The 131,900-nt window shown below is 37.2% G+C and overlaps 10 protein-coding genes, 1 long non-coding RNA gene and 1 pseudogene across 20 annotated transcripts in view; 6 read left to right on the forward strand and 6 right to left on the reverse strand.

Moving 5' to 3' along the window:
- LOC137745764 (digalactosyldiacylglycerol synthase 1, chloroplastic-like) overlaps positions 1 to 1,781 on the reverse strand; it is a 5,514-nt gene extending 3,733 nt beyond the window's left edge. Inside the window, exons 1-2 of the mRNA XM_068485772.1 lie at positions 1,044 to 1,781; positions 28 to 60 (exon numbers count right to left, since the gene is read on the reverse strand). Of these exons, the coding sequence (XP_068341873.1) occupies positions 28 to 60; positions 1,044 to 1,664 (654 nt within the window). The 5' untranslated portion in view covers positions 1,665 to 1,781. The remainder of the gene's footprint in view (positions 1 to 27; positions 61 to 1,043) is intronic.
- Positions 1,782 to 7,906: 6,125 nt separating this feature from the next.
- LOC137744994 (receptor protein kinase TMK1-like) lies at positions 7,907 to 11,420 on the forward strand. The gene is made up of 2 exons (XM_068484834.1): positions 7,907 to 10,373; positions 10,607 to 11,420. Exons 1-2 carry the CDS (start codon positions 8,039 to 8,041, stop codon positions 11,113 to 11,115), a joined length of 2,844 nt encoding a protein of 947 aa, XP_068340935.1. The 5' UTR covers positions 7,907 to 8,038; the 3' UTR covers positions 11,116 to 11,420.
- A 2,625-nt stretch (positions 11,421 to 14,045) lies between these two features.
- On the reverse strand, positions 14,046 to 18,325 carry LOC137745915 (mediator of RNA polymerase II transcription subunit 27-like; annotated as a pseudogene).
- A 3,059-nt stretch (positions 18,326 to 21,384) lies between these two features.
- On the reverse strand, positions 21,385 to 23,357 carry LOC137744209 (uncharacterized). The gene is made up of 3 exons (XR_011069604.1): positions 23,200 to 23,357; positions 22,951 to 23,104; positions 21,385 to 22,171 (listed from the first exon to the last, which is right to left on the reverse strand). It is a non-coding gene; the product is annotated as an uncharacterized lncRNA (long non-coding RNA).
- A 3,416-nt stretch (positions 23,358 to 26,773) lies between these two features.
- Positions 26,774 to 30,317, reverse strand: LOC137745037 (uncharacterized). 6 transcript variants are annotated; one of them, XM_068484891.1, is made up of 10 exons: positions 30,222 to 30,317; positions 30,058 to 30,126; positions 29,854 to 29,958; positions 29,420 to 29,536; positions 29,045 to 29,197; positions 28,838 to 28,927; positions 28,512 to 28,670; positions 28,179 to 28,328; positions 27,970 to 28,065; positions 26,774 to 27,710 (listed from the first exon to the last, which is right to left on the reverse strand). In XM_068484891.1, exons 3-10 carry the CDS (start codon positions 29,878 to 29,880, stop codon positions 27,063 to 27,065), a joined length of 1,440 nt encoding a protein of 479 aa, XP_068340992.1. In that variant the 5' UTR covers positions 29,881 to 29,958; positions 30,058 to 30,126; positions 30,222 to 30,317; the 3' UTR covers positions 26,774 to 27,062. The 6 variants fall into 6 exon arrangements, with proteins under 6 accessions (XP_068340992.1, XP_068340994.1, XP_068340991.1 ...); XM_068484893.1 differs by having other exon boundaries at positions 29,854 to 29,979; XM_068484890.1 differs by having other exon boundaries at positions 29,854 to 29,988; positions 30,222 to 30,316.
- Positions 30,318 to 30,322: 5 nt separating this feature from the next.
- Positions 30,323 to 33,062, reverse strand: LOC137745038 (uncharacterized). Of its 2 annotated transcripts, none has more exons than XM_068484895.1 (9): positions 32,989 to 33,062; positions 32,797 to 32,839; positions 32,084 to 32,282; positions 31,810 to 31,911; positions 31,592 to 31,726; positions 31,427 to 31,486; positions 31,281 to 31,334; positions 31,022 to 31,090; positions 30,323 to 30,642 (listed from the first exon to the last, which is right to left on the reverse strand). In XM_068484895.1, exons 1-9 carry the CDS (start codon positions 32,997 to 32,999, stop codon positions 30,488 to 30,490), a joined length of 828 nt encoding a protein of 275 aa, XP_068340996.1. In that variant the 5' UTR covers positions 33,000 to 33,062; the 3' UTR covers positions 30,323 to 30,487. The 2 variants fall into 2 exon arrangements, 1 of the variants encoding a protein (XP_068340996.1); XR_011069642.1 differs by having other exon boundaries at positions 30,396 to 30,440; positions 30,574 to 31,090.
- A 7,878-nt stretch (positions 33,063 to 40,940) lies between these two features.
- On the forward strand, positions 40,941 to 75,598 carry LOC137744729 (uncharacterized). Of its 3 annotated transcripts, none has more exons than XM_068484521.1 (21): positions 63,703 to 63,890; positions 64,189 to 64,257; positions 64,360 to 64,432; positions 64,719 to 64,841; positions 65,119 to 65,288; positions 65,846 to 65,995; positions 66,733 to 66,873; positions 67,376 to 67,436; positions 67,823 to 68,136; positions 68,999 to 69,130; positions 69,873 to 69,992; positions 70,246 to 70,332; positions 70,469 to 70,591; positions 70,801 to 70,921; positions 71,022 to 71,147; positions 71,803 to 71,937; positions 72,378 to 72,529; positions 72,720 to 72,860; positions 74,141 to 74,464; positions 74,630 to 74,772; positions 75,171 to 75,598. In XM_068484521.1, the coding sequence occupies exons 2-20, from the start codon at positions 64,201 to 64,203 to the stop codon at positions 74,738 to 74,740; spliced, it is 2,661 nt and encodes an 886-aa protein (XP_068340622.1). In that variant the 5' UTR covers positions 63,703 to 63,890; positions 64,189 to 64,200; the 3' UTR covers positions 74,741 to 74,772; positions 75,171 to 75,598. The 3 variants fall into 3 exon arrangements, with proteins under 3 accessions (XP_068340623.1, XP_068340622.1, XP_068340621.1); XM_068484520.1 differs by having other exon boundaries at positions 64,195 to 64,257; positions 75,171 to 75,597; XM_068484522.1 differs by lacking the exons at positions 63,703 to 63,890; positions 64,189 to 64,257; positions 64,360 to 64,432; ... (2 more) ...; positions 65,846 to 65,995; positions 66,733 to 66,873 and adding exons at positions 40,941 to 41,127; positions 41,466 to 41,588; positions 41,840 to 42,008; positions 42,564 to 42,713; positions 43,418 to 43,561.
- Positions 45,072 to 50,482, reverse strand: LOC137745350 (uncharacterized). The gene is made up of 5 exons (XM_068485294.1): positions 50,401 to 50,482; positions 50,181 to 50,243; positions 49,747 to 49,976; positions 47,953 to 48,827; positions 45,072 to 47,267 (listed from the first exon to the last, which is right to left on the reverse strand). Exons 1-5 carry the CDS (start codon positions 50,480 to 50,482, stop codon positions 47,255 to 47,257), a joined length of 1,263 nt encoding a protein of 420 aa, XP_068341395.1. The 3' UTR covers positions 45,072 to 47,254.
- Positions 75,599 to 75,939: 341 nt separating the features above from the next.
- LOC137744731 (protein CHROMOSOME TRANSMISSION FIDELITY 7-like) lies at positions 75,940 to 78,619 on the forward strand. 2 transcript variants are annotated; one of them, XM_068484523.1, is made up of 6 exons: positions 75,940 to 76,148; positions 76,411 to 76,681; positions 76,792 to 76,887; positions 77,198 to 77,266; positions 77,508 to 77,833; positions 78,214 to 78,619. In XM_068484523.1, the coding sequence occupies exons 1-6, from the start codon at positions 75,973 to 75,975 to the stop codon at positions 78,356 to 78,358; spliced, it is 1,083 nt and encodes a 360-aa protein (XP_068340624.1). In that variant the 5' UTR covers positions 75,940 to 75,972; the 3' UTR covers positions 78,359 to 78,619. The 2 variants fall into 2 exon arrangements, with proteins under 2 accessions (XP_068340624.1, XP_068340625.1); XM_068484524.1 differs by having other exon boundaries at positions 76,414 to 76,681.
- A 15,078-nt stretch (positions 78,620 to 93,697) lies between these two features.
- LOC137744032 (exocyst complex component EXO70A1-like) lies at positions 93,698 to 99,662 on the forward strand. Its single transcript, XM_068483894.1, has 11 exons — positions 93,698 to 93,865; positions 94,153 to 94,248; positions 94,357 to 94,562; positions 95,216 to 95,452; positions 96,207 to 96,345; positions 96,467 to 96,679; positions 97,449 to 97,654; positions 98,301 to 98,498; positions 98,587 to 98,686; positions 99,128 to 99,357; positions 99,450 to 99,662. The coding sequence occupies exons 1-11, from the start codon at positions 93,707 to 93,709 to the stop codon at positions 99,565 to 99,567; spliced, it is 1,902 nt and encodes a 633-aa protein (XP_068339995.1). The 5' UTR covers positions 93,698 to 93,706; the 3' UTR covers positions 99,568 to 99,662.
- A 977-nt stretch (positions 99,663 to 100,639) lies between these two features.
- LOC137745849 (benzyl alcohol O-benzoyltransferase-like) lies at positions 100,640 to 105,375 on the forward strand. Its single transcript, XM_068485880.1, has 2 exons — positions 100,640 to 101,142; positions 104,303 to 105,375. Exons 1-2 carry the CDS (start codon positions 100,696 to 100,698, stop codon positions 105,239 to 105,241), a joined length of 1,386 nt encoding a protein of 461 aa, XP_068341981.1. The 5' UTR covers positions 100,640 to 100,695; the 3' UTR covers positions 105,242 to 105,375.
- Positions 105,376 to 123,225: 17,850 nt separating this feature from the next.
- On the forward strand, positions 123,226 to 123,750 carry LOC137744551 (uncharacterized). The gene has a single exon (XM_068484338.1). The coding sequence runs from the start codon at positions 123,226 to 123,228 to the stop codon at positions 123,748 to 123,750; it is 525 nt and encodes a 174-aa protein (XP_068340439.1).
- Positions 123,751 to 131,900: the final 8,150 nt, after the last annotated feature.

The following is a 131,900-nucleotide window of genomic DNA, read 5'->3' on the forward strand; positions in this document are numbered from 1 at the left end:
AGCAAAATATGCCGAATGTATACCAACCTTTGACTCCTCTGGCTCCTTGTAAATTGACTTCTGAAAACAGCAGGAAACAAAATTAGTTGTAAAAATATGCATGCACTTGTTTATTACCACTCTTCATGAAACAAACATTGATCAAGGATAGCAAAAACTGGGAAATTTAAAATGTAAACTGCAGTAAAAACAACTGTGATATAATGATATATATGGGTAAATATATAATGTTTTATTCACCAAAAAGAATGCTCCTTTCAGAAAACAAACATCATATAATTTGTTTGGCATCACTATGCAACTCATCATTGAATAAAATAACAATCTGCTTGTTAAAAGGAAGGATTGTTTCACACTAGACGCTCAGACTTAAGCTTTTATACCCAACGATATAGTCATAGGCACATATCAAGCTTTAACTAATCTAGTATTCCATTTGGTGCACAGGTTGTGGTTTCGAATGATATTGGACTCCCAACATCTATGCATAACGCAGAACTACCATATGCCTAATACCAATTAGCATCGCATAGCTCAAAGTAATTGATCAAAAACCCGTTTACTGTTAACTGCAAAACTCTCTCCAATGATTTCAGAACCTTAGCTGAAGGATTTTGTTCTATACCTTCTTATGACCAAAGGATTACAAAAAATAAGAAACCTTTTGTATTATCAACTCTAACTTGTTCATTCATATTTAGTGCAGGAGACCTTAGTAACGCCGTAGTGTCTCAATGTCCTCTACCCTGATTTAAATTAGGCTACCCGATAAACTCACAAGGATATCGACAAGGAAAATAAGAACACAACTATCAAGTTTAGAGCTTCATAGTTTCTTTTACTTCTGTTTTCATTTCACATGCCAAAAACACAACAGCCACCAATATGTATCACTAATACCTACTTCCACATGAATTCTAACAAGTCATTCCAATTTAACCACAGGCAAGATTCAATCAAAATGCCAAGTTAACAAATTCAATTGCTATGAAAACTCAAAGCTGAAAGCAACAAATTACGAAATGAAGGTAGAGAGAACATACCAAGCTGGACTTGAATTTCTCCACAAACTCACTGTTCTTAAATCCACCGAGAAATTCCCGCTTTTCGAACTCTTTCAATCTCGTCTTCAACGCCCGAATTGGTTCCCAATCCTTAATGGATTGTCTCTCCACATCCTCCCCCTCACCCTCTCCCTTCCACTCTCCCCAAAACTCACTGAACTTCAATGGCCTTCCCCTAATATCCCTATTAAATTCCATAACCCCATCCCTGTCCTCCACCTCCGACACCAGCGCATTCTTTATCGCCGACAAATTGATCCGGATCCTCGACCTGGGGCTCCACTTCTCCAGAACCTTCTTGCTGAAGTCCGGCGACGAGTACACCCTCCGAAACTCCGACAGCTTCGGCTGCAGCTTCTTGACGAAGTCAATCTCTGCCGGCGGCGACGCCGAAGACCGAATCCCCGCCGACGACGCGGAGTTAAACTTGAACAGGTTCTCAAGCTCGCGGTCGAACGACGTCGCTAGGTTCTTGAACTCGTTGGCCCGGTGCTTCATCAATTGGAGATCCGCGTCGGCCGAGTCCTTCACTTCCCTCCACCCTTTCGATATGAAGGAGAAGGCGTTGGAGGAGGTCGAGGCTTGGCCTTCGCTTCCCATGGCGGAGGAGCTAGGGTTTTGACTGAGAGCAAACGAATTGAATTTTCCAGGGTTCCGAATCGGATTTCGGGAATCTTCCGTATCGGATTTCGGATTTCGGGAAGCTTGCAGATATAAAGAAACAAACAGAGACGAGCTGTGGGTGGGCTGAGAATTTAACGGTTGGTATTTCCGGGGCTTTCTTTTTCCGGAACCACGTGTACTTTCCAAGTCGGATTTTTGCACGTGATGATACTGTTATGGGATGATGATGTGGAGAGAAGGCACGTGATAGGATGAGGTGGCGAGCTGTGAACCGTGTGATGGCGGATTGGGTTCCTGATGAGAATATTCTGGGGGGAAAGAATGTGCTGGACGCTGGTGAATGACGGTTGAGATTTTCGCGCACCGTGATTCGTCTTTAACGTGATTAGGTAAACGTGGCTGGACGTGATTTGGGGGGGTGGGGAGGGCATTGGCTCGGTGGCCTAATTTCCTATCCCGCCGTTTCCGTCTCTGTTCTGCATCGTTGCTTGTCAAAAGAAAAAGCGCGTGGCTAAGTGAGATAGGAAATGAAATTTCAGTTGATTGTTCAAATTGAAAGCTACGATATATTTCGTCCTTTTACTGCTGTGGCTTTGACGATTTCAAATGTGTTGCATGGCATGCTCGAAGGATTTGCATGATATGAATTCATCATCACGTAGCATTCTATATCAATAATATAAGAGCATGCATGTATTAGTTTTCTACATATTCTTGTATTATTGATAAGAAACGTTATTGTAACGGTAAACTCATGCTATACATACAAGTTCTCCCTTGTAAGTCTTGACCTTGTTATTCACCGTGTATGTCATCGTCTATATGCTTTTTGAGAAACCAACGTTAACATGTTACAACAGCTACGGACCGCATCCTGCGACGCTGGCGTGTCTGTGCAACCAGCGACACTGACTTGTCCTTCTGGACCTACCTAATCGATTTCTATTGCAGCTATTGCACTCTCACCTTCTACTCCAATAAACCGATATCCAACATACACTCCCTCCAATTTCAACTATTATCCCCAACATTACACCGTGTTGTATGAATGAGCTTGTTCCTCCTACGGACGCTTCCTATATGAGTTCAATCTTCATCCCAGCAACCACGACGTTTGCACTCTCAATCGAACATTACTCTTTTCAATTTTCAGTTGGTGATATCCAATGAGAGTGTGACCTTGGAATTTTGGAAGTTTGCATTTTCCAAGAGACCTAAGATCATTGAACACATGAACTATCCTCTTCGAACCGACAACAATGGGAGCATCGTGACAAAGGCGGGGGCCAAACATTCCAGGCTTTTCAATCTTTGCCATTGGGTCATCTCAATGTTCTCAGGGAATTGCACTGAGCTCTCAACTCCAATGACAAGAACCTTAGCTTCATGAATGACCATCTCGTTGCCAATTCGAACAGCCTCACGAATGAAGCATGCACTATACCGTTCTCTTGGGGGTTAATCACTGAATATGACATGGTCCCCAAATTGATTGTTTCTGACCTTTTACTGCATGATAAGGGCAAATGCTTGCATCCTTTTCAAATTAAAACGAGGAATCTGGTCATAATTCATAAATCGAGCAATGTTCTTATGCTGCTAGATTGTCAATCGGGACTACACACTCAAGAAAAACGAAAAACCAACCTGATGGTGTGGTATGTGTTGGTTTCTATACACTACATTAGAACAATCAACATAAATTCGAGAAATAATTAGATAAGGCAATATGAATTAGGAAAATCAAGGTGAAAGAAGTACAAAACTGAAGATTGTGCCATTACTGAATTAAATAAAAGAAGTGTACAGCAGCAAATTCATTGAGTTCAACTTCTCACTGTGAAGTATAAGACATATAAGCCGAACAAGTAGTAAGAAAACGCAGAGCGCAAGAAAAGAGTATTTAATTTGGCTTGAGATAAAGATGGAACTGAACCGGAGAAACCTACAAATTGAACATAATCACAACTATTTGTAAAAATTATAGTTTTGATTGCAGAATGTCCATTGTTTGCCAATCAAATAAAGCAAGGGGAGCATAACTAACCACGTGAATTTTTGCACAACCGGTTAACCCGAAACGAATGAAAACAAAAAAATGAAACTGATAACATCTTAATTTGAGCAGACTTTTCAAACAGATCTACGTGAACTTGAACTGAATTTGTGGGAAAACATCATAATTATGATTTGCGCACTTCTTCCAAGAAAGATAAAAGGCATGAAATCTGCGTACGTATTATTGCATGAGGATACAAACCGTCATTTTGTTCATTGCTTTTCCGTTTCTTTGGTTGTTTAAGCCATCATATCATTTAGTTAATTAGAAGCTTTATTATTAATTTGTTTAAGATCACGGGATTTACGCGGCAAAGTCAAAGGTTAAGACTAATCAAATAGTTGAACCATTCCTATACATCCTCAGAGGAGACGCCGGCAGCCAAAAGAAAAGTGTGGGGGACAAGTCGTGTCCAACAGTGTGTAGTGGTTCTTCTTCTCTGGTTCCATACTATACTGTTCTGATCAAACACTGAGGTGCGTGCGTGGTACCTTAGCCACCGTCATAAGGTTCCCTCCGCAATTATCGTTAATTAAATACGTGGCCACGTCTTTAAACCCTAATTCTACCACAGTTTTTATTGACATTTTAACTAATCTTCTTTAATTTGCTTTTGACATTTCCCTAATTATTGAATACAAACGACATTTCCCTAATAATTGAAGATGAATGCTCGAACTAACATAACAATCTACTACTTTCCCAACTTTAATTCATTCTTCTTCCAATTTTTACTTTTGTCATTCACATATACATTCGTGTTAATTAATTAATTTCATAAGAAAATTAACAGAATTAATTCAATGGTTTACACACTATTATTAAACTTGTCAATATTTTGACAGTTCATCTCTGACCTCAGATTTCTTAATGTCATTAAGTATTCTGTAATTTCCTTTTTTTTTTTTTTTAATATATTGTGAGTTCAAGTGAAATTCTTCAAACTTGTGTACACGTGATGTTCTTGGATTTTTTTCGTGAGTCGTTGATTCATGCATCTATGGATTATGATTTGGCAGTTGAATAGGGAATGTGCAATCAACATTGTCGAGACATATCTAGCAAAAATGTATATACAAAATTATAAGTATCATATGCAAACATTATTTCAACAAGTATAATTTTATACAAAACTTGGACCATTTAAATTAGACAGAAAAATCGATTAAATGGCCTAGATGGACAGATGTTTCTAAATTAAAAACCAAATATTTTTCAAGTTATGCGTACGTGAATGTGTTTCTATATATATGGAGAAGAATATTAACCAATAGCCATGCAAGATTCTTGTACTAGTTCAATGGCGGAGTTAGGAATTTTTCACCAGGCAAGCTAGCTTAAAGATTTAAATTTTTATAAGCAAAGAAATTTGATATTGTATTTTTCACAATATCAGCTAGCTTAAGAAAATTTTCACAAGGTGAGCCAAGAGTTTTCGTTATTAAACAAATATGTGTCTAAATTGAAACTTGTACATGTACAAGTGCTAAGAAAAGAGATGTAAGAAAAAGAGATGGTTTGTAAACTGTTATATAATTTTAAATATTTAAACTGAAAGATTTCAGATCAGTGACTGAATATATGGTGGGTTACATTTGAAAATCTATAAAATTATGTAAATTTTATTTTTCACCAAAAGCTACATGGGCTATAGCCCATGGTTGGCAAGTGCCTTGTAACTGAGTTAATTACTTTTCGCACTTGCACCTGAGGTATTGTGCTCAAATCTCCCTCCACGTAGATATCGTATGTATTGTTTTAGTAAAAAAAACAATAATAGTAGGGAGACATTACATAATATTGCCGTTAATACTTGTATTACATAATTTGGGATACTGGAATTAAATTTTATTTATGGTCAAATTTACAATTTAATAGGACAACTTTTTCAAGGGGAAAAAAAATTAAAAAATGATCAACACCTATATCACACGTATATAAGAACTTCCAAATCCCGATCATCCACATGCATTCAGAAGAGTCACTCATTGAACACTATTACTAATCCCACATGGCTACAAGTGCCTAATAATATATCTTTCAGTTTTGTTTGTGAATTTGACTAGCTATTATCCCATTTAATGTGATCATTTAATAGTTACCCCCATTTCGACGATTTCTTATATACCGTCGATCGCCATATTTTTTATTTTTTTTTCTGGTATCCAGGAATTTGGGAGGAGCAAATGTACAAGAACTTTTTTTTAGACATAACGACATTGTGAGGTAGAGATTTAAGTTGAGCTGCACGATGAATCAGTTATAACACTACACGTGTCAATAAACCATTAATTACTTTCTTTTTACAGCTTTGAGCAGCACAATACGCAAGTTTTTGCAGTGACTTTATTCATTTGGGATTTGCAATGACACTACAATTAAAATGTCCTACAGAAAATAAAAAATTAAAAGCTAAAAAGGTTGCTTGTACGAGACAGAAGCTGTGGAGTAGCTTCTAATCTTTAACCATTTCTAATTTTCTATCAGACAAAATCCAGGTCACGGAATGAGAAGCAGCCATGCATGCATATGGGATCGGTCTCAGTCCAAGTCCACCACAAAATATTCGCGACAAAATTCGATAAGCATGAATAAAACTATTTATCTTAATATTTTGTTTGATAGGTTTCATTATTAATTTCATATATTAAAGTGTAATTATGCCCTAACGGCCTCAACCAACATAATTTCCGTTCCCATCTCATCGTACTACATTTCACAATATGATGTGAGATTTTTTTTCCCAGCATAATCTTCATGTAACACGAAGTTTAAAAGATTTATTGATTTATATAATTTTACGATTTTCGATGAGCTCAACTTTTAACAAATGTTTGAAATCTACTCATTCTTTTACCATTAACGATGCTTTATAATACTATTTTTGGATTGCAAAGAATCTTAATTTTTTTTTTTGGATAAAAACTCGTTCACATCCATCCATGGATGGGGAGCCACTTTGGGCCCAGGGGTGGATGACCCACTTAGTTTTCTTTGTGAAAAAAATGCACATAATGTATAGCAATCCCATGTGATAAGAGTATTTTCGGCTATAAAATATTTGAGAAATTGGATAAAAGAACAGTAGATGAATGATAATACGGTTATGTTTATATAGAGAGATATTTGATGGTATTGGTAATAACTTCCATAAAATGCTTTCAAAGCATGAAAATACGTCAAGGGGTATAATAGTATGTTGTATGAAAAACCGTATGGATTAATATATAAGTGTTTTGTTTAGTAAATTCTTGAGTTTTTTAATTTGTGACCTTGTTGTTTGAGTTCAATATTATTTATTGTGGCAGATCTTTGTGGTTGAGTTCTTTTGTTTTAAATATAAGATTTTGGCATCGAATTTGAGACAAAAGCTAGTTATATAGAATTAGGTATTGAACTTATCATCAATAAGTTAGCTATAACTAAGTATCGAACTTGCCATCAATAAAAATCAAACTAGAAAACCTCACACTTTATAATTGAAAAAGAACATAAAATTGGAGTACTAGTGGCTAAATGCAGGCATTATATACTATTGTGAAAGGAAAACAAGTTAAATAACTTTTTGTAAAATATATAATTAGTTTTAAAATCTAACAAATAGCATCAATCATGAACCGAAAAAATGATCTTTCACATGCCATTTTTCTTCTTTTACACAACTCTTGTTTATTTCTGCATCTTAATATTCTATTAATTATTCAATTTAACATAAAAAATAAACATAAACGTACATGGTTGTGTGAGTACATCGTTTGCGTGGAACTACAAGCATTGAGCACATGTTTGAAGGACAATAACGCCATTGGCAGTTGAAAAGGAAGGTGTGGCGCGCACCAAACTTCCATAAACAATATGGATGAGACATGCATGATAACGAAACATTAATCCTGATTAAGACATGCGTCCAACATATCCAATCTTTCATATTTGATTCTGGGTGTTGAATATTTCTCATAAAGATCCGCCTTTGGTGGTTGTAACTTGCTCTCAAAGCTGCTTTTGTTTTTGTTCGAAAAAGCAAAAAAAATTAAAATAAAGCTTAAAACTTTATGGTTTGTAATTACTATTTTAATCAATGCTTTCCAATAGTCTGGCGTCTTTGACGGTGAGTGAACAGATCATCTTTTGTTTTGTTGGTCATGGTCTTCAAGTAAATATCCGATTTGTCAATTGGGTTCCGAGATTTCACAAGGGCAGTCCACAAACCGCCATTGATGCTCGCATGAAGCTTCTTCTCCACAGCTTTCCGGGTTTTCTTCAATGCTTCTTCTGAAGCTGCAGATCCGCCATGGAAAAACACCATAATGCTGCTGCAGAACATGCTCTCTCACTCCTCCTCCTGCTTCTCTCACTAGCTTCACTTGCTCTGAGCGCCACAGACCCGAACGACCTTGCTATCCTCAACCAGCTGAGAAAAAATCTAGAAAACCCAGAGCTCTTGAAGTGGCCGGAAAATGGCGACGACCCATGTGGGGCCAGGTGGGCCCACGTCTTCTGCGCCGGTTCAAGAGTGTCCCAGATTCAGGTCCAGAACCTTGGCCTGAAGGGTCCTCTGCCCCAGAACTTCAACCAGCTCACTGAGCTCACAAACATTGGCCTCCAGAGGAACCACTTCAGTGGGCCCCTCCCTTCCCTCAAAGGGCTGTCGAAGCTCCGGTTTGCTTACTTGGATTTCAACGACTTCACTTCGATTCCTGTCGACTTCTTCGAAGGTCTCGATTCTCTGGAGGTTTTGGCTTTGGACGAAAACAATTTGAATGCCACGACAGGCTGGAATTTCCCTCCTCAGCTGGGGAACTCGGCCCAGTTGCAGAATCTTAGTTGCATAAGTTGTAATCTGGTTGGTCTGTTGCCCGATTTCCTCGGAAACATGTCGTCCCTAACGGTTTTGCAACTGTCGGGCAACGGACTGTCCGGCGGGATTCCACCGAGCTTTAGCGGCCTTAATTTGCAGATACTTTGGCTGAACAATCCCACCGGCGGCGGATTGAGTGGTCCGATTGATGTTCTGACCACAATGGTGCAGCTCAACAGCGTGTGGCTCCACGGGAATCAGTTTTCCGGCGTGATTCCGAACAGCATTGGTAATTTAACTTCTTTGAAAGATCTTAATCTTAATCAAAACCAGTTTGTTGGTTTAGTTCCTGATGGTTTGGTTAATTTATCACTAGATAGTTTGAACTTGAACAATAATCATTTGATGGGTCCAATCCCGACATTCAAAGCTCGCAATGCGAGGTTTGATTCGAATGCGTTTTGTCAATCCACTCCCGGGGTTCCTTGCGCCGCGGATGTTATGGCGCTTATCGAGTTCCTTGACGGGTTGAATTACCCTTCAACGCTTGTTTCTAAATGGTCTGGTAATGATCCGTGCCAGTCGTGGTTGGGAGTGAGTTGTGGGAACGATGGGAAGGTGTCTGTTATAAATCTGCCCAAGTATAATCTGAATGGTACATTGAGTCCTTCAGTTGCAAAGTTAGAATCTCTTCTTCAAATTAGGCTTCAGAACAACAATTTGTGGAGTTCAGTTCCTGAAAACTGGACTAGCTTGAAATCCTTGACTGAGTTGGATCTTAGTGGGAACAATATTTCCCCTCCATTGCCGAAATTCAGTAGCATTGTCAAGGTTGCCGTTGATGGGAATCGTTTGTTTAATGGTAATCCATCTGCGGCAGGGGCAGCACCAGAAGATAGCCCTTCCTCATCCACAGATTCAGGTTCTCATGTCAATGGTACTTCTCAACTGAACCAACATAAAGCATCGAAAAGGTCTAGCACTGTTTTAATTGTAGCTCCGGTTGCAAGTGTTGCTGTTATTGCGTTTTTGCTTGTAATTCCCTTATCTATGTACTGTAACAAGAGAAGAGATGCATTCAAGAATTCAACTTCCCATGTAATTCACCCAAGAGATGCATCTGATTCGGATAGTATGGTTAAGGTTGTTGTTGCCAGTAATACCAATGGAAGCGCTTCTACAGTTACAGGGAGCTCTGCAAGCAGCAACAGTAGTGGAATAGGTGAGTCCCATGTCATTGAAGCGGGGAGTCTCATCATATCAGTTCAAGTTCTTCGAAACGTGACAAACAATTTCGCCCCAGAAAATGAGCTAGGCCGTGGTGGCTTTGGGGTGGTTTATAAGGGAGAACTGGATGACGGTACAAAAATAGCGGTAAAAAGAATGGAGGCTGGTGTGATTAGCAACAAAGCCTTGGATGAATTCCAGGCCGAAATTGCAGTTCTGTCGAAGGTCAGACACCGTCATTTGGTATCACTTCTGGGGTATTCCGTTGAGGGAAATGAGAGAATTCTTGTCTATGAGTATATGCCTCAGGGGGCTCTAAGCAGGCATCTTTTCCGTTGGAAGACCTTCGAATTAGAGCCACTCTCTTGGAAGAGGAGGCTAAACATTGCCTTGGATGTTGCTAGGGGGATGGATTATCTTCACAATCTAGCTCACAAAAGCTTCATACACAGAGATCTTAAATCATCAAATATCTTACTGGGTGATGATTTTAAAGCAAAAGTTTCGGATTTTGGATTGGTGAAACTGGCTCCTGATGGTGAAAGATCCGTTGTGACCAGGCTTGCCGGGACTTTTGGGTACTTAGCACCGGAATATGCTGGTAAGCCTTCTGGGACCTTTCAAACTATTACTGAATATTAATGTTTCATGTTCATATAATTAGTAAATTTTGTAACCGATTATAAGCTGACAGCATTGCACACAGCATGTTTCGGATTTTGGATTGATAATACTGTTGCTAGGATTTTTAAATAAAAATTTTAATTTCTGTCATCTTCCTTTGATGCTTGTGACCAATCCTGCTAACGCCACCTCACTTGTTGATTGGTTCAGTGACGGGAAAAATTACAACGAAAGCAGATGTCTTCAGTTTCGGAGTTGTATTAATGGAGCTATTAACTGGAATGATGGCACTAGATGAGGATAGACCTGAAGAAAGTCAATACTTGGCTGCTTGGTTCTGGCACATAAAATCGAATAAGGAGAAACTCATGGCTGCTATTGACCCAACTCTTGACAGAAATGAAGAAACATTTGAGAGCATCACCATAATTGCAGAACTCGCTGGGCACTGCACTGCAAGGGAACCCAGCCAAAGACCGGATATGAGCCATGCCGTGAATGTATTGTCCCCGCTTGTTGAAAAATGGAAACCTATCGACGATGAGAATGAGGAGTATTCTGGGATTGATTATAGCCTGCCGCTGAACCAGATGGTGAAGGGTTGGCAGGACGCAGAAGGAAAGGACTCCAGTTATCTGAACCTGGAAGACAGCAAGGGGAGCATACCGGCAAGGCCAACTGGCTTTGCAGAGTCTTTTACTTCCGCTGATGGTCGGTAAAGGAGGTACTTTGTCACTTTCATGTTTCGCTTCATTTTCCTCTCCAGAGGTTGTTTTTCCATCCTCTGTTAGGTGTATGTTGTGTTCTCTGCTCGGGAATTGAATGTCAATATGTTTTCTGTTGTTGGTTTTGAGTTGGAGATTTCGATTGAGATCTCAAGTGTAAGCTATGATATATTCTTCTTTTAAGATTTCATGCGCTAATGCTGTTGATAGGGCGCAATTATGAACGAGAACTGGTTCCCTTTCACTCTTAATCTTGTACTTTAAATTCCACATCTGAGTTTCATGAGAATGTTTGCATTGCTTTGGGTCTTATGAACTAGAAAATACCCAAGTTATAGACTGTAGACACCCTTTCTAGAAGAATCCTCATTCCCCCTTCCCCCCCCCCCCCCCCCTTTTTTTATTTTTTATTTTTTATAACTTTGCTTATTTCTGGTCTTTGAATTGAATAGATCAAAAGAATTAAGAGACGGATATAAATAATTGTGAAGATAGAAAAAATAAGTGTGCGAAAATCATTTTCGCTTTGATCTAACTTGGATGGGGAAGGTTAGGTAGAAGCAATAAGAGTTTAGAATTCAGAAATATATCCACATAGCTGAGATGGGATCCAAGATCTAATTCAATTGAGGGTGATAACCAATAAATGCAGAGTAAGGCTAACTAAAAGTAATAATGCCTATACACTATAGTGCAGATTTGATCCCACCGTTATCCCTCCTCGCTAATGCAATCATTTGCCAAAAAAAAAAAAAAAAAAAAAATTTGATTAGTGGAATCTGCTTTTAATTAAAGTTATTAAACCACTAAAAAAAGCTACTCATTGGTCATTAGTAGTAAAATGAAAAGAAAAAAAAAGGAAGGAAACTGATTGTTCTTGATTCTACATGTTTTGGTCAGATGTGAAAGTTGCTCAGCTAAATTTTAATCCACATTTCTCATAGTAGAGAACTTGTTTTCGAATTAGGATCTCAAAGTAGCCTTGTTAAAATCTTGCTCGAAAAAATCTCGATCAGTAAAAATTTGAATTTTTCTTAAAACTACATAACATTGAATGATATGAAGATTAAAAAATTAACAGTTAAAATACAAGTAATATTAAATAATGCGTAACAATAAAGCCACACGCGAAGCACGTAAATACATCAACTAACTTACACCAATTAACTTCATCTTCCCAAAAAAATTAAAAGTCAAAACAACCTCATCAATCATAAAATTAACTCCTTGGATGAATGAAACAACATATGGAGCCTACCAACCCGTTCATGTTCGTGGGGCCCTTATGAAAATTTATAGATTTGCTCATGGGATGTCAAGTGGGGAACTTTCTTGGCTACTTGAATATTGGGTTTTTTTTAGTATTTTAATCGTTTGACCTTTATTTTAAAATATAAAAATTAAGATTTAATGGTTAAAATGTTTGGAATGTTTAAGAATTTTTTATTAAGTGAAATTGCACATTGGTATACACAATAGGTAATGTTATTCACACACTCATTTTTACCTCTTACATTTTTCTCTTAATTTTCAGTCGAATTGAATGAAATGAAAAAGATTAATAAACAAAAATTAACAAGAGTTTGTGAGAGGTAAAATGAATAATACTTGAGTACTCAAGTTCTCATATTTTGATTTTGTCTAATGTCATTTTAACACATATTTTATTGTTTAGAAAATAATGTGCATGTTATTACTTCTTTTTTTTTTTTTTTTTTTGAACTTTAAAAAATAACAAACACGTGACATTTTAAAATGAGGTCAATTCAAAAATGCGAATTTAAAAAATACTCATTACCTAAGTATTATCCAAATAAAAAGAAATGGACCATTTCCGGATCCCTTCCATCAAATTAAGGGATTTGGATCCTTGAAATTTGATCCAATGATTACAAACAGGAGTCCCCTTTAATAGTTATAATAATTTTAGCCGTTAGATCAAATTTTAAGGGTTCGGATCCCTTGATTTGGTGAATTTGATGGAAAAAATCCGAAAATATCCCCTTTCTAAATAAAATGGTTGTGAATAGCACTACTCTGTGCAAGTTGATCGCTCTTGCTGGTTAGTGTTTGAATCAATCAGTTTGCAAACTTTACGGAATTCAATCAGTTTGCTAACTTTGGGGAATTCAATCGGTCCCCAAGATTGAGGAAGATGATCACATTGTCTCGTGGGCCCCTTTCTGTAACGTGGACGCCATTATCGACCGAAAGAGCCAAAGAGGTGGGTCATGGTGAGCATGATTGGTGCTAACAAGACCAATCAACGCAGGTGAGTTCCTGACACGATTGTTGCTGCATGATACCTGCTCACTCCTATCATTTTCCACAGGTGGCAATGCCTCTTTTGGTTGGATCATATCAGTCGCTCACGCGCATGCGAAATTTGGAGTGCAAATAAATCTTACAATACATCATGATGCATATAAATCTTAATGCATCGACGACATATATAACTAAAAAGTTTGACATCACGAAGATTCACCATCGTACTAACTGTTTTTCAACATCACCAAGTTTTGTGTATCTTGGCACGCTTGGATTGGTTGCCGGAAATAAAGCGTAAATTTTTTAATGGAAATATCACATAAAATATTTAATGCTATTTGATGGAACATTTGGTGAGCTATAGTCATCTACAAAAGCCATGATGCGCAGTTGTCGATAGCAGACAAAGGTCCTGCCGATTCTAGCTCGGGCATTTTGTTTGACACCGGTATGTGCACGAATTCGTTACTACCCAGATGACCAGGGGGTCATTTGAGGCACCCTCCAGCAACTTTCCCGACCACCACAATGATAACTAACCGCGTTGACTCTTTGGTGAATCCGCCATTGTTAGTTACTAAGCGAATCGTTATTTGGCTTAGTATTCACACTCGCCGGTACACAAGACGACTTAACAAACCGTTTCGAAAAAGACACGGTGACTATATAGTCCCAATTAACCGTGTCTCTCATGACATCAAACATGGGTTACTGGCAAAGAGAAGTTGATGGAGTAGATTATTTGCAATTGCTTAAAGGATGCGCCATATTTCTAATAAATGATTGACAAGGTTGATTTCAGTTTTCCTAACCTTTCCCAATTCTAGTTCCTCTTCCTTCTCTCTTATCTCTTATACGGTTCTACCTTCGCTCTTTTTCCTACATCACCAATTTGTCACGTTCTATATTAGCTTTGGGATCGCCATAAACAGTTGCATATCACTAAAAATCCATTTAAAGTGATTTCTTAGTTTGCAAAAGAACGCATATAAGATGATTTGTGAACTCGGATAGCACTAAAAATTTGAAAACTTATGATCTAGCAAATTATTTTAGATTATGGTGCAGATAATTTGATTATAACCATCTCCCTTAAATCATACAAAAATAACATAAAAGAAAAGTTCATGTCCCATTAGCTATCAAGCAAATTAAGAAAAGACTTAAATTCAACATTCTAGTGGGAGTTCTTTGAATGATGTGTTATAATTTCTTTATCTTGCCAATTCGATATCTGAGACAATAGATAGTTTTTACCTGTCATCAGTCGAGATCACAATTCCTCTGAGAAACAGCCTACATGGTAAGCCCCAGAAACATTCAAACTCGATGAGACATTTGATGTGGTGAACTGCTGGTAAGGAAGATAAACTGGAGGTAGCAGGAGAGCTGATTTCTGGTCCATTGCTAGCAGCCGTCCACACTTGCTGCATCAAAAATGTAATGTCAATAACTTCGAAGCCAGTAAAAGATTTCAGAGGTATAAAGTGAGAAGGTCATACCTGCAAACTTTTGTAAAGAGAGTTTGATAGCTGCAGATCCAATGCTAGAATGAATACAGAAAGTTAGAACTTTAATGTGTATAAGCTGATGCACGCATATAATTCAATAAACCAGTCAGTTCAGTGGAACATGCTAGAGATGATACCAAAAGACAATGGAGAGCTGTTTCAGCTCGAACTCCAATGAAATACTGCAAAGCAATAGCAGCATGTTCCTGAAATACGAAATGATACGCAATTTAATAGAAAGGACCATTACTTGACTAAAATAAACATGAATAAACAACTAAATACCGTGATATGCTTATAGACATGATAAATTGAAAAACCTCTTGCATGTATGTAGCTGCCTCCCTGTTTCAGAACGAAAATACAATTATGCTCCATTATGATGGGGAAAAAAAGAAGAGAAACATATGCTTATATAATATGAACGCCAGTGAAAATCTAAAGGAACACATGATACATGAAACTTTAGCAAAGCATGAAACTGGGATATGTGTTTTAGCATTTAGGTTGAACAAGCAATGATTACAACAAATGATTTAAGTTCATTGAAACCAGAGTTTATGATATATTGTCTATTGAACCCGAATGCAAGTATTAGTTACTTCAGGATGTTCAACCGTATGGGTGGTTACAGCCTGACAGCTCCACAGTACAATTAGATAATACTACAAACTCTAATATCATACAACCTAAGTAGCATCTGGAACTAGTTTATCATGGGACGACTATGTAATTTGATCAAATGAGCATGCAATGAAACTACAGCTCTGAAGGTAGAAGGTAGACGGTGACAGCAACCTTATCTGGTGCAACATCAGGTGGACCTGATCGTAACTTACTTGAACTGTGATAGCTACGATCCTTTAATGTTTCACTGAAACTCTCATTTTCTGGCAGTGAAGATGCTCGTTTCAACCAATCCAATCGTTCATACATGGAAACTTTCAAATTACGAACCTTTTCGAAACGCACTAAAATCTCCGACAGGGTTTGGCAATCTAGAACCTCTTCTTGATTATGAGCTGCCGGTGCTTGGGAAATGCGATGCTTCTTTGAAGCTGGTTCATTACATCAATCATTTGATGCCTCGTCAAGGTGAGGGAAAAAACGCCTTTTCTGATCAGTGAAGGCCTTGAGAGCTAACCTAAAATGGCCAATAACACAATTCAAGAAAAGGATTCATAGTTCAAAATACAACAAAATACTTAGCCAGTAAGAATATAATCCTCAATGAACCAGATTTGAAACCCGTTACGAAATTGCGAAACTTGTATTTGCCCCATATCCTCTTTAGTGAAGAACTATTCAAAATCTATGGAACAGAAGCTTATGTATGCTTTGGAAATTTCGGAAAAAAAAAAAACTTTCCTTTAATCATGATTTTTCAAGTAAAGGATATTGTCTATGAACTTGAGACCAACCTGGTCCTGTCAACAGCAGACGAGCTGCCGGCGAGCTTGGCCGGCGAGCTGCCGCTTCCAAGCATACGCAACAACGGCGCCGTCCGGGCAAACCAACGGCATATGTAATCCCCAAGACTTGCTCCGTGATCGTAGCGACTCGTTCAGAACTCCAGATTCTTCCAGCTGCCTTCCTAACAAAAATAAGCACAAACCCCCTAAAAAGTTTGTGGATTTTTCAATGCGAGATAGCTTATTGCGAATAAAACCCGAGAGAGAGAGAGAAGGTACCGACGGAGCGGAGGTCGAGGAGGTGTTGGCGCATGGAGGCGTCCTCGTTGAGGAACAAGTGGAGAGGCATGGAGCTCTGGTGAGGCTGAGCGGCCAGGAACAGGGCTTCGAGGGGGCAGTCGGCGCCAAGCCTTATGTCCATGATGAGGCGGCCGGCTTGAGAAAGCCGCTCCATTGCCTGCGCCACCTGTTTTGGCGGCGCCTCCGCTGCGGTGGACACCGCAGAGGGAGGCTGCGGCGTGGAGTTCTGGGTCATTGCTTGCGGTTGTTGCTGCTGCTGCTGCATCGTCACCTATGGTACTAGGCGGTGTTCTGGATCGTTTCGTCGTCTGCGTACCAAGTGCCCCGTTTGAATGAAATTTTCAGTATGCCCGTACTGCCGTTACTTATATGCGAAAATAACGTGAGTTGCCCACAACACTCCGTCCTCTTCCGCTAGATCACACCGATGACTTCGCAAGCGAGCTTTCCGGCGTCAGATGAAGTGTGATCTGGGTTTTGACACCAAATGGTCGATTAGTGTGTGCGGCGTCCAGTGAATATAATGGAATAACTGCGATGAAATGTAGAGAGAGAACGAGTAAGGGTAAAAAGTAAGAGAGGAAATTGTAGGAACCATTGGAACAATCAATCCTCATCTAAAATTTCATTGCTATTTATCCCGTAATTCATCAAAACATGCAATTATAATTCTTTGATTTTTCATATTTGCTCATTGATTTAGCTTTCTGACACGACTCATTTAGCAGAATTATGACGAAATTTAAAAAAAATGATCATAATTACACGTTTTAATAATTTAAATAACTAAAAGTAATGAACTTTTATTTAATGAACTATTGTTCTAATTTGATTAAATTTGAGGGGTATTGCTTCAATTTACTTAAAAGTAAAAACCGATACGAGACCGGTTCTTCTGAGGTAAAATCGAAAAAGAAAGGGTTTAAGGGGAGGACTGAGAAGCATTGAGGATAAAAACCGAAAGATAAAACCGAAACAGGATCGGTTTTTACAAGGTAAGACCGAAATCGGACAGATTTCTTAAGGTAAAAACCGAAATACGACGGGTTAAGAGGAGGGACTGAGACAGATTGAGGGTAAAACCCGAAAGATAAAACCAAAACCGAGGCAGTTCTTCACGGTACAAACCGAAATCAGACCTATTTTTTTTAGGCGAAAATCGAAACAAAAACTGTTCTTTGCAGGTAAAAACCGAAATGAACTGAATTTTTAAGGTAAAAACCGAAATTAAATTGAAATTTCAAGGTAAAAACCGAAACCGAACTAAATTTTTGCCGCTTACTAGTGGCATTTCTCACTTGTAACCACATGGCTAGTTCACCATGGTCAAAAAAAAAAAAAAAAATCAAATTTTATATAAACCGAAATCGAACTGGGAATTTTTAAGCTAAAAATCGAAACCGAACGGGATTTTAAGCTAAAAACTGATTAAAAACTGAAAACCGTAAGGCAAAAACCGTAATAGAAACAGTTGAACAGGAAATTAAGATATGTTGCTCAGAAATCGACAAGCAAAAACCCTAATTGTTTGATTGAAACGAAAATTTTCAGACGAGAAGGAGATTACCTACAAACAATGGCACCGATCCCTTAATTTTATATTCTCAACCCGAAAATTGCTGCAGATACCAACACTCATCCTTTTGCTGAGCCGGCGAAACGCCGAAACCCTAGCTTTCTGCAAACCCCACAATTCCCATTCCTTTTTATTTCAAAATTCTGCTTTTCATTTTTTTTAAAGATTCATTTTCTGTTGGGGTTTTTATCCAAAATAATAAAAATAAATTAGGAAATGTACTCTGTTAAAAAGCTTGGGTTAATTGTATTTTGCACCTTTTAGGTCTCAGGGGATTTTCAAAATGAATCATGAGATTTTAATTTTTGCACTTTGTTTTTAACGATTTTGAAAGGGAAGTGTTATTGGCACTCCAAAAATCTCATTCTACATTTCTTATAAGGGTATTTTTCCTTCTAAATATAGAAAGTTTGGAGTATAGAATGAAATTTTTGAACTGTCAATAACAATTCCTTTTTGAAATTATATCGATTTACTCATTTTGTCTAATGAATTATTTGAAGCTTCATTAAATTAATGAGATAGTAGCATGGAATCCATTACTAGATTGACATGTAAACTACATTTGCACCACGTAACCTAAAAACTCATTTAACTACACAAAAAGTGTAAATTCATACAATTTCAAAACTTTAGAGGGCAATTTAAGAAAATTAAAACATCATAGCCAAATTTAAAAATCACCTCAAACCTTGAAGATATAAATTTATAAAATATAAGAAGACTTTCTTACAAAGGGCTTTCTTTTTAAATCACAACGCGCTACGGACGGCAAATATAAATTGAAACGGTAAATTGAAACACACTAAAATTTTAATCAATACAAAAAAAGAATACACAGATAAGGTGACAATGTCTAATATGTTGCTTCTATCATTTCTCTCCACACCTGATTTGTTGAAGTCCACTTGAAATTCTTTTGTATTCCTACATAAAAAACAATGAACACAATAATTTATCTGACAAAAGAAAAGATAACATGAGAGAAAAATTATTATAACAGTTAAGTAACATATGAAAGTGATCTTAATAATAAAAATTCATGTCAAATATTTTCTACATTACCATTTATGTTAATGTTGTGTGTGAAAAAGTGATGCATGTTGATAAGTAAGCAAAACTCATGTACTGATACACATTAGCAAGAACTAACCACACGCTATACGAAGAATTAACACTTCAAAATATTCATCATATATATCAATCTGTCTCTTGTGCTTGAATTGGGCATAAGTGTGTAAGTTCCAATTCTAATTTCAAAAATTTAAATATCTTCACATGTCTAAAAAAATTCCCTTCTTTTAGCAAATTCCATATCGAATTGTACCTGTACCGATAACAATTTGAGGCAATGAAACCTGCACATTTAATGGATATCATTCATAATGCAGTTATATGCATACCAATGTTGTTGAAATCACTAAAACAATGAAAATACGACGTCTTACCTTATGTAAAGTTTCTGAAACGTTGATTTCATGTTTCATTCGTCAAGAATAATTTTTTCAATTAACTTGTTTGTAGTTTCATTAATTCTACTATGGAGGATGAGAGTGGTTTTGAGAGTTAAAGAAAATAAATAAACTTGGGATATACATGTGAAAAGTAATTTGGAATTCTTTTTTTTTTAAATGTTATAAGATTGAAATTGTCATTACATATTAGGTATGTAAGTAATTTAATATTAAATTTTAAGGAGGGTGTATTCAACATATTGTGGGGCGTTAATAAAAAAAACCTTTAATTAATTAAAGTAAATTAATCTGCAATACTAAAGATGAGAAAAAGGAAATAGTTTTGTATAAATCAAGTTAAGAAAGCACTAGGGATCTGACGTCACCTATACAGACATATTTTGAAGGTTAGGTTTTCCTAATATATGCCTACTTGGACCCCAACATAGAGCGTATATCAAACATGCAATCTGTTTGTAGTATTCAGATCAAATCTAAACATGCATGACTCATTAAGTTTTGTGAAATAATTTGAAAAACCATGTAATCCTTAAGAAGTGGTGTTTGTCACATCCCGACTTGGGCCCCCACCACATTCCAGGCTCGCTCCACCACCGTAGCACGATATTGTCTGCTTTAGGCCCCGACCACGCCCTCACAGTTTTGTTTTTGGGAACTCACACAAGAACTTCCCAGTGGGTCACCCATCATGGGAGTGTTCTTGTGTGAGTTCCCAGAAACAAAATCATGAAGGTGTGGTAGGGGCCCAAAGCGGACAATGTCGTGCTACGGTGGAGTCGAGGCCGGAATGTGGTGAGGGTCGACCGAAATCAAGGTGTGCTGGCCGTCACGCCTTGATTTCGGTCGGGGTGTGTCAATATTCATCCTAAGTGAACTTGCACGTATTAATCACAAGAAGCCTTCATCAATTTCAGGGACCGACCTCCGACCAAAATTACATCAAATTACTTTTCTAAACATTCTAATGGTGATCAAACATCAAGATAATTAGATAGTTAAAACCCGTGATTAATAATTCGAAAACCTGCATGCATATAATCATAAGCAAATTGAAGATAAACTACATATTCTTGCTAAGGCTCGTGGCCTCACCCTAACAAAAAGGGGATTAGTTACACATATTCATAATAAAAATCATAAAGTTCTTTATTGAAATAATAAAAGATCGAAAACACCTTAAATGGGAAAAGTCGGAAATTTTACGCTTGGCCAATTTCCTCTCTTCAAGAACGCATAGAGAGAAAGTTAACCCCAAAGAATATGCCTGCCAAGCTTATTTAACCTAGTAGAAATTAAATCCTCCTAATAAAAGGTCTTCCAATTCAATTAGGAAACTAAATACTAGAATAAAATAGGAAACATAAACCTAAATTAAATGGTAAAATTCGCCTAAAACCTGAATAGCCACGTTTTGGACCTCTAAACTACTCCAAAACCGGCCCAAGATAGTTGGATTTAAGGTTTGGAATATTCTAAACACTTTTCGAAAGGGCTGCAAATCCATCAGAGGTCATCTCGAGCTTCAAACATGCAATTTAAGCCCAGAAACGTCATTTTCCAGCATTGCGCACTGCTCATTTATTTTGTTGCCAGAAAATAACCGCGCGGTGGAAAAATCCCAAAATTTGACACAAATACGCCAACAGACACATGAACGTCCTCCAATTTGAATCACTTCAAAATTCGTTCGTTTGATAATGTTTTTCTCCAGAGGAAGTCGGATGTCCTATATTGAAAATATAAATCAAAGTATCAAAATTCTACCAAAATAATTATCAAAACAAACTAAGAATAGGATAAAATATATAATATGAAATTAATTCATCAGAATCCAACAACTTTTCATCGTCAAATGAAGTCGTCAGGATGATCTGGGTTTCCGAGACATCAACAGAATTCGACAACTTTTTGGCGTCAAATGAAGTCGTCGAGGTGATCTGGGTTTTGGAGACATCAACAAGTCGATTAATGTGTGTGGTGTCCAATGAATCTAACTGAATAGATGTGATGAAATGGAGAGAGGGAGTTAACGCCTGAAGAATAGGCCGGCCAAGCTTATTTAACCTAGTAGAAACTAAATCCTCCTAATAAAAGGTCTTCCAATTCAACTAGGAAACTAAATACTAGAATAAAATAGGAAACATAACCTTAAATTAAATGGTAAAATTCGCCTAAAATCTGAATAGCCACATTTTGGACCTCTAAACTGCTCCAAAACTAGCCCAAGATAGCTGGATCTAAGGTTTGAAATATTCTGAACACTTTTTCAGAAGGCCACGAACCCATCAAAGGTCATCTCAGGCTCCAAACATGCAATTTAAGCCCAGAAACGTCATTTTCCAGCACTGCACACTATTCATTTATTCCGTTGCCAAAAAATAACCGCTTAGTGGAAAAATCTCAAATTTTGATACAAAGACGCCAAGAGACACACAAACGTCCTCCAATTTGAATCACTCTAAAATTCGTCCGTTTGATCATGTTTTGCTCCATAGGAAATCGGATGTCCTATATTGAAAATATAAATCAAAGTATTAAAATTCTACCAAAATAATTATCAAAACATACTAAGAATACAGTAAATATATAATATTAAATTAACTCATCAGAATCCAACAATCTTTCGGCGTCAAATGAAATCGTCAGGGTGATCTGGGTTTTGGAGACATCAACAGGTCGATTAATGTGTACGGCGTCCAGTGAATCTAACTGAATAGCTGCGATGAAATGGAGAGAGAGAGAGAGAGAGAGAGAGTCAGAAAGAGTAAGGGTAAAAACCGAAACAAGACCGGTTCTTCTGAGGTAAAACCGAAAAAGAAAGGTAAAATCCAAAAGATGAAACCGAAATAGGATCGGTTCTGACAAGGTAAAACCGAAATCGGACATATTCCTTATGGTAAAAAGGGAAATCAGACGGGCTTTTTACATGTAACAATCGAAATCTGACGGGAGAAGAGGAGGGACTGAGAAGGATTGAGGGTAAAAACCGAAAGATAAACGGAAACCGGCCAGGTTCTGCACTATACAAACCGAAATCACACCTGTTTTTTGCGACAAAATCTTAACCAAAGTCCGTTCTTTCCAGGTGAATACCGAAAACGAACAAGATTATGGTAACAAACTAAATTGTTGACCTAAAAACCGAAAACGAACCGGATTTTCAGCACAACAACTGAAAATGGAACCGAAAACGAACCGTGTTTTCAAGGTAAAAACCGAAACCGATAGGGGATTCTTTAAGCTGAAAATCGAAACCGAACTATTAAAGCTAAGACCCGAAAACAAACCTGACTAAAATCGAAAACCGAAGCGATTCTTTGAAGGTAAAATTGTTCAAGGCGGAGGAACTGAGACAGGTTGAGGGTAAAAACCGCAACCGAAACCTTAAAATCGGGTCGGTTTGTTTTGATCCGAAGAGAAGGAAATGCAGAGAATCTGCAGCTGCAAAAATTCAAATTTGTTGCTCAAAAAATCGATAAGCTTTACCCTAAATTTTTAATTGAAACGACAAATTTCATACGAGGAGGAGATTTTACCTACAAACACCCTCCTTAAATTTTAGATTCTGAACTTGCAGATTGCTGCAGGTACCCAACACTCATCTTTTTGCCAAGCCGGCGAAACGCTGAAACCCGCTTTCGGCAAACCCCCCAATTCTCTTTCCTTTTTTTTTTTTTTTTTTTTTTTTCATAATTTTTGCTTTTCATTTTTTTTTTAACATTCATTTTCTATTGGGGTTTTCACCCAAAAACATAAAAATAAATTAGGAAATGTAATGTATTGAAAAACTTGAGCTAATTATAATTTGCACCCTCTAGTGGTTTTCAAATTGGCCATGAGATTTCAATTTCTTTGCAGTGCGCCCCTTGAGATTCTTAAATTGTACTAATTTATATATTTTATCTAAAAAAATTATTTGAATTTCACTAAATTGATTACATAATACGCATAAAATCCGTAACTGAATTGACATGTAAACTACATTTACAACACATGATCTAAAACACCTTATATAACCTAGTAGAAATTTTAAAAGATCGAAAACACCTTGAATGGAAAAAGTCTGAAATTTTTTACGCTTGGCCAATTTCCTCTCTTCAAGAACACACGGAGAGAAAGTTAACCACGAAGAATAGGCCGGCCAAGCTTATTTAACCTAGTAGAAATTAAATCCTCCTAATAAAAGGTCTTTCAATTCAATTAGGAAACTAAATACTAGAATAAAATAGGAAACATAACCCTAAATTAAATGGTAAAATTCGCCTAAAATCTGAATAGCCACGTTTTGGACCTTTAAACTGCTCCAAAACCGGCCCAAGATAGTTGGATTTAAGGTTTGGAATATTCTAAACACTTTTTGAGAGGGCCGCAAACCTATCAGAGGTCATCTCGAGCTTCAAACATGTAATTTAAACCCAGAAACGTCATTTTCCAGTATTGCGCACTGTTCCTTTATTTTGTTGCCAGAAAATAACCACTTAGTGAAAAAATCCCAAATTTTGACACAAATACGCCAAGAGACACACGAACGTCCTGCAATTTGAATCACTCCAAATTTTGCCCGTTTGATCATGTTTTGCTCTAGAGGAAGTCGGGTGTCCTATATTGAAAATATAAATCAAAATATCAAAATTCTACCAAAATAATTATCAAAACAAACTAAGAATAGGGTAAAATATATAATATGAAATTAATTCATCAGAATCCGACAACTTTTCGGCGTCAAATGAAGTCGTTGGGATGATCTGGGTTTTGGAGACATCAACATAATTCGACAACTTTTTGGCATCAAATGAAGTCGTCGAGGTGATCTAGGTTTTGGAGAGTCGATTAATGTGTGCGGTGTTCAATGAATCTAACTGAATAGATGCGATGAAATGGAGAGAGAGAGTTAACACCCGAAGAATTGGTAGGCCAAGCTTATTTAACCTAGTAGAAACTAAATCCTCCTAATAAAAGGTCTTCCAATTCAACTAGGAAACTAAATACTAGATTAAAATAGGAAACATAACCCTAAATTAAATGGTAAAATTCGCCTAAAATTTGAATAACCACGTTTTGGACCTCTAAACTGCTCCTAAAATGGCCCAAGATAGCTAGATTAAAGGTTTGGAATATTCTAAACACTTTTCCAGAAGGCCACGAATCCATCAAAGGTCATCTCAGGCTCCAAACATGCAATTTAAGCCCAGAAACGTCATTTTCCAGCACTGCGCACTGCTCATTTATTCCGTTGCAAAAAAATAACCGTTTAGTGGAAAAATCTCAAATTTTGATACAAATACGCCAAGAGACACACGAACGTCCTCTAATTTGAATCACTCCAAAATTCATCTGTTTAATCATGTTTTGCTCCAGAAAAAGTCAGATGTCTTATATTGAAAATATAAATCAAAGTATTAAAATTCTACTAAAATAATTATCAAAACATACTAAGAATAAGAATAAGGTAAAATATGTAATATTAAATTAACTCATCACAATCCGACAACCTTTCGGCGTCAAATGAAATCGTCGGGGTGATCTGGGTTTTGGAGACATCAACAGATTGATTAATGCGTGCGGCGTCCGGTGAATCTAACTGAATAGCTGCGATGAAATGGAGAGAGAAAGAGAGAGTCAGAACGAGTAAGGTTAAAAACCGAAACAAGAAAGGTAAAAACCAAAAGATAAAAAGGGAAATCAGACGGGATTTTACATGTAACAATCAAAATCTGACGGGATAAGAGGAGGGACTGAGAAGGATTGAGGGTAAAAACCGAAAGATAAACCGAAACCGGCTAGGTTCTGCACTGTACAAACCGAAATCACACCTGTTTTTTGCGACAAAATCTGAACCAAAGTCCGTTCTTTTCAGGTGAAAACCGAAAACGAACAAGATTATGGTAACAAACTGAATTGTTGACCTATAAACCGAAAAGGAACCGGATTTTCAGCACAACAACTGAAAACTGAACCTAACTTTTAAGGTAAAAACCGAAAAACGAACCGTGTTTTCAAGGTAAAAACCGAAACCGACAGGGGATTCTTCAAGCTGAAAATCGAAACCGAACTTTTAAAGCTAAGACCTGAAAACAAACCTGACTAAAATCGAAAACCGAAGCGATTCTTTCAAGGTAACACTGTTCAAGGCGGAGGAACTGAGACAGGTTGAGGGTAAAAACCGCAACCGAAACCTTAAAATCGGGTCGATTTGTTTTGATCCGAAGAGAAGGAAATGCAGAGAATCTGCAGCTGCAAAAATTCAAATTTGTTGCTTAAAAAATCGATAAGCAAAAACCCTAAATTTTTAATTGAAACGACAAATTTCATACGAGGAGGAGATTTTACCTACAAACACCCTCCTTAAATTCTAGATTCTGAACTCGCAGATTGCTGCAGGTACCCAACACTCATCTTTTTGCCAAGCCGGCGAAACGCTGAAACCCACTTTCGGCAAACCCCCCAATTCTCTTTCCTTTTCTTTTTTTTTTTTTTTCCCATAATTTTTGCTTTTTTTTTTTTTTTTTTTAAACATTCATTTTCTATTGGGGTTTTCACCCAAAAACATAAAAATAAATTAGGAAATGTAATGTATTGAAAAACTTGAGCTAATTATAATTTGCACCCTCCAGTGGTTTTCAAATTGGCCATGAGATTTCAATTTCTTTGCAGTGCGCCCCCTGAGATTCTTCAATTGTACTAATTTATATATTTTATCTAAAAAAATTATTTGAATTTCACTAAATTGATTACATAATACGCATAAAATCCGTAACTGAATTGACATGTAAACTACATTTACAACACATGATCTAAAAAACTCATCAATTTAATGTATAATAGAAGTTCAACAAAAGGTTTAAGTCAATAAAATTTCAAAATTTTAAGAAGCAATTTAAAAACGTCTTGCCCTAATTTGAAAATTACCTTAAAACCTAAGGGTATAAAATAATAAAAATAGTTAGCCCGAAAAACTTAACAAATAATCTCTCCGAGTCGAACCTACACTTATATCCAACTTTCCTAAATATTAACCATGAATGAAATATAAAACCTCAACATGACCAAATCTTAAATAAATTATTACAAAGATAAATGGGTTATTGCTGATTTGAAACATCCATCAAAACCAAAATTTCCATTTATAAAGTACAAAAGACCAAAATGTGGCCTTAAACAAGATTTTTCTGTGTGTCTATGATATGGTTCAGTATATTAAAACTAATAATACAGCAGGGTGGAAACTTAAAAAAAAATCTCCAACCCATTATATGATGACACTTGATGTACCGGAAATAAGTCCGGTACACTAAAAAATCTCTCCCTAAAAAGAGTCCGCTGGCTAATGCGAGCTAATACAACACCAAAAATAAAAGGAAAAAAAAACTGCAGCCCAAATGCAACCCTAAGAAGGAAGTCACGTAGGGAGGTGGCGGTGAATTATGCCCTTCAAGGTTGTCCAGAGGCCATCTCCAATATCCAAGATGTTCTTGAGATTACCCTCATTTTCTTTAAATTGAACTTGCTGTAGGAGCAATTTCTCGAGATGTGCCTGGATTGGTTCAGTCTCTTTGACGGCGCCATGAATTTCCGCAAGTATTGCAGCCTGCCTGGCTTCAATCTTCATTTTCTTTTCCTCAAGTTCTTGAAATTCTTTCTCCTTGCTATCACAAAACTGAACCCTAGGTTGAAGAAGCTGTTTTGAAGCTTCGACTTGGCCAGTCAAGTTTTTGCCCATATCATACTCAGAATAGGCTTCGGAGTAGGCTAGAATAGATTGCTCTAGCTGCTTCAACATTGCCAAAATCATTGGTCTGGTGCCGATGGGAAAGCAATTAGAATCTATCAAGCTCTGGATGCTTGAAATCATGCGAGTTCGTTGAACCTCGCTAGCCATAGTAATAAAGTCCATTTCTAAAGTAGCTCTGGTTGTCGCTATGGCTTGTGAGTCTATGGTGGGAGTAGAACTGGAGGAGCTGGGCACTGTATTGGGTGCAGACGCTCTGTCTAAAAGTTGATGGAGTCTTTTATGGGAGCTCATCACCACTTCTGAAAACTCGTGACTCTACAATAGAAAGACGTTGAAGAAAACTAATAAGGCCTCTTTAAGCTAGTGTCAAGGACTGGAATGGAATCGATATATATGATGTATGTCAAACAAAGACATGGGTGCCAACTTCCAAATTATGTCCAAGTCGAAGCTAGAAGATACATTAGTTTTGAAGGAAACTTTCCCTCGAAATTCTACTATTTTCTAATCCATGTTTTACCTTCAACTTGACAAGACCTAAGGGTCATCAAATTAAAGAAAGTTGTGTATATACCTTTCCCGTGACCGTCCCAAAATCCCTTTGAACCACAGCCTTGCTTTTGCCATTTTCTGGCTCAATCGAGGTAGGCTCAGTTCCCTTCTCTTGACTCTATGTTTAAACAGATTTGTTAATGAAAAGGTTTAGATAAAACTGGCTCAGAAGATTAAAACAAACGCATGCACACACGCAAGTGCGCAAATCAAAGATGAAATATTGTTTACCTCAACTACGTCTTTGGTGAAATATTGGTTGGCATTTGAGGTTGGTTCCCATTGCACCAAGGCATGATTGCTAGACTCGGAAGCAGAGGTCTCATTGGTTGTGGCCAAAATAACAATCCCCGTGGTTACAGTTGGCTGTGAGTCTTGAGCCTAGTTAAGTGAAATATTATCAGAAGTTAAGAAATGAAGATCTACATGGATAGAACAAGGTTTTCAAATACATGATCAGCCTATTGATTCTCAAGTCCTTGGTTGGAAACGATGACAGTAGTAGGATAGGGAAGTTGAGTCGCAAAAGGGAGGTCAACCAAAAAAATTTGTTTTACGGTTTACCTGATCAACTACATTGGCAATGGTATCTGGGTTCAGATGAATTGGCCCTCTGGCTAAAGATGCTGCGCCACTAGGGTCTGTAATAGAAAATGCAGCCAATCTGGTGGTTGCATTGTCCTCTTGTGCCTGAAGAATGGATTGAGAATCTTGAATCTGAAACTGAAAGTCATACCCAAACTATTGAAGAAGGCATATTTAAAAAATAAATACAAATTAAAAAATTTAAAGAAAAATATACATATAAACTTTAGTAGATGGTTCAGATATTGAGGTCGTAGATAAATGAAACCTAAGGGTCATCGAATTAAAGAACATTGTCTACATACCCTTTCCGTCCCAACATCCCTTTGAACCATAATCTTGCCTTTGCCATTTTTTGGCTCAAATGAGGTAGGCTCAGTTTCCTTCTCTTGACTCTACGTTCAAACAAATTTGTTCATGAAAAGGTTCAAATAAAGCAGGCTTGGAAGATTAAAAAAAAAACACGCACGCACTCACGCACACGTAAAAATCAAAGATGGAATAGTGTTCACTTCAACATCTTGGACGAAATCTTGGTTGGCATTTGAGGTTGGTCTTGTTTGCACCAAGTCTGGATCGCTAGACTCAGGAGCAGCAGTCTTGTTGGTAGTGGCCGCAATATCAACCCCAATGGTTGCAGTTGGTTGTGGAACTGGTGGCTGCGCCTTTTGAGCCAGCAAAACAAAATATTGTGAGTTTAGAAATGAGGACATGGATAGAACAAAATTTTCAAGCATCTGATCAGCTTGTTGATTATTAAGTCCTTGGTTGGAAACGATGAAAGTAGTAAGGGAAGAAATTTGAGTCACATTCTGAAAGGAGAAACAAGGAATTTTAGTTTTGGAACATGAAATAAAAGGAAGGTCAACCAAAGAAATCTGTTTTACCTGATCACCTACATTGGTAATGGTACATGGGTTTAGATGAATTGGCCCTACGGCTGAAGTTGCAGCCACAGTAGGGTCTGCAATATGAAATGCAGCCAATCTGGTGGTTTCATCATCCTGTTGTGTGTAAATAATGGATTGAGAATCTTGAATATTAAACTGAAAGTCATAACCCAAACTATCATAGGAGGCATGTATTAAAAAAAAAATTTAGATAATTAGGCGGATCCTATTGTTCACAGATTGAAAAGGATTTAAAAAACCAATATGCGTTAAATTCGAAAGAAAATTGAGATTTTTCCCTTCAAATTCATTTTTCTTTACTTGCAGCCTCTCCTAATCTCTTCTAGTGATTTTCGATGCATCAAACATGACTATTTCATTTGGGTTTGGTACCAGTCAGAGAAGTGCAGAAGAAGAGTTGTAGATTCTACCTGGCTCAATGCAGTTGCATCATTCATCGCACGATCAGTAATGGTTCTATCAATTGTCACGGCCACATCAGATGCGGCTGGGTTGTTCCCTGCAATCACTTCCCCCTGTTGGATAGCAAAATTTAACTGTTGGACCTGAAGCAAATTTGAGTTAATACTAAAAAAGTTTGATAAAATAACAAAAATAATAATACAAATTCCAACCTGAGGAGGTGCGGTCCCAACAGCTAGAGTCGCCTCTTCACTATCATTTGAGGGGGCCACACTATTGCTCTAGAAACATAAGAGATCTTAGACAAGGTACCAAAAATGAAAATAAATTTATGTTTTATTTTTTTGATACAAATGATATTCTTCTTTAAATTAACCTAAAATGCAGGCAAGGTAGATTAGATGCGTAGGGGGGGTATATTCTAGCCGTGAGTGACTTTGTGTGGCTGAGTCTACCTTCTGGCCACAAGTGACTTTGAGTCACTTCCGGACTTGGTTTATATCGTTTCCCTCTTCCTCTTCATCTTCATCTTCATCTTTCTCTTTGTCTACTTCTTCCATGGTTGCATTGTGTGTGGCCTGGTACTTTCCTTCTTCTGAGGCAGTGGAGTCCAGAAATAAATCATCACCCTCAGCTAAGAAACTATTTAGAGTCTCCCTCTATGAAATAAGTGTATGAATGAGAAAAAATCAATGCAGTTTTTGTAATGTTGCAACTTGAGAATTTACCGCGTTGCCTTTTTCCAAGAGGACTTGGCTCTACCGCAACACTTGAGCTGGCTCTCGAATGGGTCCAGGCTGCATCAGAATAAGAATGGATTAAACTTTGTGAGCATAGGAAAAAAATACAAAACAAACGGAAAAAAAAAAAAAAAAAAACTCAAGAGGCGATCTGTGATGGTGGCTGGGTGAATCCGTATAGCCTACACGAGTTGTAGTAAACATAATTCTTATCTCAAGTCATCTAGGGGTCATGGAGCGGTGAAAACCCTTAAAAGAAACAGCTTCTTCAGCTTCGTGCAAATACACGAAACAGCTTCTTCAGTCTTTTTTTTGTTGACCAATTCAACAAATAGTAGCTATTTCATGAACTCATGTATTGACAAAGACAGTATAGATTTAAAAGATACACTGGAACAAGGTGCTTGAGTAAGACAAAGGATCGCACTGCACGTACGAGAGAGTCCAGCAGTATAATGGTCATCAAATAATGCTTCCCAGGAAAAATAGTCAGCGAAGGAATGTTCTGCATGTTATAGAATGTCAAGTTAACTAATGAAAAATTCCAGAGAAATAGGGAAGGCAAAGCTGGCAAATGAATAACAAAGGGAAACAACCAACAAGTTTTGTTTAACAAATCACCAAAATCTTGAAAAATTTTGGAAAAACATATGACAAACCATGGAAAAAGATTTATCAATGTACAACAAAAGTACCTGTTTCGTCATCTCCAAAGCATGATGAATTTTCACTATACAAACTTGTCGTATCTACAAACCCGGGAAAAAGATTTATCAATGTACAACAAACTTGTCGTATCTACAAGTTACTTGAATAAGACAAAGGATCGCATTGCACGTACCAGAGAATCCAGTATTGACAGTTTTACTAAAGAAGCTTTCCCAACGATAATCATCACATGCTGCACATTATAGAATGTCAAGTTAAATAATGAAATACTCCAGATAAATATGGAAGGCAAATCTGGCAAATGAATAACAAACATATGACAATGTACAACAACCACCTGATTGAGCATCTTCAAAGTCTGATGTAGATAAACCACTCAAACTTTCCGTGTCTATAGCTTGGGAAGACATTTGAAAATTTGTTGGAACAAAACATGAAGAAACAGCTTCTTTAACCTCTCTTTCATTGCAATCTGATTCAACAAACAGTAACTATTTAAATGAATTCATGTGTTGACTAAAACGATATGGATTTTTGAAAGGTAATGAGTATCACTTGTACGTATCAAGGTATCAGGAAATCCGGCATTGATCTTAGCCATAGCATGTTGCAATTTAGGAAGACGGGGTAACCCAAAATTTGCTTGGTGATTATATGCTGCAACATTTAATATGTTAAGCGAAGACAACAATAATAGAAGAAATATATAGAAGATAAACACGGAGAACAAATAATACAAAAAAAAAAAAAAAAAAAATCACCGAAATATTTGTAAAAGAAATGGAACTCATGACAAATATCGGAGAGATTTACAAGGCAAAACAAACACCTGATTCAGTGTTTTCGGACTCTGATGTCTGAGCACTAATCAAGTTTGTCCCATCTGTAGCTTGTGAATGCTGGAAATTACTTGGATTGAAACTAAAAGAAGCAAAACTGTCCATCTCAGAATTGGGTGTAGTTTCGTCAGGCTGAACACCTTCCGCAGTCTCAATCTCTTTAATGGATCTAGCCTTTCTTTTCTCTCCCTGATCATGTTATATATCAAAATAAACGTGAATAGGTAGAACATGGATACGACGGGCAAATTATAAGATCATATGGGACTAGATCTCATCTAAAGTCACATCTAGATTGTTGTATAACTGGTCCAATGAAGTAGTTTTCCTTTATTTTGGGACCGAATCTCACATTAGGAAAAGAATGGAACTTGCACGTGCTTATAAAGAGTTTAGTTACTCTCCATATTGCCAATTCGTTTTATGGTGGAACCACAACTTCTTTCACTTTAGAAGTCTGTATTTGATTGTAAGAGACACTAGTCATTATTTTATAATAAAGACAAGAACCAAGGAGCTCAAGTCTATATCTAAAGCCCTTTTGCATTTACTTACAAGAGTTTGATCTCTTCATACTTCAAAATCCAAAAGGTGATTTGAAAATGAAATTTACTGAAAGAAAGGGTGTGTAAGAATCTCAAGGAGTAACTGCACAGATTAATGAAATGCTACTGAAAATATAAATGACAGTGTAAGGCATAACCTTTACGTCCCGATAGTGGACAAGAACCATATGTGAGAGATTCCTGCAGCAGTGACATATTAGGGTTTAGGGTTTGCGATTAATCACATTGCAAGCATGTAATACTAAATGTTTATGCATTAAAGTGAGTTGACAGAGGAGAGATTACTGTATTAAGGCCGAAAAAGAGAATAAATTCTTTTAGAAACTCACTCATCAAGCATCCAGTAACTGCGTCGTTGAAATTTTTGATATTCTTCCCCATGAGCATAGTAGCAGTGCAATGTATCACATGTTGGTATTTAACAGTTTACTAACTCAATACCAAAATATGTGGGTGATAAGTTTACAAACTCTATCACACCTCTTTCACTTTGCACTCTCAAATAAAATTGGACAAAGAAAGAAATAGAGAAAGGAGGGAAGCAACAAGCTTTGGCAAAACACTTGGACTTTGATATATGAAAAAGGTTTACAAACTATTGGAATAAGAAAGCTTACAAGCTTCTTCACAATTGGAAGTGAGATTTGGATGGGATGATTTACAATGCTTGAGAACTTGGGTATTTATAGGAAACCAAATGATTAAACTAAGATTATTTATTACAACACAAAACACATTAATTGCACCTAATAATTTTTATTCAACCATACCTAACATTGCCTAACTTTCAATGCCTAACTTTGACATTGATTTTCAACAATGGCTAGCACCAACTTGTTTTGAGTTGAATTTCCAACACACCTCCTCAAATCAAAACGCCTTCATTCCTAGCATTTCACGCAGTAGCCGGAATGTTTCAATTGGCAATGGCTTTGTGAAGATGTCTGCCACTTGTTCCTTGGTGTGACAGTAAACAAGTTCAATTGTCTTTTGCTTCACATGGTCCCTTAGAAAATGGAACCTGGTATCAATGTGCTTGCTCCTTCCATGTTGAACAGGATTCTTTGCAAGTTTGATTGCAGACACGTTATCTACGTGAATCACAGTCGATTCCACTTGTGGATGACACACTGACTTCAACAGATTTCTTAACCAAATTGCCTCACACACGGTTGAGGCTACAGCAACATACTCGGCTTCACATGATGACAAAGCAACAATTGATTGCTTCTTTGAAGTCCATGAGAAAGCTGTTGATCCTAGAAAAAACACATAGCCAGTTGTGCTTTTCCTTTCATCTTGGTCACCTCCCCAATCACTATCTGAATAACCAAATAATTTTGCATCTTCACCAAAATTATAAAATAGACCATAGTTTAGAGTACCTCTTATGTACCTCAAAATTCTCTTGGCGGCCAGCCAATGAGACTCCCTTGGTGTTTCCATGTATCGACTCACGAGTCCAACACCATAAACTATATCAGGTCTTGTGATTGTAAGGTACCTTAGGCTTCCAACGAGGCTTTTGTACACTGTTGAGTTTACAAACTCACCATCTCCTCCTTTGGACAGCTTCAATCCAGTTGCGACTGGGGTATTGACAGTGTTGCACTTGTCCATATTGAACTTCTTCAATATGTCTCTCATGTACCTTTGTTGAGAGATGTAGATACCATCACTTTCTTGCTTCACTTCTATGCCAAGAAAGTATGACATTAATCCATTGTCAGTCATCTCGAATTCACTGAACATGGATTGCTTGAACTCATGGAACATTGCCTCATTGTTTCCTGTAAACAATAAATCATCTACATAGAGACAAATAATTAAGAACTCCCCTTTTTCACCATTCTTCATGTAAACTGAATGCTCGTATGGACATTTCTGAAATCCATTTTGGTGAAGGTAGTTGTCGATCCTTGAGTTCCAAGCTCGTGGTGCTTGCTTGAGGCCGTACAAAGCCTTCTTCAAACGATACACCTTATCTTCTTCTCCTTGTACTTGGAAGCCTTCCGGTTGTTCCACGTACACTTCTTCCTCAAGTACTCCATTAAGGAAGGCTGACTTGACATCTAGTTGATAAATTTTCCATTTATGATGTGCGGCAAGAGAGATTAGCAATCTTACCGTGTCAAGTCTCGCAACTGGAGCATAGACTTCATCATAGTCCACTCCATACTTCTGTTTGTAGCCCTTTGCTACAAGCCTTGATTTGTATCGATCCACACTCCCATCTGCAGTGCGTTTGATCTTGTAAACCCACTTGACACCAATAGCCTTCTGATTTGGTGGGAGCTTTGTCAACTCCCAAGTGTCATTCTTCTCGATGGCATGGATCTCTTCTTCCATGGCTTTCTTCCAACAATCTTCTTCCACAGCTTCATTGAATGAGAAAGGCTCGTGGTCTGCATACAAGCAGAAAAGGTTGGTTTCTTCTTCTTCTTCTTGTCCATAAATCTCTGTGAGACTCCTTAACCTCACTGGAGTTGAGGAGCTGTTTTCCTCACTAGATGTAGGACCACTCCTTGAAATTCTGTGCACTGGAGTTGTTGTGATTGTTTGAGCAGGCTGTTGCTCAATCGGTGGTACAACTTCTGGTTCTTCAAAATCAGTGGAGACGATCTTCTCTTTACTGACTTCTTTGTTGTTCCACGTCCATGTCTCTTCCTCACTGAAGATGACATCTCTATTAACCACTAGTTTGCCAGTTAGTGGGTTGTAGAGCTTGTACGCCTTGGACTCTTCACTATAGCCCACAAACACACACTTCTCACCTCTATCATCAAGTTTCCTCCTCTTGGCTTCTGGAACTTGAGCATATGCAACACACCCAAAAATTCTTAGGTGTGTAACATTCGGCTTGTATCCACTCCAAGCCTCTTGTGGTGTCATCCTCTTGACACTCTTTGTTGGACATCGATTAAACAAATAAATCGAACAAGCTACAGCTTCTGCCCATAACTCTTTTGGCAAATTCTTCTCCTTAAGCATGGACCTTGTCATGTCAAGGATGGTTCGATTCTTTCTTTCGGCTATCCCATTTTGCTGTGGGGTATAGGCAGCAGTAAGTTGATGCCTAATTCCTTGCTCCTTGCAGTATGCTTGGAAAGCATTGGAGGTGTACTCTCCACCTCTATCTGATCTCACAGCCACAAGCTTGTGGTTACTTTCTGCCTCTGTGAGTGCCTTGAACTCCTTGAAAAATTTTAGGGCAGCTGACTTCTCCTTGAGAAAATAGACCCAAGTCTTTCTACTGAAATCATCAATGAAGGTAATAAAATACCTATTACCTCCATAAGACATGGGATCCAATGGACCACATATATCTGTGTGCACCAACTGCAGTGGTGCCTTTGCTCTCCATGTATCACCAACAGGGAACGATAGTCGTGCTTGCTTGCCAAGCACACAACCTTCACATACTTGGCGTGTGGCTTCAATCTGGGGTAGACCACGAACCATTCCTCCACTTGACAGCAACTTTAGGCCATTGAAATTAAGATGGCCAAATCGAAGATGCCATTTCCATGACTTATCTTCCATTACACCGATGTTGCAGCTTCCAATCTTTGTGTTCAAATTCAACGGAAACATCCGGTTCTTTGACATTCGAACACGTGCAATAAGCTTTCTCCTTGCATTCATGAGAGTGAGAAGCATGTTCTCCATATGTATAATGTACCCTTTCTGGAGCAGTTGACCAATGCTCAGAATGTTGCTATTCATACCTGGTATGTAGTAGGTATCGGAGATGTATTCTTCTCTTCCATCCTTCTGGATGATCTTGATCTTCCCTTTGCCTTCAACTGGCAACTTTGAGGAGTCACCAAGACTTACAGATCCATAGGCCCCTTTTTTGAGTTCGGCAAAAAACTCCTTCTTTCCACACATGTGATTGCTTGCACCAGAGTCCAAATACCAAACATCTTGTTGGCTACTGGAATCATGGTGTGCTAGTAAGACTGTAAGTTCTTCATCAGTATTTCCACTTGATTCTGCCATGTTGACATGCTCACCATTTTTATGTGAACATTCATTGGCATAATGTCCATATTGCTTACAGTTGTGACACTGGATATGCGCCTTTCCTCGAGTAGATCTCCACTCCTGAGACTGACCTTGATTTTGTGCATAGCCTCGACCTCTTCCGCGGGCTCGTCCTCGGCTACGGTTGGATGAGCTCCCACGACGTGAGTTCCACTGCCCACGACCTTTATTTGGTTTGTCAATATTCAACTTTGACTCCAAAGTTTGCTTTAGCGTTGTGGGGCTTGCATTCTTCTGAATGCGTTGCTCGTGAACTAGGAGGGATCCTAGTAGCTCTTCTGCGCTCATCACCTCCAAATCCTTGGATTCCTCAATGGCAGTCACCACATGCTCAAACTTAGATGTGAGTGACCGGAGTATCTTCTCCACAACTCGTACTTCATCGAGTCTCTCGCCATTTCTCCTCATCTGATTTACTATCACAATGAGCCTTGAGTGATAGTCGGAGATGCTCTCCCCTTCATTCATATGAGCAGTTTCAAAATCTGCTCGAAGTGATTGTAACCTCACTTTCTTGACTCGATCTACTCCTTTGTAGATTGTACTGAGTGTATCCCATACTTGCTTGCTCGTTGTTGCTTCTGCAACCTTCTCGAACGTTGAATCTTCCAAACCCTGGTATAGAAGATACAGCGCCTTTTGGTCCTTCTTTCGTAAGTCCTTGAGAGTGTTCCTTTGATCCGCAGTATATACGGCTTCTTGCTCGGCAGTGGGTACAACATACCCACTACTGACAACTTCCCATAGCTCCTGTGATCCAAACAATGCTTTGAATTGGATGCACCATCTTTCATAATTTTCTTTCTTCAATGTGGGAACTTGGAGTTGCACTAAGTTGGACGCCATAACTGCTGCTCCTGCCAGAATGGTATTCTGGCTCTGATACCAATTGTTGGTATTTAACAGTTTACTAACTCAATACCAAAATATGTGGGTGATAAGTTTACAAACTCTATCACACCTCTTTCACTTTGCACTCTCAAATAAAATTGGACAAAGAAAGAAATAGAGAAAGGAGGGAAGCAACAAGCTTTGGCAAAACACTTGGACTTTGATATATGAAAAAGGTTTACAAACTATTGGAATAAGAAAGCTTACAAGCTTCTTCACAATTGGAAGTGGGATTTGGATGGGATGATTTACAATGCTTGAGAACTTGGGTATTTATAGGAAACCAAATGATTAAACTAAGATTATTTATTACAACACAAAACACATTAATTGCACCTAATAATTTTTATTCAACCATACCTAACATTGCCTAACTTTCAATGCCTAACTTTGACATTGATTTTCAACAATGGCTAGCACCAACTTGTTTTGAGTTGAATTTCCAACATCACAACCTTCAACCTGACAGATATGGACAATAATTGTTCAATAAGTTTAACTGGGAAATAAGGAATTTTCAACATTGTTATTTTCTTCCCACAAATGCAACACATCAAAATTATACCATGCCACATTGCTCCATATCAACTTTATACCAAAATTCTTCCAACTATACTACATCAAATTACGGATGGCGATATTCAACATGCCAATTTGTTCCATAAAATAAACCAACAGCTACAAGGCTAATTGATTAAGTTACATAAATATAGTTGTATGGATAAGTGTCATGCTTAATACATCATATTTCTTATAACATCAACCTTGGCGTATGCTTACCTTGAGCTTCTCATGGCCTTCCTTAGTCCTTCCATCTTTTGCCTTCTTCCATTTATAGCCATCATTTCTAAAATGTTTCTGCACCTTCTTATCAAAAAGAAAAATGGATCCACCTAACACAAATGATGTATGTTAAGGAAAAATAGGTTTCATATGTTTCCAAATAAAGCAATGCAATGTTCACAGGCATCCCAAAATAATTAATAAAAATAAACGTCTTAACATCCAATGCAAATGTCTATTCTTATATTCTTGAAGGCCAATCCCACTATATCCCAATTAATTTCTTAGAAATAAAAAGGGAATTGTTATTGGCACTCCAAAAAACTCATTTGTGAGGAATGCACAATGACATTTTGGAGCGCCGATAACAATTCTCATAAAAAATTGCCTGATTAATCTTATAGAGAAGAAAAACCCACAAATCTCATATGAGAGGGCAATCCAAAAGAAAATGATTAAGCAACTCGACTGATACTTTACAGAAACACCGGTTGACATAAACTTTCCTCTTATCCAAATGACAAGAGTTCAAAACTCATCAAGGGAATTTTCAATACACAACCAAATGAATCTTCGAAGAATGATGCAGAAAGCAAAATCAAATTCCAAAAATGCTAAAGAAAACTCGAGTTAAATCAGCCAATCAATGCAGCAGAAAGTCATACTCGGTGGCATAAATGCAGGCCTTTCAGAAATTGCAACTCCGTTAGGATTTCGAAGAACTTCACATATTTCATCCGGACGTAGCCATCGATGTTTCCCTTCAGAGAGTATTCTTCTTGAATTCAATTGTAGAATTCTACTTTCTGCATTCAATCATATCATAATCAATAAATAATAAAATATCTATGTGGAAAATTTGATATATTTCAGGTATATAATTACAACTTTCAAGAAAACACAAGAACCACATATGAACTTGGATCAAAATATTTTTACGATGACAAGTAAATGCTAATTAGACTCGCTGTGAACTTGCTGACACGTGCATACCCATGCATCACCGTTTGATAATTATTTTATTTTTAATTATTCTTTTGTTTTTTATCTCGTATTTTAATTCTTGAATTTGAAGTTCTAAGTTTCTATTTTTAAGAAGTGACGAATAAAAAAAGAACGAAGGGGGGTGATTTAAGAAATGTACATAGAATAACACAAAATGAAAACTAAAATCAATTTTAAGTTTTTGTTTTCATATATACTCTTTCGTTTCTCCCTACTCTCTCCAACCACCTCCATCCCCCAATTGCAAAAAGTAGACATTTTTATCCAACATATCAAACTTACCAAATTGATCAGCAATATCGCGATTGCTCTCCGCCATGGACTCGTCAGTTAATCGATCAGCAAGAAAGCGAGTGTCCATGAACTCGTCAGTTACCATGAACTCGTCAGTTAATCGATCAGCAAGAAAGCGAATGTCAGTTACCATGAACTCGTCAGTTAATTGATCAGCAATAAAGCGATTGGCCATGGACTCGGCAGTGGGTTTCGATTAAATTCACTGTGATTGCAATTTTTGCACAAGCAGCTGCAGCTCTAAATTCACTCACTCGTGGCCTGCACCATATATATAATATATATATATATATATATATATATACATACATAATATTATAATGCAGTGCTTTGATCTGAAGGTGTTGTAAAACAAAGAAACCGAGTTCCGAGTAAAAGGCAGAGTTTGGAACTGGAAAGTTCATTCTTCCACAGAACGCGTTTAAAACTGAAAATGCCGAGTAGCCGACTCTGACTTTTCTGTTCACATTTCTCATACAAAACAATTGAAGGTAAAAACCGAAATCGGACCTGTTCACTGAAGGTAAAAACCTAAACCAAACCGGTTTCCTAAGGTAAAAGCCGAAATCGAAGGTAAAAACCGAAACAGAACCGAATTCTTTTCGAGGTAAAACCGAAAAAAAAAAATGTGTACAAGAGGAGGATTGAGGGTAAAAACCGAAAAATGAAACCGAATCCACATCGGTTCTTATAAGGTAAAACCGAATCGGACAGATTTCTCGGAAGGGAATTTTTTAAGATGAAAACCGAAACCCAACCGGTGGTCCGGTTCAAAAGAGGGACTGTGACATATGAAGGGCAGGGCAAAAACCGAACTCGAATTTTGTAGATGATGTATTTTATATTAAATTATGTTATTTATTGTGTAATTTAGTCAAACTTTTTCTATTCTCTAGATCCATTATTTATCGTACATGCAGTCAGTTTTTGTTAGGTATTATTTGTGTTCAATTTTAGATAAAAAATTAAATAATTTCTGATCGTACGATACACAATAAATAATTAAGATGCGAGGATTACTATGTCTAAAAATATCATGTAGTAAAAAAAAATATTCATACAAAACTTTATTTGAATCAGAATTTGATTATAAAAATAATCTTTGAGTAATTAAGAATTTAAAAAAATTTCATCTATAAATTATTTACAATTGAAATGTGCAAATAATATTTCTCATTTTTTCACGAATCCTTCTGATTTTCAACATTTGGATGGGATAAATCGAAGAAAATCAACCATAATAATTAAGAAGTAAAATGGGGTGGCCGCTCCAGAATACTCCCCCTTCCCTCTCAAAACGCTCTGCATTTACTCCTCGCCGCCGTGACTGTCACTTTCTCGTTCCTTGACCTTCTCTTCCGTTCTCCTCCTCCGTCAACTTCGTTGCTTGGCACTTCGAAGACTACAATTCACTGTTTCCATTCCGCTGTTTGGTTGCCGAGAAAAAGGTACGCAAAGGAAGAGAGAAACAATTAGTTCTCCTTAATTTTTTTAGAGTTGCTATTTTCCTTTTTACTTCCCCAAATTTTCTGAGCTGCCAAACGGAGAGCCGGTTTAGTTTCCTGCTCCTGGAGTTCTTGTTCTTAATAGCTGGCTAAGGCCCGAAAACGGCGCCGCATTGCCATTTGGTACTATCTGATATGATCAGCAGAGCCTTTAATTTCGTCAATTGAATTGTCTTTCATACAATAAACAAAGTAATTAGTTTGTTCAGAAACTTAATAAGATCGTTTTATTGTGTGAACTAGTTTCTTAATGAGTACTAAATAATGGTCGCTATGAGCAGCAATTGTTCTTCCCGAGCAGAGTGTGGCATCGGAGAAGGCAGGATTGGCAGTGAACAAGAAAGGTTTAACATTGAAAGAGCTTCTTCAGCAAACATCTCATTACAACCCGAAAGTTCGTAAAGGTATTGTAATGTTATTTTAAAATATTTTCTTAATGAAAGCGCTTACAGCCTTATAGTATCTTCCAAAATATGAGAATTAATCTATTTTTAACCTGAAATAGATTACCTAGATCGTTGATCATGTATTTCTGCACATTGAAGAAGTTACGACCTTTTCAATAATTATGTTGTCTAGGAAGTTGTTTCCCATTATTGATTTTCTGTACCATATAGTATATGTCTAATAATCTTACCGTTAGTTCTTTCTGAAGATGCATTATTGGGTATGAAGGATTTACTCCTAGGTATCCAGAAGAGTTGAGGTTGCACAAGTATGCTGTTGTTGAAAAGCTGCGTGAACGCGTTGGCGATGACGTTAGACTGGTTCGAGATACGCTATATCAACTTTTTAAGTCAGTAATTTTACCCGGCTGTAAGGAGGTAATTTTTTATTCTTGTCTGAATGCAGCAAGGTAAAAACCTGTTGTGATTTAAATGTATTAATGCGAAACAAGGACGATTATATTTGATTATTTGCAGTTCAAGAAACTTTTGGGTTGTTAATTACACTATTTTCCTCTTAATTTTTTCATGATACATGTGTCTTATATGCCAAATTTTATTCAATTGTTGCCATGCATTGCACTAAATTAAATGGCCAGGCCATACTTCTGGATGTGCAAAGCCATTCCTAGCTGGGGGGAAATGGAATTTATTCTGTCTCTTTCATAGACATTGACGTAAATTATCTTTGAAGGGCTTATTCCTTTTCCTTCCTAGTTTTCACTTTTTCTTAATGTTATGCATCTTCCGTACAATAGAACAATTTGGTAGTTTCACATCTACACTGCTTTTATTGCATTTATGGATTCATCTAAGTGTAACATTGTTTTGAGATTTTGTTGTCACCATCTCTCTATTATTATCATTAAGTTCGGTGGTGTTTATAGCCAATGACTTTAATGTGACATTTTTTTCCCTTCTTTTCTTGTCCAGGATAATCAAGAGCTGTTGATTTCCTTGATGATGGCCTATATATTTAATGCAATGACACATTTAGCAATCGATGTTCGGTTGATGGCTTTCAAATTTTTGGAGCTTGCTATCCAATACCATCCACCTTCCTTCATCTTGAATGCTGAAAAGGTATCCTTTCATTGGAATCATTTATTAGATATGTTGTTCTGATGTACAACTGTAGAATTTCTGATTTATGCTCTGGTCATTAACTATGAACTGTTATATGGTTTGTTGTTCTTCTATGCATTATTCTAATGGAATGGACTTTAGGCATATTCTGGTAGTTATGTACCTGTAACAAAGATCGGATGTTCCATAATCATCTTTTGAGACTCCGCACTGTCTCTTAGTTACATTATAATGGTAATTTATGGCTAGAGTTTGCTACTTTGTGGTCTAGTGTTACCGATTGAGGCCTTATTCAACAACATTCTTTTACTCCAAGATTCTGGTCTTTCTGTAATTCTTGGTCTCTTCTCTTCATGTTTTCTTTGCTCTCATTCTGCTCAATAACAGGAAAGTTCTTATAGATGTTGAGCTTTAGGTTACTTGTCATCTTCTTTCTTTCTTTCTTATTCCCACTGGACATGTTATTCCTGTATGCAGATATTCTTGATCGAATCTTTATCCCTGGTGGGTGTGTGAGCTTGTTTGTTTGGTTGCCTTTATATTTTCCACTGCGTTAGTTCCTATCAATTGTTTATGGTTTAGTCTGTTTGTGTGGCTAATGAATCTAAATATTAGATGAACTCGAATTTTTCAGTGTTACCGCTCTCTTTTGTGTTTAAAGATAACTTTTAAGGTTGTTTTAACGATTGCTTCATTGACAGATTCTTCAAAGCTTTGAGGATATTCTGTGGAGGAACCGGGTTTTTTTAGAGGACAAGGGCAAGCTCAAGACTGCTTTTGCCGGCCTGGAACTATGCTTGTTGCTTTTGCCATGTAACAAAAGAGAAGTTGGCTCGTGTGAAAAGGTATTTTTAAGTTTTCTTAAAATCCAGAGGATTTGCACGTTTTCTTTCATTGTTTGTATTGTGCAGCATGAGCCTGCTTGTTTTCTTGTACCTTCCAGCTGTATTCTTTCATTGCACATTATTGTTGAAACTTTGCTGTTAAATTTTGTTATTGTTGTTATTATAATCATCATTTTCCTCTACTTAGTTAGTTTAGATGAGGGGTGCAAAGCATGTGTCAGTCAGAAAGCCATGAAAAGTAGCCTCGACTACACATGTGAAAGTTTTGAAAATAAATTTGTTTTTATTCATACTCGGAGATCTGACTTCTGAAGCTGGACGAACAATTTTTGAATGGGAGAGTATTTTTTTTCTTGGGTTATAGTGGTGATCAGAGGCCAAATGAAAGGAAAAAAAACTATCTGGGCATATAAAATAGTTTTGTAATACCTTTCCTTTTACTTAATAGAATGGTGCTGGACAAGGGAAACCTTTCCTTATTTTTGGTTTCTGAAATTCAATATTTATTGAATCTGTTATTCTCTGCTGCTCATATGTAAATTTGTCTTTCCCATGAAAATAAGTTTTTTCACGGGATGCTCAGATTTGATATCTGTTATTGATGTAGGACAAGATAGGGGTCAATTATAGTCGAGAAAATCAAAGAAACGAGAGATCTACAAAATAAGAAAGAATAATGCTCATATCTGGAAGTAGGACAAAGTAACAAGTCAGTGTTGTATATTTGTTAGTGGCTCAATTGCATTTCAAAGAAAAGAGGCTTGAGTTTCAAGATTTTTAGTATAGTTTTAGTTTTGGATAACTTTATCTTTCCTTGTCCCAAAAGGATTTGGTTCCTTTTTTTTTTTTTTTTTTTTCACTAGTTAATTAGTATTTTCTTTATGTTTCCTTTTTTAATTAGAATTTTAGTATTAATGAAGATGCAAGGCAGCATTAATATCATGCAAATAGTTGTCCAGGGTGGGATAATTGGGTTAGGATTAGGCTGACCTCGGTACGCTGTCTGCAAATGTAACCAAAACGAGGATAATGGATTAGGGTTAGGCTGGCCTCGGTACGTTTAATATCTTTCTAACAAAGAGAGAGTAATTCATGCACGCATAATAATTGACTCATTATCCTTGGCAAAGAGAAAAGACATCCACAAAGACATTTTGCTTTACAGGCTCATCTTAAATTGTTGTGGGAAAGTAAGAACCTCTATGAAAGATGAATGTATCTTTGTGTGGTAAGTTGCTAGTTACCGTGTCATACTTCCATAGTTGCACATTGTGAGGAGTGCACAATGAGATTTTAGGAGTGCCAATAACAGTTCCTTTTTTTATTATAAGAAATTAATTGGGATATAGTGGCATTGGCTTTCAAGAATATAGAAATCGACATTTGCATTGGATGTTAAGACATGTTTGTTTTTATTAATTATTTTGGTATGCCTGTGAACATTGCAATTCTTTATTTGAAAACATTTGAAACCTATTTTTGCTTGACACACATCATTTTTTTTAGGCGGATCCATTTTTCTTTTTGATAAGAAGGTGGAGAAACATTTTGGAAAAGATGGCTATAGATGGAAGAAGGCAAAAGATGGAAGGATTAAAAAAGCCCATGAGAGGCTCAACGTAAGCATACGCCAAGGTTGGATGTTGTAAGAAACATGAACATCATACTTGATGTATTAAGCATTACACTTATCCATACAACTATATTTATGTAACTTAATCAGTTAGTCTTGTAGCTGTTGGTTTATTTTATGGAACAAATTCGCATGTCGCCATCTGTAATTTGATGTAGTGTAGTTGGAAGAACTTTGGTATAAAGTTGATATGGAGCAATGTTTCATGATATAATTTTGATGTGTTGCATTTGTGGGAAGAAAATAACAATGTTGAAAATTCCCTATTTCTCAATTAAGCTTATTGAACAATTAGTGTCCATATCTGTCAGGTTGATGGTCTTGATAATTTGCATTGCTACTATGCTCATGTAGAAGAAGATCAAAATTTTCAGCGACGCAGTTACTGGATTCTTGAAGACTGAATTATTGAAGACTGATTTTCTAAAAGAATTTATTCTCTTTTTCAGCCTTAATGCAATAATCTCTCATCTCTGTCAACTTGCTTTAATACAGTAAACATTTAGTCTTACATGCTTACAATTTGATTAATCGCAAACCCTAAACCCTAATATGTCTCAGTTAAACTTGTTGAAGAATTATTGTCCATATCTGTCAGGTTGAAGGTCTTGATACATTGCACTGCTACTATGCTCATGGAGAAGAAGATCAAAAATTTCAACAACGCAATTACTGGATGCTTGAAGAGTGAGTTTCTAAAAGAATTTATTTTAATTTTCGGCCTTAATGCATTAATCTCTCTTCTTTGTCAACTTGCTTTAATACAGTAAACATTTAGTCTTACATGCTTACAATTTGATTAATCGCAAACCCTAAACCCTAATATGTCAGGAATCTCTCACATATGGTTCTCGTCCACTTTCAGGATGTAAAGGTTATGCCTTACACTGCCATTTATATTTTCAGTAGCATTTCATTAATCTGTGCACTTAGTCCTTAAGATTCTTACACGCCCTTTCTTTCAGTAATTTTCATTTTCAAATCACCGTATGGATTTTGAAGTATGAAGAGATCAAACTCTTGTTAGTAAATGCAAAAGGGTTTTAGATATAGACTTGAACTCCTTGTTTCTCATCTTTATTATGAAATAATGACTAGTGTCTCTTATAGTCAAATACAAACTTTGAAAGCGAAGGAAGTTGTGATTCCACCATAAAACCAATTGGCAATGTGGAGAGTAACTAAACTCCTTATAAGCACGTGCAAGTTTCATTCTTTCCCTGATGTGAGATTCAGTCTCAAAATAAAGGAAAACTACTTCTTTGGATTAGTTATACAACAATCTAGATATTACTTTATCTAAGATCTAGACCTTTCTGACCTTACAATTTGTCCGTCATAACCTATTCAAGTTTATTTTGATGTATAACATGGTCAGGGAGAGAAGAAAGGCTAGATACATTAAAGAGACTGAAGCTGCAGAAGGTGTTCAGCATTCTCGCGAAACTGACGAAATTACACCCAATTCTAAGATGGACAGTTTTGCTTTTTCTAGTTTCAATCCAAGTAATTTCCAGCATTCACAAGCTACAGATGGGAACAAGCTTGAATAATGCTCAGACATCAGAGTCTCGAAAACACTAAATCAGGTTTTTGTTTTACATTGTCAAAAACTTTCTCTGATATTTGTCACGACTTCTCTTTCTTTATTTTGAGCATTATTCAAAATTAAGAAATATCGAAGAAAGATTTTGAAAATGTAAAACAAAAACCTAATTCAGTGTTTTCAGACTCTGATGTTTGAGCATTATTCAAGTTTGTCCCATATGTAGCTTGTGAATGCTGGAAATTACTTGGATTGACACTAGAAAAAGCAAAAATGTTGATCTCAGAATTGGAATTAATTTTGTCAGTTTCACAGGAATGTTGAACACCTTCTGCAGACTCAGTCTTTTCAATGTATATAGCCTTTCTTTTCTCTCCTTGATCATGTTATACATCAAAATAAACGTGAATAGGTAGAACATATATATATAGGACGGAAACTGAAACCTTGAAATTGGGTGGGTTTGTTTTGATCGGAAGAGAAGGAAGCGGAGCTGCAGCAATCGGCATACCAATCATAATCTGCACCTGCAAAATTTCAAATTTGTTGTTAATCAGACAATAAATCAATAAGCAAAAACCCTAAGTTTTATTAATTGGGCTCAGAAAATCGAAACGGCAAACACCCTAAGTTGGTTTTTTTTTAAATTCTCTTTTGATTCTGGTAGGTGAAAAAGCTACATCAGTTTACTGTTTTCACTTTTCACTGCTCTGTTTGGTTGCCGCGAAAAGGTACGAAAAGGAAAACGCAAACCGAAACCACACCAGTTCAAGGAAGGGACAGACAAACTAAGGGTGAAAATCGAAGAGAAAACCGCAATCGGACCTGTTCATTTTAGGTAAAAACCGAAACCGAACCAATTTCTTCAGGTAAAAACTGAAACCAAACCGATTTAAGTGAAAGAATTGAGACAGGCAAGGTAAAAACCAAGCGAGATCGGTTCTTTAGGAAAAAAAAAACCGAAATCATTGCAAATTCAAATCTAAGACATCATGCCGAGTACGAGCAAAAGAAAGATTGAAGAGCAGGAAGCCTCATGGCCATTGTTCAAGGAAATAAACCAAGTTGTTTAAAAAGAAAATTACATCAAAAGAAAGTAAACGGGACAAGGTCTTCATAAGCTCGCTACTTCAAATGTCTTCAGATTCATGCTCTGCCAAGAAAAGGAAAGCAAGTGTCATGAAAGGCAAGAGTCTGAGCACAGTGAGTTACCCCTCGAAAGAACCACTGGTGGCGGCAATTAAATGGTCCGCCGCAAGCTGAAGGCAGGCCGCTATCTCTTTTGAACTCCCATGAACCAACTTCTTCAGCTTAAGCTTCTCAGCCTCCAATTCCTTACGCTGCAGCTCGACGACACGCTCCAACTTATTCACCTTGACAAATTGGTCCAGAATTCCTTTGTCCTCCTCAAGGTGAAGTCCAAACATAGTGTCACGAGACCTCTCCCAACTCTCGATGAGGGAGCTCACAGGCACACCCAAGGCCGCTACGTCGTTAATCATGTCCCGCCAACACAACAGCCTATGCTCTGAGATCTCCACGCGAGGGGTATGCTCCATATCATAAAGCAGTATCCCGAGTTCTTCGAACACCATCCCGCGCATGTAAGGGGACAGGCCTATTAAGCACTCGTCCGCATCACCAACCCTCCCCAAGAACCTGCTCAGGATATCGGCTAACCCAGAACGGACCTTCGTATTCCTAAAATCAACGTGGGAAGTGAAGGCTTCGCCTTGAGGAAGCAGATCCTCAATGGAACTCAGCACTCTAGCGCCGTTTCTGATACTATCCTTGAGAGTGTTGAAAGCCTTGTGCCAGGACACCCATTCCTCGTTGGAAGCCTGCTCCTCAGGAGAAAGGACGACGGGAGGAGGCACAACCTCCGAAGTCTGAGCACCGTTCAGAGAAACACCATCACCCCTTATGGTTTCCTTTGGAAAAGTCATAGGTTCAGAAAGAACACCAATGGAGGCTTGAACACCAATCGGGGCCATTGCAACATCAACGCTAACAGGAGGAACACTTGTCGTAGTACCTTCCACATGCACACACGAAACGACTACTACATTTGAAACATCGACATTCACCTGCAAAGAAAGGCATGGAGTGTCATGGATCACTAAGTATATCAAAGGAAGGACCTCAATAAGCCAACATGATTATACATGCACACGTGCGATAATGCGGGAAAAACATGCTAAGTGAAGATCAGCCAATTTGTACACACATGCAAATTCATGCAAACAGACAATTATAGGAATATCAGGAGAGGAAGTACACAGGCGGTGACAAAATCTACTCAAAGATTAACATCCGTAGGGAAAAAGGGGAGTACCTATACATTCTCTACACCTGCTCGACCATCGTCACTAAGGAAACTATCAACTTCATCAAAGTACACAACATCGCCACCAACCGCCTTACTACCGCTCTCACCACTTAATTCGTCTTCACTGATACCTCCATCCACGCTTTTCCCAAGGGAAGCTTGAGGATGCCCCTGGCTTCCTAGGTCCGACCTAAAAGTCCCCCAACAATATTTTATACGTATATTATATAAAAATTTAGGTCTCGTGAGGTGACCTCACGCCTCAAGGCTTTCACCTAGGCGGGGCTATCCATGAAACGCCCCGCCCACACCTTCGTCTTTTAAAACATTGGTTTTACCAGATTAGCTACGTTGGCTATGGTACATGGGTTTAGATGTATTGGCCCTATGGTTGAAGTTGCAGCCACAGTAGGGTCTGCAATACGAAATGCAGCCAATCTGGTGGTTTCATCGTCCTGTTGTGCCTAAATAATGGATCGAGAATCCTGAATATTAAACTGAAAGTCATTTTTAAAACGTAAGTTCGAAAGAAAATTGAGCCTTTTCCCTTCAAACTCATTTTTCTTATTTGCAGCCCGTCCTAATCTCTTCTCATGATTTTCGACGCATCAAACATGACTATTTCGTTTGGGTTGGTACGAGTCAAAGAAGTGCAGAAGAAGAGTTGTAGATTTTACCTGGCTCAATGCAGTTGCATCATTCGTCACACCATCTGATGCGGCTGGGTTGTTCCCTGCAATCACTTCCCCCTGTTGGATAGCAGAATTGAACTCCTGGACCTGAAGCAAATTGGAGTTAATACTCAAAAAGTTTGATAAAATAACAAAAATAATAATACAAATTCCAACCTGAGGAGGTGCGGTCCCAACAGCTAGAGTCGCCTCCTCACTATCATTTGAGGGGGCCACTGAAGTGAAATAATAAATAATGTATGAGATTGAAACACTTTAAAGATATATGAGATTGTTATTGCACCTAAACATGAGAAGGTAAAATGTAATTTATCCATTCAACAAAGCTATTTAATGAACTCATGCATTGACAAAGACTATATATAAAGATACAACGGAACAAGTTACTTGAATAAGACAAGGGGTCGCAGTTCCCGTACCAGCGAAAGTAGTGACGTTATTACAGAAGCTTTCCCAATCAAAATCGTCAGCCATGGAATATGCTGCACATTATAGAATGTCAAGTTAAATAATGAAAAACTCCAGCGAAATATCGAAGGCAAAGCTGGCAAATGAAAAACAAAGGGAAACAACCAACAACTTTTGTTTAACAAATCCCCAAAATCTTCAAAGTTTCTGGAAAAACATATGACAATGTACAAGAACCACCTGATTGAACATCTTCGAAGTCTGATGCATAAACGCTACTCAAACTTGCCGTGTCTATAGCTTGTGAACGCATTTGTAAATTTGTTGGAATAAAATATGAAGAAACAGCTTCTTCAACCTCTCTTTCTTTGCAATCTGACTCAACAAACACTAACTATTTAAATGAATTCATGTGTTGACATAGACAATACGGATCTTTGAAAGGTAACAAGTTTTACTTGTAAGTGTCAAGGGATAGGATGTATCAAGAAATCCAGCATTGAACTCAGCCAAAGCATGTTGCAATTCAGGAACAGGGGGTAACCCAGAACTTGCTTGGTGATTATATGCTGCAACACTTGTTGTGTTAAGCGAAGACAATAATAATAGAACATAAACACGGAGAACAAATAATATAAAAAAATATAAAAATAAAAAATAAAAACATATCACCGAAATAACTGTAAATGAAAAGGAACTCGTGCCAAATATCGGAGAAAGATTTTGACAATGTAAAACAAACACCTGAGTCAGTGTTTTTGGACTGTGCTGTTTGAGCACTATTCAAGGGTGTCCCATCTGTAGCTTGTGAATGCTGGAAATTACTTGGATTGAAACTAGAAGAAGCAAAACTGTCAATCTCAGATTTGGGTGTAATTTCATCAGTTTCGCAGGAACGTTGAACACCTTCTGCAGTCTCTTTATTGTATCTAACCTTTATTTTATCTCCCTGATCATGTTATATATCAAAATAAACGTGAACAGGTAGAACATGGATATGACGGACAAATTGTAAGGTACTAAGGGCCTAGATCTCATCTAAAGTCATATCTAGATTGTTATTGTTGTATAACTAATCCAATATTAGTTTTCCTTTATTTTAAGACTGAATCTCACATCGAGGAAAGAATGGACCTTGCACGTGCTTATAAGAAGTTTAGTTACTCTCCATATTATCAATTGGTTTTATGGTGGAACCACAACTTCCTTCACTTTATAAGTCTGTACTTGATTGTAACAGACGCTAGTCATATTTTATTATAAAGATGACAACCAAGGTGTTCAAGTCTATATCTAAAAACCCTTTTGCATTTACTTACAAGAGTTTGTTCTCTTCATACTTCAAAAATCCAAACGGTGATTTGAAAATGAACATTACTCAAAGAAAGGGTGCGTAAGAATCTCAAGGACTAACTGCACGGATTAATGAAATGCTACTGAAATTATAAATGACAGTGGATGGCATAACCTTTACATCCCGATAATGGACAAGAACCATATGTGAGAGATTCCTGCAGCAATGACATATTAGGGTTTAGGGTTTGCAATTAATCAAATTGTACACATGTAAGAGTAAATGTTTGCTGCATTAAAGCGAGTTGACAGAGAAGAGAGATTATTACTGCATTAAGGCTGAAAAAGAGAATAATTCTTTTAGAAACTCACTCTTCAAGCATCCAGTAACAGCGTCGTTGAAAATTGTCATCTTCTCGATGAGCATAGTAGCAGTGCAATGTATCAACACCTCCAACCTAACAGATATGTACAATAGTAGTTCAATAAGTTTTATTAGGAAAATAAGGAATTTTCAACATTGTTATTTTCTTCCAACAAATGCAACACGTCAAAATTACACCATGCCACATTACTCCATATCAACTTTGTACCAAAATTTTTCCAACTACACTACATCAAATTATAGATGGCGATAGTCAACATGCCAATTTGTTCCATAAAATAAATCAACACCTACAAGATTAACTGAATAAGTTACATAAATATAGCTGTATGGTTAAGTGTAATGCTCAGTACATCAGAAATGATGTTCACGTTTCTTATAACATCAACTTTGGCGTATGCTTACCTTGAGCCTCTCATGGGGTTCCTTAACAATCTTTCCATCTTTTGTCTTCTTCCATTTATAGCCATCTTTTCTAAAATGTCTGTGCACCTTCTTATCAAAAAATAAAATGGATCCACCTAAAACAAATGATGCGTGTCAAGCAAAAATAGGTTCCAAATGTTTCCAAATAAAGCAATGCGATATTCACAGGCATCCTAAAATAATTAATAAAAGTAAAGATGTTTTAACATCCAATGCAAATGTCGATTCCTATATTCTTCAAAGCCAATGCCACTATATCCCAATTAATTTCTTATAAATAAAAAAAAAAAAGAAACTGTGATTGGCACTCCAAATATCTCATCGTGCACTCCTCACAAATGTATTTTTCTTTCTAAATATAGAAAGTTTGGAGTGCCGATAACAATTCCCATAAATAATAGCCCAATTAATTTTATAAAGAAAAGAAAAACCCACAAATCTCACGTGAGAGGGCAATCCAAAAGAAAATGATTAACCAACTCGACTAATATTTTACACAGACACTGGTTGACATAAACTTTCCTCTGATACAAATGACCAATAGTTCAAAACTTATAAACGAATTTTCAATACACATCCAAATGAATCTTTGAAGAATGATGCAGAAAACAAAATTAAATACCTAAAATGCTAAAGAAAATTCGAGTTCCAAAAAATAAAAATAGCACAATCGAAAGACTAGCAACTGACTAATATGGCCAGCACGAGCTAGTGAAGGAGTGAAGGGGAAGGTAAGGGAATTAAGAAAAACGCATTTTCAGTTTTCTTTAAGCCTTCAAGGATAAATAGTAGATTTAAAATTGCAGGGGAAAAAACATTAATTGTTACAAATGCTTTAAATCAGCCAATACAATATTTCTTAACAAAAGCAATGCAGCAGAAAGTCATACTCGATGGCATATTTGTAGGCTCCTCAGAAATTGTAATTCCGTTAGGATTTCGAAGAAGTTGCACATATTTCATCCGGGCGTAGCCATCGATGTTTCCCTTTAAAAAGTATTCTACTTGCTTTCAAATGAAGAACTGCATTCAATCATATCATAATCAATAAATAAAAACATATCTAAGTTGAAAATTTTGATATATTTCATGTATTGACAACTTTCAAGAAATGCTAACCAAACTCGCTCTGGACTTGCTGACACGTGCATACCAATCAAAATGCATTACTATTTGGAAACTATTTAGTTTTTAGTTACTAATTCCCAGTATTCTGTAGAGCTAAAGTAACGAATAAAAGAAGAATGAAGGGGGATGATTGAAAAAATGCACACAGAATAACACAAAATGAAAACCAATTTTAAGTTTTTGTTTTCATATATACTCTTTCTCCCACCTCCGTCCAACCACCTCCATTCCTCATTTCTCCAGCTCCCATATACCTTCCTTCCTATCACAGCACAAATTTAAAAACATTTAAGTTACCAAATGAGCCCTAAATAAAAAAGAAAATTGACAAATTTCCAGAAGGAAGGTGTATGGGACCCTCAGCGCTGCTCCCTCCCACCGATCAAGCTAATTGGCACCGCCAACTCACTCCATCAATCAAATCCATAACTCGAACAAACAACCACAGCAACAGTAAAGAAAAATGACACATTAATTGGAGATTTGGAGTGGTCTAGTGAAGGGAGCGCTAGTTTATGACAGAGGACTTCCGTTGCGATATGTGAGAGCTGAACCCTCAAAATGCGTGTCCATCACTGCCAAATTCTTCAAAAATACCACACGAAAATCTCAAACAAAAAGATTGCTGGTGGTCAGAGACGGGAGAGAAGTGGGAAAAATGATCTTTGAGCTGCACGTGTCAGCACATTCAAATACATTCCTTTTCTTGTGATGAATTTAAATTCAAATTGGATCAACGGTCATACTGCAATCAACTGCAAAAAGTCGACATTTCTATCAAAAATATCAAACTTACCAAGTTGATCAAGATGATTGTGATTCCTCTCCGCCATGAACTGGGCAGTGGGTTTCGATTAAATTCACTGATTGCAATTTGCACGCAGCTGCAGCTCTACAGGACTACAATTCATTCACTCGTGGCCTGCAACATTATATCCAACAAGAAAAAAAAAAAAAAAATATATATATATATATATATGTACGTACGTATAAACATAATATTATAATGCATTGCTTCGATCTGAAGGGGTTGTAAGACAAAGAAACCGAGTTCCGCGTAAAAGGCAGAACGCGTTTAAAGTTGAAAATGCCGAGTAGCCCACTCTGACTTTTCTGTTAAGAGCTAGGACTGGTTTGGTACTGAAACGATTCTGAAAAAAACTGGTATAAAAAAAAAAAATTAGAAGCTATTTTTGTGTTTGGTAAATATTCGTGAAAAAAAATCAAAAATAAGAAGCTGCAAAACTTAGTTTTGAAAAATCGACTTTTTTCACATCTGTTTTACAAAAAAATTTACCAAACACTCTACTGCTTTATTTCATAACTACTTATTTTCACAGCTACTTATTTTCATAGCACAGTAGAAACAATTTTTTTTTCAAAACACAGTAATATCAAACCAGCCCTTAAACTACTCAAATAGTTTCTGCATCAAATCAATTGAGCACCATATTGCCTTTTTCTTTTTTTAGTTCCGCATTTGCCCTTGTTTCTGAAAACAACTCTTCTTCTCCAAACCTCACGCCAGCCACTTCCTCCAAGAAAACCCTCCTGCCATCTCCCCATCTCTCTCTTTCTCTTTGAATCTTCATGGTGGTGGACCAGTAACATCAGTGCAGGAAGACCCCTCAAAAAGAGAGAGAGGAGGATGGGAGAGAAAGAAAATGAGAGGAGGGTCGGTGTTGGCGATGCCTCCGCCGTGGTAAAACCCGCAGAGGGAGGCTGCGGCGGCGTGGAGTTCTGGGTCGTTGCTTGCGGTTGTTGCTGCTACTGCTGCATCGTCGTCTATGGTACTAGGCCCCGTTTGAATGAAATTATGAAACTTTCAGTATTCCCGTATTGCCCTAACTTACTTTCCAAAATAACATGTTTTACCCAAAGTCCTCTCTAGCTCTCTCTCTTCCGCTAGACCACCACCGGCGACGGATCCGACAAATTCCGGCGTTAAATGAAGTCGTCGGTGTGATCTGGGTTTGGAGGCCGGACCTCAACGGGTCAATTAGAGAGAGACAGACTGCGACAGAAAATGCGCAAGTGTAAACACCGAAACCTAAGCGGTTAGTTAACGTAAAACCGAAACATAACCGATTCTTTTTGAGGTAAAAGTAAAACCGGAAAAAAAAGTGTATGAGATCGAAACCACATCGGTTCTTATAAAGTAAACCCGAAATCGAACAGATTTCTGAAGGTAGAAACCGAAATCGGAGGGGAATTTTCAAGATGAAAACCGAAACCCAACCGGTTCTACGGAGGGATTGTCATATGAAGCGCAGAAACCGAAACCTTGCCATAGGTGACGTTAAGGCATAATGGCTAATGGAGAGGTCAGTGATGAGTTGATAATCAGGATGATGGATGATAAAATTATGGGGCTAAAGCTTTCGATATAATTCCTATATATTTTCTTGAGAAAATTGGTATATCAAGTATTTTACTCAACAACGACGATTGTTACTCACTCCTTACCTTTTTTTTATTTTATAGATGACTAGTTTGACAAGGTAAGAGATAAGCGAGTTGAGAATTGCTTGAAGAGCATGATTTAAGATTAATTTTTTTTTTTTTTTTTGTATCAGAGTGGATTTTGCGATTTCAATTCTGTATTTTGTTTTTTTTATTTTTTATTTTAATTTACGTTCACACATCTGGGGTTAATTTTTATGGAAATATGACCGATTTTTTAAAGATAAAAACCGAACCGGATTTTCAATGTAAAAACCAACACTGAACAAAATTTTTACTGTAAAAATCTAAAGGGTAGTGGATTTTTAAGGAAGGAACCGAAATCGAATTGGACTTTAAAGGTCGAAACCTCACCGAAATTCTAAGCTAAGAAACTGAAACCTTTTCAAGCCAAAAGCCGAAACCTAACCGATTTGTTAAGGTATAAAGCATAATATAATCGATTGAAGAGGAAAGAAGTGAGACAGATGAAGGTTCAAACCGAACCGATTTTTTGAAGGTAAAACTGAAGCAGAAACTGGTCATGGGTGAGACAGATTGAGGGTAAAACCGAAATCGAAGCCGAAACCTTCAAATCGGGTCGATTTGTTATGATCGAAATAGATAGAAATGGAGCTTCATCAATCAGCATACCCTTTTGATAGGCTTCATCTTCAATTCCTTGTTATCCATGCGCAGAATCGCACCTACAAAATTTCAAATTTGTTATCTATCAGACTATAAATTGATAAGAAAAAAACCCTAATTTATCAATTGGGCTTAGAAAATAGAAACGACAAATTTCATACGACTAGGAGATTTGAAAACAGCTTCGATTAGTAAGAGATTTTACATTTAGAAACCCTAGCTTTCGCCAAAACCCCAAATTCCCTTTCGTTTTTTCATTATTTTTTCTTTTCGTTTTTTGTTTATTTAAAATATTCTTTAAATTATGGTAGGTGAAAAGTTGCATCAGTTTATTGTTTTCACTGCTCAGTTTGGTTAATGATAAGACCCATACAAATAGAGGCATTGTAAAATAGGAAAGGAAAAAGGAAAAAAACTAAAACTTTTTGATTTCATTCATATTTCCCCCAAATGGTGGAAGTTGATTCATATACAACCCTAATGTAAGAATGTACACAATTAGAACACATCATCACTCACAGACCGTTGGATGAAACCAACAACATACAAATCAAAAGACAATATCACCCTAAGGATAAACAACTTACTACTATTAAACCAAAGTCCTAACAACCTTCCCCCCTAAGAAACAACTTTTCCTCAAGCGTGTAAGTCCAGAAAGCGTTCAAGGATAGAGTTAGCGTCTTCCCAGGTAGCATCGTGGTAGGGCAAGCCCACCCATTTAATCAACTAGCGAGTGATGGCGCGATTTCCCCGTTTGAACATCCCTCGCTGCAGTATGGTTTTTGGCGTCCAGGCTACCAGTCCATTATCAGTCAGGGGCGGGAGAATGGTGGAAGGAACCACATGAGAGCCCAACTTGGGTTTAAGGAGGGAGACATGGAAAGTTGGGTGGATGTGAGAGGTGGGAGGCAAGTCCAAAGTGTAGGCAACTTTTCCTACATGAGCAAGGATTTTGTACGGCCCATAAAAACAGGGTGCCAATTTGGGGCAGTTAGTGTGGCTGACAGAGGACTAGCGGTAAGGTTGTAACCGTAAGAAAACCCAATCTCCCACTTGGAATTCGCGTTCCGAGTGCTTTTTGTTGGCGAAGTGACGCATTCGTTCTTAAGCAAGGTGGAGATTCTCACGCAGCTGGCGGAGTAAGGCATCACGATCACGGAGAGTAGTGTCAACCAAGTGAACTGGAGAAGAACCAGGTAAGTACGGCGTGACCCACGGTGGGGGATAACCATAGACAGCTTCGAATGGGGACATCTTGATGGTCGAATAAAAGGTGGAGTTATACCACCATTCAGCTCATGGCAGCCAGTCAACCCATGATGTGGGTTTGTCACCCACAAAACTGCACAGATAATGTTCAAGTGTGCGGTTTAAGACTTCGATTTGCCCATCAGATTGAGGGTGGTAGGCCGAGTTGCGGCAGAGTTTAGAACCTTGCATTTTGAAGAACAAGTCCCAAAATTGACTGATAAAAATAGGGTCCCGATCACTGACCACGGTGGCAAGCATGTCGTGAAGGCGAAATATCTCTCAGATGAAGATGTTAGCAACTTTGGTAGCGAAATATGGGTGTTTGATGGGTATGAAGTAGCCATACTTGGAGAGATGATCGACAACAACCAGGATGACATTACGACCATGAGTGAAAGGGATACCCTCTATAAAGTCCATTGTAATGTCTATCCAGATTTGAGTGGGGATTGGAAGTGGCTGTAGTAAGCTCGAGGGTTAAAGAGTTTTATAGTTCGTGTGCTGACAAGTGTCACAGGCAACCATAAATGTCTTGACCTCTTTTTTTAAATCGAGCCAATTGAAATTGCGAAGAACATGTTTATATGTGTGAAAGTACCTGGAATGGCCTGCGGTAGCAGAAGAATGGAACTCTGCCAAAATTTGATGACGCCAAGGAGATGACGAGGCCACGAAGATTCCCTTCTTATAGTACAAAAGATCTCCTTGAAGAGAAAAGTGAGAACGGGTAGGTTGATTGTTTTGTAAGGCGTGGACAATCAATGCAACCTCTGGGTTCGTTAGGTATTTGGCCTGAATATCAAAGATACCGTAAAAAATTAACTGGGAGATGCCCATGAGTGCCAACCATTCATGTTGCCTGGACAATGCATCCGCTACGGTATTCGCTGCCCCCGGCCGATACTCTAGCGTATAGTTGTAGCCTAACAACTTTAAAAGCCATTTCTGTTGAGTAAGGGTTGTGATGCGTTGGTTGAGGAAATGTTTCAACGTTTGGTGGTCAGTAAGAATCTTGAAGGAGTCCCTAAGCTGGTAAGGATGCCATTTCTGGACAGCGAAGACAATGGCAATCATTTATTTATCATAAACGGATAGAGCCTTATGTTTGTTAAATAACGACTTGCTCAGGAAAGCAATGAGATGCTGGTCCTGGGAGAGCACAGCTCCAATGCCGGTGTTAGAGGCATCGCGCTCCATTGTAAAGGGCCTAGAAAAGTTCGGGAGTGCTAATACGGGGGTGGAGGAGATAGCCTGTTTGAGAGCCACAAAAGCCTGAGCTGCTGCCGAAGTCCAAATAAAGTTATCCTTTTTTCAGGAGATCAGTGAAAGGGCGAGCGAGAAGGCCGAAGTGACGCATAAATTTCCTGTAATAGCCAGCAAGACCCAAGAATCCATGTAAGGCTTTGAAAGTGTAGGGTTGAAGCCACTCTATGATGCAGTACACCTTCTGAGAATCCACCGCCACACCTTCGACCGAAATTATATGACCAAGGTAGGCTACCGTGGGTTGGCCAAATGAGCATTTAGACTGCTTGACTTTCAGATCATATGCTCTCAGAACATCATAAACAAAGGTTAAATGATGAAGATGAGTAGATAAGTCCGGGCTAAAATGAAGATATCATCGAAAAAAACCTAGACAAACTTACGTAGAAATGGCTTGAAGATAGAGTTCATGAGTGCTTGAAACGTTGAAGGCGCATTACACATGCGAAAGGGCATGACCACAAATTCAAAATGTCCGTCATTAGTGTGAAAAGTCATCTTTGGGATGTCCGGTTCATACATATAAATTTGGTGAAACCCAAACCAAAGATCTAATTTAGAAAAGATCTTAGCCACCCAGAGTTCGTCAATGATAGGGACTGGGAATAGAAATTTGATAGTCACTTGATTCAGGCCTCTGTAATCCACACAAAAGTGCCAAGTTAAGTCAGCTTTGTGAACCAAGAGTGCGGGAGAAGAAAAGGGACTTGAGATAGGGTGAATTAGGCCGACGGTAAGCATTTCATCCACCTGTTTTTCCATTTCTGTTTTCTGAACATGGCGTAGCGGTAAGGTCGAACGTTTACCCGTGGAGTGCCCGGCAGCAAGGTGATTCGATGGTCAAATTCCCGGTGAGGAGAGAGGCTTATTGGAGCAGCAAAGAGGTCTGAATAGCTGACTAAAAGAGAGACGATTGGGTGCGGTATAGGGTAGACCGTCGTAGATGGTGAATGAGCACTAAAAAAAAGGCTATAAGGGAGTCAATGTTGGGCCTGGAGGATGCGGATGGTGATGAATGCAGAGGGGGAGGAGAATCCAAGGAGTGGAGTCTCACCAAGAGATAATTATGGCCCTTAATTTGGAATTCCATGACTTTGTGCTTGAAATGCCACCCAATGAAACCCAAAGTTTCTAACCACTCAGCCCCGAGAACCAAATCGCAGCCCCGTACGGGAAGAAGGTGAATATCAGAGGAAAAAGTATAGTCATGCAAGGTCACTGTGAAGTTGTAAGCGATGTCTTGGGTATAACAAATACCACCATTAGCGACAGCCACCGGTTCCACAAAGGAATGATCGATGCGCAGGCCAAGACATAGCGCGATCGAGGGGTTGAGGAAGTTAAGTTCCACGCTGGAATCCACAAAAACTCGGATAGGCAGTGTAACACTAGAGCCCATACGTCGCATGGCATGTCCCTGGGTAAGTTTGGGCGAAATCAGAATGTTGAAAGTAATGGCGACAGTCTCATCCAACAAGGTCTCATCAGGCACAGGTAGAGGGTCATTGAGGGTTGAGTCCAAGGCAACTTCGGAAACTGCTGTTGCATCCAACAACAAGTGGGGGGGTCACAAGTGTGGCCAGGAAAATACTTCTCTGGGTAATAGAGATGTTGGCCCCAAGAATGGCGCTCACGGACTTCAGTCGGAGATAGGCATAGCGAGGGTCAAGGCGGTGAGGGGGAAGGTGGTTTGTTGGGTGGAGCGGCCATCATCGAAGATGCGGTTGAGAATGTTGGGGATGGGCGAGGAAAGAATGGGCGGAAAGAGGTACGGCGCCGTTGTTGCTTATTGTCATAAATGCGGGCAAGTTTGATGGCGCAGGCTAAAGAACAAGGGCCCTGGGCTAATACATCATCTTAAAACTCCAGCTTGAGCCCATCAAGGAAAATGCCCAGAAGTTGTGCATCGGTCCACCATTGGGCTCGGCAAGACAAATGGATGAAGTCATTCACATAGGCCTCTAAAAAGTCCTTTTGGGCTACATGACAGAAGGACATATTGAAGTCCAATTGGTCACCTGGCCCAAAACGTTGTAAGAGGCATTCCGTGAAGATGGCCCATAGAGTTAACCCAACATGCAATTTGTACCACTTGAACCATAAAGCTGCATCACCAGTGAAATAGAGGCCTGACACCGTGACTCGGTTGTGGGGTTCGACCTCATGGTAGTCCATGTACTCCTCAACCAACGCTAACTAGTTGTACGGGTCATCACCAAATAAATGAAAAAGTTCGATTTTCATGAATTTAGGACTAGCAGAAGGGGACAACGGACTAGGAATGATAGGGTGGTATGGGTGCTGGGGAAAGGTATGGGAAGGGGGATAACAAAGAGTGGTAGTAAATGTGGAGAATTGTGGAGAGGCCTAGGGGTAGCCGATCATTAGGGAAAAGTGTGTAAGGGATGTTGGGTGATTCGGGGTAGGAAGAACCTTATGTAGAAGGGGGGCAGCAGCGAGAGGGTGAGGTAGAGGGTGGATGCAGAGCCAATCGGAATGTGGAGAAAACCGATTGGGATCTGGGAGACCTGAGTAAATAGCAGCGGTGGTGGGCGAAATGACCGGAGCTCATCTATGTGATGAAATTGGACAAGGTTGATGTTGGGCAAGGACGCCTGAATATCCGTTAAGTGGGATTAGAAAGTCTCCTAACGGGTGGTCAACAAGGACACAGAGTCATGGAACCCGTTGAGCTGCTCAAGAATTTGGTGTTGCTAATATTCGAGTTCGAGATCGGCCTCCGTGATGTCGATGGCTACCATGGAGGCTTTGCTTTTGCCCATGGAAACAACACACCTAAATGCTGATACCAGATGATAGGACCCGAACAGAAAGTGGCGCTGCAAAAGAGGAAAGGGAGAAGGAAAAAACTAAAACATTCCGAATTCATTCATATCTCCTCCAAATGGTGGAAGTTGATTCATATACAACCCTAATGCAAGAGTGTACACAATTGGAACACATCATCACTCACAGACCGTTGGATGAAACCAACAACATACAATTCAAAATATCATATCACCCGAAGGATAAACATCTTACTACTATTAAACCAGAGTCTTAACAGTTGCTGTGAAAAGGTATGAAAAGGAAAACACAAAACCGAAATCGGACCCGTTTTTATATGGTAAAAATCGAAACCGCTCCAGTTCAAGGGAGGGACAGAAGGATCAAGGGTAAAAATCGAAAGACAAAACTGCAATCGGACCCGTTTTTATAAGGTAAAAATCAAAACAACACTAGTTCAAGGGAGGGACAGACGAATAAAGAGTAAAAATCAAAAGAAAAAATTGCAATCAGAGCTGTTCATCAAAGTTAAAAACCGAAACCGAACCGGTTTCGTAAGGTAAAACCGAAATTGAGAGCATTAAAAACCGAAACCAAACCGATTTAAGGGAGGGAATTGGGACAGACAAAGGGTATAAACCAAAATGAGATCGATTATTTAGGAAAAAAAAAAACCAAAATCAGATTGGTTCTTTAACATTATGTTTGGATGAGGGAAATAAACTTGGAATTTGGATAAAAGTTTAGAAGTGTTGTTACTAAAATATCTTTAGGTGATAAAATTGACCGTTGGCATATCTGCGAATAGATTTGTTAATATTTAGAAGGGTAATATTTGCATTTTCCTCTTCATGTTATCAATTTGAACATAATGTTTTTCATTTTGTTGAAATTTTATAACCATCTTTCAACTTTTTTTAATGTTTATTCAAAAATTATTCGTACAAAAAATTATTTGAATCATAATTCATTTAATTTGCATTTTTCTCGTCAGATTATCAATTTGAAAACAATTCAACATTTTTAATTTTTATTTAAAAATTATTCGTACAAAAAATAATCTTTAAAAGAATTTTAAGAATTCAAAATATTTTCAATTATAAAATTTTTACAAAGAAAATAAGTTATTTACAATTGAAATGAGCAAATAATAAAATAGGAATAAAAGAATTTTAAGAATTTAAAATATTGTCAATTATAAAACTTTTAAGAAGAAAAAAAGTTATTTTCAATTATAATTTTTTTTTTCTTATGCAAAAAAATAATAAAATAGGAAGTGTATCTCTCCGCCCCTCCACAAAACTTCCCCCTTCCCTCTCAATATGCTTTTGCAATTACTCCACAAAAAAATAACAAAATTCCGATAATAATTTTTAAGGACTACAATAATCGATTTTCAATTTCAGATATCATTTTGATGGTATGGCTCAATTTTAGGGACTATCTTGATGGTGTGAGTCAATTTCAAAGACCAATTGTGATAAAAACATGAAAATCTTGTGGGCCCATTTATATCAACACTTAACGGAAGTTTCAATATAATTGTGACGGAATGACCACATTAATTTGCCACACCTATTTTGAGGGACTACATTGTTTGATTTTCAATTTCAAAGACCATCTTAATGGTGAAAGTCAATTTCAAAGAAAATTTATGATAAAAACTCTCATAAGAATAATCTTTGAGTAATTTTAAGAATTTAAAATGAGAAACGTTATTGGCACTCTAAAAATCTCATTCTCCATCCCACAAGTATATTTTTATTTCCAAATATAGAAAATTTAAAGTTTAGAATGAGATTTTTGGAGTGATGATAACAATTCTCTTTAAAAAATATGGATTATAAAATTTTTAGTATAAAAATAAGTTATTTACAATTGAAATAAAATAGGAAGTGTGTCTCTCCGCCGCTCCACAAAACTCCCCCTTCCCTCACTAAACGCTCTGCAATTACCTCCTCGCCGCCGTGACTGTCACTTTCTCGTTCCTTGACCTTCTCTTCCCTTCTCCTCCTCCTTCAACTTCGTTGCTTGGCACTTCGAAGACTACAGCTTACGGTTTCCATTCCGCTGTTTGGTTGCCGAGAAAAAGGTACGCAAAGGAAGGGAGAAACAATTGTTTCTCTTTAATTTTTTTAGAGTTGCTATTTTCCTTTTTACTTCCCCAAATTTTCTGAGCTGCCAAACGGAGAGCTGGTTTAGTTTACTGCTCCTGGAGTTCTTGTTCTTAATAGCTGGCTAAGGCCTGAAAACGGCGCCGCATTGCCATTTGATACTATCTGATATGATCAGCAGAGCCTTTTATTTCGTCAATTAAATTGTGTGCCATACAATAAACAAAGTAATTAGTTTGCGCAGAAACTTAATAGGATCGTTTTATTGTGTGTAAGCTGTAGGTATAAATGGCACGCTCCAAGGCTCCGGCAAAGAAGCAGCAAAAGCGCGGCATCGACTTCAAAGTAATCGATATTTTGGGTTTTGAATGCATTTTGCTTTGGGAAGTTCAACATCTGAAAACTTCGTTTGCATTTGATGTTTATTTTCTTCTTTAATTTTTGCAGAAAATAAAGCGAAAGATTGGCAGAAAGTTGCCGCCACCAAAGAACGCTACGAATACTGAAATTAAGTCCAAAGGTTTTGACTTTAATCTGTTCTTAAATTCATGAGTTGATATTGCTTTTTGTACTCTCTGTGTTGTTTTTCGTTAATTCATTGAAGGGAAAATTCTGTCATCGTTTTAAAATAAGTTCGTTTGGGGGTGACGAGAGTAATTAAGGATGAGAGTTTGTATTCTCTTGATTGTTTGAAATACTTTTTTCTTGCCATGATGATGGAGTTGCCTATGTGCTTCCATTTTGATGTCAAATATCGTAGTGAACTAGTTTCTTAATGAGTACTAAATAATGGTCGCTATGAGCAGCAATTGTTCTTCCCGAGCAGAGTGTGGCATCGGAGAAGGCAGGATTAGCAGTGAACAAGAAGGGTTTAACATTGAAAGAACTTCTTCAGCAAACATCTCATTACAACCCGAAAGTTCGTAAAGGTATTTTAATGTTATTTTAAAATATTTTCTTAATGAAAACGCTTATAGCCTTACAGTATCTTCCAAAATATGAGAATTAATCTATTTTTAACCTGAAATAGATTACCTAGATCTTTGATCATGTATTTCTGCACATTGATTTGGGTTTTAATGTGTTAAATTTGAAGAAGTTACTACCTTTTCAATAATTATGTTGTCTAGGAAGTTGTTTCCCATTATTGATATTTTGTACCGTATAGTATATATCTAATAATCTTACTGTTATTTCTCTTTGAAGATGCATTATTGGGTATGAAGGATTTACTCCTTAGGTATCCAGAAGAGTTGAGGTTGCACAAGTATGCTGTTGTTGAAAAGCTGCGTGAACGCATTGGCGATGATGATAGACTGGTTCGAGATACGCTATATCAACTTTTTAAGTCAGTAATTTTACCTGGCTGTAAGGAGGTAATTTTTTATTCTTGTCTGAATGCAGCAAGGTAAAAATCTGTTGCGAATTAAATGTATTAATGCGAAACAAGGACGATTATATTTGATTATTTGCAGTTCAAGAAAGTTTTGGGTTGTTAATTACACTATTTTCCTCTTAATTTTTTCATGATACAAGTGTCTTATATGCCAAATTTTATTCAATTGTTGCCATGCATTGCACTAAATTAAACGGCCAGACCATACTTCTGGATGTGCAAAGCCATTCCTAGCTGGGGGGAAATGGAATTTATTCCGTCTCTTTCATAGAAATTGACATAAATTATCTTTGAAGGGCTTATTCTTTTTCCTTCCTAGTTTTCACTTTTTCTTAATGTTATGCATCTTCCGTACAATAGAACAATTTGGTAGTTTCACATCTACACTGCTTTTATTGCATTTATGGATTCATCTAATTGTAACATTGTTTTGAGATTTTGTTGTCATCATCTCTCTATTATTATATCATTAAGTTCGGTGGTGTTTATAGCCAATGAATTTAATGTGACATTTTTTTTCCTTCTTTTCTTGTCCAGGATAATCAAGAGCTGTTGATTTCCTTGATGATGGCCTATATATTTAATGCGATGACACATTTAGCAATCGATGTTCGGTTGATGGCTTTCAAATTTTTGGAGCTTGCTATCCAATACCATCCACCTTCCTTCTTCTTGAATGCTGAAAAGGTATCCTAAGATTGTGCTGTAAAATGTTGTATGCAGTGTTTTCATTGGAATCATTATTAGATATGTTATTCTGATGTACAACTGTAGAATTTCTGATTTATGCTTTGGTCATTAACTATGAACTGTTATATGGTTTGTTGTTCTTCTATGCATTATTCTAATGGAAATGACTTTAGGCATATTCTGGTAGTTATGTACCTGTCATAAAGATTGGATGTTACATAATCATCTTTTGAGACTCCACACTGTCTCTTAGTTACATTATAATGGTATTTCATGGCTAGAGTTTGCAACTTTGTGGTCTAGTGTTATGGATTGAGGCCTTATTCAACAACATTCTTTTTCTCCATGATTCTGTTCTTTCTGTAATTCTTGGTCTCTTCACTTCATGTTTTATTTGCTCTCATTCTGCTCAATAACAGGAAAGTTCTTATAGATGTTGAGCTTTAGGTTACTTGTCATCTTCTTTCTTTCTTTCTTATTCCCACTAGACGTGTTATTCCTGTATGCAGATATTCTTGATCGAATCTTTATCCCTGGTGGGTGTGTGAGCTTGTTTGTTTGGTTGCCTTTATATTTTCCACTGCGTTAGTTCCTATCAATTGTTAATGGTTTAGTCTGTCTGTGTGGCTAATGAATCTAAAATTTAGATGAACTCGATTTTTTCACTGTTACCGCTCTCTTTTTGTGTTTAAAGATAACTTTTAAGGTTGTTTTAACGATTGCTTCATTGACAGATTCTTCAAAGCTTTGAGGATATTCTGCGGAGGAACCAGTTTTTTTTAGAGGACAAGGGCAAGCTCAAGACTGCTCTTGCCGGCCTGGAGCTATGCTTGTCGCTTTTGCCATGTAACAAGAGAGAAGGCTCGTGTGAAAAGGTATTTTTAAGTTTTCTTAAAATCCAGAGGGTTTGCACGTTTTCTTTCATTGTTTGTATCATGCAGCATGAGCCTGCTTGTTTTCTTGTACCTTCCAGCTGTATTCTTTCATTGCACATTATGGTTGAAACTTTGCTGTTAAATTTTGTTATTGTTGTTATTATAATCATCATTTTCCTCTACTTAGTTTAGTCGAGGGGTGCAAAGCATGTGTCAGTCAGAAAGCCATGAAAAGTAGCCTCGACTACACATGTGAAAGTTTTGAAAATAAATTTGTTTTTATTCATACTCGGAGATCTGACTTCTGAAGCTGGACGAACAATTTTTGAATGGGAGAGTATTTTTTTTCTAGGGTTATAGTGGTGATCAGAGGCCAAATGAAGGGAAAAAGAACTATCTGGGCATATAATTGCATCAGGAAGAAACTGTTCTGAGTTACTGCTTTTAGTCTCTTGCCTTATTTATGAAATGGTTTTGTAATACCTTTCTGTTTACTTAATAGAATGGTGCTGGACAAGGGATACTGCATGCTTTTGAGCCTGATGTACCTGCAAAATCTGCTGGTATGTGATACATTGGTGCATGTGTTTATACATCATTGTCGATTATGTTCTACTGATGGCACCATGTGTCTAGTTATGGCTCATATCACGACATAGATCAATATGAGTTTGATAGTTGAAGTCCCTGAACATTGGAATGATAATACTTATTTTGGTTATGTAATTTTATTAGTATGTACTTCTTAGTTTCAAATGCCTTGCAGTTGGCAGCATTCTCACAGCAGGAGAAATCAAAATTCACTCTGATGATATCAGCTTGTTACTTAGATTGTGTTAATAAGTTGCTGTTTAGTGGGACAAGCATTCCGCAATTCAAGAACTTCCAATTATTTAATACCTTTTTTCGTTTTCATATTGACCTATCGTCATCTTGCTTTCTTTTATAGGATGGTCAATCATCATACCGAAACTAAAAGACCTTGTCCCAGTTCTAGTAAATTGTTTCCAAGATTTTATTCCGGAAGTTCAGACTGGCTCTCTTCTTAATACACAATCATTTGATTGTATGCTGTCCGTGCTTAACAGCATAAACCTTGCAGTCAAATTCTTCTTTTATATGACTGATGAGGGTAAACTAGAATCACAACCTTCTCAAGGGGGGCATGGTGTGACTATGTGTGATACTATCTCCGTGACACTAGTGAAGAAGTTTTTACAAGTTTTGTTTCCCCTGAACATGAGAAATCAACTTTCAGAAAAGGTATAAGTTATAACCTTAATATAACTTTTAAACTCATCATTGTTTCTGCAAAATGACTTCTTTAGGAGTCTCTTGATTGGTGTCACTTTATTTTGCATCCGTTCTATGGTCTTTCTGTTTTAATACTCCAGTAAGAATGGAAGTCTATAGTATTGCTTGAATATTTTATTTTTGTGTCAAAATTTCCATCATTTGCAATTTCTCTCATTTTCGATGTATTTGTCAATATTTTCATTGATATATTCCATTTTTTCGGACCCTTGTTATTTCATTGATAATGATATATTATACTTTGAATAAAATTGGTATAAAGTTATACCGTCATAATACGAATGCAATGAATAATGTGTCTTTGACCTTCACATTTTATTTTTTGTTCATCTTAGATATTTCTTGCATTTCTCTCAATTTATGTTTTGTTTTGTTCACCTAAGATATTTCTTGTATGTCTTGCAATTTCGATTCAGTATTTGGGAGTTTTCATTTCTATCTAATGGTATCTGAACATGTTGACATTTTCATAGAAGGTCATGTTTCCATAAGTCTGTCTTGTTCTATGGATTATATCAGGCCAACCCCTTGGCAGCTCTTACATTCTTGAAACCCGAGTGTATAGTAAGAATTCTATACTAGAGTTTTTTCTTGGGGGGAAATTTCGAACTTTAGGATCTGGGCAGGTGCTATATGGGCACCAAATATCTTAGAAAGGGATGTCTACTATGTGAGGCACATTCTTAGCTGTAGATGTGTGTGTGTGTGTGTCTGTAGTAACTCTTTTCACATTTTATGAGGGTCTTTTGTTGCCAGTATTACAAGTTCTCTTTTTGACTTGAATCGGTTCTTTTCTATATCTGTTTGACAGGATGATGTTAAATATTTTGTCTTGAACACTGTGATGACAGAAATATTTTTGCACTTAAGCAAATGGATCTGCCCTCCTCCTGTTTTATTTGAGAAAGTTTTAGAATTTCTGGAAGATTCTCTGCTTGGAAAGGTTGGTTCGTCTACCATAATGTTTTAGTATGAAGTTGCATTCGTGCTGTTCAAATTTCTGCACCATGTGCTTTGTATTTCTTAAAAGTACTGATTTAGGTGTGATAAGCAGTTATAAGTATAATAGCATTGTAATTTGATTGTTTCTATTCAATGAATTGAAATATAAAATAATCTCATATATTGAAAAAAAAAAAAAAAAAAATGATTTGCATTCTGCTAATGTGTATTAATAGCGTTGACGATGGCCTTCGAGGCTCATGGCACATCTTCCCCTTAAGCACAAAGGTGGGGGTTAATTTGGGGTGCAAATACTGGTTTGGAGCTTGATGTAATTTACCTTGAAAAAATATATATTAAAATAATGTCTTCCATATAATAATTTAAACGATGGATTGTTGTTCCACAGCATCACGTTTTGAAGGTAAAAAGAAGTTTATGATCTACATTTTGCCATGATAGTTTGGGGCTCAAATACTGGTGGGTGCTTGAGGAGCTTTCCTAGAAATTAAGACATATATTATGTTCAATTGAATAATGTAACTGATAGGTTGTTACTTGCAGCATCAAATTTTGAAGAAAATATTTATGCTCAGAACTTGCCAGGGTGGTTATTTATAAAAGAAAATTTCATTCAATTTTGGTTACTGTATTTAATAGTTTTGTACTGTATGTTTTTGGTTACATTTCTAATACTTTCTGTAAAGCTTCTTTTAAAATGTTGGAAACTTGCTACTTTACAGGTATGCAATGACACGCTTTCTGGTAAGGCAGTCTGGGAGAAGCATTTAATTTCACTTCTTCCTTTTGTTCCAAAACTTGTTTCTCAAGTGGCAGATGACTGGAAGTCTCGCCTTCTTCAGGTATGAGCTGTACTTAAAACTATTTTACATTCCAAGAGTTTATCATCGGCAGAGTTATGTCAGCTGAATTCCTTTTTCTTTATAAGATTGTCTTGACTCTTTTCTTTAAGTACTTCAATGGTTGTGTAACTCTAGATTTGGTTCTAAAACAATTAGAGGTTCCCAATTTACACAAACCATTGTAGTGGGGTATTAAATGATTTATGTCTTTTAACTTCTGAAAATGGTGTTACCTATATATCATTAAATGCAGGCTTTTAGTGAGGCATTCAAGGACTGCAATCCTGTATCCCCTTTAAAATTGGCTTGTCTTTCCGTACTGGAGGAGCTGCTAGTTCCTGTAAGCTTGATTCTATACCTCCTGCTTGCAATATCTCCAAGTTTTTTCTTTCCTTTTAGTATACCCGTGGTAGGAAGAAATCAGACTCATCTCTTTCTCTCTCAAATTGAATTTTGATCTTTTCTACACATCGTAGAGACAAGATATGCTGTACCTGGATCCGAGTATTCCCGAGATATTAGACTTTCAGATTACCTGGATAAGAGAGCTTCCCGTGTTGCTTATCCTGCTGGGTGATAAAAACCCATACTATTCCCAGGTAACATTTTTTTAACCTCGTAAGACAGACAATAGTATTGACACAGAAGAATCTAGACAGTAGGTTTTGCATCTTGTATCTCTGTGTGAGGACCTTATTCAATATTATTGTCATTATTTATCGTCTTTGTTTTTCTGCATAGTCAGTCTTTATCATCACCTATGCTTTTTCATCCCATTAGTTCTGGTTTATATTGCATGTTTCTTCAGGTTGTGCTGCACCTTCTACTTCGCCTGGGACAACGTGCTTTAGTGAACTCGTCCTTTGCATGGGAATATGACAACATGCAATTGTCACTGCAAGAATTTTTTGGCATAAGTAAAGATGATGGTAAGAGCCCATTCAATAGACACTAGTATTCTTTTTTGTGGATTAATCATCCATCGGCAGACAACTTGGTTTCTTATGATTCCGCGTCTTGTTCTTGCAGGAAATGTATTATATGGTCCCTTTGTAAGGCTTCCCAGAGATTCTCAAGAACTATCTCTTTCCTGCCTCTGTTATTTCTCTAATTTGGGTCCACCTTTGCTGAAGTCAATAGCTTACTGTTGCCTATGTAAGTTATTCATGTCTGCCTCGGTTAGATTCTGTATGGATTTGACAGCTTAGGTTTGGCATGCTGTACGAAGTTCCCTATAGATATTATTTTGACTTTTTTAATGTCTCATGCTTGCCATTAATATGCAAGCTATTCTTGTTTCTGTTATAACAATTATAAGGGAACCTTGGGATTCCAAAAGTATTCTAGGTTAAAGTGACATGGGTACCAGATATGTTCCTTTTTGCACAGTAGTTTTGTTGGTAGAGTTATCTTTTACTACAAGAATCAGGAAAAAAAATCCTATCTGCATCAGTTTCTTCATTAGAAAGAGTATGTCATTTTAAAATCTGATGTAGAAACCATTTTGTTGCATCATTTTGTGGCTGAATGATAGTAATTTTCCTTCAACTGGAACATAGATGCTTGCCATTCATGTCTTAATGCAACTGTCATTTGTTAAGTGATTAAATCCAAATATATAGGGGGTTAGACGTGCCATTAAACATCAAAGGGTGATTCTGATTGATGTTATATGGTAACAATATGAAGTAATGATGAATGTTCTCTCTTCTGCTTTCCAGTGATGTGTGAACATTGTTGAAGTATGATGAGTTATTTGCAAATTGGGATTGTTTAGGTGACATTTCTATCTATTTCCTGTTCATTGCAGGTCCTGATCTGGAACAATATGTATTATTTCGAATCATAGAGGTCCTGAATTCAGCTTATAAATCTGGGCATATTCAGATTGTTGATCACATTAGTTTCTTGATCACTTTGCTCTCCCGTTTCAGAGTTTTCCCAGGTACGTCTGACAGAATTTCTTCTCCTCTTCATGGTTTGTATTAGTATGTGTAATTTCTATTTGTACCGGTTGACATCTTATGATGAATTTAAAATTTCTAATTTTCTACTAATATGATGACTTTCAAATGATCTATCGTTTTTCATGCTTTATCGTAATAAGGTAACTAAATTGCAAGTGTAAGACTTTGTCAACTAATGTTTTAAAGGCTGCTTCAGAATAAAAATTATCTTGCTCTACTTAAAAGTATATTATCTTGCTCCGAGATTTTGGGATAGAAAGTTCCTGCTCTGGACTATTTATAGCTATTTATTCTTTTTGCTGCCAAAAGATCTGATGCCTTCATATTAGTATTACTAGAGAACCAATTTATTACTTAAATGCATAATTTTTGTTGCAATTTGTTGGGTTCCAAACCTAAAATGGCTTCATCATGGCAGAAAATATTGTTCCTGATAGAGAGAATGATGTGAATATCTCAAATCGAGGGACTTTTAAGTCACTCAGCCGAATTGTCTGCTCATGCCTGTCACAGATGGGTGATAATACTCTTGTTTTACAGATGCTAGAGAAAATTGTACTCGATCAGATGGTGAGTTGACTAGATAACTTCATCTTATTGTGTTTTTCTAGTTTTCTTTACATCAATATCTTCTTAACTTCTTATTATTTTATAATTTCATCTTCTTAACTTTGTCAACTTACTGTGTGTTCCTGTCTTTTCTTTCTGAATGTTACGGTTTACCTCTTTTTCCTGATTCTGATTTTTGTACATATTTCAGTCTCAAAATCCCCCTCTAGACAACGTTTGTGCTATGCTTAGGACGCTTATTACACTGGACTCTAAAACAACGATAATTTCCCAAGGAGCTTTTATAAGCCTAGGCAAAATCCTTCCACGGTATCTGATTGACGTTGTACAGGTAACTTTCATTTCTTGTTTGGAGAGCATCTGCCTTAACCCCCCAAACACCATTTTTTACTTTCTTGTGTCTTCTAACTTAGTTTGGAATATGTTCCACTGAGAGGATTCCAGTGTTTTTCGTTTCTGAAATTCAATATTTATTGAATCTGTTATTCTCTGCTGCTCATATGTAAATTTGTCTTTCCCATGAAAATAAGTTTTTTTCACGGGATGCTCAGATTTGATATCGGTTATTGATGTAGGGCAAGATAGGGGTCAATTAAAGTGGAGAAAATCAAATAAACGAGAGTGCTACAAAATAAGAAAGAATAATGCTCATGCATTCAAGAATAATATCTGGAAGTAGGAAAAAGTAACGAGTTAGTGTTGCATATTTGTTAGTGGCTTGATTACATTTCATAGAAAAGAGGCTTGAGTTTTAAGATTTTTCGTTAAGTTTTAGTTTTGGATAACTTTATTCCTTGTCTCACAAGGATTTGGTTTTTTTTTTTTTCTTTTCACTAGTTAATCAGGATTTCTTTATGTTTCCTTTATTAATTAGATTTTTAGTATTAATGAAGATGCAAGGCAGCATTAGTATCATGCAAATAGTTGTCCAGGGTGGGATAATTGGGTTAGGATTAGGCTGGCCTCAGTACGCTGTCTGCAAATGTAACCAAAATGAGGATAATAAATTAGGGTTAGGTTGGCCTTGGTACGTTTAATATCTTTCTAACAAAGAGAGAGAGTAATTCATGCACACATAATAATTGACTTATTATCCTTGGCAAAGAGAAAAGACATCCACAAAGACATTTTGCTTTACAGGCTCATCTTAAATTGTTGTGTTTTCCAATAGGAACCTCTATGAAGTATAAATGTATCTTTGTGTGGTAAGTTGCTAGTTACCGTGTCATACTTCCATAGTTGCACGTTGTAACACAAGAATCAATGGATTGGAATCTTTAAATATCATGTCCTCTAATAAAAAGCCAACAAAATATAATTTTGTTTGCAATCTCATGCTACTGCTGGTCTGGAGGATGGGGTTTTGGAAGGGATGTCTATATATGTCTTTTTAATAATTATCAATATAGGGAACATTTCACAGATATCTTGCACTAATACTTTCTATACGTTTGTAGACATGTAGTATTGTTTTACATTTTGTGCCCCCTCTTCGTGAACTTTTAAATTGTTGCATAACGCTCTAGTGCATACTATTCTATTTCAAACAATGAAGGTCCTTAGGCCTTGTTTCAGTTTTACCGTTTCTCAAGTTTCTGCCTTCTGATGCAGTGCATTGTTGAAGATGACAAGAAGACCACCGTTTCCATTTCTTCAACTTCATGTCGTTATTATCTCATCCCTTGCTTTGTCTTGTTTGATAAAAGTCACGAACTTCTGAATCTTGTATTGAATACGTTGGGGTCATGGATAACCGAAAGTAGTTTGCCGCATGTAACTGGTGATCATACCCACTACGCAACTGACATTTCAAGTATGGTAGATGCAGTCGTTTTCCTGCTGCAATTGATGCATATGGATGACAAAATCTGTCAAATCATATCTTCGTTCAAGGCGGAGATTGACTATATCATGGAAGGCATCAGGTTATTACAGGTATTTTCATTCGTCCCAGGTGTAATTCTTTCGTTGGTTTGATTTGGTTTTTTTCCACGCATTCAACTCTTACATGTGCGCTTTGTGTTGAGATCTTTTATTTTTTCTTTTTTCCGGAAAAAAAAAAACGGCGATCTTTAATTTTGTTCCACTTTATTTATGCAGTCATCAGAGGAAATCCGCATGACGATTGAAGAAAAGCACAAGGTGCAATGTGCACTTGGTAGACTACAGACTGTAATAATAACACTGCATAGTGAGATGCAGTCCGTCTAGAAGAACATTGTTAACCTGAGTTAACTTGCGTTGTGAGTCTTCTTCTTCATAACCATCTTTAGGATTCATTTATGTGTAGGGCCCTAATAATCCGCTTCGCTTTTAAACCACTCACCCCCCCCTCCCCCCCTCTTCTTCCTCCTCCTCCTCCTCCTCTCTCTCTCACTCTCTCTCTCAAATAAATAAATAAAGAGATGAAAGTGTGTAGGACTATTCAGAAGTTGATATCTCATGTGTACAAAATCCAGTGGGAGGAGGGAGATGAAGGTATATGGCTCTGGAATGTGCTTTAGCCCTTGTAGCTTTAAAATCACACTTGGATGACATTTGGGATAACGATTAGTGAATGACCAATTTTAGATAACCAGTTTAACTACTTGTTTTCCGGACAGCTATAAGCATCCGCTGCATCTGACTCCGTTTGTTGCAGGAATACGCAACTATGGTGGAAGTACAAGGAGTTAAAAGAGAACAGACGGTGCAGATCCAGTAGCTGGAGTACGGCTTCCAGATTGATGTTGGTCGTCAATCCTTGACTTGGTTCAGCTTAGGTACTCGAAGGCCGGTACTGAGTGCACTTCTCCCATGGCCGTTGTGTCTACCTCATGGTTTTCAACGAGTGTAACTAATCAAAAGCAAAAGAACTAAAGAGTCTCAAACAACTTTCTTACGCCTTACGGGTTTAATTGCTTGTTATTATGTCAGATTTTATGATTTGTGTTTCAAGGTGGAACCAAGGGAAGCTTGCAAACTTTAGCTAGGATTACAAAGATGCTGAGACCCTAAACTGGCTTGTTAAATGTTTAACACTTTAAAACTCTTTAGTTTTCATTACCTCCGAAATTTGTGTTTGTATGCAATGTAACTCATTATTTATCTAATTAATTAAGTGATTGACAACAATATTTACATGTATTTAATAGAATCGTCATCTGACAGTCATATGTAATATATGTGAATATACGTAAATTGGGAGATCATATCTGACTGTTGAGATGATGATCATATTAGATACATATAAAAAAAGTAACAAAACAAAAAGTGATCAAATTCAATGAAACATAGCTAGGGTTAGTTCAAAAGGAACAGAAGGCCCAAAGAAATAAATTAGGCGGGAAAATTGACTCAATCCCACAATTTCCCCAATTTCTTGGCGCCAAAATCAAAGTAAATGATGAGGTAAGCGCAATGAAATCAGATCCAATTCAAATCAAATCCGACGAATTCATGCAATGCAATCAAAGATCAGTGCCTTCTTCAAACCCTCCTCTTCTTCTTCCTCTTGCCCCAACCCAGCAGCCGCACCTCCTCTTCTTTCCAACGAAAACGACGACGAATTGAGCGTCTGGGAGAATACGCAGCACCACTACTGTAACACCTACAAGCGAAGAGCTCCAAACCCGCAAAGGTATTTGTTTTTTGTTCTGGGCTTTCTGCTGTTTGGATGCCGAGAAAAAACGTTTCAATTTTTATTTTTATATTAAAAGTTGTTTCTGGGTAGCTTCTGTTAAGACAATTAGGAACTGGGGTCAGCCTGGATTTAAAATTCTGGGCTTTTCCTTGCAGAAAATCTGAGATTTAGTTTATTTATGAATATATTGATTTACTGACTGTTAAAATATATTTATTTGCTTTTGTTTCCCTTCGAATCTTTTCTTTGTGTACTAAAGTAGTGGAAGGGACAAAAATCCAGTGAACCAATTGCCGGAGAAACCCTTTTCTGATGGTAATTCCGGGAAGCCGGAATCGACCACATTGGGAAGAATAGTGACCAAGAACAAGAAGAGAAGCTATGCTCAGTTCTATCTGGACTTTGGACAGTCTGATTTCAATCTGCACACGTGCTCCACGTGCGGGGTCAAGTATACCGCCGGAGAAGAAGACGATGAGAAGGCTCACAGGGCATTTCACAAGGACTATACCAATGGAATTCCATTCAAGGTGCAAATTCGTTATAGGTTTTGTGTCTCCTTTGTTACGTTCATGGATAAAACAATGAGATTGTTAGAAATGGGTGCTTGTTTACTCAAATTGCTGACCAAATTTTGCAGGGATGGTGCAATGAGAGGGTTGTTCATTTGCCTTCTGTGGAAGGAGGTCGGATTGTTTTGGTGTTGGATTCTGATCCTCCGGCGCAGAGAAACAAGGTTTGAACACAAAATCTGTTTTCATGAATTTGATACTTTATCAGAGGATTGAATTGGATTGGATAGGATAATTCATAGAATTCAAGGTATGATAAAGGTAGAGGTGAATGATTAGAGTGAAGGAAACTTACCGCATCTGGCTTCTACCTCAAGTTAAACACAGTTTTCATTACTTGCTTCAACCATACCTTGAAGATAATGGGTTATATAATCAAATCCAACCCTAGACACCAAACGAGCCCTATTTATGCGGTATTGTTTCAAGTTAACTCGAAGATGCGCTTAATGGGACTACTATGTTGTATGACAGGTTGGGGAAGTTGTGAAGAGAATGGAGAGTGAGCTTGGTAATGGATGGATTTTGCACAATTTGTGTAAGGTGAGTGACAATTAACTTGGTCATTTAGAAAATACCACCAGAACTTTATTTGCATCAAATGTCTTTTATTGAATTACCATTAGCTTCCGGATTTGTGCATTCTTTGGAGACTTTCATAGGCCTTTATGAATACTTCGGCGCCATGTAACTCCAATCTTTTGACAGTTTCAGGAGTACAATAATGCATTTTATCAGTTTTTTTATGTGGATGGTTTCCAGTATCTGATTATTGTTTTTGTAGGTATATCTGTTCATTTTGTCCCAAAGGGTTGCTGGCTGTCTAGTTGTGGAACCAATAAAAGAAGCATACAAAGTTCCTTCATTTGCAGCTGATGGTACTACTACACATAAAGCAAAATCATCTACTCTCCAATTTGGGGATATCAGGTTTCAGAGGGAAGTCATGAGGAAAGCCCCTTCTGTTCCCGAAGCGTTGAATGAGAATCTCAACGGTGCTATCTTCTGCGAAAGGGAAGCAGTGGCTGCTGTTTGCGGCATTAGAGCCATTTGGGTCACTCCATCTAACAGAAGAAAACACATAGCCACCCAGTTATTAGATGCCCTGAGGTATGTTCATGTTCAAGTGCTTGCTATCCTCTCTATGGATTTTCATTTCGAGTGGATTTTATTATATTTTCATCACGTTGCAATCAAATTGTACGATATTGTAACTCTGCGATTTGGATCATGAACTGCTAACCAAATTACATCAGCTAAATATAAGTAGATTTTAGTATAATAAATGGTCCAAGAATCAGAAAGAAACGCAGGTTTTTTTCTTATTCATACCGATCATACATCCTTCGGAACTAGGAAATGCTTTTGAACCTATGATCATCTGGAAATCACTTTCTGTTCTATTATCCCAGAAGACTGAATCGCTTGCTTCTTTTCGATGTCTGCTCCGATGAGCATTTGGCTGTTTACTTATTATTTCCCCATCACAGGAAAAGTTTCTGCATGGGATTTGTCCTCGAACGCTCTCAACTGGCATTCTCTCAACCAACATCAGCTGGAAAGGCATTGGCATCCAATTATATTGGTGGTGGTGGATATTTTCTGGTTTACAAAACCAACCATATTGTCCCATAAAACTCAGATATTTGTGTCCATCTGTGCCTTGAGTTTAATTCCTTTAGAAACAATTTTGACATGTTTGCTAAATTCTAAAAGCTAGAAATTCAGTTCTTCAATCTGATTTTTTAAAGTGATTCTCATGCACTTGTCTCCAGTTAGGCTCTCCTTTTGATCTCCGTCTCGTCTCCATGTATGTAGTTTACAGTATTGTCTATTTACTAGACGATATTGTAAATCACGTACTCTTGGTTACGAGGAAGGGATTCGAACTCCAGTGTAAAGTGAGTTTGTGTCTTAATTATAAAAATCATGTATATCAGTAATTCAGTAAAATATATATATATATATATATATATATTTGAAATTTGGTGTAGTATATGAGATCTTATTCTCCCTCATTGAACAGTTCAAAACACAAAGAATAGATGTTTAATAATGTTAAATAACATGTTTTAGTAATTAAATAAAACCCTGCAGAGTAATTAATTATATTTGAGGAATTTGTTTAATAATGTATGTTTTAGAGACCCCATGCCTGGAGGCCTCAAACCTTCAGCCTTTTATATTATCAAATACAGCCAGAAATATATAGAAACCCAAAAATCAACTAATTGGACCTTTTCAATTATCTATTAGGGGGAGCAGCCTCCATGGATGACGTCTACAGAAAGACATGTTAAAACTTCAAACAACTTCGTTGCCAAAATGTGCGTGTTTGTTTCTCTGCACTTTAAGTTCAAAACTCTTTATTGTATATTTTCATTGATACAATGTTATGGATAGGAAGGTAATGTTATGGATAGGAAGGTAGAATATAGTTATAGGTTGAACGCTTTAAACCTTCGTAACTACGGAAGGGGAACCTTTTCGGATCCCTTCCACCTGAGCCAACTGAGCACAAAATTCGGACCTTGAAATTTGATCCAACAGCTAAAGTTATTATAACTTTAATGTGATCCCCCTGTTTTTAGCCCTTTGATTAAATTTCAAGGATCCGGATTTTTTGCTCAGTTGGCTCAGGTGGAAGGGATCCGGAGATGATCCCTTTCCCATAACTACAGCGCCCTCCTGAACCTTTCTGTATATTACAATAATTTAAAATAAAATATTATCTAGAAAAAAAGTACCTGAATGACTTTTTTGCACTAGGAGGGCAAATAAGAGCCAGGAGGATCCTTGCTGGATCCTCTTTGTCTGGATTCTGGATCATCTCCAATCATATCCGTTCATCGTATATTGTGCGGTCATTAACCATCATAAATTTTTTATTTAAAATTGAATAAAAACGGTACCTGACAAAAATTGATTGCACGATGTACGATGAACTAATGTGATTGCCGGATCTCCGGAATCTCACAAAGAGGATTCGGCGAGGATCCTCTCTCAAATAAGAGTACCCTTCTCTCAAACTCTAGTCTATGAATCAAGAAAATTATGGTCATTTAACTTTTGTTGTTTTACTATCTTCTACATGGTTAAATTAAGATCAGACAATAGAATAACCTTAATTTTTTTAAGACCATGAGGCCTACGAGAATGGGACTAAAAGCAAATAACTTATAATTAACTAAAAATACTTCTAAATCGTAGTCCTAACCGCAGCAGCACCCAAATGTGTTTACTGTCAAACACACTCCCAAGGGTGCAACGGAATTTGTGGCGATTTTATTTCCAATGCATTTATAATTGTTGTAATTTTTTAAAACTGAGAAAACATGTTTGGCTATTTGGTCGAGAGAAGAAGGCTACTCCGATCAGACTGACCAATGCCCAGTAGGATGATGACGTGTATCATGGTTGGCAGCTAAGAAGACAGAGGTTGACGTGACGTGTTGAACTGAGAGAAGAACGCAAAACATTTTATTTTATTTTCTTTACTTTCTTCTCTTTAATCTATTTTTATTTGCTTATTGTCTGTTGGCAAATTTGGGAATCAAGAAAAGAAATCATCTTATTTTTCAAAAATTTATCATGCACCTTTTTCAATTTTTGATTGTCAGGTCGAATAAATTGAAGATTAACGTAAAAAAATTAATAAAGGTGTGTAAGAGGTAAAAATGGATATGTGAATAGCACTATCCTAAAGTAATTATAGTAGATACGAAGTTCTGGAATGATTTCAAGCTCATTTCTCCGCCAGACATTTGTCAAACCTCTCATACCTTTCTAGAGATTATTAGTTGGTTTCCTCCTCCCCCGGGAGTTTGTTAAATTAAACTTTGATGGATCTGTTTTAAATGAAAGTTTCATTATTCATTCTCAAGTAGGTTCTCCTTTAATTGTTGGAGCTAAACCCCTTGGTTCTACAAACGTGTTTTTAATCGAAGCTTCAGCACTCTGTCTAGGATTTTCTCAAGCAATTAGGGTTGGTCACAAGAAAATTGTAAGAAGGGGACTCGAATGTTTTGATTGGTTATGTGAATGGTTCTTGCTCAATTCCTTGGAAATTTTGTTTGCTGCTTGGGTACATCCATAAACTTTTTCATGATTTTGAGGGTATTAGTTTTGTTCATGTTTGTCAGGAGGCCAACTTCGTGAATGATAAATTAACCGCTTTATGACACTTTATTTCGTCAAATTGTATTGGCTTGATTTTATCCCCAGTAGTGTAAGGCTTTCCTTACACTTTGAAAATTGTTGTATTAGTTGCCCAAGGGATTTTTGCGTTTAATTTAATTTCCTACTTTAAAAAACAAACGATTTTATTTAATAAAACTGAAAAAAATCAAGTTTTTGACCTACATCATCCAGAATTTAGACTCCCTTTATTTTTATATTTCTGTTTTCGATTCTAATTTAGAACAGTAATGTTTTTTTTTAAGAAAAAAAAATAAAATCCCCATTTTTCCTAATAACCAGAACATAACAAATATATTGTCTCAACAAAAAAATAATAAATACAACGTAAAAAAACAATGAATTTCCGAGAATGGCCAAACAAACCGGAACGCCGCCGTTTTCGGTTGCTTGGGCCCCAAGCATCCAAATATCACATAAAAGGAATGTGTGATCTGGAAGATACGATCGAGCTACCCGTAACCTGGCTCCTCACGAAAACATCAAAAACATAATTCCCTAAATACCCCTACCGCCTTGCCATATTTACAACGTCAGTCCTAAACCCCCACACCTCTCTATATAAACCCCCTTTCCTCTGTTCATTTCTCCCCCTCCCCCACAAATCCCCTTATTTACGATCGGATTTCAAAACTCCGACGAATTTATCACCGGAAATATGACGTCACCTCACCGGAGACGGGATATAGTAAAGATGATGGAGGCCGAAAGAGGCGTCTCGTTCCCGGTCGTCTTCTCCGACGGTGAGACCGAGACCGATATCGGCGACCTCGTCGTCTACCCGGAGCTTGATTTCTCGCGGTTCCTGTCGGTTCTGAGTCAAAAGATCGGAATCCTGCCGGGGCAGTTCACCGTCTTCCTCTCCTCGCCGGAGACCCGCCAGCGAATCCCCATCACCGGCAAGGTCAACTTCAGCGCGATTTCTCGCGAGAAGAATTGCTTCTTCCTCGTGGAGCTCAAGCGGTCGAGGCGCGAGCGGCGGCGGAAGAATCACAACTACCAGGTCCCCCGCCACCACCCGGACTTCCGAGAAGATGAGTACCGCAACACGGCGTCGCTTGGAGCTCAAAATCCGATCAACAAGAATCTCCATCTCGAGAATGTTATGCTATTAAAGCGCGGCATGGAGATCGAAAACGTCGCCGGATTGGCCATGCCTTTTGCGGGTCGGGTCGAGTACGAGAATCGGGTCAGAGAGCTGCAGATTGAGAAAGAGAGGTACTTGATGAACATGGGCCTGGGAAGGGCCGATGGGCTCGGACTCGGGCTGGGCAGCCGGAGTGGAGCGACAGTATGCGAGGAGTGTTCGAGGGCGAACGAGATGGGGAGAGAAGTCGGGTTCCACTGGTGCGCTTACGACCCTGTGACTGTCGGGTTCAGGTCGCCGGCGGGTCCGATTTCCCGACCCGTTAAAGGGTCCGACTAGAAAGGTCACTTCATTCTGGGTTTTTTTATTGGTTGGTGATAGCGAGATTGATAGTATGCGGTTTGGTATACGATAAGGAAGGTATACCTGACTATGACATAATTTAAGGTGTGAATATTTTGTGGATATGGTCGTATGGGTTACGAAAGTGTTTGAGAACGATGTCGTTTTAGGAAATTGGAGGTGATATTTTGGGGGTGAATGTGCAATTTAGGGTTTTGAAAGGTGTAGTTGAAACTGATATGTAGCTGCCTGTATGGGAAAGATATTTCCTATTTGGTGTTTGGGAAGAGGAATTGGGTTTTTGGGTTTTTTTATAATTCCATGGATTGGATTAGTTTCCCATCCCAATTAGGATTAAGTTATTAGTACTAAAGGAGGGGCTCCTCAGTTTCTAGGGCTTGTATAATTATTGGTTTTTATCATTTGCTTCGTTGTTTTAGATGTGCTTTATTAAAAAACGGATTCTGTGATTCGAGAATAATTGATTATAAAATAAAACGCATTGATTAACTGTATTTTAAAAGCGTTATGAGTATGAAAAATACTCTAAAAGCATTTAGTTAAAAAAAGCATTCAATAAATTTTAATATAAAAATAAAATAAATTCAAAAGTCTAATTAAAAAAATTGTCCCAAAAATAAATAGAAGAAAATTTTGGATCTTCGAGTTAAAATATTGTTACTTGGAGCTTGTTATGAGTTTTTGAAAATTATGATGTAAAGTGTGAGTGGTAAAGTTTCCATTTTGGTAAGTTGGTTTTTTCTTTTAGAAGCTAAAACCATCTATCAACACAATTAATGAATATTGTTCATGTATTGTACGAATTTCAAATTCTTTTATAATTGAATATTGTAATTTGAACTAAAAAAACTATCAATTAACGCAATTAAAACTAATTATGAGCAGTTGCAGGGAGAGTTATGCTCCAAATATGTGTGTCATCAACAAAGTGTTATTATCAAATCTCAATTTATTTATTTTATTCTCTCTCATTCATTAAATTTACCTCGACAAATATACATAAACATTCCAGTCTTAAAATTCAACATTTCGGACATTCATAATTGAATTGAACGCTCGACTCTTGCATTTGACAACGAACGCAGTACAGGTCCTAAGACACTAAGGCGATCGTGAGGACTTTGATACCCAAAATTCATCTTAATACCCAAAAGTTCACCAAAACTCGTTGCAAATTCTTCGTAACATGAACTTCCATCGCATAACCTTGAATTCTCAATTAACATGAGAAAAGTAAAAATTCATTCTCGGCTTTCAAACAAAGACATGTTACTTCAAAATTTCATTATAATTGAATGATGTCAAAACTTGAAACTGATATAGAATTGGTCACCTTGAGCAAAGGGACCATCAAAATAACGGATAAGAATTTGGTACATCAAACTGTACTGAATTATACATTTAATTTGAGAAGTATAACTAAGCAGATGTGAATCGCACACAAAAAATTAGGCATGATTAATACATAACTGCACCAAACAACCAAGTCCGCATAATTAATCATACGCAATCTTTTATATGAGCTGCCAAACAAGTTCTTAAAGCCAAGACCTGCATAGGTGCACCTTGGCGAGCGGCCATGGACCCCGGACCCATCTAGCTTGTTATCCCTCGAACCTAGCCTTCTGACGAGGGAGTACCCGCTCCTTAACAATGGGCCCAAACGAGTGAGTTATGAGCCCGACCAATTAACCCAATAGAGGTGCATGTTTGCTTATTTGTATACACCCACTCCGTAGCCCATCATTTGTGTGCAAAAAGGACGAGTCTCATCAAAGTGGTGGCCGATTAAATCCGTTATGTTGATTTAGAGAGATTTTTTAGTGTGACGGGAACTGAGACGGTACACCACATGTCATTATACAAATGGTGGGATATGTGTGTTAAAACGTTAATAACTTAAAAAAATACAATTTCCCACCACTTGTATAAAAACACGTGTATCATTCGTGTTCCAGTCACAAGGTAAAAATTTTCGTTGATTTGGTGCCTGCAAAACGTATCAGACTTTCCCGCGTTACCTCTCCCACACCACCCACGTACATCTTTCATCACCCTGATCCTCATTTAATCGCCAAGTGTCCATAAGACAGATGTTGGATTTCTGCAATTGCAAATCCATCAGCAACTTCTACTTTTACCTAATCATAAATGGACAAGTGTCCAATCTGTGTATACAATTTTAACTATTTGGACAACTGTCCATTTGTATTTGAATAGAAGCAGGAGTTGCGGTAGCCAAGTAGTGTTACATAGAATAGAAGGAGGTTTTGAGTTAAGGAGTAGTGGAAGCGCGAACGAGCCAACCTGATATGGCTCGAATCCTCAAAATGTGATGCTGACGTTCAGAGAGTGGTCACAGGGGCCTAAAACCTAAAATAGAGGAGAATAACTTAAATACAAGTTATTGCAACCGTAGCATTTCGGTCCAATAATGTATTAACACGTAAAAAAATACTACAGAATATGACTGATTGGGATGTGATGGTAGTGGTGAATAGTGATGGTAAATCCGTCCCATGCCATTGATTCTCAAAGTGATAGAACTAGGACTTGTTTGGTACCACTTTAATTTCCTATATAAGGTTTTAAATTAATTTTGTAAGGAAATTTTGGAAACTCACGTGTTTTCATGATATTGTAAATAAATTATGGGCTGGGTTGTTTTCAAAATTTTATTAGTTCCATTGAAGCCTTGCTAGTTGGAATTGAAAATTGCTCAGTGCCTCATCAATTAGTTTCCAAAAACTCGTTTTTCTTGGGAACCAAACAGGCCGTAACACACAGACCCATTTTCTTTCTTATTTAGAGAGAGAGAGAGAGAGAGAGAGAGTTGTAACGTCATTTTAAAATTAACTTTTGTCCATATCACAGTGCCGCTTTTAGACCTTTAAAATCCCTCTTCTTTATTTTTCTATGTTTTTTTCTCTCTGCCTTTGTTGGGTTTTTTCTTCAGTGTTTGCATATTCGCAAGGAGAAATTTTCATTTTTTGTTTGTTGGGTGTGTGAAATTTGCTGGGTTTATGCTAAAAATGGCTGGGTGTCCACCAAATCCCGACGACGGTGAACTATGGCTTCCATCTGATATTTTTTTTCAACGAAGCAGCTTCTTCAACCTCCATACTTAGCCGTCACCATTTCTCTAATACCACGGACGACCTCGCTCGGCAGTTGGCTTCTCTCTCTCTCCTCAAACAATACCAAAGTCCAAGCCTTTCAAATCTTCAGGTCTCTCTCTCCTGACTCACACACACAGCTTGATTTCCATTGCACCCTTTGCTTTGCATGAATGTCTAACATGGGGTGTTTTGAATTTTAATAGAGTTTGCACCGGGTCAGACCGGCGGTCCGGTCCACCCGACGACAACCATGGTTTTGTACAAAAAGGTCCTATTTTTCATGGGTACGGGACTCAACACCTCAATTACCACTCTTAGTTCATGAACCCGGCTCAACTTCTGGTAAATACAGGACCAGAAAACTGAATCGGATTTTTTTGCCCTTAGTCTGTATTCAAATGTTTTGCTTACTTTAATAAATGAAAGTATTGTTATTTAGTACTACAATTTAGAGTGATCTATAAGTTTGAACATCGAAATTGTGAGTTTGCAACTAAATTTATTTCCACATTAATGTAAATATACTTGTAATATTTGGGCAGGTTGGTAGCTTTTTGGAAACCAGAAATGGGATTCCGAGGAGACAACAAAACCGTGTTTTGCCATTCTAGGGTAGAGGGAATGGATCAATGGGTGGTTTTGGGAGGGTTTGTGGAAGCACAGCCGTGTGTCATCCCAGGGTTTTGCATTCCACAACCACAACCACCACCACCGCCACAACCAGTAATCCGGAGGTCGTAAGGAAGCAGGGTTAGTTATTAATTCCTTCTGAGTCTTTTTATGTCCTAGGCAAAGTATTGTGACAACCCGTTCCAAAGTTTACGTTTTTATTTTATTTAAAAAGCGTGAATTTACGAAATTGCCCTAGAGGCAAGGACTTTGACTTCTGTTGACCATCGTCTAGAGAGACGTATGACTTATTCTTTTAACATATTCTCGTAATACTCGTGGATATGAACGCATAGACGAAAGCCGTTTGCGAGTCCGGATTATAACAGTATAGTTACGGACGTTCGAAATTGGTTATTCAAGGTTTAGCGTTTATTTAAATTAAATTCCCCTCTTGTGGGGAAAAGCCCAATCAGAATTGGAAGAAAGAAAAGAAAAAAAAAAAAAAAGGGGAAGTGGGTTTTCATCCACCCGCACCCACCGCGGGTGCCCATTTTCCAAGGCCGATTCTGGCCAACTCCGGTGGAGTTTTTCGATGCCACCACCACCATCTTGAAGCTCTCATTCCCCTCTACAAAACCCACCTTGATTAACCATGGGATGTGGAGGTTTGAGACCACGAAAGTTGACGAAAATCAATGGTGCTCCGGCCACCCTTCTCGATTTTTCGGCAAATCGGCAAAGCAATGGCCGATGCCACCACTTGGGCTTTGTAGCCCATCATCCCAGGAGCAAAACCCAACCAACCTTGACCCCGTTGGACCACCGTAGACGACGAATCGATGTCGGGAAGTTTTAGGCACCCGCCGGCTTCGTGGGAAAAATTGACCATCTTCCGTCCACTTTTGGACTTCGTGGCAGGTATGAAAGTTGCTCCACTCACTGAGATCTTCATTTCTGTGAAGTTTGAGAATTTTTGGAAATAGTTGAATTTTCCAGCGAGTCGGGGCGGCGCGTGCGGCGGCGCGTGGCCAGTGGGCCGCCAATGCTATTTTTAGGCTATGTCAAATGTCTTGAATTCAGTTTTTTCATTTGAATGATGTAGGTTGATAGTTGGAACCTAAATTCGTTACGATACGTTACTTGATAAAATGTGAATCGATGATCCGACCGTTGGATCGTCACCAAAATTGGATACATTATATTACATAATATTTAAATATTATAGGAATTTACGGATCGGGAATCCGACTTACGGATCGGGAATCCGACTTACGGATCTTCCTGAATTGGATTTGTAAGTCAGTAAAATAAATGTTCACGGCCACTTGTTTTAGGCAATTGGCGGAGATTTGACCGTTGGATCGTAATGAAATTTTAATATGTTATTCTAGAAACATATTGTGGATCGTTGGGAGTTGCGGATTGGAAATCTGATATGCGGATCTTCCGGGTCAAGTTATACAGGGTTGTAAACCCTACCGTCGATCAAAGATCGACGGTTGACTTGTGGTCAATGGGTATCAAACTATTTTAGAATGTCGTTGAGGTTGTGTTTTATGTGAATTACATATTCTACGGATAAGAGTTCTGAGATGTGATTTGATAATTGGTCACAGGGACCAATCATTCAGGACGCCTCGATGCGTGCGCTAGAGAATCATAGCGTGGACTCCAGGTGAGTGCATCTTTTCCTTTTTATCGTACATATTATTGAGAGTTCTATCGACACTTTTAAATTGATTAGGCATATTACTTTCATACATATTTATTGTGAATGCTTGAAGTACTATATGAACTACGAATGGCTTGATTCCTGTCTAGGGTACGTAGGCAGTCTAACGAGACGTTAGATGCAGCCATAAAATATTTGAGACAAAAGCCTTGCTTGGGAAATTGAGTAATGCAAAGGAAATTTGTAAAGGCAAGTTTTAGTTTTGTGAATTAGTTAGTTAAATTATAGTTAATTAGGTTGTCATGGATAATTATCCCTGAAAATAAGTAGTTTGGGAGTAGGGCGTTACTGATTGTACACTTCACACCATATTGTTTATAATTGAAAATGCTACGACATGGTTGAGTAGTAGATTGCACCATGATATATCCATATGTATATTACTTGCATATAATTATTGGGAATGCTTTCAAGTGTAAAGGTGAACTCAGGACACCCAGGTAAGTTCAGGTGAGTTTATGGTAATAGTTGAATCGATTGCGTTATAGCATGACTACAATTATGAGTTAGGCAACTTCGATACTGTCGTACTGGTTGCCATGAGTTGCACATGTTATATTGAGATGCATTGAGAGCTCATAAACCTGCACCCCGGTGTTAGTGCTCCCGCCCGTGGCCAGGGCACAGTCCTTCACGTGATGTTCACCTCCCGCACCTTACGCTCACCTTGGATTCAAGGTAGGTGCACAGTCCTGTCGTACAGACCATTTTAGGTGGTTCCGACTCGTAGGTGACCTGCGATCATTCGCCCAGTCTTCACGTGATCGTAGCACTTGAGCGTATTTATTTACACCCAGTCCTGTCGTACAGACCACTTTAGGTGGTTCCGACTTGTGTGCAGGTATACTTATTGAGCTATTGGCTAGCCAGGATTGATGAGATATGGATAAGTCGTACAGGTCACTATAGGTGACTCCGACTTATATGCTAGCCGTGATTGATGAGATATGGATAAGTCGTACAGGTTACTATAGGTGACTCCGACTTATATGCTAGCCATGATTGATGAGATATGGATAAGTCGTACAGGTCACTATAGGTGACTCCGACTTATATGCTAGCAAGGATTGATGAGATATGGATAAGTCGTACAGGTCACTATAGGTGACTTCGACTTATATGCTAGCCAGGATTGATGAGATATGGATAAGTCGTACAGGTCACTATAGGTGACTTCGACTTATATGCTAGCCAGGATTGATGAGATATGGATAAGTCGTACAGGTCACTATAGGTGACTCCGACTTATATGCTAGCCAGGATTGATGAGATATGGATAAGTCGTACAGGTCACTATAGGTGACTCCGACTTATATGCTAGCCATGATTGATGAGATATGGATAAGTCGTACAGGTCACTATAGGTGACTCCGACTTATATGCTAGCCAGGATTGATGAGATATGGATAAGTCGTACAGGTCACTATAGGTGACTTCGACTTATATGCTAGCCAGGATTGATGAGATATGGATAAGTCGTACAGGTCACTATAGGTGACTCCGACTTATATGCTAGCCAGGATTGATGAGATATGGATAAGTCGTACAGGTCACTATAGGTGACTCCGACTTATATGCTAGCCATGATTGATGAGATATGGATAAGATGTACAAGTCATTTTAGATGACTCTGACTGATATATCACTTTGTATTGATTTAGTTCATTTGGCCTACTTATTAATGTATGGTGGAGTTGATGGCAAACCGTGGTTTTGGTCATTTATGAGTATGGTTTGGATATATGTATATATGTTGTACTGTCTTATGGAAAACGATACGGGTTTTACATTTAGGGGCATTACTTTTTGAGAGGTAGTAACTTTGGGAAGCTTGGTTTTATTGCTTACTCACACCTTCTGTTTGGTGCCCTCCAGGTTTTAACTGCTGAGTTTGTATCGACAAGAATCTGTGGCGAATCTTAGTATTGATGGATATTTTTGAGGGTATGATTCTTACCCACACTACTGTACCTTACTTATGCTCTGACATCGCGTGTGAAATGGGTTCGCTCCCACTCGTAGCGCACTCTGGTATTTAGACACTTTAGATTCAAATTCATTCACTTTTTATACACTATCACATTTTATGGCTTCGTCACCTTCCAGGTGTCGGCCAGCACAGCTCGATTCAGGGTCCAAGTAGACTTTCTGGGTCGGGGTGTGTCAGTATGGTTTTGTTTTGTTTTATATGTTAGATGAAACGGGGCGTCTAGTGATCAGTGGTATTAAACCAAGTACGCAATGTTATCTTAAAAAATTAAAACACTTTACAATGTCTAATAGGTTTGTGCACAACCGTCTTAGTGTTCCCGTTTCATGTTCTGGCCTCCATTTGTTTCTTGCTTCTTTTCTGTGTTTGAAGACATGATATTTATTTGTGTGTTGATCCATTTGTTTATTTTCTGTTTCGTTTAACTTTTGTTTAACTTCTCGTATCACGTCTAAATATGTTACATCATTGCTGTCTGCAAAATGTTTTGTGTAGATATATGAAATAGTGCGTGCATTTTACACAAATTGTAAGGAGAAGACGTATGCCTTCCTTGATGCTACATGTTTTCAATTAAGTTTTTTAGCAATTTGTTTTAAGTTCAGAAAGATTGACGTTAAATATATTGAATAATTCAAAGAAAATTAAAATAATAAGAAGGAAGGAGAAACATGTTTAAAAAGAGACGGTGTGAAAATCACTTATCATAGAATAACGACTATCAATCGTCCATACATTCATGGTAGTTAATGGTAGCATGCACGTTGTCATGTTTGCAAACGAGAATTTTATCCTTCCAAGAGAAATGCTAAGGGGATTCTCTCAGAAGTCGAAGTCTTCATGAATTCTCTGTCATCTCATGTTTTTAACTTAATGTTTTATATTGTTGACGCAAAAACTGACGTTAAAGAAAGTTCATAAAGTATTCTACTTTTGAGAGGCTCCCTTGGCATTTCTCTTCATCCAAATATCATGATTCAGTTATTGATTATATGTTTTGTTGTAGGTTTAAGAAATAGGGAGGAGATTAAAGCTATCAAAAGCGTTTGTTCCAATGCTGGTTTGCCTCGAGACTGTACTTATTGATCTTTTGTGACCTTTCTCTAACTGTGGTATTTTGTCTTGTTCATCGAAGAAGAATGGAAGTTTAATTATCTTGAATTTTGTGCAGAAGAAATGTAAGAAGAGACCAGTAACTTGTGTGTGTTTATTTTTCCCTTCACTTTGTAAGGGTAGATTTTGCTAAATAAATAAAAACTTAGTTACTTTTCTTTGATTTTGCATCATAAACTTAACACGTATTAATTAATAATAAACCTCGTAGAATATTAATCAATGATAAAGCTCACAAAAATGATACATATAAAACGAGTTTAGAAGATTCAATCTCTCAACACCCAAGCACATGCGTAGGGAGTAGCGCACATAAGATTGTGCACAAAAATTTCTTCTAATCGTGAATGTGTGTTGCGTAATGGGTTAAGAGTAACTCAATAAGAAAGGTTAAGAGTTCAATTTTCCCTAATACAACCCTTTTATTCTTAAAATTGATAAGTGGCATCAATAAACCCAACCCATGTGAGAGGCTAGAAAAAGTAACTTTTGAAAGCTCAATGCCAAGGCTTTGTTAGTCTATTGACTCTATTCGCTCGGTGTTGAAAGTTACTAAATCATATCATCAATGTTATCCGTTCCTAGAGGATTTGTTATCCTAGGCGTGAAACAGGGAGAGCGATAGAAGATGAATTTTTTAAAAAAGAAAAACTAATGAAAAATGTTTGAAAATTTTGAGTTTTAATGATAAGGACAAATTAAATGATAAAGTGAATAGTATCAGGTAGACTTGTAAATGGGTCGGGTTTATTGGGTTTGGGTCGGGTTCAACCCGACTCGTTAAGTTGATGGGTCATCCGAACCCAACCCGTTAAGCTAACGGGTCATCCGTTTCACCCGTTAACACTCGTTAACAATTATTATTATTAATTTTTTTTTGCATATAGTTTATTTTTTGTTGTTAAGACTTGACTGAAATTACTAAAATATCCTCAACTAACGGGTGCTAACGGGTTGATCTAAAGTGACCCATTATTTAATGGGTTATTAACGGGTTCACCCGTTAGCAACCTGACCCGTTAAGCATCCACCCAAATACTAATATTAATGGGTCAGGTCCAAATGCCAGGTCTACTTGCATGCAAGCACCCTCTATACAAATTGATACGGTTATATTTTCGATGCGTTTCGGTCGAATTAATGCTACTTAAGCTTTGATCTGTATTCATTTTTTGGCTCAGAAACGTAGCCTCAGTGAAAGTAGACTTGTAAACGGGTCGGGACCTGACCCGTTAAGTTAACGGGTCATCCGAACCCAACCCGTTAAGCTAACGGGTCACCTGTTTCACCAGTTAACACCCGTTAACAATTATTATTATTATTATTATTATTATTTTTGCATAGAGTTTATTTTTGGGAATTTTAACGAAAAGCACACGGTACTATTGATTTTAACGAAAAACCATATTTTTACACTAAAAAGTCAATTTGGTACTATTCACTTTACTATTTATTTTGTCCTTATCATTAAAACTCAAAGTTTTCAAGCCATTTTCATTAGTTTTCCTTTTATTTTTTGTTGTTAAGACTTGATTGAAATTACTAAAATATCCTCAACTAACAGGTGCTAACAGGTCTAATAGGTTAACCCAAAGTGACCCGTTATTTAACGGGTTGTTAACGGGTTCATCTGTTAACGATCCGACCCGTTAAGCATCCACCCAAATACTAATATTAATGAGTCGGGTTGGGTCGGGTTAATGGGTCAGGTCCAAAATGCCAGGTCTAGTATCAGGATTGACTTTTTAGTGTAAAAATATGAGTTTTCGTTAAAATAAACAGTACCGAAAACTTTTTGTTAAATTTCAATTTTTTTAAATCTTCTTAAAATTTCAGCTACGAGCCGGCTGAAGATGCTCAAAGTATGGGAGTTTTATACAAAAATGTCTCTATACAATTAGTGGTGAAATTATTCAAAATAAACTGTATTAAGTTTTCGTTGTTGGACTTTACGTTCTTCAACAAAAATGCCAAATTTATGTCAGTCACCTCTTCAGCACCATCCAACATCAACATGTGCATCTAAGTTGTGAGAATTCAAATCATTCTCCATTGGAAAGAGAAATACAACTCGACTAATAGCTGGTTGGTACACAAATTTATTAAAAGAAAAAAAAAGTCACCCTATTTGTTTTAATACAACAAATATTTACACCAAGTCGTGAAGAGATTAGGATAAGCCACACAAAGATTTTGTCATATTAATTTGGTACCAACGAGATTCAAACCTATCTTCTCACACCTACAAGCAAAAATGTATACTACTAAACTAGCGGTCAAAGTACGCACAATTTATTAGAAAGGAAAGGGATCCTCTCTGGATCCCTTCTACTAAATTTACCAAATCCATTAATTTGGACCATTGAAATTTGATCCAATGGCTAAAAACAGGAACCCTTTATAGTTATAATAATTTTAACCGTTGGATTAAATTTTAAGAGTCAAAATTAATGAATTTGACGGAAGGGATCCTTTCCTATTAGAAAACCACGGCCGAACGAGATTGGGTCCCACATATATAGAGCCCTCCACTGACACGACGATCCTGTTTCCTGTTTCGTTCTCATATAACGACGTTCGTTCGTTTCCCTCCGCATTTCGACGACGGACGAAAAGAAAATGAACAACTTATTACGCAACGTCTCTCTCATCCGATGTCTCCGTCACAACAAACCCGTGCTCTGAAATTTAATCGCACGTTTCGCATTTTCTCGCTTGCCAAACAGTCACTGACAAAGTGAGGGAATATCCGGCGAGAAAATTTTGAAAGATGGGGGTTCCACAGGCAATGGAGGCCCTGGAGGCGAGAGCTTCGTCTATGAGAGACGCGCTGCACAAGAGCCAGACCATCACCGACAACATGGTCGCCATTCTCGGCTCCTTCGACCACCGCCTTTCCGCCCTCGAAACCGCCATGCGTCCCACTCAGGTCAGTCACCTCGCTTTCTCTCTCTCTGTTTATTTCTCTGCTTGTTTCCCGAGAAACCTGAGGAAAATGTCACCTTCTTCATCGTCGTTCGGAAATGTACTTGTTTACAAACGCTGCGTTCGTTCGTCTGGTGTAATTTATGTCTCTTTTGGTTTGATATATATTTTTTTTCTTCATATAATGTAAGTATACGTAGATGGAGCTGATGAGATGTTAGACTTAATTGACATAAATTCAGGATTTTGATTTGGGTTTCTTTGTGAATTGGTGAAAATTGTGGATGGTAGATTAGGACTCATTCGATTCGGAAGGCGCATGAGAACATTGATAAGACATTGAAGGCTGTAGAGGTTATATTGGGGCAATTCGACCTCACACGAAAGGTTAATTAGCTCTTATTCGATTTGTTGATGCAATGTAATTTGTAATTTGTTCTTGGTTGTTGACGTATATGAAGAATTTGATTGGAAAATGTGGCGGTGTTGGTTTAGGCAGAGGCTAAAATACTGAAAGGGCCTCATGAGGATTTGGAAAGCTATTTGGAAGCAATTGATCAGCTGAGAAGCATCATTCATTTCTTTAGTAGCCACAAAAATGTTAAGAGTAGTGATGGGGTGCTTCATCATGCCAATAACTTGCTTTCGAAAGCCATCTCGAAGCTCGAAGATGAGTTTAGACAGCTGCTCACAAATTACAGGTTCGCTTTAATTACGACTAAACATCTTTGCAAATTTCAGTTACCATTTCCTGCTTTCAACTTACTATCAGTCAACTGTTAAACATGACATGCAAGCATTGAATTTTGTTTACTCTTTCCATTGTATCTAGTTAAGCCTTTTATATTTTTGTTCTTTTGTAATTCTTTTTCCGTCTCGGTTGAGGAAGTCACTCTGTAATTTTTGATCTGGAAGTTTGAATTTTGTACAGAAACATTGTCTCAAATACATGAAAAAATAAAGAGTAATTAAAAAAATGAAGATGGTAGTTAGCAAGTTGAATTCACTATAAAGAATTTGACTTTACCACAGCTTTGTCAAGCCAACAGATGTGATACGATCTAAGATTATGTAAGATTCTTGGTGCCCTATTTTTGTTGATAAATGTTGACGTTTTACTTCTTGTAGATTTCAAGCGTAACAAATTTGTTTTGGTTAAATTCAACTTTTTAGTCCTGGCCTTACACCTCATAATAAACCTTACTGTTTCTTCTTGTTCGTCGTTTCCTGTCTCTCTTGTTTGCCATATTTCCTGTTGTACCATGCCAATCCTATGATACGATATCAAGACTGACAATCAATGAACTCTGAGGTTATATCCCCTCAAGTAAGATTTTTTTCTTTCGTATTTCAGCAAGCCTGTGGAGCCTGATCGTCTATTTGATTGTCTCCCTGACTCTCTACGACCAGATCCATCTGGACAGAAAAATGATGCTGGTGGAAAGGTTTCTGAACACCCAAACAAAGGTTTAAAACCTGTCATTTACACACCACTAACGCTTATTCCCCCAAGGGTTCTGCCATTACTGCATGATTTAGCCCAACAAATGGTTCTAGCTGGCCATCAACAACAGCTATTTAGGACCTACAGGTGAATTCTTTATTTCTTTTGTGTGGTGTAATGTTATTTGTCAGTCATATGTGATAATTTCTGTTCTTAGTTAAAGTAGATCTTTAAATAATAGGTGTATTCATTAGGATAAAGAACATACTCAAAAGTTTTCTTCATAAAGTTCCTCTTGCTCTCACCTTTTCTCCCTTTTCATCTAGAAGAGTTACAAAATAGTTGCCTTGGTTTTCTGACCGCTTGATGCTGACCAAATTCCTGACCAAGATTGAGTTATTTTATATGAATTAAAATGAACAGGTAACAAAATGATGTACTTTTAATTTCCAAATAATGCAGCCTAAATTACAACTAAGCCATGAATTCATTTGCCTGGTCATGCTTTGACCTTGATGAGATGGACATAGTCCATGTATTTCTTAGCAATGTACAGATTATTGGTTTTCAGATATTATGATTTCAATAATTTTTCTTTGAGAAGAAAAGAATACTAGAAAAAGAAGAAAATGGTGGTGGAGATTTTTTTTTTTTTTTTTTTTGCATTTATTCTCTAAATAGGTTTGAGAGATATTTCTGTTTGGTCTTTTTCCTTTCTACATAAGATACCAAAGAGGGAATGAAGGATATGACTATAGATAGGGAAAACTGGAAGGAAAGGATTCCAATAGCCAACCCCACTTGTTTGAACTTAAGGCTTGGTTGAGTAAGTGCATCAATTCAAATCTTTCTGATCTTTGTTTCACATATTATTCATAGACTGACAAAGATGTTCTTATAGGGACACTCGTGCTTCTGTTTTGGAGCATAGCTTGAGGAAACTAGGAGTGGAGAGACTTACTAAAGATGATGTCCAGAAAATGCAGTGGGAGGTTTTAGAGGCTAAGATTGGGAATTGGATACATTACATGCGGATAGCTGTAAGAAATTATGAGTTTTAGCTCAATTAGTTGTAAATGGCTTGTTTGTTGGTAGCTTTTGCTTCCTTATCTACAGTTATTATCCTTATTTATTTCATTACTTCTGTACTGTTTAAAACAGGTGAAGCTGCTGTTTTCTGGGGAAAAGAAAATCTGTGATCAAATATTTGAAGGTGCTGAGACACTTAAGGATCCATGTTTTGCTGAAGTTACTGCAAACAGTGTGGCTATGCTCCTCAGTTTTGGGGAGGCTATTGCCAGAAGCAAGAGGTCACCTGAAAAGTTGTTTGTTCTTTTAGACATGTATGAGATAATGAGAGACCTTGAGTCAGAGGTAATGAAATTTTAGTAATTGCATAAAAATTAGACCATGATTATAAATTTCTGAAATTGTTAGTTGTGTGCTTGATTAGACATTTTGAGAGTTTCTTGCTACATAATGTTTGGGGATTCATGGCAGAAATTTAAATCCTTTTAGATATGGACATATGGCAATTAATTTTTTGAATGGATAACAAACACGTACTCACATACTCAGTCACTAGTTTATGTACGAGATCGTTTTGGTTAAATCACTTAACCAACTTGCATAAGATGTTTCTGAAGTCCATCCATTCTGCTAATTTGGGACAAAACATGCAGTTTCTCACTCTTCACTGTAGTGCTGGCTTCTATGTGAATGTGAAAATGATGAAATGGATGCTATGTTGCTGATATAAATCCTTGTTAAGACCTTAGTATTGGTTTCTTAAATCATGGCAGAGCTTGTGTAAGTTTGAATGAGGCCGGACAACACCTTAGAACTCAACAATAAATAGCCTTTAAATTCACAAATTCATAGGTTTAAGTATATAAGATGATCACTGGAGTAAATTGAAGGCCAAAAGGTTGGAAAGTATTAACATGGGGGTAAGTGTAATAATGTCAAGCTGAGTTCTTCTAGAAATTTATATTGCAAGGAAACTATAACTCTTAAAGAAAGTAGAAGGTCAAAATATCAGTTTAGTTCTCGTCTTTATCTTTATATGGTCAGCAAATGTCGGTTTAATACTTCCAATGAAACGATCGATGGTAAAATATAATTCTTATATTTTACTTTTCAGATTGAGTTACTTTTTGGAAGTAAAGCTTGCATGGAAATGCGGGAATCTGCAGTAAGTTTGACAAAGCGTCTAGCTCAAACAGCCCAGGAAACTTTTGGTGATTTTGAAGAAGCTGTTGAAAAGGATGCCACAAAAACTGCTGTTCTTGATGGAACCGTCCATCCTTTGACAAGCTATGTGATAAACTATGTAAAGTTTCTTTTCGAGTAAGTAGTTATTCCTTTTCTTTCTGATTCTTGCTATTTTGTTCCTTCTCTGAGGAGATTGCAAATATAATAACTTTGAAGCATTCATGATTGCTGATGTCTTTGAGGGTGATCTGATATACCGTATAATTTTTTTTGACCCTATTGCATTTGGTAAATTCTCTGCTTTGTTGAATTGTTAGTTACTTGGATTGTTTATCTCCACGTTGGCAGGTTATGAGGGTGATGTTTAATTTATTAGTAAACTGGAAAAAAACACCCCTACAACTATAAGTTTTATAGAAAAACACTTTTAAGAGCTCAATTGGAGTAAAAAGCCCTTCATCCATCCACTTGTCATGCACTAATTGATTCTTAGTTGTGAAGTTATTTTGGTATTACAAACTAAGTTGGGGTTTCTCTAAAATATTGAGTTTGAAGTGTTTTTTCTCTCTCTAAAGTGTGATGTTATCTAGGGCTTATATGTGTATCAAGATCATTGCAGTAATTTCCATATCAATTAAAATATCCATCAGCTAAGCCATTTGCCTTTTTTTGTATCTTCCTTTTCTCCCAATCCCAAGTTCGGTTCTCTTTCTATTTTTCTGGTACTTTTTTCACAGTAACTGTGCAAACATCACAGCATGACCGTTTAAAATGTTCACAGTTATCAGTCTACACTGAAGCAACTTTTTCAAGAGTTTGATGAAGGTGAGCCAGAGTCTCAGTTATCAAAGGTTACTACAAGGATTATGCAGGCTCTTCAGAACAACCTGGATGGAAAATCTAAGCAGTATAAAGATCCTGCACTCACTCAGTTATTTCTCATGAACAACATTCACTATATAGTGAGATCCGTGCGGAGGTTTGGTCTATAGCTATTCTGCTCTTTGAAAGATACTGATCCTATCTGCATGCTACTACTGTATTAACTGATAAGTAATTATATACAGGTCAGAAGCAAAGGATTTGTTGGGGGATGACTGGGTGCAGATACACCGAAGGATCGTGCAGCAGCATGCAAATCAGTATAAGAGGGTTTCTTGGGCAAAGGTTTTGATTCTTTGCTTGTACTATTCCTCCACCATATTATTTCTGTTTTCTTTTGATGCTGCCTTGTTCCCTGGTTTTGAATTCAATAGCCCGAATTTACCCTTTATTCGAAAATTTCACAGTATATCCATTCATTTTGATATTTTCCTCGGGACACTTGATCATGTGGCCTTGATCCACTCCCCTGGCCTCCTGGTCTCGACTATTTTTTAATCTGTCTATTCTTAATACATTATAGATGATTATGGTATTCATATGTTTCGAATAAACCATTAGAAAGTGTTGAAGTATGGCAACATCTTTATCCGCTATAACAGCAGTAAATGGGCTCAACTATTGTCAAATTTTCAATCTAAAGTTACAATGCTCGAATTATTCTTCCTGTTATTTGAAAATCATTCTCATATGCTCTGGTGTCTTTATTTGATTTTTGTGATGCAGATTCTGCAGTGCCTTACCGTTCAGGGCGGAAATCCATCAGGTGGTGATAGCAGTTCACTTTCAAGAGCAATGGTGAAAGATCGGTTCAAGACCTTCAACATGCAGTTTGAGGAGCTTCATCAAAGGCAATCTCAGTGGACAGTTCCTGACAGTGAATTGCGAGAGTCTTTAAGGCTAGCTGTTGCTGAAATCCTCTTGCCTGCTTACAGATCATTCATCAAACGTTTCGGGTACGTTTTCTCCTATTTTCCAACATTTCCTTTGAAAAAGATCCATAATTTCTGCATTTCTGGCATCAACGTTGACACGCATCGTGTTGCAGGCCTATGGTCGAGAACGGAAAAAACCCGGGGAAGTATATAAAGCTACGTCCGGAGAATATTGAGTCAATGCTGAATGAATTTTTCGAGAGTAAGTCGTGGGGAGAACAGAAGCGATAGGTAGTTGACATGCCTGTTTTGAGAAGCAGGGACTTAGCTTCCAATGGTAGTCTTTGTACAATTTAAGATGAGGTTAAATAATAAGCGATGTTATATGCCCCATGTAAAGCTTTCAAATTCAAGTTCTTTTACGTTTTGATTTTCAGCTACCAAATAAGAAATATGCAGGAAATATTCGTTTCTGTGAAAATGTTAAAAGAAAATATAATATGAGATAATTGCTCTTAGCATTTTTGAATAATTATCTCGTACTTTATAAAATGAGAATAGTGTGGTTATTGTTCGAGTATCAAATTTATTTTTACAAGTATTTCTTTTTAATTAATGTATGTACATACGTGTGTATGATGCATGTACACCACATGTGTTGCATGAAGAGGAAATACGCAATATGTACAATTAATGTTTGTAGAGAAAAACCTTCGTTTTATGGAATGGTCAGTATGTACATGATTAACGACTACAATTAAGTCTTTTTCAATACACAAACAGATATTAAAATGAATATTTAAAAACGGCTGGAACTCAATCGAAGTTCGCGTTCTAGGCCCTTACGCCCAATGTAAGCCATTTCCTCTAGTTCAATCCCTTTCTAATCAAGTTGTTGATTTGACTGCTGCTAGAGGATAAGTTTTCATCTTGCAACCCGAGCTTTTATTCCTCGGCAACTACTAAATTGCCATCAGAAGCCACGCCATAAAGCACTTTTGAAACCTTGGGCTGCACACTGTTCATTTGCAACAACATGAAAACCCATCAAGATATCAGTTAAAATCCAGTGAGTTGGGCCTTGAACAAGCCGGACACATGTTTTCAGTCCAAACACTTTCTTTTTCTCTATTTCTTTTAGTCCAAGTCCATTAGAAAGGTTCAAGTCAGTCCGATCAAAAGTCCCATGAAATTGAGTAGGAATTGCATGTTTACATGCCTAAAGAAATATTTTAGAAGCCTGTACACCAAGTGTTAGAGAATCCTAGTCCACAAAAAAAGGTGTAGGCCATGCATTCGCGTTTCCCAATGCCCTCTGTCGCATTATAAATAAACTCTTCAAGTAGAGCTACGACACACGACTTCAACCCTGTCACAATTCTAGTGTGACATGTACCAAAACTGTCTCTCACTCAGGACATGGCATCCCCTCCTACTTCTTTGGTGTTCACAGTGCGGAGGCGCCAACCGGAACTGGTAGCGCCGGCAAAGGCCACGCCCTATGAGTTTCGACAACTTTCTGATATCGATGACCAAGAAGGTCTTCGGTTTCAGATCCCTGTGCTACAGTTTTATCGGTACGATCTCTCTATGCAAGGGAGGGACCCCGTACATGTCATTAGAGAGGCAACTGCACAAACTCTAGTGTTTTACTACCCTTTTGCAGGTAGGCTCAAGGAAGGGCCTAACCGGAAGCTTGCAGTAGAATGCACGGCTGAGGGTATCATGTTCATCGAGGCTGACGCTGACATTACCCTAGAGCACTTTGGTGACAACCTTCATCCGCCGTTTCCCTGCTTGGAAGAGCTTCTTTATAATGTTCCTGGTTCCGATGGGGTTCTTAATTGCCCACTCTTACTAATTCAAGTACGTTTACGTATATACTTTATAAAAAGTTAAGGAATCAAAATTTCATCACTATCTTTTTCATCTCATGTGAGTGACACAATTTAGCTTTTTTCTTTTAATATTTTGTAGTAACATAATAGTTTAGAAAAATTTGATATAAGTTCATTTTTTAGTCAATATTAGAATTAGTTCAATTTATTAAAATAAATCCAATTCCTTAAGATTAAGATTATTTTTTTAACGATAATTATTTCTGTAATGATAAAATTTACTATAAAAATTAAATTTCTTCCTAGTTATATCTTTAATTATTTTTTCGTCTTTTTTTTTTTTTTTTTTTTGGTTTTTCCTGTTCTTATTCTTGCTCCAAACCCTGTTCGTGGATTTTAATTTTTAATTTTTATAATCAACCTGTATCACATATTAATATGCATTACTTGTCGGTATATTATGTTTTTGTGCTTTTTAATTAGGTTTTGTTTCTTGCTGATATACATTCATGTATTATTTGAGTTAGGTCATATGTTCTGCAGATGGATTTATGTTAATATATTAATTTTTTTGTTAGAAGTTATTATGTAGATTTATTAAAATTAGAAGATGCATTAAATTTAAATGCCCCTAATAGTTTTCTATGGTTCAAGTTATTTTTCTATGATCCGAATTATTCTGTTTTTAGAGTAATGTGTTATTTGGTTTCCGAACTATCGAGTGGAAATTATGTTCAAATGATTTTCTTGGAAAAATATGTTTGTAAACTCATTAAGAATAGTCATCTTCATCCTTATTATTAAATATAAAATTACTATACCTAATTTTTCATTAATTTAATCCACAAGACTTGCATAAGATATACTTTAAAGGATAGTTTGACAATTTTAATGAGTTTAAATTTTTTTTTTCCCAAAAAAGAAATTTAACACTTAATTTTCACTCTATATTAATTAAGGGACCAAATCAATAATTTACTCTCTTTCCTATTACTTCAGCAAAAAAAAAAAAAAAAACTAATGTTTATATTACCTTAATTTTGACACCTTCAGTTTTTAACTGCAAGTTGGTTAGTTTGTAAATATTTCTTATCCAAAAACAATAAAAGGTACAAATGCATTCATGCAAATTAGATATCGACTTAATTGTCTTCTGGCATAACAAGTTGATTAGGTAGGTTTGACTTTACGTAAATTTATATAATTACGCAAGTTTAACTTTAAAAATGTCCCCAAAAAAAAAAAAAAAAAGTACTTCGAATAATATTTAGGCTTATTTTTAATACATGCATTGGAACTTGATTTTAATTTTATTTTACTCTTTGTAATTCAAAATCGCCACTTTACTTCCTGAAACTCAAAGTTTGCTTCACTTTGCCCCCTTTAATCCTATTTTACCCTCCTGAAACTTGAAAGTCATCTAAAAAAAATTCAAAAGTTGCTCGACATTGCCTTACATCTGTTAATTTCTTCTATGGGTTCGATTTGGGTGCACTAGGCTAATGAATTTTTACTTTAAAACATATCCAAATGAGATATCAAAATCCTAAGTGGAATGCTATTGTGCATATTTGACATCAAAAGTCTTTCCAACCGAAGTCTTATTTGTTGACTAGATTTGAAGGCTTTGTCATTAGGAGTCAAATTTATTTTTAATTAATTATAATAGTGGGTCTTTTATTCTACTAACATTTCAACTAATACAAATTTTGTCTTAACATTTTTTTTTAATAATTACAACCATTTAAAGATCTATTTTAATAAGAAAAATAACATTTGACAATTCAATTAGAGAAGTAGAAAATTTGACATAAAACTTTAGATTGTCACATCAGCCATCAATTATAATTTGATATTCCTTTAAAGATGGGCTTAATATCAGTATTGCTTTTCATTGTAGTGGTAGTGGAATAATATTTAAGCATCCATCTCTCTTTTTTCAACGTTGTCATCTATCATGCATCCATTATTGAAAAATCTTGATGGTTTATTGAGAAAGTTTCAAAGTTGCAATCTATCATTCACGATGAAAATCTATGGAGAAATTTTAAGTGTCAATGTTCATCACATGCATATGATTCTTTCGACAATGGTATAGGTACTAGTTTAATGTAAGCTCCAAAAGAAGGATAGAGATCTTCTCCGGATCTCTTCCTTTAAAACCCAAGGATTAAGTGATCCATGTTGAAATTTGATCCAACGGTTAAAATTATTATAACTTTTAAAGGGCTTCCTATTTTTATCCGTTGGATCAAACTTTAAGGGTCCAGATCACTTGATTCTTAGGCTTGGGTGGAAGAGATCCGGATGAGATCTCTTTCTCCAAAGAAAAAGGATCAGATGATCATTTTCTTGGGAATCCTAGAGATCTTGGGATTGTAACCGTTTATTATACATTGTGCAGACAGAAATTATTTTAAAATTAAATATAAATAGTACCTAACGAAAACTGATCACACAATTTACAATTAACGATCACGATTACAAATTTTTAAAATCCTTAAAAAAAGAATCCAACGAGCCTTTTGCTTTCCCAAAAGAGTATTTTGACTTTCTAAACAAACAAGTACTTAGAATAATATTATTTAAGTTATCATCGATGAGAATTTGAATACATACAAGTGACATTAATGTTGATCACATGTTCATATTTATATCAGCTATCAAGTGACATTATCGACTTTTTTTCATGGGACCTGGCTTGTCTGCTCTCTCAGTTCTTATATACTCCAATCGGTTTTATGATTTTGGTTAAATTATATCAATATTTTATATTATTATTATTTTTTATCTTATTATCTGTATAAAAAAATCAATATAGAATGTTGACATGGCTTAACAGTGATCCCACAAAATAGAAAGGGATGAGAATGTATAGGAACTAGTAGGGCAGAGAAGTCTCCCATCCCCTCCTATTTGTGTGGTTACGGTTAAGCCACGTCAATATTTTATATCACTATTATTTTTTATCTTATTATTTCTATAAAAAAATTAATATAAAATATTAACGTAACTTAACCGTGATAATACAAAATAGAAAGGGATGAGAGTGTAAACTGGGAGGGCCGGGTCCTTTTCATGATAGTACATGAGGCTTGGCAACTCGGGACAATTATTGTGCTGTTTGTGCAATAATTTGTTTGCAATGTATCCTTCAACTAAACATATTCATCGTAATTCATAAACAGGTGACGCGCCTCCAGTGCGGTGGTTTCGTCTTCGCCCTCCGTCTTAACCACACCATGAGCGACGCGGCGGGGCTCGTCCAATTCATGACTGCCGTAGCAGAGATAGCTCGCGGCGCAACTTTCCCTACCGTCCAGCCCGTGTGGCAGCGGGAGCTGCTCAATGCGCGTGACCCACCCCGCGTGACATGCACGCACCGCGAGTACGAAGAAGTGGAAGACACCAATGGCACCATAATCCCACTTGATGACATGGTCCACCGGTCCTTTTTCTTCCGCCCCACCGAGGTGTCCGCCATCCGAAGATTTGTCCCGCAGTACCTCAGCAAGTGCTCCACGTTCGAGGTCCTCACGGCCTGCCTCTGGCGCTGCCGTACCATCGCGCTCCAGAGAGACCCAAATGAGGAGGTGCGCGTGTTGTGCATTGTGAACGCGCGGTCCAAGTTCAACCCTCCGTTGCCGGTGGGTTATTACGGCAACACGTTTGCATTCCCGGTGGGGGTGACGACGGCATGGAGGCTATGCAACAACCCATTGGGGTACGCGTTGGAGCTGGTGAGGAAGGCCAAGGCGGACGTGACGGAGGAATACATGCGGTCGTTGGCTGACCTCATGGTTATTAAGGGTAGGCCCCACTTCACGGTGGTGAATTCTTACCTTATGTCGGATGTGACCCGTGCTGGGTTCGGAGAGGTGGATTTTGGGTGGGGGAAAGCGGCTTATGGTGGGCCAGCGAAGGGCGGGGTCGGGGCAATACCTGGAGTGGCTAGCTTTTACATACCGTTTAGAGACAATATAGGGGAAGATGGGATTATGGTTCCGGTTTGTTTACCGGCAGCGGCGATGGAGAGATTTATCAAGGAACTAGATGCCATGTTGAATGCGGATGAAGAACTGATTAGGGTTCATAGCTCTACTAAATATATTTTGTCTGCCCTATAAAATATGAATGTCATATACATGCATGTATTTCTTTGCTTTTATTTTCCCTAATTAGTTTCTTTTCTACTGTAATATGGACGCCTCCTTAATAATAGGGATGTTTTTGGTATGAATATATTCGAAAGTTCCTTGAATTCCTTCTGTGGGACTTGTAGGTTGAAGAACGTCGTTGGTAACTTTTCGTAGAAAAGAAGTATATAATTATTCTTTTTGTTAACAGATTAAATGTGTAAAAGGGGAGGACGAGACCTTGTCATATCAAGAGCTCCCTCTCCCTCGTTTTAGGGAAAGCTATTCGTGGCGTTACCTTTTGAACTTGTAATTTGTTGCTAATTTCTCTTCTTTGAAATTTTTATAATTAGTCAATTTCTCTCTTATCTTAAGCTTTTATATTTATTTTCCATCTGACATTCAGTTATCTTTATCACGTGTTATCCACGTGTAGAACATATAAAGATAATATTTTTGCTCGGCACACTTAAATAATGGTGATGCTCATTACCCAATTTATCACCGTTGAAAGAGTTTAAATTCGAGATCTGCTTAACGGGTAAACACAAATCTTAAGTTTAAACTCATCTAATAGTAATAAGTAGGTGGTAAGCATTGCACACCACTTGAGGGTGATGAGAAAAAGTACACCCACATACAATAGGTAAAAAAGTTCTATTTGCCCTACACTAGGTCAAATTCTGCTCATGAAAGGTTATCAAAAAGCTGTTAGGAAAGGAGAATCAGATTTGGATTCAACCCCACAAAAGATGTTTCCAATCCATAACCCAAGCCTCATATGTAATCACAAACTCCTTCACCCCTAACATGTAATGAAATGCAATGTGTTCATATTTAGAAGCATCATATACCAATCATATGCCAATAGTTCATTAACCATAAATCATCACAACGATATTGATCAAGGATATCAAATTCAAGACTCGCAGTATTTGTGTAAGTATATCACTCAATCAATAATAGAAACAGAAACATATAAACCTTATCAATACAAGTAAATGATTAGATATAAGTAAATGATTAACTTATAGAGTTCTATTCAAATATTAATCCCTAAATCCCCTACCTCAACTCCAAGCAAGCTAATATTTCTTTCCTTAGTTTTTCTCGTGCTCTTAGGCACCCTCAAGTCTATAGCTGAATGTTGGAGTAAAAAGAAATGACAAATAAAGCAAATTTAGAATACTATAATATAAAATCACTGTTCATTATCCCTACCAAAGAGACTGCAGAAAAACTGATATGTTTTCCAGTTTTGCGGACAGAATATCTATGAACAAATTTTTTGACTAGTCAAAACTCAACGAAAATGTATGAATTTATAATTGGAAATGTTGAAGAATAATCTTTCCAACGATATAAAATTTGTTAAAATTTGAAATATGGAGGGAGAGAAATCACGAGTTGAAATAGCAAGTATTTGCAGAAAAATCTGCACCAGAGTTTTACACAGGTTCAAAGGGACCTTTTTGAACATGGTTTTAAACCATCAAATATAAATGAAAATTTGTGTAAATACTCGATTTAAAGCTTATGCCCCCTCTTCAATCAAGCTTTTTAATGTAAGAAAACAAGGAAGAAAGAAGGGACTACGAAACTGACAGTATTGAAATCTGCACCAAGAAAATTATAAACACTTTGCAACTTAAATTCTTTTGCTTTTTCAGAGCTTGAAAAAGGACGATAGGAACATGAAATAGATACTCAAGGGTTTTTCTTCAGATCAAAATAAAGAATACAAACATGATAAATCAAACTGAAAAGAATAAGACACTCAAAAGGAAAGATCTTACCCTTAAGCCAAACTTAAACCTCTTTCTTTCTACTTCAGAATTCTCACTCAAATTCTCTCCATTTGTAAAATAACTGAACAAAAACTTTCTATGAAAATTCCTACTCAAAGTCCAGCTATTTATTGGGAAATGTATCATTATTGGAACCTGAACCTAGACCTCCACCACCTGCTTTATAGCTGAGATTAGTTAGCTGCCCCATTCAGCATCCAAAAGTTCACACAACTGCCAACTGCAGCCATAGACTCCACAGCCCTAGCTCCTCTGTTGGAATGTAACCCTTCAGCTGGAGATTGACGGCTGAGATCATTTCACAAGTGTTTTTCCATTTAAGTTTAAATGTCAGCCATTGGACCATAGTCCACATGGTTACTCAATATTGTATCTAGTTTTAAGTAATAGAATTAGACATGTGGTATTATCTCATAGGATGATACCAATGAATGGTTGAGATTATGTTGTGTATTGGAGTGTGAAGGATCTCCCTTCCTTCCTTGTGCAACGGTAACAAAATGTATGCGTGTTCAGTGTGTGAAATGAGAGAAGCATAATTCTGTTCATCTTCCTCTTTAGCATTTTTTCCTGTCTTCTTTGCACAAAACCTCCATTGAAACACATATCACCAATCACAAACACTAACATGGTATCAGAGCCAGGTTTCATCGCCTAATTTGGGCGTGAAATCTATGAGTTCGTGAGTTCGATTGAGCTACATACTTGAGCTCAAATCGAATCTGGAAATTTACGAGTTCTTGAATCCAAGTCTAATATGGCTGGATCCGGCAGTGTCGAGCTTAGAGCTCCAGTTTTCAATGGAGAGAATTATGAGTTCTGGAGTATTCGAATGAAAACCATTCTGAAATCTCATGGTTTATGGGAGCTGGTTGAAAATGGGTTTGAATCTTCAGATCCGAAGTCTAAAGAAGCTACGGTTGACTAGACGAAGAAGGAGACGTCAGGTGAAACGTCGTTCAGTGAGATTCTAATGAAGGATGCTCGTGCGCTTGGGATGATTCAAGGTGCAGTCTCGGACCAGATTTTTCCCAGAATCGTGAATGAAGAGACATCCAAAGGAGCTTGGGATGCTCTAAAAGGTGAATTTCGAGGTGATAAACAAGTAAGAAATGTAAAATTACAAGGGTTACGTAGAGATTTTGAATATACTCGTATGAAGGATAGTGAATCATTATCTGTATATCTCTCTCGATTGTTTGATATCATTAATCAAATGAAAAGCTATGGAGAAGAATTATCTAGGGAGAGAATAGTGCAGAAATTATTGATTAGTCTTCCTAAAACATATGATGCTATCTGTTCTGTAATTGAGCACTCTAGAGATCTTGAAACTATTGAGGTTCAAGAGGTTGTGGCTTCTCTAAAAGGATTTGAGCAGAGGCTTGATTTACATGCTGAGTCTTCTACTAAGAAAGCATTTGCAAGCTTAACTGTTGCAACTAAGGGTGCTAGAAGTGGTGGATTTTCTGGGAATCACAGGTCTCAAGTGAATTGGAAATCAAGAGGAAAAGGTTGGGATCATAAGTCAAACTTTGTTCCGAGGCAGAGTAACATTCAAAGAGGTTGGGATCACAAACCCAATTATGCTCAGAGACAGAACAACACTCAAAGAAATTGGGATAATAGGCCTAATTATACTCAGAAACAAAACAATTCTCAAGGTGATTGCAAATGGTGTGATAGGTTACATTATGGGAAGTGTTGGTATGAGGGTAAACCAAAATGCACAGGTTGTGGGAAACCAGGTCATTCTGTAAAGGACTATCATGAGAACAAGGGAATGTAGAAGGCTAATTATGCAAGGCAGATGGGAGAAATAGGATCATTGTTTTATGCTTGCAATGCAGTGACATATGTGAAGGTAAATAATTCATGGTATATAGACAGTGGCTGTAGCAACCGCATGACAGGTGATGAGAGATTGTTGGTTGACAAAGAAATTTGACCTCTAAGGTAAAGATGGGCACTGGAGAAATTGTGCAGGTGGCAGGAAAGGGAACTTTGGTGATTGAGACTAAACTGGGAAGAAAACATATACAAGAAGTGATGCTTGTTCTTGGACTTAAGGAAAATCTTCTCAGTGTAGGACAGATGATGGAACATGGCTATTATATGTTGTTTGGAGGTGATGTAGTGAATGTTTTTGATGGTTGGTCACTTGACAACTTGGTGGTAAGAGTACATATGACTGCAAATAGATGCTTTCCTTTGATAATGATGCCTATAACTCAGTGTGCTCTAAAAGCAAGTGTCTCACACTGCTATCAGATATGGCATAAAAGGCTGGGTCATTTGCATGAAGGAGGTCTGAAATTACTTGAAGAACAGAAGTTGATGCATGGACTGCCTAAGTTAGAAATGTCCACAAATGTGTGTGAAGGGTGTATGCTAGGCAAACAACACAGAGACTCATTTCCTTCTAAATCGGCTTGGAGAGCTAAGGATCCACTGGAGGTAGTTCACACATATATTTGTGGTCCAATGCAAGTTGAATCTCATTCTGGAAACAAGTACTTCTTGCTATTCACAGATGACTGCACAAGGATGTCATGGGTGTATTTTCTGAGAAATAAGTCTGATGCATTTGGATGTTTTAAGAAGTTTAAGGAAATGACTGAGCTACAATGTGGATATAAGGTGAAATGCCTCAGAAGTGATAGAGGAGGAGAATTCCTCTCTGCAGAATTTACTGGATATTGCAGTGATTTAGGAATCCAGAGACAATTAACTATGGCTTACACTCTTCAACAAAATGGAGTGTCAGAGAGGAAGAATAGGACTGTAGTGGAAATGGCAAAGTCAATGTTGCATGAGAAGGGTCTTCTATACATGTTCTGGGCAGAGGCAGTCAATACTGCAGTGTATTTGCTTAACAGGTGTCCATCCAAAGCTTTGAGAAAGACAACACCATTTGAGGCATATAGTGGAAGAAAACCTGGAATAGCTCACATGAAGATATTTGGATCACTGTGCTATGTTCACATACCTTCTAATCTTAGACACAAGTTAGAAGAGAATAGTCACAAATGTATCTTTGTTGGTTATGGTGCAAGTGAGAAAGGCTACAGACTGTTTGATCCAATTTCAAGAAAAATTATCCTCTCAAGAGATGTCATATTTGATGAGAGTGCTTCTTGGAACTGGAGATGTAATGAAGATACTGGAATAACATTTCCAGTCAGTAATGACCATCAGGATGCTAATGAAAACTGTGAGATTGGTGAGAATTCTCACTCTGAGGAATATACTGTTTCTCAAAGTGAGAATATGTTTGATAGATCTCAAGCACATGATGATACACCTAAGAAATGGAGAAGTATAAATGAGATCATGGCTCAATGCAATATGTGTGTTATTGAACCTAAAAATTATGATGATGCAGCTAAGGATGAGTCATAGAGGAGTGCAATGAGAGCTGAATTGGATATGATAGAAAAGAACAACACATGGCAGCTTGTTGAGAGACCATATGACAAGCCTGTTATTGGTGTTAAGTGGGTCTATAAGACCAAACTTAATTTGGATGGTACTGTGCAGAAGAACAAAGCTCGACTGGTGGCTAAATGCTATTCACAAAAGCCTGGAATTGACTATAATGAAACCTTTGCCCCTGTGGCAAGGTTGGACACGATTAGAACTTTAATTGCTCTTATTGCACAGAAGAAATGGAATCTGTATCAATTAGATGTGAAGTCTGCATTCCTCAATGGAGTATTAAAGGAAGAAGTGTATGTCGAGCAACCTCAAGGTTTTGTGAAGGGAAGTGAAGAAACAAAGGTGTACAGACTGAACAAGGCTCTCTATGGTTTGAAACAGGCACCAAGGGCCTGGTATGATGAGATTAATGCATATTTCAGTAGTGCAGGATTTGAGAAAAGTTCAAGTGAGGCAACTTTGTATGTTAAGACAAGGAAGGACTCTGGTATCATTATTGTCTCCCTATATGTAGATGACATTGTTTATACTGGTAGCAGTCCACAGATGCTTGAAGATTTTAGAAATGACATGATGAAACATTATGAGATGACTGATTTGGGTTTATTACATCATTTCCTTGGAATGGGTGTGCTCCAAACTGAGAATAGTATTTTTATACATCAAAAGAAATATGCACAGAAGCTAATTGAGAAGTTTGGCTTAAAAGACTGCAAACCAGTTGCTACTCCACTTACCATGAATGAGAAATTGAAAAAAAATGATGGGAGTGAGGCTGCAGATGTAGGAGAATATAGGCAGCTTGTTGGAAGTTTGCTTTATTTGACTGCAACTAGACCTGATGTGATGTTTGCAGCAAGTCTATTGTCACAATTCATGCACAATCCCACCAAGAAATATATGGGAATAGCCAAAAGGGTACTGAGGTACATCCAGGGAACAGTTGACTTTGGAATCATTTTCGACAGAGGCAAAGCAACTACTCTAATTGGTTACTGTGACAGTGACTGGGCTGGAAGTGAGGATGATATGGGAAACACTTCAGGATATGCATTTACACTAGGGTCTGGTATGTTTTCATGGGCTTTAATCAAACAAAACACTGTGGCATTGTCTACTGCAGAAGCAGAATATGTCAGTGCTGCAGAAGCTACATCACAAGCAAAGTGGTTAAGGTTTGTCCTAGAAGATTTTGCAGAAGAACAAGTGGAGGGGACTCAGATCATGTGTGATAACACATCAGCTATTGCTATGGCAAAAAATCCAGTTTTCCATCAGAAGACAAGACACATCAACAGGAAGTTTCATTTCATCCGAGAAGCAATTCGAGCCAAAGAAATTGAACTAGTGTACTGCAGGACAGAGGAGCAGATTGCAGATATCCTTACTAAGGCTTTGCCTAAAGACCGGTTTGTGTATCTAAGGGAGCTATTTGGAGTTAAATCAGCTAAAGGGTTAGAAAGGAGTGTTGGAATGTAACCCTTCAGCTGGAGATTGACGGCTGAGATCATTTCACAAGTGTTTTTCCATTTAAGTTTAAATGTTAGCCATTGGATCATAGTTCACATGGTTACTCAATATTGTATCTAGTTTTAAGTAATAGAATTAGACATGTGGTATTATCTCATAGGATGATACCAATGAATGGTTGAGATTATGTTGTGTATTGGAGTGTGAAGGATCTCCCTTCCTTCCTTGTGCAACGGTAACAAAATGTATGCGTGTTCAGTGTGTGAAATGAGAGAAGCATAATTCTGTTCATCTTCCTCTTGAGCATTTTTTCCTGTCTTCTTTGCACAGAACCTCCATTGAAACACATATCACCAATCACAAACATTAACATCCTCCCACCTCCTGCTTAAGATTTTCGCCGTTTTCTAAAAACCGTCCGCCTCCTACTTAGATAGTCTTCAATAATCAGTATGCTAGAATGTCACTAAGCATACAATAAAAGGTAATTACAAAATGAATAAGGAAAGGAAATGATAAGAAGAAACAATTTCTTTTTGTTGGTTCGTAGGTTTAGCTAGAAAGTGGCTTCTAGATATCTCTCTTTTGTTTGGGCTGAAAAAAAGAAGAAGAAAACAATAATAATCTAATTTAATAAAATTGGGCTGAAATTACGTTACTGTTTGAGATATATAAAAAATACAAATGTAATGAATTAAAATTCTAGGTCTTCACAGAGATCATGCACACACACCATATCAAAGTGTACGATTTATGTCGTGTTTATCGGTGGGGAGTCTTTGTTGACTTTTGTATTAGGATTCCTAATTGTTATGTAATTCCGCGTATTCTCATGTAATCACTTGTAATTAGTTCTTTTTCCATTTATGTTAGGGTTGTATACCTTAAATACCTCTTATTGAGAAGAATATATCACAATCCAAAGTATTCTCTTTTTGACACCAGAGACAGGTTGGAAAAAAAAGAAGAAAAAACCATAGCTAGATAGCACTGTCGCGGCTCAGCCATGTTTGGTTCTCCTTCCTTGATTAGCGAGTGATTATCATCGTTGTTATCCTTCGATTAGTGAGCGACTGTTGTTGTTGCTACCCTCTTTGAATTTGAAACGAACAGCGAACGATGTCGTCTTTGCTGACCTGAATCTATTGAATCGATTCACTCCGTTATGTGACAAACTAGACCTGCTGCCCTATATCATTGCAGCCCAACCTGAACCACAACCCCACTGCAACTGTTGTCCCATCGTGCCTAGAATCCCCGAACACAGTATGAATTTGTTGTCCCATCATGCCTAGAATCCCCACATCAAACCATCTTGCCTGATTGACTTCTGTCAACCGTAAAGAACCCATCATCACCGCTGCTACAACTCGCTTTGAACACTGTTGCTATTATCCTAGCTGTCTTCTTCGTGTGAAGGCTTGAATCACCCACACCACCGCTGCTGTTTGAAGAAAGGAAAAGAAAAAAAAAAAGAAAAAAAGAAAGGAATCAAAAGTCCACGGGAGAGAAAAGAATTGGCTGATTATTATGCATTTTTTTCCTTCTTCGGCCATCATGATTGCAGCTGAGCTTGGGCGTGGTTTATTTGGGCTTGGGCTTTATTAATTAGCTACCCATGCTGCACCCAGAGCAATGGTAGGCCGAACTTGTGGGACCAATCGTGACCGGTTCAAGTCGCGTGCATTGGTTGTCGAAGCTAAGGTAGATTCTGACCATATAGGTAATGATGGTAAGGCTTTAAAAGTTTCTGCATCTGTTATGAATAGTACATGGACAATTGATTCTGGTGCTACTGAACATATGACTTGTGATTCTAGACAGGTACAAACCTTAAAACCATAAACCAATACTATAGTTAGTGTTGCCAATGGTAATGTTGTCCCCATTATTGGGGAAGGCGATGTCTTCATCTCTAATACCCTGAATCTTGACTTTGTACTTGTTGTTCCTTCCCTTGACTATAATTTATTATCTATTGATCATATAAGTATCACCCTACATTGCCTTGTTATTTTTTGGCATTCCTTTTGTGTTTTTAAGGACATTCGGACTCGCAAGATGATTGGTTATGGTATTAGGAGGGGAAAACTTTATTACTTAGAGCTGACTTCGAACAATTCTCGAAATTTGACAAGTTTGGCCGTGGGGGAAAAAGTATCGTGATAGTCAATACCTTCCAATTGGGTGTAACCTTTAGCAACCAACCGAGCTTTGTAACGCTCAATACTCCCATCGGATTTTCTTTTGATCTTATAAACCACCGACATCCAATTGGTAATTTCCCAGAAGGGAGAGGAGAAAGTGTCCAAGTGTCATTGGCCTGAAGTGTCTAGAGTTCCTCATCCATGACCTTACGCCACTGGGGATGTTTGGCAACTTCTATATAACTGTTAGGCTCCAAAACAGTAGAAAATTATGCAATGAAAGATTAATACTTGGGAGAGAGCCCTTGATAGGACATGTAATTAGAAAGATGATACTTTGTACTAGGACCGGAAGACGAGGAATTGGCGGGGGGGGGGGGGGGCAACGTAATAGTTGGGCAAACATAATCATGGAGCTTGGTTGACTGAACTCAGATGCGACTGGAATGTCGCAAATGGGCAGGGGATGCAGCGGCAGGTTGGGCAGATGCTAGACATGAGTCCAGAGAGACAGCAGGCCCATAAGGAAGGGTTGGGACTTGGTCAAGCCCGTTAGTGGCAGAGATGGGTATATGAGGGACTGGTGCTGGGCCAGGAGAAAGGCTCGGGTCGGCAATTTGGTGGTTTAATTAGGAAGAGATTGGGACTGTAGCAGGTGGAGAGGAGATTGGGCATGGTGGAAGGCCAATATTTGGGTCCGAGGTAACTGCTTGGGATTGGATTTTTGTGGAATGGGAAAATAGTCTTATGAAATGTGACATCTCGACTTGTAAAAATTTGTTTGGAATTAAGATCATATAATTTGTAAGCTTTTTGCCTGAAAGGATACCTGATGAAAACACATTTTTTAGCCCGAGCATCAAACTTATGTTGTGGGTGAAGATTAGTGGCATATGCTAAACACCCAAAAGTGCGTACATGGGTATATGAAGGAGGGTGACCAAATAATTTCTCATAAGGCGTAAGACCCGATAAGAGGGGGGACCCGCAAAAGTAGATGTGAGAATGCATTCATCCCAAAAGTGCAAGGGAATATGTGATTGAAAATGCAAAGCACGTGCGGTTTGAAGAATATGTCTATGCTTTCGCTTCACAACCCCATTTTGTTGAGGGGTGGAAACACAAGAATGGACCTTCTTTCTTTGATTTTCAACAAGCATTTTTGGAAAGTCACAATTCTATTCAGTTCGGTTTTGGAAAACTTGTTGTATGCCATGATCATTAAAGAAAGTATGTATAGAAACAAATTTGCCGCCATTGTTAGTTCTAATGGTTTTAATTTTGTGGTGAAATTGTGTTTCGGCATAGGCAATGAAAGATTTAAGCAAAGATTGAATGTCTAATTTATGACGTATGAGATAAACCCAAGTGCAATGAGTAAAATCATCAACACATCGTGGGGTAATTTGTAAGTGACTTAAGATTTAAGTTTGTTAGAAGCACGTAATATTTTTAATAAAAACTCAATTGCTACTGAAAAAGTATTTGAAATGATTTTCTTCCCAAAGATATTTTCATGTGATTTTCTAATCCAAGATACTTTAAGAACTTGTTGGGAATTGTTACTAGAAGAGTTAACAATTTTTTATGTTGCAGATCCTTCCAGAACACTCAATGACTCACTCCTTTTGGCTCAACTACATTCATAAAGTGCATGCGTAGCTAACTGTTGCTACAATTATGTGTATCGTCTACATAGATTTTTTTTTTTCTCAGTGGAACCTATTTTGCTCTGAATAATCATGAACTGTCAAGTCCTCCTAATGCCTTGAGAATTCCAACATATGAGTTTCACAACGACAGTGGAGACCCCTCAGGACTAGTCTCCTTGGAACTCACCATTCCAACTCCTCTTGTCTACCACCATCACTTACAAATACATTTCTTGTTTGCTTACGCCTCCTAACCTCAGGAGAAGCCATCCACTTATTGGTCCCAATTTAAATGGGTTTGGGTCTTCTTCTGCAGTTACGATAGCATGCATTTCACTGAACCCCCTGTCGAAAGCCCCAACAATGTGTTTTTTCCCTTCAGAGTCTCTTTTTGTGGTATCTACCTCTTGTACATACTTTTATTATCTTACTGTATAAAGCACATTTTCCTTAAAAAGAAGTATATAATCGCACATAGTATAGCGTATGAGCTAATTAATAAAACGAATATAACGCACGAGCTAATTAATAAAACAAGCAGTGTTCTTTTCACTTAAGACTATATTTATATCTCTTTATTTTCAGTTCAAATCTGTGTTGAAAGGTCATAAATTGTTTGGGCATTTTGATGGCACTACTGGGTGTCCGCAAAAGTTTGTAATAAATACTGAGAAAGGAATTACTTCTGAACTTACTGCTGAATATGTTGAATGGGAATCCATAGATATGGCGTTAATGAGTCTTTTACTAGCTACATTGTCTCATGAGGCTATTGAATATGTTCTTGGATGTTTGACTGCTTGTGAAGCCTGGTCGAATCTTGTGGATAGATTTGCTTCAGTGTCTAAAACTAAGGTGAATCATTTAAAAACTGAGTTGCACGCCATTCAAAAAGGAGGTGATCTGATTGATAAATATCTGATTAAAGAGTATAAGAGATCAGTTAACTGTTGTTGGAGCGTTTATTTCTAATAATGATGTGATAATTACTGGTTTAGCTGGTTTGCCAAAGGAGTATGCAACTATTCGAACTATGATACTAGCCAGAGAATCATCCATTTTTGTGAAAGAATTTAGGGCCTTGTTGCTTGGAGCTAAAAAAAGAGATTGAAGGAGATACAAGTGTTGGGTCTCAAAGTCTTTTTGCCTTGTATGTTCAGGGTTCTCAATCAACTCAGGGAAATTCATTTGCTCAGGGAAATTCACTTGTTTCAGGATCTAATCTTGTATGTCATAGTCATTTACCTGCAACCACTGGTGGTGTTATAACTCCAAATCCATACCCATATTCTGCTGAGCCATATGTTTTTCCCCAGCAATATTCACAGCCACATCCACAATCATTTGTCTTGCCACAGCAATCTAATATGCCTTAACTTTCCATGTCTCCACAACTTCTTGGTCCAGTTTATCCTCAAGTTCCCTATGGTTTTGGGTTTATAGGTAATGCATCAAATTTTGGTCCAAGACCTTCTTTTACATAGAAGCCTTTTGATGGTTCAAATTACAAGGGCAATAATAATTACAAGATAAATGGTGGATTTAAGGGCAAGGGTTACAACCCAGGTAACTCTTCTGGTTTTTGTTATGGCAATTCAAGGTTAAATGGTTCACATGTGTGGAATGGAAACACAGAGAGCAGATCAACTACAATGATTGAATGTCAAATCTGCAACAAGAGAGGGCATACTGCAATCAATTGTTTTCACAGAAATGCTACTACACCAAATACTGGGTTTCAAATGGAGTGTCAGATTTGTGGGAGAAGAGGTCATTCAGCGCTTGACATCTATCATTGTGGGAATTATGTTTTTCAAGGCCAACAACCATCTGCCAACTTAACAACTATGGCAGCAAAATAGACAGAACATTATATTCCTTAAGATGCATGGATTGTTGATACTGGTGCATCTCACCGTATCACTGCTGATGTTACAACATTGAATCAAGTTACACCATACCAAGGTTCTAATAAAATCACAGTTGGAAATGGAACAAGTATGAATATTGGTGAAACAACCATTAAAACCAATACTCATGATCTTATTCTTAACAATGTTTTACATGTTCCAAAGATTGCTATAAGTCTGTTATTTGTACAAAAATTGTGTGCTAATAATCACAAATGGTTTTTTGTGATGAAAATGAAATTTTTGTGCAGGACAAGAAGACAAGGGACATCATGTACAGAGGAAAGAGTAAAGCAAGACAATTGTTTCAAATCCCTGTGGTCAAGCATACAAAAGGAGTATAGTCTGTGGTTCAGGAGCCTTCAATTTTTCTTGGACAATTGGTCAAGTCAACTCTATGGCATCAATGGTTTGGTCATCCTACCAATAAGATATTGTCTAGCATGTTGAGACAATCCAGTATATTAATAGATTTAGATAATCAACATAGTATGTGTACACATTGTATTAGAGGAAAAATGTCTAGACTTCTTTTTTCCGCTAGTACTGATAAATACTCTTCACCATTTGAAAATGTGCACTCAGATATATAGGGACCTTATTTGGTAAAGATAGTAGAAGGGCATAGGTAACATTTGTTGATCAATATACAAAGTATGTTTGGATTTTCCCGATGTATAACAAATTAGATGTGTATACGATTTTTGTGAAACTCTATAGCTTTATTTATACACAGTTTTGGGTTGCTCTTAAATATTTACAATCTGATGGATGAGGAGAATACACTAGTCATTCTTTTAAAGCTTTTCTTGCTGAAAAAGGGATTGAACAGATGATTTCCTATCCATACACACCCCAATAGAATGGGGTAGTTGAACGAAAACATAGGCATATAGTAGAAACTACCATTACTATTCTTCTTCAAGCTAGATTGTCTATTGAATTTTGGTATTATGCATGTGCACATGTTGTGTTTTTAATTAACAGAATGCCTTATAGAGTGTTGTCCATGGATTCAGCTTACAAGAGATTATATGGTAAGGATCCAGAGTTGAAAAACTTGAAAGTGTTTGGATCAGCAATGTATCCTTGGTTAAGACCATATTCTGCACATAAGTTATAGTCGAGGTTTGAGCAGTGTGTCTTCTTAGGTTACTCCATGGGATATAAAGGGGTAATTTGCTACAATGTTAAGACTAGGAAATGCATCATTTCAAGACATGTTGTTTTTTATGAAAGTGTGTTTCCTTATACATAATTGCATTCTAGAGTAACAATGAATGAATTCACTCAGGATCAATCTCAGTGTAAAACTGTAGTGGTACCTATTCCAATACAACACAGAGTTACAGATCATAGAAATTTAGTTCATTCAGAGGGTAATATGGAGTCCCTTTCTAGTACTGATATTGTACATGAGTCATCATTGTCTGCAACTTATTATGATACTCATATGTCAAGGTCTTCTTCAAACATGGGCAGTTATTTAGTGCAAGTTAAGACTGAAATGCAGGGATTTAAAACTCAACCATCAACAACAACTCTTTCCTCATCTTAACACACAGGTTCTTTACTTCCTGTCCTTGACTCTGCCCAACTTCAGGTAATTATTCCTTTGTCTCCACAACATATACAGTTTGCATCACAAACACATGGCAATATTATTCAAACTAGACTCAAGACTGGTGCTATTCAAAGGAAAGACTACAAATCATTTCTAGCTGAATTACTTGAATTATCATCTCTTTAGTTTTTAGATGTTGCTCATGAGGATAACAATGATCATATATCATGTGGATTTTCTTTTTTGGCTGACATCCATGAAATAGATGAACGAAAGAACTTTAGAGCTGCATCATCTGTTGTGCAATGGTAAAAAGCCATGCAGGAGGAGTATTATGCTCTAAAGGTGCATGGTAATTGGAAACTTGTTCCTCTTCCAAGTGATAAAGATGTAATAGGAAGTAAATGGGTTTATAAAGTCAAGAGGAACCCTGATGGGATAGTATCAAGATACAAGGCTCGACTAGTTGCACAAGGTTTCAGTCACGAACAAGGGTTGGATTATTTTGAGACTTTTAGTCTGGTTGTTCAACATTCAACTGTAAGGCTTATTTTAGCATTAGCATCACAATTCAGTTGGAATTTAAGATAGCTCGACATTAAATTAAAACTGAGTTTCACCAAACAAAAAATAAACATAATTAAGATCCTTAAACAGTGGAGCTAACCAATTGATCAAGTTTTGATTCTTCTTGCGTTTTCGTACATAGATGAACTGATGAAGATTCAAAAACTTATACAAATAATTAAACATACATTTTAACTAAATTTTAACTAGTCTATTAATTAATTTATTAAATGCTGACATGACTTGCGCTTTTGTGTACTCAACATAGACAACTTGTTCTTGTAGATCATAGAAAGTTTATTAAGAACAATTAAGATTGTACATAGGGTAGACATGCAAATGTAACCAAGAGGTCAAACATGTCAAAAGAAGCACCACAACTTCACAATTAAAAATTCATCAAGAATACGATATAGTTCCTTAGCTACAGAGAACCCACTACCAACCAACATGGAAGATGACACTCATATGGACTAAACTTGCAAGTTGTAGAACTACCTGTAAAGGCAAGCCACGAGGAAAGAATGCGTCACCCTATGATGATCTTGCAATCCTCAGCAAAAAGCACCACTATAAGTCATACCTTCTACTAATATCGAGCTTTCTTGAGCTTCCTCCTCACATATAGTTCGTTGTCATGCGCACAAAAATTACCACTCATAAGGAAGGTTGATCAACTCTGAACAATTAATATCAGCGCTCCATAATTCAAGTTTGAGCAGTAAGCCTAAGACATAGGCTCTACAAAGACCCTTTAACAAATTGAGAGAGTGATCACAACCATGAAAACTCTCCTTGCCAAAGAAAAAACTTGGCCACTAGGAGATGATACTAGAGGAGAAAGTTTGAGGGGATGAGAGGAAGAGACCAAGAAGGTTTGTTGCTAACCCCAAAGACTAAAACAATGAGTCAACAACAATGTTTTTTTTTGTTCTTACTATTCTCTCTTGCGATTAGGTTTTTCTTTTAAAATTTTTTTATAAGAAACCAAAATCACTAAATTATAATCGAATTACAATTGAACGCGCGTGTTATTTTTGGGGTAATTTTTTTTTTTTGTAAAATCAATAAATTAAATGTTATGATATTAATAATAATATCAATCAAATTTATTCTAAGGCTTTATAGCTAAAATGGTCCATGAGATATGAAATTGATATAATTGGCCTCTGAGTTTGTCCCATCAATAATTTTGGTCATTCCGTGAAAGATTTCTATTATATAAGAATATAATGACAAAAATACCCTCAATTTTTGTCAAATCATTTTGGTCTATTGTTTATTAGATTGAGGGTATTTTGTCACTTTGATCCTTGTTTAACATAATTTTTCATGGAATGACCAAAATGATTGATGTGGACAATCTCAGGATCCACTTATATTGATTTCAAATCTCAGAGACCAAAGTGAGAAATTATGCAAATCTCAGGGACCATTTTGGCTAAAAAGCCTTATTCTAATTATACATGGGTCAATGAGACTTTGAGGTACACTATAACACCTCAAAAACTTATTAATTCATGCCATTATAGCTGGTAGCGTGCAAATTCTTTTATTTCAAATCAGGTCAATCCCACACATCACTCACGCGTCTCCTACGCGTCACACCTTGCGCAACTTTGTTGATTAAAACTCTGTGTTGCAGTGTCAGTTTCATGGTTTTGTTGTTTACATTTGAATTCAAATGTTGCCTTGCAGTGTCAATTTCTAGTTTATCTTCTACATCTGGATTCAGACACTCCATTGCAGTTTCCGTTTTTTGTTCTGTTTTATGCAATGCAATGTTTGTTTCTGGTTTTGCTTTTACATTTGGATTCAAACTCTGCAATGCAATGCAATGTCTGTTTCTGATTCTGATTTTATACGCGATTCAAACTCTGCAATGCAGTATTTATTTTTGTAGTTATATTTTCTTATGGATTGTTTTCAAGTTTCCAAGAGATGCAAACATTGTCTTCCACCATTCCAAAATCAAATTCAACTACAAAATTATATAGCAAAGTTGGCCTAAAATCTAAAGCACGAGTTTTGCAAGTTTGATCCACTGCTCAATTTCACCCTCAACCTCCTTCCATGGCGTCTTCTAAACCTCATCGATACCCAGGTTGAACTTCTATGACCCTAGCCTAGACAAGATTTCTTCAAGAAACACTCTCCAACGTTTGATTTGTGAGCACTCCTTCCCAAAGCATGACACCACCATCCACTTCACGATCTTGTGGAGATCGTTGATTGTTTTAGAAGGAATCATGTCAATCACAATGTTGTAGTTCACTAATTGACGGAGCCGTTGGGATTTAGTGCTACTCACCATCACCAATGACCTCTTCTTCTTCTTCGTTGGAGAGAAATATGAGAGAGAGGGGGGAGGAGAGAAGGACATGAGAAAGTGAAGGGAGATAATGGAAGAGAGACATGAGAGAAAGTCAAGAGAGAAGGGAGCATATAAGGACAAGAGAGAGGGGAGGAGAGAAGGATAGCAATAAACTAAAGTAAAAGAAGAGTAAAATAATTATTTTCTAAAGGATAATGCTAGGATGACCAAATTTCAAAACCAATTTTGCAAACTTAATGACGTGTCACCAATAGAAAATAAGCACGTTAATCAACACTTTAGTAACAATCCAAACATCAACAATCACATCATTTGGTTTACAAATTTGATCTCCCTAACATTACCCTTTTCTAACTAGCGTAAACCCATATGACATGCTTTATTTATTTTTTTCTTTCTTTCAAAAGATAGACTTTATTGACCTATATATGGTTTATGTCTAAAACATTAGAAAAGATTTTATTCACCTCTGGCTAAATAATCTTTATTTTATAAAATGTTTCACATAGGTAGGTCATTAACAAGTTATTAGTCACGGTATTTATCTTTTATAATATTGAAACAGATCTTAAATTCGATTTGCCATGTTTCCTAAAAGGCGCTAGGTCACTAATATTTCAACTACTTTCTACTTCTAGCTTCACATTTACCGCAGTTAATCATTTTTTGTTATCAAATGACTGTTTAGAAATTCCACTAGTTTTTTGTTACTCCTTTTTTGTTAATTTTGGTTATAATAAATTTTAGTTTATAACGACCTCTACTATCTAGTAGTTATTCAGTTTTAACCTTTCTCCTTTATATTTACTTTCCTTCCCCCGTTCATTTCTTCATCTTCTCTCTTTCCCTCAAAAACCCTAATAAGCTCTGACATTATTACAATAATAAACTCCTATTAATCATGGAAATTAGTAAAACAGCGCAGTGCTCCGTCATCGTTCCGCTGCTCCCGGTTTCACACAACCCTTTGATTTCAAACCCCTACCTACCGCAGCCAATTACATCGAGATGGACATCGAAATTAATACTTGTCCACCGTGTTTTGTTACTTGCATTAGGGATTGTCACCTTGATATGCGTCGTCATGGCCACATCCCTCCTTCCACAACCCCCAAAATTCCGACTCAACTCGCTCTTCGTGTCCAAACTTAACGTCTCAAGAGGAATGCTATGTGCCAACTTTGACGTAACCTTCACAATAGAGAACCCTAATCTGGTTTCATGGGTGCACTTCAACCGCTTAGATGGTTCAATTTTGTACAAAGATAACGCTATCCTGACGTACTCGTTGGAGCCATTTTTACTGGGATTGAAGCAACAAAGAACCATGAGTGTAAAGATATTGACGACGGGGCTACAAGATGTTGGTCAACCAATTGTGAAGGAGGGGGTGTTGGACGAGATCAAAAGGCAAGGGGAAGACGGGGCTGTGGATTTAAGCATGGAAATGTTTGCCTGGGCGACGTACAAGACCGGTTGGTCGACGCGGTCTGTTATAATGAAACCTCAATGTTTGGATTTGAGGGTTGGCTTCTTGCCTAAAGTTGGGTTTGGTAGCTGGATTAGTGGAGGACCTATGACGTGCTCAGTTCCCATGCCAATTGACTAAATCAGACTTTTCTTAATCAAATAGCCTAATTAGGTTTTATCTTTTTCATTTTTTTTAAGGTGGCACAAGCAGGGAGCCCAGATTTAGCTTTTAAATTGGAGGGTGTAATGTAATAGTTCGATGCAGAATTAAGGATCTTGCAATTGCAAATTAATCAATTGGGATGAAGCCTTATTTTCTTCTTATTTGGAACCTGTAGCCAAGCATGAGTAGAAGGCATATGAATAGAGGCGCACGACACGACACGACACCAACAACAACAATCAAAGCAAACTCAAATAAGGACGTAAGAAATTAATAGCCACCATGCTCTGTCCCTCGCAAAGCACAGCTGACTTTTTAGAATTTTTTTTTTTTTTTTGATAGTTTCTGCTTTCAAGCATGTTTTTTAGAATCACACAATTTTTTAATAAAAATACAATTGCTATATGGAGAAGTATTTAAGCGATTTTCTTCTAAAAAGTACTTTCACGTGATTTTTTTACCCAAATAGGGCTTGTTTGAAATTTGTCACTTGAAGAGTTAAAATTTATTTTTTAGGTTGCAGATCCCTCCTTAACACTCAATGACTCACGCCTTTTGGCTCAACTAAATGCATAGAGTGCATGCCCTAACTGTCGCTTCAAATATATATGCGTATCGTCTACATGGGTTTTTTTGTTTCTCAAGTAACACGTACCACGTCCGGGGCATAGAACCTGTTCTGCTCCGGCAAATCATGTACTGTCTAGTCCTCCTAATGCCTTGACAAATTCCAGCATAAATCCGTGGAAACTCCTCTAGACTAGTCTCCTTGGAACTCACCATTCCAACTCCTCTTGGCTACTACCATATCACTTGCAAATACTTGTTTTGTTCGCTTACACCTCCTATCCTCAGGAGAAGCCATTCCAATTATTGGTCCCAAGTTAAATGGGTTTGGGTCTTCTTCTGCAGTTATGACAACATGCATTTCACTGAAACCCTGGCTGAAAACCCCAACAATGTGTTTTTTTACCCTTCAGAGTCTCTTTTTTTAGTATCTACTTTTTATTCTCTTATTCTATAAAGCACATTTTCCTTTTAAAATAAAAAAAATATATATATATAATATAATATAACATATGAGCTAACACAAGCAGTGTTTCAAAACCATATATTTTCTCCTAGTTTTCTTGTCACTTAATATATAGTTTAGCAATATTCCTCTTCACTTTTAAATGAGAGATGTTAAATTCGAATTTTGTAAATGACGAATTCAATTTCAAATTATTATGACTGACTTATTGTCACTACTATAAAGGACTTGTATGTAATTGTAGATACAAGGAAACTGGAAATAAATGAAGAACTTAAGAGATGGAGGTTTTAAGATTTAAAAGCTTGGGATCAGTTTTGTCTATTGAGTTGAGTGTCATTTGCTTCAGTTTGTCTTTCATTTTTATAGAATTCGAAGTCAACCTACTACGTCTCTAAAGTTCGCTGAATAATAACACGCTTGTACTATTGGATTTGATTGCTGACAACAAATTAGAGTAGGGCTGGGGCGGGGCTCAAGCATGCTTAACCATGTTTAGCTTTTGTCTTTTCTGCTTGAAATCTATCGCATTAATGATTTGTTTATTAATCCGTAATCGGAAAAACTGGAATTGAATTGAGGAGTTTACACACATATCAGTATCATATCTATCACACACATATTAAGCAATATATATCATGATTCGAAGTGTTCATATAATTAAGGCTTATAGAAATATGAAATCGAGATTGAGCTTAGGGTTACGTGGTTGGCGTGACCAAACTCCATAGCACAACGTCAGTGACTCCTCTCTTCAAGCTTAGAGATACACTCCGTGCTGATAATCTGTTGTAGTAAATGTTATTTAGAGAGAGAAAAAAAGAAAGATGGAGAAAGGGCTCAGTTGTCTAGCTTGATTGATTTCCCTTTAGCCTTGTGTCTTATTTAGATAAATCATATAGGTTTTGGTTCCCCTCCAAGTAATACAAAGGGTGGTGCTATCCATACGGTCCATTTTACCTCCTACAAACTTCTTGTTAATTTTGTCCTTTGATTTTTCCATTCATTCAATCTCACAGCAGGAAATTAAAAGAGGTGTGTGACAGGTAAAAAGGGAGGTGTGGATAACACCAACCATGCAAGGAAAGAATCCTCTACGTCCAGTAGGATTCCTACTCCTTGTTCACACATTCACATTTAGCTTAGAAATTCTAGTAGTTATTTTTTTCGTTATAAAATTCTAATAGTTATTCATTACTCTCTTTTAGCAAATGTCAGTTTGCAATACATTTCAAGTAATAACAACCACTACCTCAAATGGCGCATCTCTTCATTTTCATCTCTCTTTAGTTGTTATTCAGGTTATGTCAAACTTACTGTAGTAGTTATTCAATTTTATCTTCTCCCTTTTAAATTAACTTTCTTTCACCCATTTCTTCATTCCCATATCTCTCTCTTGCAAAAACCCTAACAAGAACTAATCATGGAAAATACTGCAAAAGCTCACCCCTCAGCCACAATGCCATTACTCCCAATTTCAAACAACTCTTCAAACCCCATTCTATCTCAGTCGATCACGTCACGTTGCATTGCGAAACTAGTACTTGTCTACCTCGCTTTATTACTTGCATTAGGGACATTCACGTTGCTATGTGTGGTCATGTACACATCCATAATTCCAAATCCCCCAAAGTTCGAATTGAATCACTTTTTGTGTCCAAGCTTAAAGTCTCAAACACATCACTTGGGGCAAATTGGGATGTAGCCTTCACAATAGAGAACCCAAATATTGTTTCGTGAGTTCGATTCAAGCACATAGAGGGTTCAATTTCATATGAAGATACTCTCTCTCGAAATTCCCTGTTGAGCCATTTGAATTGGGACTCAAGGAACATAGAAGGTTGCCGGTGAAAATTTCTACAACCGTGTCACACGAATGTCAACCGGCGAAGGAACGGATTTTTTAAGAGATCAAAAGGCAACATGAAGATGGTGCTATGAATTTTAACATGCATTTATTTGCATGGGCTACGTATAGTAATGGTTGGTGGTGAACACAAGATGTTACGATGGAGGCTCAATGTTTGGATTTAAGAGTTGGCCTTCTTGCCTAAAGTTGGGTTGGGTAGCTGTATTACCGGAGGGCCAATGACTTAGACTGGTTCGCTTGCTAGTTGATTAAATGTGATTTTTTTTAATTAGTACGAGGGTATAGTTTGAGATTGTACAATTTGATGGATGTTGAAGATTCTTGTAAATTAGGAACGTATCAAAGTTGAAGGTAAACCTTCTTTGATCTTTTCCATGTGTATACGTTGAAAGAATGTTACAAAGTGTTGTGGAAAAAAAGAGAGTAAATTATTGAACATTTGAGCTATTACTTTAAACATACTTAACTAGAAACTAATTAAAACCGAGTTTCACCACACAAAGAAAACAAACATAAGATCCTTAAACATACAAATTAACTTATTTTTAACTATAGTCTGTTAACGAATCTATTAACCGCTTGACTTTTGCGCTTTTGTGTACTGCACATAGACTAAACTTTTTCTTTTAGATTAAAAGAAAATTTACGATAAACAATTAACTCATAATGTACATAAGGTAGACATGCAAATGTAACCAAGAGGTAAACATGCCAAAAGAAGCACCACAATTTTACAATTAAAAATTCATCAAGGATATGATAATATAGTTCCTTAGCTATGTAGAACCCACTTCCAACCAACGTGAAAGATGACACTCACTAAGACTAAACTTGCATGTTGTAGAACTACTCGTAAAGGTACCACAAGAAAAAACCACATCACCCTTAGATGATTTTAGGATTTTCGGCAAAAAAGCACGGCTATTAATTATAACTTCTATAAACATTGAACTTCCTTGATCTTCCTCCTCATATATAGTTCTTTGTCGTGCGCACAAAGCCACAGGAAACACCAAAACTACCACACTCACAAGGAGGCTAATCAACTCTGATCACTAACATCGCTCAAAGATTCGAGTTTGAGCAGTAAGACATAGTCACTACAAAGATTCTCTTCAACAAATTGAGAACAATTACAACCATGAAGAGTCTTCTTGCCAAAGAGAAACTGTGGCCACTAAGAGATAGGAGTGGGTTTGGTACGGTTGCCCTACCAAAACCCCTATACCAATTACCGAACCAAATTTTTGGTTTAGCAAAATCTATTACCATTACCGTGCCAAACTTTTAATATATCGAATTTTGGTATGTCAAATAGTTCATTTTGCATTGTATGATAATGGTATTTGCTACTTTATTTTGGGCCACTTTTTTGGGCCAAAATCTTCTTCTTCTTCATCATCTTTTTCCAACCCAATTCAAGGGCAAGACTTTTTTGTGCCTTTATCTCATATATTGTGGCCTAAATTGATCAATTATTCATTATTCACAATTCACACACATATAATAAGTCAAATGGTGCATCAATGGAAATTAAGGTTACAATCCAAATAGAAGTTAAACCTTCAAACCAAATGAAATTGGAGTGGGCCTAAAATTTAAAAAATAAAAATTTAATTGATCAATTCTTCAAACTTGAGTTGTAGAAGCGTTTGGAGGAGACATTGAACTTCTAGAAGATTGAGGTTGAGCTTGTGTCAAGCCTACATTATAAATAAGGAAAACATAATAATAGCATTTAGAACAAGAATTAAAGTTGAATACCATTTAATATTATTTAAATAAATTATATATATATATATTATTCATATATAAATAATATATATTTACATCTTTTGGTACGCTATGGTAATACCATTGGTAATTGTATCGTGTACCAATACCGTATCATAGAATTTTAGTTCGGCACAATACCATACGATTATTGATTGACACAAAATCGGTAAGGTACGGTTGACAATTTGATTGTCATGGTAATTTGACAAAAAAAATCCATCCCTATTAAGAGATGAAGAATAGAGGAGAAAAGTTGAATGGATAGGAGGAAAGAGACCAAGAAGGATTGTTACTACTAACCCATGACCAAAAGCATGAGTCAACAACAAAAGATTTTTCTTCTTCTTCTTATTATTTTCACAATCGACTAGGGTTTTTCTTTTTATTTTAAGAAAAAGAATATTAATGGTTTAAAGAACATAAGAAACTAAAATCACTAAATTATAATATATGTACAATTGAACGCGCAGGCGTTATTTTTATAAAATGTTTGACCTAGGTAAAAACAAACTGATAGTCTTGGTCGAGGATCCCATCCGGATCCAAATGGTGGGGATCCTAGAGATCCTCATATCCTAACCGTTCATTGTATATCATACGATAAAACATCATTTAAAATTAAACACAAATAATATCTGACAAAAACTGACTGCATGATATCTTCACCATTTGGATCCAGATGGGATCCTCATCCATTAACAACAAGCTCTTAGGCTTGAGGCTTTCTCCGCTGTCCGATTAACATCTAAAGATATGCGCAATATTCTTTATATAAGTATTCGAAGGAAATTTTATCAGAGGCAGATTGTTTGCACTCCTGTTACCGTGCTCTTCCCATCGCCTCCTATTTGTGCAGTCACAGTTAAGCCGCGTCTACATTTTATATTCCTATTGCTTTTTATCTTATTATCTCTATTAAAAAATCAATATAAAATGTTGACGTGTCTTAATCGTGACCGCACAAATATGAGGGAATGGGAAGGGCACGGTAACAGGAGGGAAGACAATCTGCCTCCAATTTTATCATCCTTTACAACTGATCACGTCAACTAAAAATAATTGGCTAGGCCCTCCCCGCCACCCGACAATATTTCAACTACTTTCTACTTCTAGCTAGACTTTAGCGCAGTTAATCATTTTTTGTTATCAAATGACTGATGTTTAGAAATTCCACTAGTTATTTGTTACTCTCTTTTGGTAAATTTTGGTTCCGAATAAATTTTAGTTTATAACGACCTCTACTATCTAGCAGTTATTCAATTTTACCCCTTCTCCTTTATATTAACTTTCTTTCCCCGGTTCATTTACTCATCATCTTCTCCCTCTCTTTCCCTCAAAAACCTTAATAAGCTCTGACATTATATTACAAGCACAACTCCTATTAATCATGGAAATTAGTAAAACAGCGCAACGCTCAGTCACCGTTCCCCTGCTCCCAGTTTCACACAACCCTTCGATTTCAAACTCCTACATACCGCAGCCTATTACATCGAGATGGACATCGAAATTAGTACTTGTCCACCGTGTTTTGTTACTCGCATTAGGGATTGTCACCTTGATATGCGTCGTTATGGCCACGTCCCACTTTCCACAGCCCCCGAAAATCCGACTCAACTCGCTCTTCGTGTCCAAACATAACATCTCAAGAGGAATGCTTGGTGCCAACTTTGACGTAACCTTCACAATAGAGAATCCTAATCTGGTTTCATGGGTGCGCTTCAACCGTTTAGATGGTTCGATTTTGTACAAAGATAGCGCTATCCTAACATACTCGTTGGAGCCATTTGTACTGGGATTGAAGCAACAAAGAACCATGCACGTAAAGATATCGACGATGGGGTCACAAGATGTTGATCAACCGGTTGTGGAGGAGGGGGTGTTGGACGAGATCAAAAGGCAACGGGAAGACGGGGCTGTGGATTTAAGCATGGAGATGTTTGCTTGGGCGACGTACAAGAGCGGTTGGTGTGGAACACAGTCTGTTACAATGAACCCTCAATGTTTGGATTTGAGGGTTGGCTTCTTGCCTAAAGTTGGGTTTGGAAGCTGGATTAGTGGAGGGCCTATGACGTGCTCAGTTCCCATGCTAATTAATTGACTAAATCAGACTTTTCTTAATCAAATAGTCTAATTAGGTTTTTTTTTTCCATGTAGCACGAGGCCAGAATTAGCTTTTTAATTTGAGGTTATAATGTAATGGTTCGATGTAGATTAAGGATCTTACAATTGTAAATTATCAATTGAGATGAAGCCTTGTTTTTTTTTTTTTTTTTTTTTTTTTTTTTTTTTTTTTTCTTTCTTTCTAATTGGAACCTGTAACCAAGAAGTAGAAGTCATATGAATAGAGGTGCAGGGCACGACACGGCTAAAAAAATCTGATGTTATCAATTTGCTAGTTAAAGTTTAGCCCAGCACCATCAACAACAAAAATCAAAGCAAAGTTAGATCAGGATGTAAGAAATTAATATCAACCATGCTAAGTCCCTCGCACAGCACAGCTGACTTTTTAGAAGCACGTAATTTTTTTAAGCAAAAACTCAATTGTTACTGAAAAAGTATTTGAAATGATTATCTTCCAAAAAATATTTTTATGTGATTTTTTTAACTTAAATGTTGATTAATGTTCTCATTTCTTATTGACGACACATTACATGATTTGTAAATTTGACCTAAAAAGTTGGTCTAACTAGCGTTAATCTTATCTTAATTATAAAACAGTATGGAATAAAGGAAATCGAACTTATAACCTGGAAGTTAAAAGAAAATATTTTCTCCAATCGTGAAAGTAAATGGTCATAGTCATGACTCACTACAAAGCTACATTTATCAAAGTTTTAAAGAAAGTTTACCCTACAAAAATTATAATTTGCATTGGAAACATTGGAAAATTAAGGTTAATTACACAAACATCCCCTGAGGGTTTTTGTGTGTTTCACAAAACCCTCTCAGGTTCTCAACATATCACAAACACCCTTGATGTTTTAAAATCATTTCATCAACCTCTCTTAATGACAAAAAAGCCCCTAGCAGTCATGACATAAGTTATGAAAATACAAAAATGTTGAATAAGAAGAGTATCCAAGATAACTCTAATGATCCTAAGAAGAAGAAAATAGAGCACACTCTTAAAGAAAGCTCACAAAACAAACTAATTAGCAAAGCTTTTCTTATTTAGCTCTAGGCTTTGTTTTTCCTTGGATGATCTACAATGCTTGAGGACTTGGGTATTTATAGCAAACCAAATGAAAGCTACACCACACACTTACTTCACCTACAACATCCACCTACTTCACCTACAACCTCCACTTACTTCACCAACCTCACACACTTACTTCACCTACAACATCCACCTACTTCACCTACAATTGACATTGATTCTCAACACTCCCCCTCAATGTCAGCTCTCATTCTTTGCACTGTGCTGAGCAGACAGCGAAAATTTTCGAG

Source organism: Pyrus communis, chromosome 9 (assembly GCF_963583255.1).
Source record: "Pyrus communis chromosome 9, drPyrComm1.1, whole genome shotgun sequence".
NCBI classification, from domain to species: Eukaryota; Viridiplantae; Streptophyta; class Magnoliopsida; order Rosales; family Rosaceae; genus Pyrus; species Pyrus communis.

What these genes read in the sequence shown, in the direction of transcription:
- LOC137744032 (XM_068483894.1), top strand. Translation starts at nt 93,707, where the DNA reads ATGGGGGTTCCACAGGCAATGGAGGCCCTGGAGGCGAGAGCTTCGTCT. An exon ending in CCGCCATGCGTCCCACTCAG is followed by an intron (nt 93,866 to 94,152) that starts GTCAGTCACCTC and finishes TGTGGATGGTAG; the next exon opens with ATTAGGACTCATTCGATTCG. An exon ending in TATGTAAAGTTTCTTTTCGA is followed by an intron (nt 97,655 to 98,300) that starts GTAAGTAGTTAT and finishes AAATGTTCACAG; the next exon opens with TTATCAGTCTACACTGAAGC.
- LOC137744994 (XM_068484834.1), top strand. Translation starts at nt 8,039, where the DNA reads ATGGAAAAACACCATAATGCTGCTGCAGAACATGCTCTCTCACTCCTC. An exon ending in CTTAGCACCGGAATATGCTG is followed by an intron (nt 10,374 to 10,606) that starts GTAAGCCTTCTG and finishes TGATTGGTTCAG; the next exon opens with TGACGGGAAAAATTACAACG.
- LOC137745849 (XM_068485880.1), top strand. Translation starts at nt 100,696, where the DNA reads ATGGCATCCCCTCCTACTTCTTTGGTGTTCACAGTGCGGAGGCGCCAA. An exon ending in GCCCACTCTTACTAATTCAA is followed by an intron (nt 101,143 to 104,302) that starts GTACGTTTACGT and finishes ATTCATAAACAG; the next exon opens with GTGACGCGCCTCCAGTGCGG.
- LOC137745350 (XM_068485294.1), bottom strand. Translation starts at nt 50,482, where the DNA reads ATGCGTTCACAAGCTATAGACACGGCAAGTTTGAGTAGCGTTTATGCA. An exon ending in TGTTCAATCAGGTGGTTCTT is followed by an intron (nt 50,244 to 50,400) that starts GTACATTGTCAT and finishes TATAATGTGCAG; the next exon opens with CATATTCCATGGCTGACGAT. An exon ending in TAACGTCACTACTTTCGCTG is followed by an intron (nt 49,977 to 50,180) that starts GTACGGGAACTG and finishes ATTTCACTTCAG; the next exon opens with TGGCCCCCTCAAATGATAGT.
- LOC137745038 (XM_068484895.1), bottom strand. An exon ending in TGTCAATACTGGATTCTCTG is followed by an intron (nt 31,335 to 31,426) that starts GTACGTGCAATG and finishes CCGGGTTTGTAG; the next exon opens with ATACGACAAGTTTGTATAGT. An exon ending in CTTTGGAGATGACGAAACAG is followed by an intron (nt 31,091 to 31,280) that starts GTACTTTTGTTG and finishes TATAACATGCAG; the next exon opens with AACATTCCTTCGCTGACTAT.
- LOC137745037 (XM_068484891.1), bottom strand. Translation starts at nt 29,880, where the DNA reads ATGAATGATGCAACTGCATTGAGCCAG. An exon ending in ATTTCGTCCAAGATGTTGAA is followed by an intron (nt 28,928 to 29,044) that starts GTGAACACTATT and finishes GTTTGAACGTAG; the next exon opens with AGTCAAGAGAAGGAAACTGA. An exon ending in TTGCCAATGTAGTTGATCAG is followed by an intron (nt 28,329 to 28,511) that starts GTAAACCGTAAA and finishes TCACTTAACTAG; the next exon opens with GCTCAAGACTCACAGCCAAC.
- LOC137744731 (XM_068484523.1), top strand. Translation starts at nt 75,973, where the DNA reads ATGCAATCAAAGATCAGTGCCTTCTTCAAACCCTCCTCTTCTTCTTCC. An exon ending in CCAATGGAATTCCATTCAAG is followed by an intron (nt 76,682 to 76,791) that starts GTGCAAATTCGT and finishes CAAATTTTGCAG; the next exon opens with GGATGGTGCAATGAGAGGGT. An exon ending in CTCCGGCGCAGAGAAACAAG is followed by an intron (nt 76,888 to 77,197) that starts GTTTGAACACAA and finishes GTTGTATGACAG; the next exon opens with GTTGGGGAAGTTGTGAAGAG.
- LOC137744729 (XM_068484521.1), top strand. Translation starts at nt 64,201, where the DNA reads ATGGCACGCTCCAAGGCTCCGGCAAAGAAGCAGCAAAAGCGCGGCATC. An exon ending in TGTACCTGCAAAATCTGCTG is followed by an intron (nt 67,437 to 67,822) that starts GTATGTGATACA and finishes TTTCTTTTATAG; the next exon opens with GATGGTCAATCATCATACCG. An exon ending in AAGATTCTCTGCTTGGAAAG is followed by an intron (nt 69,131 to 69,872) that starts GTTGGTTCGTCT and finishes GCTACTTTACAG; the next exon opens with GTATGCAATGACACGCTTTC.
- LOC137744551 (XM_068484338.1), top strand. Translation starts at nt 123,226, where the DNA reads ATGGCCACATCCCTCCTTCCACAACCCCCAAAATTCCGACTCAACTCG.